Raw genomic sequence first — 121,896 nt, 5'->3', positions numbered from 1 at the left:
GGGGGGATATCCTTAGGAGCATGGCTCAATAGTGTATTCTACCTTGAATTAAAAAAAGTTATTTAAAAAGGGTTTGGAGTAACACTTAAGAAATAAAGAGCTAATTTTAAACCTTGTAACTAACAGTAACTACCAGCCAGCCTGTAGTTACTATTAGCAAGCAGAGGCCATTTCCCAACTGTTGAACTTCCCTATTTGAAACAGGGGAATTACCTTCTGAACCTACTGGATCTTAGAGTAAAAGGGGAGCCGTTAACTGCAACTACCAGACTGGTTTCCAAACATGTCTTTACTGACTATTAGCTGCTGCTAATACTCAAAACCATGCTCATGCCTGTTACACCGATACATGTAATAAAGAATAACCAGCGTAGAGACACATTGCTATACCATCTCTGTATGTTAACATTATTAAAGGGAAACTATAGTACCAGAAAAACAAAGTTGTTTTCCTGGCACTATAGTTCCCTATACAGCCCCTCTGCCTCTTAGCTCCCCCATGGTGCAGAAGGGGGAAGCCGGGAGGCAAAGGGGCTATATCACCGATTCCAGCACTCGCATTAGGACTTCCCCATAGGAAAGCATTGTATATATTTTTTCCTATGGGGTTTTAGGTGATGCTGGATGTCCTCATGCATAGCGTGATAACCACAGTTAAACTGTGCAGCAACAACTCATAGTGTGAGGACATCCAGCGTCAATTAGGTGACCAGAAGTCGCCTAATGACTCGGAAATCCTTCTAGTGGCTGTCTGGTAGATGCTAGAGTGCTGGAGTTAACCCTGACAGATAATTATTGCAGTTCATTAAAAACTGCAATAATTACCACTGCAGGGTTAAGGAGCCTGGGACACTGCACAAAGATCACATCTATGAGCTGAAGTGGCCTGGGTGCCTATAGTGTCCCTTTAAGAATATAAACTTTTTTTTTGGGGTGTCTTGGACCTCCATAATACTAGAGAGCAGCCTGACAAGTTGCCTCCTACTCCATTGGTTACAGGGTGAAAGATTATTAAACAGGGTACACGAGATGTTTTCTGGTGCATGTAAATTCAAGGCCCCCAAAGACTCATGGGATGCCCAGTCACTTGGCCTATTTATAATTATAAGTCTTTAGAAGACGAAAAAAGGAACGCAAAGCAGAATCACAATGAACAGAAGGCTTTCCCTGTGCATTTATAGGACTAGGACATCTTATAAATACACATTTATAAAATGTCCTATAACAAATAGTAAAAAATATACATTAATTGCTAATTTATGTTTTTATTTTATTTATTTTTTTATCTACTTGAATGCATTTCCCCTAACACAAATCACAAATATATACAGGGGTTTGTACAAAACTGTATAAATTTATTAAACAACTTGTACACATTTGTATTTAGCGCTGTATTTAATTAAAGATTATAGCAGTACAATCAGAAATAGCAGTACAATTCTGGTTAAAAAAACAAAAACTAAATAACTTAGTCAAGTAATGGTGGTATTCTTTTACATGAATTGAAATCATTTCTTTCTTTTTTTCACGGTTTTAGATTTTTTAGGGTTACCCTGAAACACTGGCCTGGCAGTTACCATCACAGTATTCTCTTCATCATCACTTGAGCTGCTGCTTCTAACTTTTATGGCTAGTCTTGGACTGAGGACATGTACACCTCCAGTTGAATCTTTATCCATTTCTTCACAGGTACTTGTGCAATCTGCATCACTGTCCAATTTCTCAACAGAAAACTTGTTAGGGGACAAAGCTTTCATTCCACTGTCAATAAATCCCCCTTCTACACCACTTGTATGTTCAATTTTTTCTTTTGCCAGTTTTCTTTTCCCTAGGTTGGATTTTGCATTCTCTTTCTGTGTTTTTTTACCATGTGTTTTTTCTTGTGTTGCAAATTCTTTCTCCATCATTTCAGTAGCTTCCTCAACTTCCCCTGCTTCACCTTCTTTTTCCTTTCTTTTCAAGCATGTTACAGCTCTGCGTAACCTCTGACTTTTTATAGCCTGTGCCTCATGTTGTTCCACTCGAAAAAAAGAGTCTATACGAAGTTGGGTCTACAAATAAAAACATTGTAAAACGCAAAAAAATGTAAAGTGTTTATGCAGAAAGACAAAGACATGTGCAGGCACAGACAACAAACAAACAAGAATATACAGGTAGTAGGTTACCAAAATATTAAAGGAAGACATGGGCCCATGGTCATAAATGAAGAAGGAAAAAAACAACAAAATACACTTTAAAGAGTAGAAAACATTTTTAATTACCATTCTCTCTTTTTTATGGCTTATGTAATAATTTTCAGTAAAAGTTCATTCAGAACGTATTTGTAATTAATCTCGTTATAAATATAATAGCTTTAGCATAGGAGAGCGAAAATGTTTAAATCATTTGCATTCTTTTTTGTGACAATGCTTTGGAAATTTTGGTAAAAATGTCCATAACATTAGTAAGAGTTAATACTCTGTAAACTGGTAGGTATCAAAGCTGGATTTTCTTTGGCTCATAGTCTAACTCCTAATCAAAAAAAAAAAAAAAAAAAAAAAATCTTATTTCCATTAGGAACAACAATAGTATAATACCAATACAACAAGAAAAAAAAATTACCTTTTGGGAATTTAATTGCTTCAATACTGGCAGAAGAACTTCATCAGTCTTTGATCGGTACCAGCCAAAGCGACTCTCACAGAATGTGATATTTATTAAGAAAAACAATTTATGCTTATAATCATATGTAAATTAACAAATTACTTGTTGAATATTGGTCTATAGTCAGCTGGATACAGCACTTAAAAGTGTCTAAAAATATTGTTAAAAAAAAAAAGTTTCTGTCTATAACGGTTTTAAATGGACCTATAAAACAGTTGGGAGACTTCCAGATCAGCCATTTATCCACCCAGCATTTAAACCACTGCACCGCAAATAACCCTACTCGGGAGCCTTTACATTGTACTCCACATCCAAACCTCGTTGGAGGGGATTCAAAGTCACCAATATTGGATAATGGTGGTGTAAACTACAATTGTTTGTAAATTGATGACCCCCCCCCATTGAGTTCCTAATTAGCAGGGGGGAAAAATCTCTGCAATTTGGATACTACTGGATGACTCGCAATACACCCACACTTACAGACCCTATTGGCATAGAGCACTCAACCAGCATACGCTTATTCTGGACTCCCTATGATCTATCAAGATCACGATCACAAGATCAAGGTCAAGATCACACCTACCTACGTTGCCTCATTGAATGTACATTTCTTAAGCGAGGAATATATATCGCTGCATGCTGTTGGTCTTGAACTAGTTGGTAGCTCTTTACTTCTCAGTGCATTTCCATTTCTCTTTAAATTTATACAGTAATTTTGAAACTACTACACTAGCAGAGGGCTATTCTGCGTGTATTTTTGTTCCATATACTTATCAATTGAGGATAACGGACTGCTACCGAATTTGCCAATTTTATAAGGTGCCCCTCCATAAGAACCTACTCTGGACTATTATTAATAAGGTAAAATGTATATGTCTGGATTTTTCATTTTTTGTGTTGTTACATATTGTCTAATTTGTACACCTTTAATTATTAGTAGGCAGAACCTGTTTTTGGTCACTTGTGTTTTGGTATTTCTTTTGTTGGGTTCTTAAAGAGTATCTCAGCCATCAGTGTTTGCTGCACTATAGTTACCACTGTATCTATTCTCCTTATCAGAGAGGTATAGCCAAAAAAGCTGCAACTTCCCCACATAAGAGAGGAATTCTGTCATACCACTCCTGAACTTATTAGACTTGCAAATTGGCTGCATTTACCATGGATTTTTAATCTGTTACTTTGGATACAACTTTGTTGCATTCATTTAAAAAAAAAAAAAAAAAAAAAAAAATCTACACAATAGGTCCCAAACTTGTGTAACATCAGACAACCTAAACTCACATAGAAAAGAGGATTGAGGCAGGGCTGCCCATTGTCCCCTCTCCTATTTAATATCGCACTGGAAAACCTAAAACAAACACGTACGACCATTCATATGGAAAAAACACCCAACTAGAATCAGCTTACCCAAATCATACCAAATTACTCAGGAGGTTTGAACTTACCCAATGCACACAAATCCAGTCTAGCCTTCCAAACAGAACACGCCCTGGACTGGATAGGAAACCACTCACGATTCACCACAACCTAGAGGCAGCACTGGCACATCCCATAGAATTATCAAACCCACAAACCAATACCTCTCTACATATTGCAAAATATGCTTCTAGCGACAACAATAAAAGCATGGAAGTAGGCGAGGCTGTAGTTAGGAGCTCACCCAACAAAATCCATGCATCCTCACCTACTTAAAAACCCAATGTTTTCACAATGGGCAACAAATGGATATAATACATTATACCATTTTATTAACAAGGTCAACACACTTCTTTTTAGAGAGGCGAGATCGCCTGGAAGCACACTCATTTTTAATCAAACTGTGGCAAATGTCTTCCTATCACAAAATTAGGTTTAAAATGCTCCACCATGTATACTACACTCCTGTTAGACTATGGGCAACAAACATAAAATCCGACAAAATGTTTCAAATGTCCAGCGGAATACATAAACATGTACCATTGTTTTTGGGACGGTCCGGTGATTCAGAGATTTGTGGAATAAATTCTACACCCCATCTGCCAAACCTCCCCCTTTGGTCTGAATTCCTACTGCAAGATCCTGTTCCTAACCACCACAACCCCAGTAGAAAATGTATTACAATAATGGCAGCAGTGGCCCTCAAGAACATAATAAAAGGTCTTAAGCCTACCTGACCCCCCTTCCTCTTTCACACTTCTTGACAATACTACAGTATTTGTTCAGAATGGATTGGCTAAACACCATAATTAATAAAGAGCCTAGTGCAAAACATTTTCTCAAAATTTGGAAAAGATAAATATTAACTCTAGATCGCCAATTCCAAAAAACAGTATGCTACACACTGGAATACACGGCCCGCACACCTTTACCAATTTCAACATAAATGATTGTTGTCCCACTCCCGATCTTGCTTATAAGAAAACTACACTTCCGGAATTTCTAGAGTTGAGATACATGTAGCAGATATAATATTAAAAGATTTATATTTTGTTCCGGTGTGACAAAATATCTTTCTCCTCTAGTAGTGGAGGAAGATCTCCTGTCTAAACTATAGCCACAAAATGATCTCACCATCCCACCTTTTGCCTTAACCAGTTAGGTTCCAGTTGGTTGCAAACTTAAAATGAGAATGTTGTTAAACTTAAATACTTACCATTACTACTGTAAAGATGTAATGTGATCGTGATGTACAACTTTCACGCACTTCATTGTCACTACAATAAAAAAATGTTATAAAAAAACAAAAAACCTGCTGTGACAAATTTAAAATAAAGGAACATGTTATTTTCTTTTCTTATGCAAGTCATAACATAGCAAGTTTGTACAAATCCAAAAAAACTAAACTTTGGAATATGTTATGAACCTTAAGAACCCACTGAAATCTAATGAAATATAGTAAATCTTTATTTTTTTTTTCTACAAATGTACTACTTACTTCCTGCAACATATGGCATCATACAAGCCAGCATAATTACATTTTTATTTTTAAAGAAAAAAAGTTAAAAAAAAAAAAAAAAGTAAAAAAAATTAATGCAATAAAGTTTATTATCTTAACAGGAATTAAAGAAAATGCTAATTTGAGTTTAAAATAGCCAAACTGGAAAAATAAACAAGCGTTTCCAGTCCTCCTATCATGGCCTACAATTTGTATTTCCCTTGTTAATTATCTCTAATTATCCTTCTGGTTAATAAACCTTAAGAATAGCTTCAGTGTATTCTGTACCTTACAAGTTCAAACAGTGTTCTCCTCTTTGACAGACTAATCAAACCTAAGCTTTCTAGTTTAATTGTTGTGTGTGTGTGTGTGTGTGTACTGCTCTCCACAGTCATTAGTCCTCAAATTACGCACCTAGTCTAATACCACCATTTTCTCTACAAGTCTTAAAACATTTTCTTCAGCCCTCTAGCCCCTCTCCCCAATACCCCAACAAGTCTCACCCTGGCGCAACATAAAAGGATATTCTCTGATTAGTTCTAGGTCTGGGTTTCCCCAAATAAAAGCTCCTTTGGAATCATCAACAACAGGTTTAAGATATGAATCAGCAACAGCTCTGTTTGGGAAACTAGGATGCAGCTCCAGATCCCGCAGTTTCTTTTTCACTTTTGTATCATGTGGGTTTGATCGAATTTTCTTATTTTTCTGGGCTTCTGTCCACCATTCTCTGAAACAATGCATGAAATACACTTAAAAGCCACCATTAAAAAGTCTATTACATTCTTGAGAACAAAATCTGTCTACTTCTGTCTAACTGTGTTGTGATATACTGTTTAACTTAATGTCTCTAACACCATGAATATTTCTTTATTTTAAGCTGTGAAATAAATAAGAACGACAAAGCATTACAGTGCAAGTAAATAAATCTATGTGTCTATCAAGGAAAGTGGAGAATTAAAAAAAAAAAAAAATTACCAGGAAAATATAACTGAAAAACATATCAACTTCAAGCACAAACGATTAAATACTAGTATAAAATAATTTCTGCTACATTCCAACACAAGAAATTGAGGTTTAGTATTCTAGTGCCTAAATTTAGTTGCTCTACAAAATACTTTCTTTCAGAGAACAAACCGCATAAACTAACCAGATACAGATACTTTAATATGACCATTATTTTTTTGGTATGGTTCTTTTACGAAAACCTTGTTATAATTTGTTTTGACCAATTTTGATGTTAAAGGAACAACTTAAATATTTAGTACACAGGTAGCAGTTTATGAATATTTTTTTTTTTTTTAAACTGCTAACTTGGGTCCTTACTCTTTTACTGTAAAAGCCCCCACCTATTTCAGCCATCTACCTAATTGCTAGTGCCTTCACTGGCTCCAAATGACCACCTACTTACAAGCCCAATAAATAAAATTCACAAGCACATTCCTTTCTCATTTTATGATATGATATCAGTGAATCCTTCAACCCAATGTATTTTTATGGATGATTTTTGTGACTGAATTCAGTTAATGACTGAACTGGTGGTGATGGGTTTACAGATTGATCAGAAGTGGACAGATGTCAAACAGAATGTTGCTTAATTTACAAGTAGACGCCATAGCTTTAGAACTGAGCTGCCATCTAGATTAGATATCCAATCTGATTAGTGCGTGTTTTGAAAGGAAACAGAGAAAACAGAAAGAAAGAAAGTACCGTATATACTCGAGTATAAGCCGAGTTTTTCAGCACATTTTTTGTGCTGAAAAACCCCAACTCGGCTTATACTCGAGTCACTGTCTGTATTATGGCAACTTACATTGCCATAATACAGACTGGGGGCTGTGGGGGCTGCAGAGCTCTTACTTACCTCTCCTGCAGCTCCTGTCAGCTCCCTCCTCCTCCGCAGCGGTCCGTTCAGCACCTCTGTCAGCTCCCAGTGTAAGTCTCGTGAGAGCCGCGGGGTCATAGTGCGCGGCTCTCGCGAGACTTACAGTGTAAGCTGACAGGGGAGCTGCCCGGACCGGCGCGGGGGAGAAGGGAGCTGACAGGAGCTGCAAGAGAGGTAAGTAACAGCTCTGCCAGTCCCCCTCCACTGAACTGCCAATGCCACTGGACCAGCAGGGAGTGAGTCCCCCTCCCTGCCATGTGTCAAGCAGGGAGGGGGGACGACGAAAAAAAACCAATAATAAGAAAATATTAAAAATAATAATAAAGTAATAATATAAAAAAAAACAATAATAATAATAATAATAAAAACAAAATTAATATAACAAAAAAAATATTACAATTATAATAATAATAAAAATGCCCACCCCCCACCAAGGCTCTGCATCACACTGCACTCATACACACACATTGCATTCATTATATACACACTGTAAATAAATATTCAATTAACATAATTTTTTTAGGATCTAATTTTATTTAGAAATTTACCAGTAGCTGCTGCATTTCCCACCCTAGTCTTATACTCGAGTCAATAAGTTTTCCCAGTTTTTGGGGGTAAAATTAGGGGCCTCGGCTTATATTCGGGTCGGCTTATACTCGAGTATATACGGTAGCTGCATTTAATTTGTAAAAAAAAAATTAAAATAAATCATTAAACACTTACTTGAATTTTATGAGAGACTCCAAGCCTTGCCCAGGGAATTCATTGAGTATCTCCATGGCAGAAACATAACCAACTGATGGAATTCCTTCAGTGTAATCACTTCCCATCAAGTATGCTAAATTTATGAGCCTTGAGCGTTCTAATCCTAAGTATAGGAAGCTGGGAGTTAATATTTACTAGGAACATAAGCACAATGGAGATCTTTGAATCAGAATTATATATATGAATGTAATAAAACAAAGGTGCACTTTTGAGCAAAAAAAATCTCACAGTATACACACAAACACACACACAAGCACATAAACGCACACATATAGATATAATCTATTTATATATGCATGTACACATTATACTTGTTGAATCATTTAACCTATTGTGTGTTTTGTTGGGCTTGAAACTTACCCAGCTGATTATGAATATCTGAAAACTGGTAATACTCCACATATTTATTTTGTGTGAAGAAATTCTTATACACATGTCGTGCACCAAAGAGCCATATATCACTGTCATCTGTGATGGTTCCCGATGTCTGGTCAGTAAGGTCCAAGATAGCACACTGAGCTTCTGCCTCCATAGGGGCTACAATGAAAGGAATGCCAAAGAGACGTAGCAACTCCTAGTGCAAGATACAAAGTATTTTTTGTTTAGCCAATTATTTCTCTCTCTACTTGCAAGCTAGCTTTTAAAGTAAGCAGAACTTGAACTGGAAGAACATCAGGAAGGCAAAAAAGACAGAAAAGTATAATCAGCCCTTTGGATAAATGATTGTACGAGATTAGGAAGCAAAGCAAAAATCAATAGTAATGACACTGGAGGACAACAAGGTCACCAATATAGTCAAGTGTAGGACTGGGAAGTGGACCTATTGAAAAAACGTATGTAGCTTATCTAATAAGTGTTCTATCAGCATCTATCCACTCTAAGAGACAAAGTTTAGGTAAGGGTAAACCAATACCGAAATTCAGGGCGCCACAATCACTTCTGTGATCCAGCTTGTCCCCAAGATACTATTAGGGACAATTATAGCCAGAAGACAATTTCCATATGGCGAAAAAATTTTAAAGAATTTATTGGATAATATAAAACAAGAGTACCATAGATAACAAGTATTGTGCAATTAAAATGTTTACACCCTTTCTTACCTGGCACTTATATATCCTTTCTAGCCACTCTAAGGTGACTGTTTAAACCTGGCCTGCTGTACACATTGATAACACCGTAACTTTACCCTGGTTGTCCATGGCTTGCTAGAACCCACTGCCTTGCAGACATGGACTCAATACACAGAGATTGCCTTGATTTGCAGCCTGCATTTCCTGTGTACTCAATTATCTGCTTAAAGAAACTCTCCAGTGCCAGGAAAACATATCCGTGTTCCTGCAGTGCCCTCCTCCCTCCCACCCTTCATCCCATGTTGCTGAAGGGGTTAAAACCCCTTCAGTGACTTACTTGAATCCAGCGCTGATGTCCCTCGGCACTGGGTCAGGCTCCGCCCACACTCCTCCCCCGCCGTCAGCGGAAACCTAATGCGCATGCGCAGCAATGGCCGCGCGTGCATTAGACCTCCCCATAGGAAAGCATTATTCAATGCTTTCCTATGGGGATTCCGGCGACGCTGGAGGTCCTCATGCATAGCACGAGGATGTCCAGCATTGTTTAAAACACTTTTTGGGTTTTAAGAACATGGAAGTCCCTCTAGTGGCGGTCTGATAGACAGCCACTGGAGGAGGACTTAACTCTGCAAGGTCATTTTTGCAGTTTATGAAAACTGCAATAATTACACTTGCAGGTTTAAGAGAGTGATGGGAGTTGGCACCCAGACCACTCCAATGGGTAGAAGTGGTCTGGGTGCCCGGAGTGTCCCTTCAACTGTTTCTTTATATTTTTCTTACAGTACAGGCCCCTGAGAGGTAATTTTACGAGCTCTATTTAAATATAAAGTTTTTTCCATTTAAGCCTTTTCAAAGGCTCTGTGTATCAAATTGGATCAAATTCACCTGCTCTGTATAACCTTTAACTCACCCTCAGTACATGGAGAGCCAAATTAAGGAATACAGCCATCCACTTGCTAATGAGCAGATTCCACTATCTCTGCAACCAGTCACCACCCTCAGTCCAAGCATAACTCTGTCATACTTTAACAGATGCCTGCATCATTGAATTAATTCTCTCTAAGCTTTACAGCACCGTTGGCACCTCTCCTCTGGATTTCACAAATAATGTGCCAGATCAGAAGCTCTGGTTTTCGGTGCTGCTTCCCATAGTGCAAAACCAGCTGCAGACAGTAACTCTAATGCTGGAGATTCCGGTTTCTCACTCTTCTTCCAACTTCTCTACATACAGAAGTGGTTTTGGATATCATCTTGGTTAATTCACAGTGACTGATCTTCAGCTTATAAAACCCATAAATCTCCACAATTTTTGATTGTTTGTTTTCTTTTATCCTTTGCTAATTTGATGTATGTCCATGTGGAGCAGGATGTGACACTTTCAACACGGTACAATGTTTGTAATTCATATAAAAACAATCATCTTTCTTATGTCTTGTCTGTCAGCATGACCTGCCCTATTTTTTTTTTTCTAATCAAGTAATTTTATGAGCCAAAGATATACACATCACACCCCCAAATATTAAAAGGGTATAGTTTTCACCTTCAATGTAGTGCAGGGAACTGATAAATTCATTATAGGGATACTCGTGAATGCATGCATTAGTTTATTTTTAATTGGCTACTACCTCACGTCTTTATGTGTTATACCACATTATTTAGCATTCTTTTGATCACATTTTTCTACTGCATAAAAACTTTTTTTTTTTTTTTTTTTTAATTCTTTATTTTTGTAGTGCATTGAGTAACAAAGCATGGTTTCATAGACATTTCTCAAATGGCAAAACAACAGTAAGGAGTATCATAAAACGTCAGAGTTGCTGCACTTTTTGTAATTAAGTAGAAATTTTCAGGGTCATAGTTCTATGTGCAGAGTGACAGAAAAAAAAACATGCTTAGGTATAGAACTATAGATAAACTTTAGATTGTTTAGACCACTGGGCCCAAGGACACAACAATAGAACGGACAAGCCGGCACCGCCACAGCAGCTGGTGCAGGCAGATACACTGACATATTTTAACAGTTATATGGCATAGAAATTCAGTGCACATTTTTGTGACAGGTGAAGAGATGAACAAGCTTACATAATTTAACTTACTGCTAGCTTAGTTGTATACTTGCTTGATGACAAGTTAGATTAACCTATACGAGAGTAGTCAGGTATTAAATGGCATATAGGCATACAGTAAACCTTCCACATGAGTAAAAAGCAAACGGTGCTCAGTGGGATATACATTTGTGGTGCAAAGCTTAACATATGTTCTTGTAATGCCCCAATAGCAGTAACAAGATTTGGAAGGTACACATATCAACAGATTCGTGACATATGCGATCGCTGCACTCATTCTGTGGTTAGGTAACAAATTTACAGGCTAGTCAAGCATGTCTGTGTTAGGGAGAAAAAATTTGGTACACAACATGAGCTGGAGATAGCATCGGCAGTATGCTTCTAATTTTGTAATATAGCGATAGTATGAGCTACAAACTGATCAAAGGAGCACCGTACAGGGATTTAGGTAATATTATGCAAACATGTGTGAAACAGTTAAAGAAAATTAGAAACAAGAAGGAAAAAATACTTAAACTGCATGAGCTTTTGAATAGTATTGCGGGTAATTGCGGACAGTTCATGACCCCAGGGTTGACGATGAATCTCCTCGGTGAGCCGCAGGTATGAGCAGGCAAATTCTCGCGGGATCCCAGTGAGTGGATATCGAGGGTGTCGGTTGAAATGTTATTGCGGCTACAGTCCGAGGGTCTGCAGAGTATCAAGGATTTTGTCAGCAGTAGTGATTTACGTCCAGGAATATTGTCCCTAGACCCTGTGGCGTCCACAGGGGGTCCGGTAGGTCAGACAGCCCCTGTGTGACCTCCGCCGTGGAAGGTAAGTCCCCGGTCAGCCAACTCCCGACAGCGGGAAGCGCAGTGACCCTGGAAGGTGGTGATTGACATGTGGGTTTAGTGGCAGGTGCCATTGAGGTTTGTTTCTCCCCCTATGTTGATACATATGAGCTGGCTGTGTATTTCGTGCATGAGTGCAGTGGGTGGACTGGGCCGGCTCGCTGAGTGTGTGATCCGGGAGCCTGCTTCTCCTCGGGGTGCTCGTCATCCGAGACCGAGCGCTGTGCGAGGGCGGTCTCACCCGCACGGACTGGGTTTCAGGCGAGTGAGCTCTGATAGCAGGACGGCTCATATAGGGTCGAGGTGTCCTCCGTGCCTCCCTCCTTCTTTTCCTTATGATCAGCCTCTCGGTGCCACTAAGTGGTACAGGCTGTGATGCTTTTGTTGCCGCTAGCTTTTGTTTCGGGTCTCTGGGTGCAGGTCCTTGTGCCTGTTTAGCGAGTTTCTCCCAGAGTTGCGCCCAAAAGCGATCAAACGCCCTTGTTATGTTGTCCTCGTGAGGAGCCCAGGGATCTGGGTTTTGCGTGGTGGCCATCTTTGCAGCCAGCATGCCAGTTTGCGGTTTCAGTTGCTCGGTGCTTTCAAGCAGTTGCTTGTGTCCTGTTGCTTCGTGGGGACCGGGATAACCCCCGCCGGCCCATAGGGGGGGGGAAGCGTGGCCCAGATCGTCGTTGATTTATAGGCGAGGCAGGAGATCGGCCGCGTCTGCCGCCTCAGTGTAGTTTGTAGGCCGCAAAGCCTGTCAGAGCCCATAAAGCTCTCAGCAGGGTAGCAGAAATTGGTGCCCGGCCTCTCCCGTGTCTTCAGATATTGGGTTCAGCCGGTACTTTAGAGCAGGTTTCAAGTTTAGGGCCAATTTCTTTGTATTTGCCGAGGAGCTCCTTCAGCATGCGACCTGCTTGCTTGGTAGTCAGGCCCCGCCCCCCCGCATAAAAACTTTTGCGTGTGTTTTTCTTTTTCTTCACAAACATCACACAACAAAAACACAACATAACTCCGTGTTTTAATGTTTCTGAATTGTATTATTTGAAATGTTGTATTTTGTGTCACATTTATGACACAAGGCGCTTATTTTCTGTATATACATGAGTTGTGAAATAAAGACAGTTTTTACAAATTGTTACATCTGCCTATTTATATAAGCACATTGTTTGCCAGGCATACCTTACACTAGGCAGTTGAAGAAAAACTCATCCCTGTCTTTTTTATATGACCGTATCCCTCCAGCCATGTGCAATTTTACGGTGTTTCAAAACAGACAGTATCTGTGGTCTCTCGCTTCCCTGCTCAGGAAAGACCATCGAAACTAACTGTCTGTTTCCAAACACGGTCTGACCAAGGGTGCATGGGGCTGAATTATCCTGTCATATACTAAAAGGTAGGGATGTTTTTTTTAAAAAACTCTTTTTAGAACAAGTACTTTATTTAAAAAATCTACATATATTTCCTATGAAAACCTGATGAAAGGATTATTAAACCAAAACTAGATTTTGTCATTCAAAAGCAGAAGGGAGATACAAATTTAATTTAGCATTATAAGTGCGCCATTTCTGCATGTCCTGATGAAGCTGGTGAGGTTAAAAGGCTTTAAGGCAGTATCCATAACTATGTTACAGACTTGCTGTTGCAGCAGGGCAAAAAAAAGTGGATAATGGGATTTTTATTTGTCACACACTTGGTAGTGAAGGAGTAAAGTGTGCCTTGGTACAAAATAAGTTAAAACCACTGCTCTAGATACACAGCGATAATGCAAATGTTTTTGAAAAGGGTAAGTTTTTTTTTTTTTTTTTATTCTTAAAGCGATACTATAGTGGCAGGAATACAAAGCTGTATTCCTGTCACTATCACTCCAGCTGCCTCTCCCCTCCCACTCCCCTAAGGTAAATAAAGGGTTAAAAACCCTTTATTTACTTACCTTATCCCAGCGTCAATGTCTCTCGGTGCTGGGTCAAAGCTCTGCCCCCTCTGACATCTGACATCCTGTAGCTAGCATTAGACCTACTGCTTTCAATGCTTTCCTATGGGAAAAAAATCTTGACGCTGGGTGTCCTCATGCAGAGCATGAGGATGTCCAGCGTCTGATACCAAACCAAATGTTTGTTTCGATTCAGGAAGACTTCTCATGACTGTCTGGAAGACTGCCACTGGATGCAGACTTTGTGCTGCAATGTAAATGTTTAGGTTTTATCTTAATGGGCAATAGGGACACTGTGCCCAGACCACTTCAATTAGCTAAAGTGGGCTGGGTGCCTACAGTGTCCCTTTATAGGGGCACTATAGTGTCAGGAACACAAATGTATTTCTGACACTATACTTCTAAAACCACCCTTACCTCCAGTGAGAAAGGAGAATTTCACTCAGCTTTTTCCAGAGCCGTGTGGGGTGCCTCGCATCTGGCCCCGCCCCACCTCCTTGGCTGACATCAATTGATGATCTCAGCCACTCACAATGCTTTCCCACAGGAGACAGTCAATTCTGGTGATGTCAGCCAAGAAGCCGGTGTGGCGTCCTGGCCAATCAGCATCTCCTCACAGATTTGCATTAAATAAATGCTTCTCTATGAGGAATGTTCAGCGTCTCCATGCAGAGTGTAGAGACGCTGAACGTCAGTCCATGAAGCACCTTTAGTGGCTGTCTGAGGGGTGGCCACTAATGGGGTTCCTAAGCTGTAATGTAAACACTGCCTTTTTTCTGAAACAGGGGTGTTTTCATTAAAAAGTCTGCAGGGACTGAATATACTCACAAGAACAGCTACATTAAGCTGTAGTTGTTCTGGGGACTGACTATAGTGTTCCTTTAACATGTAATGTTATAACTGAAATTAGGCAGGTGTCTGGTTCAGTGAGAGGATTTAGATTTCAATCTGCAATACTTTAAATATAATTAAAATAAAAGCATTGATTTAGATAGTGGAAAAAAAAACCCTCAAAAAAACAAAACAAAACAAAAAGTAGTGTTAAAATACATACAAAACATAGATCTAGTTTATAAAATTAAAAGAAAACACCAACCTGGCTTTCTATGCACATCTGGCCTGTAACAGTTGCAGCTATCCGCTCCTGCTGCTGTCTCTGTGCCTGAAGGGAAGTCTGCTCAACAAATAGATTGTTCTCAAGTGACACAAGCTCTTCCTTTGTGGGAATAAAACAAATAAAATAATTAATTAAACTGCTACTATCCCCCCATTCTTAAGTATTTTTTCACATGTATCTATGTAGCGGATATACTGATATCATATTACTACCAGAGTTGATCAGCTTTCTGGTAAAAGGGAAATGAGATGCACATGAACATAAAAAAAAAACAAAAAAAAAAATTCACAGCCGTGTACAAGTATCATAATTGGAAATACAAAAACATTCACGCATTCCTCTTTATGTAGAGAAGATAAAGATGACATAGTAAAGAAATACAGTAATGTATTTTGTCATGGATACAAGAAAAAGACTCCAGCAAGAATCCTTCATTTTTCCTAAAACACCTTCAAGATTTTCCACCAAAAAAAATGGAAAAGAAAATATAATACACTGTAACTTTGCCACTAGAAATGTGTGCACTCCTTGAATTGTACTAAACTGAAAACGTTAGGCAAAAATTATGGATTTGGAAATATTCATCAACTCCACTATAGTCACAATATGAAAATTTTCCCCCCTAAATTTTGCAATTCATTTTTAATTCATAGAGTTTAGTAAATAAACCGAATTGTATCCAAAGATGGTCACTGCAGTCCAATAAGTGTTCTTTACATATCACACAATTAACGGATGGCAGAGTAAGCATGCTTGAACAATGCGACACATTGAACATGTCAACTCGAACAATGCTACACATCATATTCAGATAATTTTGCACCTGCAGTGAAGCAATTTTATATAATATTTAATAAAAATAATATACTTTTTTTTTTTTTTTTTTTTAAATGTAGGGATTTTAGCAGGTGTGGTATTTAACCCCTTAAGGACCAAATTTCTGGAATAAAAGGGAATCATGACATGTCACACGTCATGTGTCCTTAAGGGGTTAAGCGTCTAAATTGCAGACATATCAGAAGTAAAAAAAAAAAAAATTTTAAAATAAAAAATAAAAAAAAAAGAATCAAGGTTTAACTATAAAAACATGGACATTAAATGAAAAGCACCATAATAGGTATACTGCAATGGAGGTTACGTAAGGTTGCTATAGCAGAGTTAATAATGGTTAATGTTGCTACGGCATGGAATAAATCACAAAACCTTGCACTCAAATCCAACATGCTTAAATAGGCATTTTAACCCCTTAAGGACCAAACTTCTGGAATAAAAGGAAATCATGACATGTCACACATGTCATGTGTACTTAAGGGGTTAAGCACCATAGCCACTATGGCCCAATGTAGTGGTTATGGTGTTATACCCCAGTAAGAATCAAATGGTTTGACACTTATCTAGGTCCCCATGTTGTTCCTCTTCACATATACTACTAAGGTGAAAGTTCCTTCTTCTGCATTAATTATAGAAAATGTCATCCAAATTAGGACACAATTAATATAGCAAATGCATCAAGGGAACCCTGGACACCAGGGTTGACTCAATGTGTCAGGCTCTAGAGGTTATGATGCATAAGACTGTTCCTTTAAAGTTTGTGGACACAGTGGCATGCACACTAATGATAGTTGATACTGGTATTGTTGTGGTCTAACTTGCATCTTTTTCAGCCAGTTCCAAAGAATATAAACAGTTCATCATATCTAGAAGGCATGCAATCCCTAATCATACTCCTAACAAAAATTATAAAGACTACAAATACTTTTCATTCTTTGTTAACATTACAGTATATATGAAACATTAACTTCATATTTTAAATTCATACTTCAAGCGAGAGCTATATGAGGTCAAAGGATGATCGGATTACCAATATTAATTAATTAGTCCTTTTACCATACTAATATCTTGCCACTCGTTCACTGAAGCTTCCACATTTTCTAAGTCCTTTTTCTGTGAAGTGGACTGCTCATCCGTATCTTCAACGGTGAAAGAGTTTTCCACTGAACTGCTGGTACTGAGTATATTACTAGCAGGACTTTCGGAAATTGTTGGTTTGATTTCAGCCGCTTTACTTGTTGCATTAACTTCCAAATGCTGTGAAGCATCACCACTTGCAGTATTCTCTTCTACCTCAATAAAACTTGCTGTTAACAAAGGTTTAAAAACAAATATGAAATTGTCACTTTACATATAAAAACAATGCATACAAAAAAAAAATAATTAAATAGATACACATGCACACATATACATACAGTTTAGCTCAAAAGTTTACATACCTTGGCAGAAATTAAATCAGAATGATAACAGAATTCATTCAAATGACCATGATTTACATATTCTTGATCTTTGATATTGTTGCAGACACACACAGGGTAAAATGGCAATTAAAGATTAATTTTCCACACCTGTGGCTTTTTAAATTGCAATTAGTGTCTGTGTATAAATAGTCAGTGCTTCTTAGCTCTCACATGGACGTACTGAGCTATGGAGAGCAGAAAAGAACGGTCAAAAGACCTGCGTAACAAGGTAATGGAACTTTATAAAGATGGAAAAGGATATAAAAAGATAGCCAAAGTCTTGAAAATGCCAGTCTGTACTGTTCAATCACGTATTAAGCAGTGTCAAGGTCAGGTAGATAAAGAAATATTTCAGCCACAACTGCCAGAAGAATTGTTCGGGATACAAAGAAAATCCCACAGGTAACCTCAGGAGAAATACAGGCTGCTCTGGAAAAAGACTATGTGGTTGTTTCAAGTAGCACAATTCGACGATACTTGAACAAGAATGAGCTGCATGGTCGAGTTGCCAGAAAGAAGCCTTTACTGCATTGATGCCACAAAAATGCTCGGTTACAATATGCCTGACCACACCTTGACACGCCTCATAGCTTATGGCACACTGTAATTTGGAGTGACAAGACCATAACCATAAGTGTTATGTTTGGGGACAAGAAGGCCTATAGTGATAAGAATAACATCCCCACTGTGAAGCATGATGGTGGCTCACTGATGTTTTGAGGGGGATTGAGCTCTAAAGGCACGGTGGATCTTGTGAAATTGATGGCAAGATGAATGCAGCATGTTATCAGAAAATGCAGGCTTTTGAGTCATTTTATTTTTTATGTTTTGTTTTATGATTGTGCCATTCGGTTATAACCTACAGTTGAATATGAATCCCATAAGAAATTAAACAAAATGTGCTTTGCCTGCTCACTCATGTTTTCTTAAAAATGGTTCATATATTACAAATTCTCCAAGAATATGCAAACTTTTGAGCACAACTGTGCTCAAAACACGTATACACACACACACACACACAGATCAATACATGAGTTACAAAACATGCTTTAAAGGCATTTTTGTTCTTTTAAAACGCAACTTTACTATGTTCCTTGTCCAAAATAAAAAATAAATAAAGAACAGTTGGGATGGGAACCTGACATTTTAAGAAAAACAAAAATAAAAAAACCCAAATATTCAAATGCATTTACCGTATATACTCGAGTATAAGCCGACCCGAATATAAGCCAAGGACCCTAATTTTACCCCCAAAAACTGGGAAAACTTATTGACTCGAGTATAAGACTAGGGTGAGAAATGCAGCAGCTACTGGTAAATTTCTAAATAAGATTAGATCCTTAAAAAAATATATTCATTGAATATTTATTTACAGTGTGTGTATAATGAATGCAGTGTGTGTGTATGAGTGCAGTGTGTGTATGAGTGCAGTGTGTGTATGAGTGCAGTGTGTGTATGAGTGCAGTGTGTGTATGAGTGCAGTGTGTGTATTTATTTATTATTGCTATTTATAAAGCGCACACAGATTCCGCAGCGCTGTACAATTAGTTGAGAAACGTACAATATACACATACAAATACAAGGGGTAAGAGAGCCCTGCCCGTAAGCTGATATCTAGCCATTGGAGCTCTTTTATACAAAGTGCTTGGCTAGATGGCCCGTGAGCTTACAATCTAAATATGAGTGCAGTGTGTGTGTATGAGTGCAGTGTGTGTGTATGAGTGCAGTGTGTGTGTGTATGAATGCAGTGTGTGTGTGTGTATGAGTGCAGTGTGTGTGTGTGTATGAGTGCAGTGTGTGTGTGTATGAGTGCAGTGTGTGTGTGTATGAGTGCAGTGTGTGTGTGTGTGTATGAATGCAGTGTGTGTGTATGAATGCAGTGTGAGTGTATGAATGCAGTGTGAGTGTATGAATGCAGTGTGAGTGTATGAATGCAGTGTGAGTGTATGAATGCAGTGTGAGTGTATGAGTGCAGTGTGTGTGTATGAGTGCAGTGTGTGTGTATGAGTGCAGTGTGTGTGTATGAGTGCAGTGTGTGTGTATGAGTGCAGTGTGTGTGTATGAGTGCAGTGTGAGTGTATGAATGCAGTGTGTGTGTATGAATGCAGTGTGAGTGTATGAATGCAGTGTGAGTGTATGAATGCAGTGTGAGTGTATGAATGCAGTGTGTGTGTATGAATGCAGTGTGAGTGTATGAGTGCAGTGTGTGTATGAGTGCAGTGTGTGTATGAGTGCAGTGTGTGTATGAGTGCAGTGTGAGTGTATGAGTGCAGTGTGTGTGTATGAGTGCAGTGTGTGTGTATGAGTGCAGTGTGAGTGTATGAGTGCAGTGTGTGTGTATGTATGAGTGCAGTGTGTGTGTGTATGTATGAGTGCAGTGTGTGTGTATGAGTGCAGTGTGTGTGTATGAGTGCAGTGTGTGTATGAGTGCAGTGTGTGTGTGTATGAGTGCAGTGTGTGTGTGTATGAGTGCAGTGTGTGTGTGTATGAGTGCAGTGTGTGTGTGTATGAGTGCAGTGTGTGTGTGTATGAGTGCAGTGTGTGTGTATGAGTGCAGTGTGTGTGTATGAGTGCAGTGTGTGTGTATGAGTGCAGTGTGTGTGTATGAGTGCAGTGTGTGTGTATGAGTGCAGTGTGTGTGTATGAGTGCAGTGTGTGTGTATGAGTGCAGTGTGTGTGTATGAGTGCAGTGTGTGTGTATGAGTGCAGTGTGTGTGTATGAGTGCAGTGTGTGTGTATGAGTGCAGTGTGAGTGTATGAATGCAGTGTGTGTGTATGAGTGCAGTGTGTGTGTATGAGTGCAGTGTGTGTGTATGAGTGCAATGTGTGTGTATGAGTGCAGTGTGTGTGTATGAGTGCAGTGTGTGTGTATGAGTGCAGTGTGTGTGTATGAGTGCAGTGTGTGTGTATGAGTGCAGTGTGTGTGTATGAATGCAGTGTGAGTGTATGAATGCAGTGTGTGTGTATGAATGCAGTGTGTGTGTATGAATGCAGTGTGTGTATGAGTGCAGTGTGTGTGTATGAGTGCAGTGTGTGTGTATGAGTGCAGTGTGTGTGTATGAGTGCAGTGTGTGTGTATGAGTGCAGTGTGTGTGTATGAATGCAGTGTGTGTGTATGAATTCAGTGTTGTATGAATGCAGTGTGTGTGTATGAATGCAGTGTGAGTGTATGAATGCAGTGTGTGTGTATGAATGCAGTGTGTGTGTATGAATGCAGTGTGAGTGTATGAATGCAGTGTGTGTGTATGAATGCAGTGTGTGTGTATGAGTGCAGTGTGTGTATGAGTGCAGTGTGTGTATGAGTGCAGTGTGTGTATGAGTGCAGTGTGTGTATGAGTGCAGTGTGTGTGTATGAGTGCGTGTGTGTATGAATGCAGTGTGTGTGTGTATGAATTCAGTGTGTGTATGAATGCAGTGTGTGTATGAATGCAGTGTGAGTGTATGAATGCAGTGTGAGTGTATGAATGCAGTGTGAGTGTATGAATGCAGTGTGTGTGTATGAGTGCAGTGTGTGTGTATGAGTGCAGTGTGTGTGTGTATGAGTGGGGTGTGTGTGTGTTGCAGAGCCTTGGTGGGGGGTGGGCAATTTTTTTTTTTTTATTATTTTAATTTTTTATTATTATTATTTAATTTATTTAATTTAATTATTATTATTTTTGTATTATTATTATTTATTATTTAATTATTATTTTTATTATTACTAATTATTTTTTTTTCGTCCCCCTTCCCTGCTTGATACATGGCAGGGAGGGGGGCTCTCCTTTGCTGGTGGTCCAGCATTGGTAGTTCAGTGGGGGGAGAGGGGGGCTGGCAGAGCTGTAACTTACCTGTCCTGCAGCTCCTGTCAGCTCTCTCCTCCTCCGCGCCGTCCTTGCAGCTCCCTCTGTCAGCTCCCAGTGTAAGTCTCGCGAGAGTCGCGGCTCTCGCGAGACTTACACTGGGAGCTGACCGAGGTGCTGAACGGACGGCGCGGAGGTGGAGAGAGCCGACAGGAGCTGCAGGACAGGTAAGTTACAGGTCTGCCAGCCCCCACAGCCCCTGTCTGTATTATGGCAATGCAAATGGCCATAATACAGACTATTGACTCAAGTATAAGCAGAGTTGGGGTTTTTTAGCACAAAAAATGTGCTGAAAAACTCTGCTTATACTCGAGTATATACGGTATTTATTACTAGCATTTATAAAGTGCAACATATTCTGCAAAGCTGTACAATTGGGGAAAAAGACCAATACAAATGGTCCTGATCGTGAGCAGAAATCTAGCCCTGACGATCTTTTATACAGAGTACTTTGCTAGATAGCCTGTGATCTTAGACTCCAAATGGTGTTAATCTTTTAATAATAACACAGCAATATAAAATATAACTAACAAGCCTGTGACTATGTGAAACACCAAGGTAATCACACAAATATCATCTTCAAAATCACTCAATTAGCTGTATGTAATATGGCCACTATGGCTGCGCAGAGGTATTGAGTGACCGTCTATTAACACATACAGCAAATTGAGAGTTTGATAACAGAGTTAGAGTGGCGGCTTTCATCTCAATAAAAGTGTTTAGCCTTTGTGCTATCAGTAACACCAAATTTTGGGATTATTGATTTTATATGTCTTATGCCCTTTCAAGGGGGAAATTATTCTATATCATTTCTTGCTGTGCTCACTTTACAGAATGATTTTTTTTTTGCATTTGTATGGAATGCGCAAGAAAACATATTGCAGGAGAAGCATTAGAATTCCACATGACTGAAGTTTAACACTTCAAATGCAAGCTAGTAGGTAATTATGTGTATACTGCCTATTTAATTAAGTAAATGTAGCATTCTTTAGATTTACCTGTGTGGGGGGAGGGAAGGGGGAAGGGAAGGAGAGCGAGAGAGCGAAAATATATAAATTGTGAGCACAAATAAATAGCATTACTACTTACAAAGCAGGGTCACTAAAGGGTTGACCACTATTTTAACATATAGATAATCCATTGAAATATTATATACATAAATCAATCATTGGAAAAACACAAAAATTACTAAAGTTTTGCTCATAGCAGGATGTGCCGGACTCGCATGGTCCTCCGAGTCTGATAAAGTTCATACTTCTTCATTAGCATACCAACTCAAACCATGTTAAAGTAGTATTCACTGTCACTGCTTGATTGCCAACACATGACACTCTCATACAATGAATATTGTTTAGACCTGGTATGAGTTGGTATAATAATACAGAAGTTTAAACGTCTGCTTTATCAGGCCAACACTGAATAGAAGGGACACAGGAGCACACAACAGATTCAAACTATGTTTAATGGCACAAAGGGATTCCTAGTAACATATACAATACAGTGTGCTGTAATAGTTATGGTGCCAAGAATGCCAGCATGTCCCTTTAAGCATTTGGCAGTAATTACATTCATCACATAAAGTAAAACAAATAAATAGAACTGCTTCCTAAGCACATAAGAACTACACTCTGTTATGTAAATGGTGCTATCAGACATAACTGCATGTCCATGACTCAAACTTCACACACTATGAAGGAACCTTAAAGAAAGTTAGGGATTTGTACGACATGCCTACAATGTACAAATATATTCTTAGAATGCGGTGGAGGCATAACTATTTTTTTTACATCACTAAAGAAGAACAACTTACTATCGGAGTCTGATTCAACGTCATTATTCCTAGCAGAGTGCTCTTCCAATTCTATACTTTCTGGCGTCAGAGGAAGATATGATTCATCAGTTTTGCTACTACTTCTTGGTTCCATTAACCTAGCAGGATTTGCTATATATGGATCAACCACATTTATGGAAACAGGTGAAACCTGTTTTGGAGACAGGTTACTTGCAGGTATTGGATATAAGCTATCTGGCTCCCCAGGAGAAGGCATTTTGGAAGACCCTGGTGTATTGGTCTCAGTTTTCATGGGTGTAACCATTACACTAGCTACATCTGTAGCACTTATTTGTGGTTTATCAGTCTCTAACTCCAGACATTGGTTTCTGGGAAATACATCATTAAGGAGAGGTGAATGACTTCTTGATGTAGATGCATCAGATGTATCTTGTTTAAGAAAGAGAGAACGTTTAACACCTTGTTGGTTTGGATCAAGGTTTATGGGGCCATCAGAGGAGGAGTCACTTTTCTTTGGAGCTGGGATGCCCTTGGGATTTCCAGTTCTTTGCAAGATCAGTGTTGGACTGGGTGAACATTCAATATTTCTTAATAATGTTCTTATTTGTCTATTAGCCAAGTCATCGTCCTCTTCATCAGAACTGCTGCTATTTAGTGGCTTGGCTGCGGAATCTTTAGGCTTCATCTTTTCATCTTCAATTTTCTTTGGAGTGGGTAGATCCTTTAGATACCCAAAACGTTGCAAACATGGTGCTATACTTAATGACGTTGTAGCCAAATTGTCCTGCTCTTCATCCAAAGTGATTCTTATAAGGGGATTTGCAGGTTTTGGTTCTGCTAACCCATATTCACCAATTTTCCCATCACTCTTTTTGCAACTTGTTCCCTGTTCATCTTCATCAAGGGCAAGATGAATAGCATGCAATGTTCTAGGCGAAACACTGCCTTCTCCTATGGTAACAGGCTCAAAGGGGATCTTGTAGTTTTGAATGTCTTCCTTAACCAATTCTTCTTCTGAGGGATTCTCCAGCAATGCTTCTTCTATGGCAAAAAGTGTTCTTGGTGAAGGCGGTGCAGATTTGGTAGAGGTGTCCCTGACTTGCTTTGGCTTATGAGCGGAAGCCAGTTTTAGGTCAAGGTAGGTTTTTGGAGCAATATCTCTATCAGCAGAAGATGATGCCTGAACAGAAGAATCTTCCCTCTTTTCATCAGCCTTTGACTGAACACCTAAGTAAAAATATATATATTTAAAAAAATAAAAAAAACTTTTGTCAACAGCATTATGTGTTTTAGAAGATTAAATGGTTACTCCAATCAAACAATAAACACTGGTTTTGGTTAGAGTAACCTTTGCTGTGCGAAACACTGCACACTTAGATTCCACAAACCAAGACCATTTCACTAAAGTGGTCATGGTGCTTGGAATACCCCTTTAATATAAAATTATAGGAGTAATGGATTTATCAAGGAAACTTGAACGAACACCCAAAATATTATTACAGAAATATCATGTGATTGTTAGACGATACCAAAAACGGATACAGAATCTGAAGAGGAAACAACACGGTTTTATTGTAGGTTTAATTAAGAGCTTTACTTATGTTTTAAAGTACATGCAAGTTAGCTTTAAAATAAAAATAATTTTTATCTATATGTTTTGTCAGCAAATGTAGAAATTTTAATTTATGTTTTAAAGTACGTCAATCAATCTTTGACAGAGACTTCTTTATGCCAACAGCAGAATTGGGGATTGAGTGACAGGGGACAGCAGTAAAACCTCCCTGCAGGATGCTACTTATCAGGAAAGGTTAAAGGATCTTAACATGTATAGCTTGGAGGAAAGACGAGACAGGGGGGATATAATAGAAACATTTAAATACATAAAGGGAATCAACACAGTAAAGGAGGAGACCATATTTAAAAGAAGAAAAACCACCACAACAAGAGGACATAGTCTTAAATTAGAGGGGCAAAGGTTTAACAATAATATCAGGAAGTATTACTTTACTGAGAGGGTAGTGAATGCATGGAATAGCCTTCCAGCTGAAGTGGTAGAGGTTAACACAGTAAAGGAGTTTAAGCATGCGTGGGATAGGCATAAGGCTATCCTAACTATAAGATAAGGCCAGGGACTAATGAAAGTATTTAGAAAACTGGGCAGACTAGATGGGCCGAATGGTTCTTATCTGCTGTCACATTCTATGTTTCTACTCTCCAAGAAAGTGCTTTGGAGAAGTGTAAAGTGAAGTATAAAATGTTATGGCAATGAAACCAGCATGTCAGCATCACTAGGAAGGATTGCCCAGCATGGGGACACTTCTAAATCACATAAGAGAGGGGGCATCAACAAGGAAGGACTAAAAAGACTGGTGTTAAGAAATTGAATTTGATCGATTTATGATTTCTACATGAATAACGTTAGAATACGTTAATGTGTGTATTATATATACAGTCATGGAAAATAAAGTACACTACCCTGTCTCAAAATTAGGTAAATACAACCTCAGGTGAACATAATGACATACAGTCATTGGAAAAATAATGTAGATCCTCTTTGAATTCTATGGTTTTACAGATCAGGACATAATCATCTGCTCCTTACCATGTCATATAGTTAGGTTATTACAACCTCAGCTGAACAAGGGTTGGGTGTGGGGGAGGGGGGTGCCTGAGTTTTGTCCTGCCTAGGGCAGCACAAAACCAGGATACACGACTGCATATATACATAAACATTTATTCTTTCATCTAAATATTATTAGATACATTATAACAGTCTCCAAAATAGTTCTAGATATTCATTTTTTTCTGGTGTGTCTGTCTAGTTATACCTTTAATAAGAATGTAATGAGAAGTGTCCTCTGAGACGAGCCGCCGTGTTTCTATTTCTTTTATAAATCCACCTTCTGTTTCAAACTGAGCCTGAACTTCTCCGCTGTATTGCTGGCTCATCTCTTTCTGAACAGTTTGAATGCACTTGTTCAGATTATTTTTTTTCAGTAGACCTCTTAGTTGGTACTTTGAGAAATCACTGGAGTCCTTCAAGAGAACAGATCCATTTCAGTTAAATGTTCATAATCACACAATAAGTTGCACATTTTGGTTTATTGAAATAGAATTTCTAAAGTGTTAGGAACACAAATCTGTAACATTATAGTGCCCTCTGGTCCGCACCTTCCTCACTTCCCTCCCCGGCACAAAGGATAAAAAAAAAAAAAATTCACTAACAAGCTTCCACTGCCAATGTCTCTGGGTGCTAGGTCAGCGCTCAACCTCCTTTGACACAAGGACCTAATGAGTTTTCACAAACGCTGGATGTCCTCTTGCAAAACGTGAGGACGACCATGCATTTGTAAGGGATCCAGAGTCCCTTAGAGCCACAGAAACGCTTCTCGCCCCCGCCCCCCCAAGAATACGCATAAGAACTCCATTTGCAACGTAATACAGTTGTAGGCCATATTGTGCCAATTGTAACTGTGGGGTCACTGGAATAAATCTCTGGAATATTTGATTGATTAGACGTTATTGGTCTGAGCCGATCACTATGTATGGTGCAGTTTATTTATCAAAGTTTCCCATGTACCAGGAGGATATGGGGTTAACTTGCAGAAGAGGCGAAGGGAATCTTTCCCGAGTCTGTTTGCTCCTCTTTTGAGGTGTCAAGCTTGGCCAGTGAAGGGAGGGGGTATTATTTAACAAAGGACCACAGAAGACATCTGAGCCTAAATGGATCTCCAGCATACATTGGTTTCTGCACTACAAAACTAATTAATGTATTGCTAACAAAAAGCAAACTGCTTTACCATTATGCTGGCTAAAGCGTATCTGCAGGTTAGCCATCAATGTTATAGGAAATCAGCCTTCAAAAAAGCACACTCATATGCATTGTCTTATTTTGCTTTTATATTTTTATTAAGACCGTAAATAAAACCCCACTTTGCATAGATTTTCCTTCCATTGTTTGTATACTGAATAGAAATAATCATCTACCAAAGGGTATAGAAACATTTGACACTTTAAGGGTCTTTCTAATTAAACTTGATTTCCTTTGTGTCTACAATCACATACGGTGTCATATGGAATACAGATGAAGTGAGATTAGTACCACCTAGTGGTTATTAAATATAGCAAAACCATTTCTAACAAAAAAACCAAAAATGGGTCCTTTCATAACAAAATTTATTTTTTCTACATGCTAGGTAATCTTGTGTTACCATGTATTGCTAGCACAAATGTACACTTAATGAAGAGTAGAGCTTTGGATTACTTGGAGACAAACTATAGTGTTAGCATTACAAATCTGTATTCCTAACGCGAACGTGCCTTTGTAATAAAAATATTAATAAAATGTAAATAAATTTAAAAAATAAATAAATTAAGAGAGCTTTTTTACTTACCATTTTCCAGAGCCAATCTATCTCCAGTGACCTCATCAAGATCGAAAAGGTGCTGGGTCCTCCATCACTGGTCCAATCCAATACCGTTCCGCATAGAAGAGCATTGGTGACCTGATGCGCGGCATCCGCACAAACATCCAACGCATCTCATAGGATAACATTGAATCCAATACTGTAACGATACCTTACCTGTTCCACTCGGACCCGCTCGGCACGGCTCCCTCTCCTCGCACTTCCGTGAGGCGGCACAGTCCTTCTGGCGCCGGCCGCTCGGAACAAACCCCTTCTTATGATGCGGCACATGTTCGCTGACGTCGGGTCATATCTGCCGCACAAAGTCTTATGATACCACGCTCCCTGACCTTTTGGGGGCGTGGATTTAAAGTAAAAGACACTACACTATAAAAGGGCGCCTTTTACACTTAGTCAGCACCCTATTGTGGTTCTTGTTGGTTCCCTCTAGTGCTCTTGAGATTTGATATTGTATTTTCTGGTATTTTGACTCTTGGCTATTCCTCCTGACTATTCTGCTCTCTGGTATCCTGATTTCGGCTTGTTTATTCACGTGTGTCTGCCTTCAATACTCCCCTGACTCTCGGCTATTCTTGGACTACTCTTTTTTAAACCCGGCCACTCTAAGGTCCGGTAATACGTCTCTTACTAGATTACACTCTGCGTGTTGGGGTCACTGTTGTGACAAACTTTCCTATGAGCTGCAATGTCATGTGACCGAAATTTACACTGTCAGTGCAGTGCAAGTGTCTCTAGTGGTTATCAGTATGACAGCCACTAGAGTTGTATTTAACCATTCTTTTTTGCAAAAGGTTAAGGAACACTATAGTCACTTAAATTACTTTAGCTAAATAAAGCAGTTTTAGTGTATAGATCATTCCCCTGCAATTTCACTGCTCAATTCACTGTCATTTAGGAGTTAAATCCCTTTGTTTCTGTTTATGCAGCCCTAGCCACACCTCCCCTGGCTATGATTGACAGAGCCTGCATGAAAAAAAACTGGTTTCACTTTCAAACAGATGTAATTTACCTTAAATAATTGTATCTCAATCTCTAAATTGAACTTTAATCACATACAGGAGGCTCTTGCAGGGTCTAGCAAGCTATTAACATAGCCGGGGATAAGAAAATCTTAATTAAACAGAACTTGCAATAAAGAAAGCCTAAATAGGGCTCTCTTTACAGGAAGTGTTTATGGAAGGCTGTGCAAGTCACATACAGGGAGGTGTGACTAGGGTTCATAAACAAAGGGATTTAACTCCTAAATGGCAGAGGATTGAGCAGTGAGGCTGCAGGGGCATGTTCTATACACCAAAGCTGCTTCATTAAGCTAAAGTTGTTCAGGTGACTATAGTGTCCCTTTAAACATACAGGACCACTGCACCTAAACCAGTTCATTGGGATTAAGTGGCCTAGGTTTCTTGGTGGATCTCTAAAGCTTGAAAGTTACAGGTGAAATCTTTTATTTTTAAATAGAAAAGGAAAAATGTTTCTAGATTATTTTCCTTGTTCCACTTCAAGTATCAGATTTGAGTGGACTTGCTGCTTCTAAATCTTTGGCTATATTCGTCACAGCCTCCTTATAGTCAGCATCATTTTTTCATCATTTTCTAAAAGCAACAACTTATTAGTGATGGTCGACTTTCTGCAAGCTACAGGCATGAGGGCTCATCTGACCCCAATACAGCTCTTGCTCCCAGAGAGCTCTAAAGAAATGGTGGGAGCACCGCAGCAAAGCAACAACCAGATGCAGAAAAGGCTCTGGGACTAGGCGACACAATTGGAGCGCCTCAAAAAGAAAACATGGTGGATAACCAGTGGGCAGAGGTTTTGGGCCCGGAAATAGGGGCACAACGGGTCTCTACTAGCTCTTCAATTTCCGTGCCTTTGGTCATGTCCCAAAAGTGAGTCGGATAGAATTAACGGAACGCTTTATTTGCATACATTCAATTTGGCGTTTTTTTCCTTTTCATTTTAATATGGTTTCTCAGCATTATTCCTCTTTCATTCAACGCTCTACAGGGCCTCGTGGAGACTTCTGAGATGATTGATTATTCAGTGTACTATTACTCTATTAGTAACAATACTCTAAATATAAGCATGTCTACCTTGCCTAGTGTTCTTAATAGGCAACTTTTGTTCTACTCTGTTACAGTCTCTTCTCAAACTCTCTGACAAGTTGTTTATTTAGCATGTTTTTATTATATTTTTATTTTCAAACGTGTTTAAAAAAATGGTGCCTTTCATGCACACATGTTTATGCTGCTCACGTCAGTGATTTATGTCCTGCATACTGTATAATGTCGATGCATATTTCATGTATTTTGCTTGCACCATAATAAAGACATTGACAAAAAAAAATTCATAAAAAAAAAATAATATTTGAAAACAAGGATTAACCTTACCAAGTTGCCAACAATCAAAAGATATTGAACGTTTTAAAATAATCTGTAAGGTAAGTTACTAATACATGTTACTTTTGTCTTCCATAATCTATAGCCTCAAATCCACTGAACTTGTATCGAGGTAACTGTTCAGGTAACTATGAAGCCTAATTTGATGTACCTTAGTGCAGAATTCAAAGACATTCAAACAGAAGTTAAAACGGGCATTATCTTACGTTCCAAAAAAAAAAAAAAAATATATTTATTCCTCTGGAGGTAAGCAGTAGCTATGCATCAGTGATGTTAAACTGCCAAGTACAAGGCACGTCCTTCACAACCAAAGTCTACTGTTACTGTATACTTTTGAAGACTACAGTCTTGAAATAATGCCATAACATGAAATGTCCCTGTAGATGAATAAAAGATACCAATAAAATAATGTGAATGACAAGAAAACATTTTTTAATACAGGGATATTATTATACCAACTTCATTTAAAATGTACCTCTGGCATGGTTTCAAATAAAGTTCGCCTCCGTTTTGTGAATTCCTTCATGTCGGTCAGAATTTCATGCTTTACCTCTGGAGGAAGGCACCTAAAATCTTCAGATTCAATGTCCACAGAGTTAGGATTTTCAAAGAATTCTTCCTAAAAAATAAATAAAAAACAAGCAAAACAAAACCAGCTAAACATGATGGACCTGAAATATTTGTTTTACAACCTTTATCACCAATTAAGTATAACTAATAAAAGAACATACAAATGGACGCAGACATATAGAGAGCTATCCTCACATAGAAAACCAAATACAAATTGAAAAAAAAGAAAACAAAAAAAAACCTAAACAATGTCTACCATCACCAATCCACCAGATGAGCCACACAATTGGTTTCACGTTAAATGCCATTTGCAATTAATGTACAAATGTCAGTCTATCAAAGGGCCTTTTGTTGGTATAAATGGGTATGGGTAGAAAAAAGTGTGTAATCTCTACCTTGGCATACCTTTAGTAGGGGAACAGACGGTCTGTGGGTTACCTTTTAGTATTAAACTGCTCAAAAACACAATGTCAGATCAATGTCAGTGGACTCCATAACTAATTCAATGAGATGGAATGTTTAGTCTCTTTAATAGTGTTGATTGTTACATCTTAAAGTTAAAAATAAGAAAATGTAATACCTGCAGAATCTGCTTGTGCTTCATTCGTTCTTCCCATTCACGTTCTTCTTCTTCTTCTGAGCTAGGAAATGAAATGCAAACTGATGAGAAAAAAAAAAATGTTTGGTGCAAAAGAAGAAGTGGTATCCAAGTGCAGACAACTCACAAATCCCGAGGCGGGTTGAGCCTTCCCGATATAGTTCTATACTACAAAGCAACATTCCTTACTGAGGTCTACGAGTGGGTACAACCTGAAAAGCCAAAGATTTTTAGCCCCACTGCACACTATTCCCTGGCACAAAAACATTGTCCACTCCTGAAACCCTCATCTTTCACACCCAGCAATCACGGCCACAATAAGGATATGGCAACAAGTCAGATCACAAGCGAGTATATCCAAGCATCCATCACCCCTATACCCAATAACACCAAACCCTCTATTCCTGCCAGAAATGTCGTCTTCCTCCCCAGACTCCTTCCTTAAAAGGAAAGAGACCTACCTTGCACTCCGTACACTCCTCAACGACAAGTGAATAAAACCTCTTGCATAACTGACATATTCTACCAATCCCTCTTTCCCACAATTATATAGTTATTGCCAATAGCCCACTTTATCTCCACCACACCAACACTACGACAAGGGAACAGGGAACTCTGAGCGTTTGAGACATTCTGCTCCAACCCCACTATGAAATCTAATCAATAATATCTGGAGTTCCTCTTCCCATTGTGTTAAGAATTTTGGTCATTTGGAATCTCAAAGTTGAATGAAAATGATTCAAAAAGGCATATCTCCAAACGACCAAAATTCTTAACACAATGGGCAGAGGAACTCCTGATATCATTCAGCGAATCAGAAGTCAAAAGACTATTCTCCAATATATTCCACACATCTATTAGCAACTCCACTCACGAACATAACTATAAAAGGATCTCCAGATGACACTATACACCTTCACACATCGACAAGCTATTCACCAATTCTCCAAATACTTGATGAAGGTGTGCACAAACTACAGATGCACCAGGCCACATATGATGGTGATGTGGGGTAAACAAAAAATACCGGAAGGAAATATTGGCAATCATACAGTTGATAACAATGATACAACTACCTGTAGATTCCAAGGTCACCTTATTCCTCCTTTATCTATTCTTTCTTCCCAAACTCTCTCTCACGCTTATCAACCACCTCATAATGGTAGCCAATATTCTAATCCCCATTCACTGGAAAAATAGCACCTTCTATAGGAGAGTGGATATAAAAAGTAGATTTCATAAGACTCATGGAAGAAATTCCCCTATCCCTTTCCTCATACCAATGCTGGGCACCTTGGTTACAGTTCCTTAGACAACAAGGAAACCAACTCAATCCCTACTGCCAGCAATTCGGGTACTCGTGTATGCAAAATATCCAACTATAATTCTTCTTCTTTTTTTTTTTTTTGTAAATCTTTCTTTTATTATGGCATATACGTCATGGGGTACATAAGAAAGAGAGGGAGGCATTGTGGGATAACATGAAGTAGTAATATCAAGATGGTGTGCAATGCACCTCAAAGAAAGATTGCCATGGTTTTTTTTTTTTTTGAAACATTCAAGTAAACAGATTGGTACAAGCTTGGGTAAGTAACAAATCAGAGAGAACAAGTAGCCCTGGTGTGCCATACCATCGTCTTCAGGGTAGACTGGTATACGTTTGCATACATTGCCATGTCATTAGCTAGCTATGCACCGTTCATATTGTGAAGGCTGGTAACAAATCAAATTCTCGCTAATATGAGAAGAATAAAGGTCAGAAGGTAGGGGTCAGAGGAGTGACAAAAGGGAGAGCACCTGACATATATCTGATTGCCAGCATTCATTAGGTAATACGTGATAAAGGCATGCAAATGAGTTGTTGCTAAGTAGATTGTTATATACATTATAGTGACACAGCATAGAAATTATCATCGTTAAATCTGTCTCATGAACACATGTAGCATTGCCGAGTGATCTAGCTATGCGGTCTTAGAAAGTTAAACATGTTTAACGGTAACAGTGTCAGTCTAAAGGCGTTATTGCTGCACATTCTGTCACTATAATTCTTCTTTGTTAAACTAAACTACTCATAAAAAGCTAGAAGTCCATCCCTGCAGGCACCAGGGAATTGTTAAGCCCGACTCAGACGCATCTATGCTATGTCTTCCAATACCAAAGTGCTTTATCTGTGACATACAATACAATATATACCACACCTACACTATCTAGTGATGGACTAGAGTCTATTTTTACGATCCGGCTTACAGCAGTGTTAGCCACATAAGGACAGACCAAGTACCTCAGTCAGCTGGTACCCACCAAGATGGTGATACACATTCCAAAACTGTACAACATACTGTAACAACTCTTTATTCAAGCATTTGTTATTGCTACGATTTACCATCAATTGTCATCTCTTCATTTTTGGATATGTAATGTCACACTTGAATTGTACACCTGTCTAACTTTGAAAACCAATAAAATAAATAAATAAAAGAAGTGGTTACTAGGTAGTAGAAATTGAAGAAGAGGGTGGTACAGCTACATTTCTCCACAAGTCACTGATAGTCATGGTTTGGCTATTCTTGATGGGAAACTAACTGTTCGTGTCTCCCCTTCAACACAAATTGATTATCTTTGACATATGTTAAACCAGGATCAATATGCAAGTCTTTAGCACGGTTGCGTAATTTAAACAACACTTTAACCATGAGCGCACTTCCATTTCTCTCCCTCTCCAGATATAAAGAGAGACAGATGTTCGGAAATGTTCAAATAATTATACAAATTCTATGAATAACTGCTATGTTGGGGGCATTTGAGAAGGATCCCTTTTATAAGTTTTCCAAAAAAGAACGCACAGCAAAGTATGCTCTACCTGGCTGCTTCTCAATAAATTAACATGCACAAATTGTTCTCCTTCACGTTCTTTCCAAAATGTGAAGTGTTGTCGTTTAGATCTGCCAACACGATGGCTGGGTTATACATCCTCTGCTGTGCACTACAGATCTACAGGATATAATTGACTCAGCAAAAAATATTGACAGAACAGGATTGGTGGAAAGTACGGTCTACTAATGACTCTGAAAGAGGTCGCTATAGATTCTGCATTAAGCAAGGGATGTACAAAAACGTGAGTTTCTTATTGTATGCATTTCTTTGTGCATTCACAGTTTTAAAAGTAAACAAATGATAAATAATAGCCTGTGACTGAAGAATAAGTCCATACAATAAATATGCAGTGCTCTACTGAAAATACCCACCGGATGCTCACTTAGAGCTAGGTGGGAGGAATCCCTTCATCATACAGAGTAGACCTGTTCTTGAAAAAGGCTTTCCGATAGCCTTGATAACAACACGAACTCCAACACATGCACTGATTTTCACCAAACTCCAAAATGTAGCAAATAAAAATTCAAATGGCAAAATATTGGCCAAAATTACCTGAAGTCACAATTTGGCTCATTTAGCATAACGTTTACCATTTGGACTAGATTTAGATTTACAATTTGATGTTTAGTGAATAACCCTGATATACTCCTGCTAAATGGGGTTAGATGGAAAGATGACAGTGGAGGAACATATTAGATCACTAATGATCTATTGAGAAACACTAAAATCTGATTTCTTTTACTAAAATGCATTTGGAAGAGAATTCTATCTAAAGATAGTTTTCTATTTAAGATGCATTATAGTAGAATGCTTTTCAGCATGAAATAGTGATTAGTTACCTGAGGCTGTATATTTGTGCACAAATTACAGTTTTGTTAAACTGATTCTGTGAATCCAAATGAACTGAAAATGTGTCTACAAATGCCCCCCCCCCCCCCCAGCACCCAAAAAAAAAAATGCACTTTGTCACAGCAAAAATTATATAAGAAAATATTATACAAAAAGAACCTTAACTTTTGTTAAGTTGTTCTCCAAACATGACTGATTAACCTGTTAGTTCATTTTGCAATAATTTCATCTTTACCCATGTATTTCTCATGGTATATAACAAAATGAGTTCTGACATAACTATTTAACTCAACTAAAATAATTCTAATATATAAATCTTCATCTGACTGCAAACATCAACAATGCTAACAACCAGCTAGAATAACTCTTTAGGTTTAAAAATCATGATTTTTAACTGAGTCTTATGGACAAGTGATTTAAATTAAATTTAACCTGGTTCTGGTGTCCAACCCTTCTTGATTATGCTCACTATTATTGTGGTAATTTAAATCTTAAAACAGCCTCCATTTGCCTGTTCATTTTCTTGTTATGAAATGTGGTCAGTGGGTGATATGGGTTTTAGGTAGCTGACTTTAGCCTTAACAGCATAGTGCATATATAGTTACCTATTCCTATCTTTATCTTCGAGTGGTGGTAAAGCATATATGTCCTCTTCCTCTTTCCTCCGAACTTGTGAGAGGTTCGGTAATTCTGCATTACTTTGAGAAAAGAACATTAACACAATTACAAATAAGTATATCTTGAATAAGGCCTTTTATTTCTTAATGTGGACATATCACTTGCTTTGATCTCATTCTGCAAAAATGTACACAACCAACATAAATTGTTAAATCACCAAGGAAACTTTTTTTTTTTTGTTTACACTAACACCATAGTTTGTGCTAGACAGATCACATTCTCACTGCAACATTTAATATAAAACATTTACTAACAACGAGGGTGGCCGTTTTTACCAGTTGATATGATGGTAAAACTTTCAATGCCACGACACAGTTGTACCTAAAATTAAGGATACTATTTTAATAATAAAATTAATTATAATTAACACAACTAATATGCAATGTTAAAGGGACACTATAGTCACCTGAACAACTTTAGCTTACTGAAGCAGTTTTGGTGTATAGAACACGCCCCTGCAGCCTTACTGCTCAATCCTCTGCCATTTAGGAGTTAAATCCCTTTGTTTATGAACCCTAGTCACACCTCCCTGCATGTGACTTGCACAGTCTTCCATAAACACTTCCTGTAAAGAGAGCCCTATTTAGGCTTTCTTTATTGCAAGTTCTGTTTAACTAAGATTTTCTTATCCCCTGCTATGTTAATAGCTTGCTAGACCCTGCAAGAGCCTCCTGTATGTGAGTAAAGTTCAATTTAGAGATTGAGATACAATTATTTAAGGTAAATTACATCTGTTTGAAAGTGAAACCAGTTTTTTTTCATGCAGGCTCTGTCAATCAAAGCCAGGGGAGGTGTGGCTAGGGCTGCATAAACAGAAACAAAGTGATTTAACTCCTAAATGACAGTGAATTGAGCAGTGAAATTGCAGGGGAATGATCTATACACTAAAACTGCTTTATTTAGCTAAATTAATTTAGGTGACTATAGTGTTCCTTTAATACAATTTTTTTTTTTTATTTAATGAAAAATGACTTTGTAATAAGTCTGCGATGAGAAACTATTTGTGCAGTCATATAGCCCTTTATCAAAACAAGGCACATGCAATTCTACCAATTTACGTCTGTCCGACAGATATTATTTACCCTGAAAAATGATTTTAATGCTATGGGTTTCCTGGCACAGAGGATCTCCAGCATTATCAAGTAATTACAAACAACTCAACTAAGCTTAGAAATTACAGATCTGGACTGGCATCTGAAATGAAAAGTTCATTTATTGTTGCTAAAAATTTCAAACTTCCATGATGGCCATCTCAACACTATAAAAATGATCATATCACAGCCCTCCAAAAAACAGACAGTCCTAACTTGTACCACTGTCCCCAGTCCATATTTTCTTCTCAACACCCAATTTTGTGAACACCATAGAAACAAAAAAATAATAATTAAAAAAATAATATGAGTCTGCAAAGACTCAAAGTGCCTCCTGCCTTTTTTGCCATCCTTCTGATCCTATTTTCATATATTCCAGTACTTGGAATGATTAATATCTTCAAATGGTAACTCGTCATATACATTACTGTTTGGATACACAATTTGGGACTGTTTTTCCCTTTAAACGGAGTTACACAATGAAACTTTGCAAAATGAGCCACTTAAAATGTATGTAAGTGAATTAAGTGAACATAATACCTTTCTTTATTTCCTGCCAATGCAGCTTTAATGGCTTGTCTTTTCAAAAAGGTCTTCAATAATTTGTCACTGGTTTTCTTGGCATCATCAGCTGCAGTATCTTTCCTCTGCCTTCTCTTTGCCTGTTGGCACAGGATATTCATTTACTTTATATTGTCCATTTGAAGGCATTTCTCTTAACACAAAAATGGTAGAAGATCAAAGTGCTTAAAAGAATAAGTTTTTATTGTAATAAAACTGGATAAGAATCTGGATATTCTTTTCAAATATTTATTTCACATGTGTTCCATAAGAAAGTTATTGGTTACATAAAAAGGGTATTTTTCCCCCCCTTTTCTTCTACAGGCCTTGAGAGTCTTACTCAAAACATTAATTAGGTTTCAGAGGTCAAACTTGGTGCTTTTTCTCTTAAGTCTCTAATTTTACAGTTTAGTTCACTGGGTACACAGCAGGAGACAGAGATTCAATATCTGATATTAAAAACAGGAAAATATACCCATAAAAAGTTGTGTAAAGATAAGGACTGCTTAATCATACAAATAACTTTAAAATAGGGCACATATTTTGCATGATCCATAGATTATGGGACCAAACATCAGGGTAAAATTTACTCACCAAAGTCTGTCTCTTCAACAGGGGAGCCTCTCCATCAAACACAAATATAGGACGAATTCTAAAAAATAAGAGCTTGCAAAGTCGATGAAACAGGGTCAATAAATGTGCATTTTCAATAGCATTGCCATGGCGATCCCTTGCTCCTTTAACAGCCTGGTTCAGCCAAATACTGATATCTTAAGCAATTGTTAATGGAAAAACAAATATTGACAGGCAGCAAAAAGACAAATAAGTAACATTTTTATAATTGTGCATTAGAATATAGTTCTTTCAAAAAAAAAAAAAAAATTCACAGGAATAATACATTTTAGGCTAAAATAACAAAGTTGGAGATTGTTTCCATTTCAACTAAATTGATCTACAGTTTTCAATTCCCCTCAGATTTAGTGAATGCATTCATTCCAACACCCAATATGCATCTAAAAGGTGAATCATGTAAAAAATAATGGTAACACAACCCATTGTTGAGAAACTGCATTAATTACTATTAAGGATACCAACAGCAAGAATTTTTCCTTCCAGAGTTTCTGGATTGATGGGTCTTCCTGTACATTCTAGAAGTTTCCAAAGTCCTTGAACTCCCATTGCCTTGAATCAGCTGTGTATCAAAGAGTAGTCTAAAAAATACAAATGTATGGACCACATCCTGTTATTGATGATAGCATTAATGCTCCTTTTTACAAATTTGCCCAGTATATAATTTGGAATAAATAGAATATCTTGTTCAAGGGTAGTAGAACATGGTTCTACATACATATATTGTAGAATTTGCTAGAATTACCTTAGGTGGAAAGTCAATTCTATATTTTATGTTACATACATATTCTGCCTTTATCTGATATGTTCAAGTTTGGGTGACAAGTTCCCTTTAATGAATAGTCACATCAAAATTAGGTCACAGTTTGATGTTATGAAACAAATCCATGTGCATATTAACACTTGGGTTGCACAATAAAATTAGTCACAGGCAAAAAAAAATAAAAAAAAAAATTGATTAGAATGCATCAAGTTGACTGAAAGCAAGTGAAAAGGTTAGCATATTAATAATAATTTGGGCAAACATGCAGCTTTTCAACAATTTCACCTGAATGCAATATCAATGATGCACTCTGACCTCTAGTAGACTACTTTTACAGTGATTCTCAGCATGCACTAAGATATACAATGGGAACTGGACCGTCAGCTGTTAAATAAATATCAACCTATCCCCCCCCCCCCCCCCCCCCCCCAAGTAATTCTAGAATAGTCAATACAAAATGACCTAGCACCTCTACGCCCTGAGTGTGCGGTAGTGGATATGCATTGAGTAAACTGTGCTGTTTATTGTCATAAAATGTCACATTCAGGACCACGACCTATGAGTGCAAGCAGCTGTATAATAAGTAACCGGCATCTACTACCACCTACATGCCGCTGCATTTAACAAGCAGCAGTATACCTGCGGACACATACCGGCAGATTCCCATAAAATGCTGCACCTGGGAGCCGGTGTGCCTGTCTGCACTGCACTCACACAGAACGCGCATGGAACTCTATAGACATCTTTTGTTTCTCTCAGCGCTTCCTGCACAGGGCTGAAAGACCATTGGCTGAAGTGATTCACGTGATCAGCGTGACTGCAAAGACTTCTGGAGAACGTAGTCCTGCCTCCTATAGAGTGTGTACAGAGTCGGTCTTGCAGAACTACATCTCCCAGGATACGTTTGTGTTAACGTTCCAGTAACGTTAAGATAGTGGGGCGAAACAAAATAGGAATAAAAGAACCCCCCCCCCCCCCCCGTGTGATAGAGACCATGGCAATATGATGAATGTGTCAGGGCTGCTGTGTTAAATCTGTATACATTGTGTTTTAGGAGTACGGGTAAGAAGGTGTGGGTCTGTCCTTTATCTGCCACCCCTGCCCTTAGAGTGATTATTATCATAGAGAGCTGTCAGGGCAAAGGTGGACAGGAGGAGAGACATGTTTGGTAGAATGTATAGAAGTTTGCGTTGACGTCTGCTACCAACAGGGTTATTATTGACTAAAGTGAAGATAAACTTTATGGTAAAAATAACTAACTAGAAAAGTTCTTTTAATCAGCTATGCTTTCAGTTTGGCTACTCTGGACTTAAATGTAAAGGGATACTGTAATCCTTAAACAACTTTAGCTTAATGAAGCAGTTTTGGTTTATAGATTATGACCCTGCAGTCTCACTACTCAATTATTTGCCCTTTAAAAGTTAAATAACTTTGTTTATGCAGCCCCAGGCACACCTCCCTACATGTGACTTACACAGCCTTTCTTAATACTTCCTGTAAAGAGTAATGTCATGTTTACGCTTCCTTTGTTGCAAAGTCTGTTTAATTTTGAATTTTTTTTATGTCTCATGCTCTGTTAATAACTTGCCAGACCCTGTAGGATCCTCATTTTATGTAATTAAACTTTTACAGAGCATGAGATAGAAAGTTATATCTGATTGAAAATTAAAACTTTTTTTTTTTTTTCAGACTGTGTCAGTCACATCCATGGGAGGTGTGGCTAGGGCTACACAATCAGAAACAAAGGTGATTTAATTCCTAAATGGCAGAGAATTGAGCAGTGAGACAGCAAGCACATGATCTATACACCCAAACTGCTTCATTAAGTTAAAGTTGTTTTGGTGACTATAGTGTCCCTTTGAAATTCACTTTGCATTATCACTTTAGTGAATAACTCTGTCTGTATGGTGACTAATTTAAAGTAATTAAGAAATACAGTTGCTGTGTGTTCTGTTACATATCATGAGTACATGGAAAAGAGACAAAATAAAGGGGCACATATGGTGACATATTGGTGATCTGTAAGCTCCAGTTGCTATCTTGCTAGGTTACAAGTGAACTGGCAGGTTACTGTTTCTGAATATTGTGGTGAATGGTACCCAGAGCAGGTGATACAGAGATAGTCATGATTGCCAGATCCACAGTGTTTTCTTGGACAATCATCACTTCTTAATGCTGATGGGCAGCACAGTAAAAATCACTATCTTGAAGTATGCAGCATTCGTATCCTGCTGGAACAAAATTAAATTACTTTTTGGTCAACAACAGAAAAAGATATGTGAAAAGTTAAACTTGATGGACTTTCTGATTGGAGGTGTTTGACTTTTATTACTATGTAACACAGTGGGTCCTTTAGCATTTTGTATGTTAGTTTATTTCCTTCCTGTAGCATATGGAACGTATATAGTGCAAGATAGATTTCCCCATGTGCTTTTTATCAGCATGTAGAAGTGTAGCGTGTTCAGTAAAAATATGGCATCTCTAGATACAGTGTTCATTAGCTGGAATTCCAACACTTTCAGAGTTATTTACTAAAATGAGAATTGTTGGGAATTTAAAGTGAATTCAAAATGAATAGCATATTTAAAAAAAATTCTGTAGTGCCAGGAAAACAAATCCGTTTCCCTGGCACTATAGGCTCCTTCAGTACCTGCCCCACACAGCTGAAGGGGTTAAAACCAGACCACTTAAATGAGCTGAAGTGGTCTGGGTGTCTACAGTGTCCCTTTAAGGCAAAAATAGCCAAACTGAAAAAGCATTAACTGATTTTTTTCTAATTCTGCTTTAATTAGGCCTAGATTTTGGAATCTACTTTTAATTAGCAGTAATTCTCACTTTAGTAAATGTGTCTTCACGCTCAGGTGTCAGGTTGTAAATACCAAAAGTTATGATTTTTAAGCGTTAACCTCAAACTTGACCGTCTTAACAACATGCTCAATACACAGGAATTGCCTAACAATTTGTTTATGATATATATTTAAATCTAGTTGATCTGCCATTAAGCGCTGTCATGGAGAAACATGTGAATATACTAAGTGGAGGTTTGTCAACTGAACTGGAAGCTGCTGGTTTCATGATACAGGTATGTTTATTGCAAAAAAGATTGACGTGTATGGCATTTTTTCCCAGATCCAGAACCTATTTGCTGTAAATAATTGTTTGTGCAGTGACGGGCACTCATTTCATGTTATTAATAGAAGAAGTCCAGTCTGCATTTCATCTGACAAGAAGTATATAGCTCAGTACAGATATAAGGAAAGCAACTCATTCATTATCTGCTCAATTCACTGTCTGCTTCTGCTGATTAGCTAAGAGCAGATTCTTATGGTTTTATCTGTGGACAGTGTTATTTGAAGATAAAATCAATTCCAATGATTCAGTGGACATCTAAACTTCTAAAGCCTAATAAAGTTCTAATGTCAAAATTGAGAGTTTGTTGGTAATCATGCATTTAACCCCTTAAGGACCAAACTTCTGGAATAAAAGGGAATCATGACATGTCACACATGTCATGTGTCCTTAAGGGGTTAAAGAAATAACAAATGTGAATTTTAAAAAGGAAAATATGTTATCCTTGATCAATTTACTGGAAAATATTTCTGTTTTAGGGTGATCCACTATGGAGTTCTAGACTTCTTAAAACCAACCCACAAGCTATAAAGAATGTACATGCAAGGTAGGTTTATCTGGATTAATAGTAAAATAAAGTTTAAAGGAACACTCCTCTGAGTACTATAACTACTACAGCACTGTAGTGGTTGTGGTGCAAGAAATGCCTTAGCAGTACCGCTAATGGTTTGATTTTATACCTCAGGTCCACTGGATACTGGACTATGCCTCTTATCAACTGATACTAAGAGCTGGAAGTGCCTGATAGGAGTTTCCATTAGCCCCTATAGTGTATGGCCAGCTCATTGGCTGAGAGCATCAGCTGATTGCTCTCAACCAATGAGCTAAGCCCTGTACCTCGCAGACCCCAGTTACTAAGTGAATGCGTTAGCCAACTGGCTACTTATATTTTGGGGTGCCAGGGTACCTGGAAAGAAGCACACCTTTCTCAGGACAGTTGTGTAAATGGGGAGTCACTGATTGGCTGAGAGTGTAAGCTAACTGCTCTCAGCCAATCAGCGGCACGCCACACTTCCTGAATATGATAATTGCTGAAGCCGGAGGCCGCCTTGGGAGGAGTAGACATTGCTGCTGGAGGCAACTTTGAGGTTAAACCGTTCAAGGACGTTTTAACCCCTTGAGGTAAGAGTGCCTCTGGGGGCATTCTGACACCATAACAACTCTTTTTTTTTTTTTTTTTTTTATTAAATTGTTATGCTGCCTGGAGTGTCTCTTTAAGGTTTGGAACTGTATAAAATATCCAGTGTGTCCATATGGACAAATAGGTTATGTTGTCCCATATTTTGTCACATTGCAGTGACATTGCCTATATTTCCCCCAGAGAGCTGGACGCAAATAAATACACCGACATACACACTTTCCCTCTCTCTCACTTCCTATCAGTCTCCTCTCTAAAACACACCCAGCCAACCTCCTACACATCACCCAGATGCATGTAACTCTCTACATCCAGTATTGTCCTAGAAAACCTAGAGATCATGTTGTTTCTGGTGTCATTTAAAAAAAAATATATATTTAAGTGTTTTTTATTCTTGATTATCCTTGAATAAAGGATTGCTTTAAAGCCATGTATCTGGCTAGCCTTGATTGACAAGATTTTAGTAATGTATGTTATTAGTCCAAATAATAATCAGACCTTAAATAGATTTGACTTTATAAACTCATATTTATCCTGTTTGTTTTTACTAAAGTATTTTTTTCTAATTGTTTGTTATCCCAGTTTCCTCAAGAGTGGAGCTGATGTCCTAACTACTGCAACTTACCAAGCAAGTGTTGAAGGTTTTCAAAAGTCTCTTGATCTTAATGTAGATGAAGCAGCAGAACTATTCCATGTCGGTGTTAGACTGGCCAGGGAGGCTGCTGAGGAGTTCAATGCACAATCACCAGGTAAATTGTTAAAGTGATGTCTCATAAATCATTTATGGTATAAATTTCAGTTCTATTTTGATGCAGTGCTATTTTTCTGCAGCTGATTAATCTATATCAGAGTAAGAGTTGGAATAGTGTAACCCTTTAGGTTCTACTTATCAACAGGACATAAATAAGAGCAAAGGAATGCCACACAATGTTACTCCATTGTATAAAGTGTCCTAGATGCAGATTTGTGCTTGTGAAGTAAACAGAGACATTGTTATTCGCTAAGTACCAAATTTGCAAAGATTTGCCATTCGTGAATCATCATTCCGTACCTTAACATCATCTCTTTACACCAGCTTGCTTAATAACGTGCTCTACCCGAGCATTGTTTATTGACACATATATCAAAGGTGCTGTGTATCACTCACCTGTCACTCCAGGATTCCTGCTCTTGTGATAACCATCACAAAGGAAAAGTGCCACTATCACAATTACATGGAAAAAACTAAAATAAGTAGAATAACTCAGATGTCAGCAGTGCATGTTAATTTGTTCCAATTAGGTTTTAAAGCCAGGTAAACATTCAGCTGACATTAAAGGGAGTCTCCAGTGCCAGGAAAACATATCAGTTTTCCTAGCACTGCAGGACCCTGCAGTGCCCCTCTCCCTCCCAGCCCTCATCCCATATTGCTGTAAAGGTTAAAACCCCTTTAGTGACTTACCTGAATCCAGCGCCGATGTCCCTCGGCACTGGGTCAGGCTCCGCTCACGCTCCTCCCCCGCCGACGTGAGCTGGCAGGGGATACCTAATGCGCATGTGCGGCAATGGCCACGCGCGTATTAGACCTCCCAATAGGAAAGCATTATTCAATGCTTTCCTATGGGGATTCCGGCGATGCTAGAGGTCCTCATGCATGGCGCGAGGTAATCCAGCGTCGTTTAAAACACTTTTCGTGTTCTAAGAACACGGAAGTCCCTGTCTGATAGACAGCCACTAGATGAGGACTTAACCTTGCAAGGTAATATCTGCAGTTTATAAAAACTTCAATAATTACACTTGCAGGGTTAAGGGTGGTGGGAGTTGGCACCCAGACCACTCCAATGGGCAGAATTGGCCTGGGTGCCTGGAGTGTCCCTTTAACCAGGCTTCAGGGAAAGGAATTTTTTTTTTTTTTCAGATTTGTCTGCCCCCCTTTCCATCTTTGAGATGGTATGGTAATTATGTTTGTATATTTATTGCCTACAAGAATACATGATTTTTATAAGCTTACCATTTTGGAAGGAGGTAATATCTAGGAGGGCAAGGTAAAACAAAGCAATTTTAAAGATGCTTCTGTCATTACTTTTCCCTCTTGTTTATAGAACTCCAGGAATGTGTGGATAGGCATTTAATTATAATTATAATAACTCATTTTAATTTGGCAGCATCAATATGACTTTTTTATGTTATTAGAGATGTGTATACATTTAGATGATGATTGATTCCCTTACTGTCCAAGGCACATGAAGGGTAATGGCTACCCTGTAGCCTACCAGAATTTTTGTTTCACCCAAAACTATTTTCTAACGTCGTTTCATTCCATTTCCTAAAGGTTTTTCCTACCCTTGGTTACAAGGATAGCTTTGTGACGTCCCACTTGTGTTCTATCTAGTGTTTTTTTTTGTTTTGTTTTTTAAATACCGTAAATATATTGTTTCTTGCAGATCCATGTGTAGGATACCTCTATATCAGTATTTTTCTTTTTCCATACTTTTATTTCTTTTGGCAATCGTCATTGGTCTTTGATCTATGTCTGAATTAGCCAAGCATAACAGAAGACTTGAGAGACAGTACAGGGTTATAAGCTAAGATACAAGAGATAAGTATCCAAAATTCAGCATTGTGTTTGCCTGTCTTAACTGGTGAATTAGGCTATAACATGCATGGCTACTTGAGACTTAGAAAGGATTTTGTGAGTAAACATGTTTTGAACCTTTTGTAGTTACTCTTACTCTTCTTCTTTTTTTTTTTCTTTTTTCTAGTTAAGAAAAACATTATAATAGCTGGATCCATAGGTCCATATGGTGCTTTTCTGCATGATGGTTCAGAATACACTGGCAACTATGTGACGGACATGACTATCGAGGTACAAAACCGCATAATACTATAGCTCCTCCCAATAATGTTATTAATTGTATTAAACTTTACCGGCAATGGCCATGACAACATTTCTCAGAGGTTAGCTCCCATCACTTGTATCAGACATGAACACAATTAATAATTATAAATACCTCCCCTTCAGCTCTAGATCTTCAGTTATTTTTTCCTACCCAAACTCCCCGTAGGACACTAGCCTTTTAAGCTATTATATTCTTCTTTTGTGGCTTATAAGGGATTATTGAGTCCTTGGAACAGATGGTGCTCAGCCTTTCTTCTCTAGAAGCTGCTGTACCAGGCGCCTCACCAAGTGCGATCCCCTTGCGGTCTCCACTTAGCAACCAGGGGCTCTTCTACAGTGGCCCATAGCCTGGGGTAAGTCCTGGAAGGTGCTGATTTTATCAGGAGCACTTCCAAAACTGGGATTAATTTCCTTATGGTGCCTGTGAGATTCAGGCTTTTGAGTTGCTCTGTGCTTTATTGGGTACTGTTTGGGCTTTAATCCCTTGTTGTCATTCTTATTGCAGCTATTTTAGTGTGCCCGGGAGCCAGGGAGAGTATCTGTAGGTCTATTTATGTGTTCGGCTAGTTTGCCATTTGGTGCATGTGCAAATTCAGTTGATTGTTCGGCACATGCCCAAATACGGTTGGTTCGGCACATGCACAAATTCAGAGGTTCTGATTTTGCACATGATTTTTTATGGTTACGGACGTGCCAAACCCGTCCCAGCTTCTATTATTTGCCTCTTAGGGCAGGAGCAGTTCTAGTTCACATCCCCGGAGCCTGGGGTGCCTTTTTTTGTGGTTAAAATCCTGGTTTCCTTCAGTGCAGAAAAGAAAATCCTGTTTGGTGCTGGAGAATCTGTGTGTTTGCAAATCGTTTAGACTAACCTCTAGTGGTCAGAGTATGGAGTAGCTTCATTCTTGCTGGTTTAATTTTCTCTGGTTTCATTACTTAGGTATTTTATTCTGTTGCTACATTAGCGGTACGGGAGTTAGTCTGTATTTTGGCTCAAACTTTTATTACTAAGAATTTATGTGGTGGATTATATTAATTATTAGTATTGGTTTTTAATTTTATTTTTCCTATGATTTTTTTTAACGTTTTTTTTTCTTTATGATGGAATATGGGGACATTCAGTCTTTAATTTTGACTATTGTATTTTTAGCTGTTCATTCCACCCGAATGACTTCTCCAGCTAAATCAAATTATAGGTCACATTCAAGAGGTACAAGGGAAGCCACAGTGGGTTTGTTTTAGGATTCATTCATCTGATTGAGAGTGCTATTGTTCCGGCTTTGTTTTCTCCTGGGTATTGCTGGGATAGAAGAGGTAGTACAGCCAATTGTAATCTTGCAGTGGACATGCTTTAGAGGGCAAGAAAGTATGCCTACAATGTTTGTCTGGAACATCCTCTCAAGATCCTGAGACCTCATGATGAGATGTCATCTCATTTATAAGGCAAGCTGTGTAAAGCCCAATCTCATTAAAGATCCAGACCACCTAGTTGGGAGACATTGAAGGGGTCTGTAAGATCCAACAGAAGAAGTTTGGATGAATGATTCAGATGAATTTTGGAGGGATTCTCCATTTTATGAAACCTTTGTCATCAGCACAAGGTCAGCATCCACCTTTTATGAAAGAAACAGAGGCTTCGATTGAGGCCGTCAGAAAAACTCTTCAAATGAAAGAAAAGACTGAAGTGGAGCCTATAAGCAGTAAGCATTTCACTAGCTTAACCCCTTAAGGACCAAACTTTTGGAATAAAAGGGAATCATGACGTGTCACACACGTCATGTGTCCTTAAGGGGTTAAAGGGACATTCTAGTCAACTTTATCTTAATAAAACAATTTTGGTGTATAGATCATGCCCCATGCAGTCTCATTTCTCAATTCTTTGCCATTTAGGAGTTAGATCAATTTGTTTATGCAGCCCTAGTCACACCTCCTTGCATGTGACTTGCACAGCCTTCCTATAAAGGGAGTTCTAATGTTTAATGTTTAAACTTCCTTCATTGCATATTCTGTTTAATTTAGATTTTCGTATCTCCTGCTCTGTTAATGGCCTTCTAGACCACACAGGAGCCTCCTGTGTGTGATTTGAAGTTCAATTTACAGAGCTGGAGATAACAATCTGATTGAAAATGAAACCATTTTTTTTCCTATGTAGGCTGTGTCAGTCACAAAAAGGGGTGTGTGGCTTGGGCTGCATAAACAGAAACAAAAGTGGTTGCACTCCTAAATGGCAGAAAATTGAGCGGTGAGACTGCAGGGGCATGATCTATTCACCAAAACTGTTTCATTAAGCTAAAGCTGATTTGGTGCCTATAGTGTCCCTTTAAGGAAAAAGGTGCTGTTCAAGAAACTATAAACTATATGAATAAGGAAAAAAATTGAGAAAAGAGTGTCTATACAGGACTTAATATCTAGACATTACACTTTAAAAAGAAAAAATCAGATTTGGAGTTTGCTGTCATTGTAAAGCTAGCTAAAAGAGGAACGCTTTCAGTAGACGACGCAGGGTCACTGAATGAGCCGATGGAGAGGATGATGGATAAGTCTTTCAAAATCATATGTTGCAGCCAATGCGAGCCTCTATCCAGCAGTAGCACTTACAGCAGTTTCTATGGTATTGTTGCAATGAACAAATGAATTACAGGAGGATACTTCAGATGGATTAAGTCAATACCACTATCTTAAGTTCATTGACAGAATTAAGCTGGCATTTGTAGATTTGGTGCGCACAATATCCCAGTCGATGAGCTTAAGTGTGGCAAGCCGGCATGCGCTGTGTTTGAAGGCATGGTGAGCAACACCTCCTAAAAGAACAGCCTGTGTACCTTACCCTTTCAGGGGGATATATCATTTGGTAAATCCAACTAGAAATGCATAAAGAAAGCTGTGTAAGGAAGACAGGCTCTTCTTTCTATAAGAGTAGACAAAGGAACGCTGGCTGGCACAGAAGGTACTGTCATGATTCAAGACCGTAATGTCCAGGGCAGTTTTTTCAGAATCATGCCTGGAAGCCGAATCAGTCAGCACCAAAAGACTACCTCCTTTGCTGCTGGACTGATTTTGCTTCCAGGTGAAGATCAGTTTCTCTAAACAGGGAAAAAGTTGTTCCGTTTCTAGTCCAAGAATATGGTCAAAGATTTTATTCCCATATCTTTCTGACACCAAAGGGAAAGGCAAGTGGAGGCCCATTCTGGACCTACATGTACTCAATATTCTGCCGTCTGTAAAAAACTTCAGGATGGAATCCTTGTCCTCCATAAACAAGTTAGTCTACAAAGGCATCTGTCATATCAATTGATGCATATTTCCATATTCCGATAGCAAAACCACATTAGAAGTACTTCAGGTTTGCATGAGCCACCAACACCTGCAGTTTCACATGTTACCCTTCCTGCTTGAGTGCAGCACCAAGGGTCTTTACGAAGACCTTGATTACCCTCATAGCTGAGATAAGATTGGAAGTGTTAAAGATGTTCCATTACCTGAACGATATTCTGATGTTGACGAAAGATTAACAACTCCTGATAAGTTATCGAGAGAAGGTCATTTCGATCTTAGAAGGTCATTTCGATTAACTGAGAGAAAAGCCAGTTGACCCCTTCTCAGAGTATGTATTACCTGGGAGCCAGGTTCAACACGAGGACAACTACAGTGACTCTGTCAAAAGACAGAGCCTTTTGACTGAAGGAGAAGGTGCAGCAAGTATTGCACTTCAGGAGGATCTCGGCTCATTCATTCATGAGACTTCTGAGATCCCTGTCTTCAACCCTATGATTAACCAGATGGGGTCAAGAGCATCTGAGAATTCCTCATCAGGGTTTCTATTACAATTCAAGCATGGGAACTTATGGCAGAACATAATTATTTCAGTCAAAGTGAAGCAAGCGCTGAGATGGTGGTTAAGGGACACAAACATATTCAGGGGTTTCTCTCTGGGATTTTGGGATGTCTTCTGCAACTTGGCAACTAACAAAAGGTGTTTTCCCATCTGAATTTTCAGCCTCGGAACATTTAAGCTTAATGGGTCACAGGAAGAGGGAAGCAGTATCTATTCCTTCTATTGCCAGATGTATGGTGTTAACTATCTCCAAAGGATATGAATCCAAAGGACTTCCTGCACCAGATGGTTTGAAGGCACATTCCACCAGAGCTCTGGTGGTATCTAGGGCAGTCACTGCATATGTTCCTTCATGCCAGATATGTAAAGCAGCTATGTGGTCCTCTGTTAACACTTTTATCAAGCATTACCATTTGGATATTTGGTCCTCCAAAGACCTACAATAGCCTCTAGACATGTTATGATTGAACTTTTTTTTTCATCAGGATTTCTGTTGTCTGACTTATTCCCTCCCTGATTTTGGTGAGCTTGGGCATAGCCGAGAGTAATGCTGCTATGGCCATTGCTGGGAAATAGGAAAATTAATTCATACTTACCAATATTTTCCTTTCCCAGTGGTGGGCCATGGCAGCATTTTGTTCCCTCTATAATTGTGTGGCTTATTACAAACTGGGCATCTAGAGCTGAACGTGAGTTATTTCTAATTATTGATTTTATTCCTGTCCAATGGCAGTGATGGGAGGAGCTAACCTGAGAGTAGTGATGCCATGGCCCATCACTGGGAAAGATAAATACCATCAGTAAATATGCATACATTTTCCTATACATGCTTTCATTGCGTATTTAATGTGTAGTCACATAATATGTAATTTTTCATCCAAACTTCTTCCCACTCATCTCCTGCTACATCCCTGCCAATACTATGTGCTCTTTCACCTTCACTACCATTATTTCAAAATCCTCGTCGCTCTACTCATTTCCCATATTTCTAAAACAAATTATCTTGTCGTCTCGAAGAGGTCACCTAACTTCCCTAATTCTAATAAACTGATAAAAACCTCACAAATCCTTTCATTGAGCATCATAGTCCAACCAGGTTACCAATATTAATATTAAGTTTGCCTCTAGCTAATTCTATAATTTATTATTATTATTAATAATAATAATAATAATAATTATTATATTAATTCCAGGATAAAAAAAAAAATCTCTTTAACCACTGAGATGACTTTTTAGACTACATAAATGTTTTTATTTGGTGTTGATAGTGGACCTATTGGTGTCTCTTTCCAAAAATGTTCATGTTTTTATACAGGATCTGAAAAACTGGCATCGGCAGCAAATGCGTTGTTTAGCTATGTCAGGGATTGATTTGTTTGCATTCGAGACAATCCCTAGCCAAAAAGAAGCAGAGGCATTAGTTATGCTTTTGAGGGAGTTTCCAAATCTAAAAGCATGGCTGTCTTACTCCTGTAAGGTGAGTGACCCTTTGAAAAAAAACAATTTCACCTCCTTTTTACCTATCTACCTGTCGGTGTCCTGAATGGTTCCTGATACCAGGTGATACTTGATCCTAAGAGGGAGACACTAGCCTCCCTAAACATCAGGTGAGGCACCAATAGAGCGCATATCCTTTCAACATCCTATGAGTGCAATCTATAGCAGGAAATATTACATTTCTAAAACTGTATTATGCTATGTTTTATTTTTTGATTTTAGATTCATCAGCTGAATCCCACACATATTGTATTTCTTGATAATAAAGCTTGTGCCTGCAAAGTTAGCACTGCTGAAATTGCAAATAAACAATGGATGTTAAGTTGAGTTAAGAATTAGCAGATAAAATATTTGACAAGTGAAGCATTGCTTGACCCAGGCTCTGAACTCAAGTAGCTGGCAAGCTTGTAATATGCCTACAATACCCATTGATTTCTCAAATGCATCTGTATTTGGTCAGTTTTCCCTCACAGCTGAAGGCAAAGTTTGATTGCTATTTCCTGTCCTATCGTTCCTGTAAGTTTTCTTGTAATTGTCCTATTTATAGTTAAATCCCCCCTCTCATAATATTGTAAGGCACTATTGAATCTATTGGCGCTATATAAATGGCGATAATAATAAGTGCTCAGTATTTTGACCTATACTCTTTCACTTGCCATTTTGGTTTAAAAAAAATCTACTCAAGATCACTTGACTAATATTTTTTTTTTTAATTGTTTTTTTTTTCGTTTCAAACTGATTGTTCCTTTGACTATGGTCTTTTAATCACATGTGTATTTTCACACTTTTATAGATCATAGATTCTATATCAATCTGTATGGATTTGTGTTAAGGGACAGAGTAAATTTATCCCTTTCTATCATAACATTTCTGGTATTTTGATGGTTATATGTGTAACGCCGTAGTGATAGGTAAACATAGCTCTATCTGCTATTTCTTAGAAGTATTGTCAATGTAAAATTGTGCTGCCAGGTGTATAAATAATTATTGGTTTGATCATTTAATTTTTCATTTATTATTTTCACTGGATTATTAAAATACCCAGGCATACTTAATTCCCTCAATTTAATTAGAAATTCATGTATTATAATATAATATGCATCAATGCCTCTATTATTTACTGAGCAACTGAAATATTTTAGGACATATCTTCAACCAGTTATGGAGACAAATTTAAGGAGGCAGTGAAAATTGGTATGGGATTAGACCAGCTGGTGGCCGTGGGTGTAAATTGCTGCCCTCCAAACTTAGTTAGCCCACTTCTAATGTCTGCCAACCAGAATCAAGACCCGAAAACTGGGTGGATTGTTTATCCCAACACTGGAGAAGAATGGAACCATGAATCTGGGTAAGTACTTGAAAACAAATTATCTGCTACCACCTTCAGTCTTTCAATATGTCATAGCTATGTACTAAAACAATGTGCTAAAAATGACCAAGCATGATAAAACTCTACAGATTTGTGCAAATTCGGAAATTACAGTTGTGCATCTTGCACAAATCTTAAATAGGACCTTGGAAAAACTGTTTCTCAAGGTCCCACTTGATATATGTAGATCATGCACTACATCATTTTTATACAGCTAGTATAAGTAGGCCGAGTTAGCATCATAGATAGCCATAACAGTGTGGTACCTGTGCAAATGTACAGGTTGCTGATAAATTGCAGACAGTAAGTTATAAAGTCACTGCTCAGTGTAACAGCCCAATGTACACTGCGCCTATCAGTCTGTGGCAGCCATCTCTGCTATAGAAAGCTGGGAGACTGATAGAGTAAAGTCTCACATAATTGAATAGGCAGTTGTTCACTTTTCACTACTAGAACACCTCATCACCACAAGGGGAGCCAAGCAAGAGGAGCATTATATATAGTTTATTTTATTTACTGTATGTTTAAATGTATCTGAGAGTTTCTCAGTAAGCGAGTTACATGGTAAGGGTGTCTGTATATGCCCCTGCCTATGACTGTGCCAAAATGTGTTTATAAGAATATTTGTTATAACACCTTCATGTTTGTGTGATCCTTAAGTGTCTCAAAATGTTTTTAGTCTTTTCTATACATAAACCACCCTTCACTACTCTGCACATAAGGAGAGCAAGAAGAGGAAATGTAATTAGTAACCCCCTACTAGGTGAACCCCATCTTTGTAGGATTATTCACACAAGAGTTCAAGGTGACTTCAAAGTGAATTTAAAATTTAAGGTCAAAGTAGCTGAACAGGAGAAAAAAGATTGTCTGCTTTCAGTTTAGCTACTCTGGCCTGAATTTGAAATTCACTTTGAATTCCCAATTTAATAAATAACATTGTTAGTATGTGTTAAGACCTCCAAACGGCTTCTCCTATTCTGAGGATAGAGGTAGAGCAGAAAGCATCTTGGCTTATTTGTGGTTAATGGGCGTCATGAAAACTTTTTTTTTCAGTGCACACTACAGCTTTCTGACACGGTAACGGCGCTAAGAAGGGTGTCTCTGGTTCCTGTGGAATCGAATAATTAAATTTGTATGCAGGCTGGTCTGCGCTCTAGCTAAGAACTGCAATCTGCTGCTCGTACCCATGCTGGACCCAGGGCAGTGGACCACAAAGCATTTCTGCTTGTTGCGTGCCATGTTTTTCACCTAATCACTTTAATGTTCATTAAGATGGCATTTCTGGGAAAATGAATTAGAAGGGAAAACAGTTAATGCAATATTATGTTGTTTGGTATCTAACTTTTTGAATGATTGAATTATTGACTTTATGTATGACTTACAGTTTTATAGCAATGTTTATTTGGAGTGGGGGTGAACATAATAATATCTAAGGAGTGATAACTTTGCATATTATTCTTTAACATATGACAATCCAGAGGGTTATTGCAATGCGATTAACAAGGGAGATATCATTTATTAAGAGTGAATCTTGCAATTGCAAAAACTGGGTTTGGAAATGTCCTATATTGCCTTTTTTTATTAGCCTTGAACTTGGCTTAGCTGCGTTCTAGCATTTATTTTGTTTAATCTTTTCCTTTTTATGCAGCTGGCAAGGCCGCGGTGCAGACAGACATATTCTGGACAATGTTCAAGAGTGGATTAACCTTGGTGCTAAATGGATTGGTGAGTAGGGGTCGGCTGTGATGTTTTTTGAACACCAACAAGGTTGGGGATACAGCTGTAAAAAAAACCTATATATATAATTTAAAATATAATATACACTACAGTAAATATACCACAAAATCAGTGTGGCAATCCTGAAGCAATAGAGAACGTACCTCTGTAATGGGACCATATACATTTTTAATTTTCTTAGGGATGGCATTTCCTTAGGGACAGGGGAGAGGAACACTAAGTGACAGGAGAGGGAGGGGAAAGGAACACTAAGGGACAGAGGAGAGGATCACTAATGGACTGGAAGGGGAGGGGAGGGGAGAGAAACACTAAGGGACATGGAGGGGAGAGGAACACTAAGGGACATGGAGGGGAGAGGAACACAAAGGGAGAGAACCACTAAAGGACATGGAGGGGAGGTGACAGGAACACTTAGGGACATGTTGGGTTAAGTGGCACACAGGGGGGCCTGAGTTGGGAGAAAGACACACAGAGGAACATGAGGGGGAAGAAGGACACACAGATGGGCCTGGGGGTGGAAAGAAGCACATAGGGGCTGGGGATGAAAGAGACACACAGAAGGGCTGGTGAAGAGGAAAGAGAGACACAGAGGTGCTGGGGTGAAAAAGAAACACACCAAGGAGCTGGGAAGAGAGTAAGACACACAAAGGGGGTTGTAAGAGATACACAAGGGAGGTGTAAGACACACAATGGGGAAAAATAGGGCAAGATACACTAAAGGGGGTAAAACATTTTAAAAGAGTGGATAAGACACAAAAGGGGGATTAAGAGGCACAGGTGAAGATGCTTTTTTTTTTGGATGGGGGGGGGGCGGCACCAAAATCATCTTTGCTTGTGAACCCAAAAATCCTTGCACCGACCTGCATATAGCACTTGTTACTTTTTACATTTTCTGAGTGCAAAACTGAAAGCTTGCGTGGCATATTTTAAACTGTATTACAGTATTGCGTATATTGTATTTGTACAGCTGTATCCCTAACTGTTTATGTATATTTGATACATGGAGGGATGAAGTGGGAAGATCTCAGGGGGAAGCTATTTCCAAGTCTCAAGTTCCAGGAATAATTGTCCCAGTTAAGCCAAGCATAATTTTATAGTGGACCATTACTGTTCACTGGTGATGGAAGTGATATTTTTATGCTTATAAGGTTCTGAGGATACCAGTATCTCTAAAACCATTGGTTTCCTCACAACAGAAAGTTATCATAAAGCATTTAGAAAGTAATGGAATGAATGTGTCTGTGATAACTATACTTTTTGCAGTTATTTTCATTCAAGAGTTCATATTGTATATTTGCATTATTAACTTACGTAATGTTGCTGACAGTTGTCTCTGAAAATTGACAGTTCTTTCTAAAAAGAAATATATGCAACTATGACATTTTTTGTGAGTGATTTTGTATTTATTTTTATAACAAAATGAATGGCAAACTAGGAGCTTTGCTTAACTGTAGGTAACATCACATTTATTTAGCAGCACTATAATTAAAGGTTTATTTTATTACCTTTACGTTGAAGAAATTATTTGTAAAACATTTTTTATCTCTTGTAGGAGGCTGCTGCAGGACAACTCCTTCTGACATTGAAAGCTTAAGACAATTTTTGCGCCCAGCAACCTAATCGGCTGCTAATGCATTTCATGCGACCTGTGAAATAATTTATAAATGTGAAGGCCTTAAACCATTGTGTATTCTTTTAATTTGAGGATATACATATAATTGAATTTTCCAGATAAACCATCTGGTTAAAGAGAGCTAGAAAGAGAGACAGCTGTGAATCTATACTCTAAGTAACTCAATTCAATGTAACCAGATGTGCGGTCAAATAAATACTAAGGGCTTTTACAGTAAATGCCTAGCACCTACATTCAAAGCAAAGGTCTATTTTGGAAAAATAAAAAGATCTCTCGTTGCTGGTAATGGCATTTACAGTAAAAAAAAAATAAAACACTGTCAACTTGCATATAGCTAACTTTAAACAAATGTTTCACAATTATGCTCTAAGAAAATTAATAATGAACTAAAAATATTTTAAATTTATTAGGAATTTATGGTAACAAAATCTAGCATTAGCATAAAAAAAAAAAAAAAATCCACATGCCAAGCAAGCAGGACGTGTTTTATTGTCACCTTTAATTTATGTTTGCACTCTTGTGTGAAGATTCAGTAACTGCATTTTGTAGCGGAGAAGCAGTGGAATGCTGTATGCTTATTCTAGAGCGCTGTGTGACCAATTTTGAATGTCATTTTCTGGTGTGTGCTAAATAAATCATTAGAAAATATAATCTCTAGATGAATGCAGAAATATATATATATATTTTTTCTTTTCTTTCCATCTCTGCCATTATGCTTTAAAATTAAAATACAAATCACAACACAGATATAGTGTTTGTGCTTTATCTGTGTAAGTGGTCTGTTTCTTTACATGATGCTTAGTCTTTATATGGTACAGCTCGTGCCGACAGATCTCATCCACTCCTAGTCCCGTTACCTTCGAATTAGAACGTATACACCATACATAACTAATTTTTGTGGAGGCTTAATTATTTAAATAAGAAATGGACCTCATTTTCACTGTGCTTAGAGGGATATCAGCTACACCTTACTGAGCAAAACTTAGTTTAAGACCTGTGTTAGGTTTAACGAACAACAATTTAAAAAAAAAAAAATTTCCTCACGGTTTTCAGATCGTCTGTTTAGCATAACGTTTTTTTAGATGACACTTTCAATTTAAAGTTCTTTCTGCCATAACTCTAATTACCACAAATTTGCTTTATTTATTAATCTCAAAGTCATATAAAACAAACCGTTGCATCAACCGAGCAGTAAAATACTCACACACCTATTCTCATGCTGGAATAAAGCCGATGCATATAAATGTAACATTAAAAATTTTGATTTAGACTTAGACAAACATAGGCAGACTTGCGGATATAATATTTTACAGACTGGTTTAATAACATGGAAGCAGGTACATCAATGAAGATCTATAAAAGTAGAAAATATATTGTACTAGTTAAACAAAACCACCTAAAAGTTTTTAGTTGGGACCAAATATGGAACCAAGAAATGTGTTAACTGCCAAATTTCCAGAATAATTGATACTATCATATTAATTGGCAGACGTCACAGAATGATAAAGATACATCCATTATCTTGGGGAAGTGTGTATAAAAACAACCTCACGACAATCTGAAAAAAAAAGTTATATTTAAGTTTTACTTTTCATGGGATAAATATATGGGTCCTTTTATCTTTCCTGCTGATTTAATCTAGGGCCACATGCAAAATGGATGTCTTCAAAATGTACTTTATAGAATGACATGCTTTCTCAGGATATGACGTTCACATACAGTTATAACCTTTATATATCTCAGCCATTACATTCAATATATGCGTTATTGAAAATGAGTTTATCCTTAATATGTACTTATTTGTGTAAATTAGCTAATCCTACTGAATAGTATTCCCTAATAATGTTTCAGTTCTACTGAAGTTGCAAGTACTGAAATTACCAAAAGAAACTGGCATTTAAAGCCTCTTATACCAAGTGAGATTATGCATGGCTGTGGCAATTACACTTCTGTTTTATCTATATGAATCTATCAAACTTTAGACAGAGATGATAGATGTATGGTCTAGGAATAAGGTTAGCCCTTCCATTGCTGTCCAGCGTTGGTCAGATTTCAAAGGATAACGTGGAAGTGTAATTTCTGTAATATCCATTGCGCTGCAGAGGGGCTAGATTATTGTGGCCAAGGAAAGCCATTTTAAAATAGGTTCACTAAAAACTGGTGGAAGACGCCCATTGATTTGAGGCAATTGTTAACACTACAATGAGATACAATGGCTATGGTGCTTCTTTAAATCTTAAATGCAATGACTTTAGAACCAGATCACACATTTCATATTAATTGTATGCATCTGCAAGTTTAATTCACCATGGCTATTTCTACAATTGGCTAAGACCCACTCCTGAACACAATGAGACTTACTTGGTCTTCACAGTTTACTATCCTAACTGCCCATAACTTGATTTGCTTTCTCGTGTTTAATATTACAAAATGTATTACTTTTTAATTTAAAAAAAAAGTTGTTGTTTTTCCCCAATTATCAAAATGAATGGGAACTGAAACTATCACAAATCATATCACGACTATTCTAACATTTCATAAAAATATATGTCAAATATAAATAATCCAATATATCAACGTCTTATGTCAACAGTGTCTAGAGATGGCCTTGGTCGTGAACTGGAAATGAGTGCCTAGTAAATATTGTCTGTGTTACACAACTTATGAAACCGATAAATTAAATTTCAAACAAAATGCAATACCCTTGAAAACCAAACTATTAACAATAATACTGCTTGAGACCATTTAATCATTCCCTTCTCAATCCGAGTCACTATCTGGTGAACCACTGCTCCCTCTCTCATGAATATGACACATCCTCTTCCATACAAGATCTTGGTGAAAGCCTGTGCTAAATGATCTTCCAATGTGCCCATGCGCTTTCTTGGGTACATTGTCTTCACTTTCAGATTTAGGGATTCTCCTGGAATGCATGGGTGGTGGCTGGGGTTCTGGCCTCAGGTTGCCAAGTTGCAAATTCCATGGCCCAAATCTCTGCCAACTGAGTTTCTGAAATGCCATGAGGCAGTGTAGATTTCCTCCAGTCTGAAAAATTAAAGAGAAATGAAAACAGGAGGTCTACCTTTCATTCGTCCAACAAAAAAAATTGAAGACTGGGGAACAGCTGTTAGTTCTAGAATGAGACAAACAATTAATTGAAGCCCCAAGGGCAAAGAAAGTTAAAAAGATAGAGTTTAAGCACCATAACCACTAAAGTGCACCTGCCGGCTGTTGTAAGTACCGGTAGTCAGACTGTTTTAGAACGTGCGTCACTCCCCTGCCTCCACTATTTAAGACAGAGAGACAAAAGCTCTCTGTCTGAGCTAAAAGCAGTAGTAAGAGGGATCAACTGACACGCCCAGCCCACAGGGCTTAGAACTGGAGAGCTAGTGGAGCCTCCAGCTCTGTCAGAAGTAGTGGAACTGGAGAGCAGATCTAGGCAGACCCCTGGTAAGAAGGTAAACCGTTCCAAACCAATTTGACTACTTACACTGTAAGCAGGAATTCATGGCATGAGAACCATAACCCCTACAGTATGCTTAGATGTTTAAAAACTCCCTTGCTTGTAGATAATGATGTGAAATCCCAAGCTTAGTGAAGAACCATGAGAAAGTATGGTTCTAAGCACAAACAAACAAACACGCCTAACTTGTGAGAGCTACCATATGAATGTATTTCCTAGGTCAGAGGTAGGCCACCTTCGGGCACTCCAGATGTTTTGGACTACATCTCCCATAATGCTCTTACAGCCACAATGCTGTCAAAGCATCACAAGAGATGTAGTCAACAACATCTGGGGTGCCAAAGTTTGCCGATCCCTGTCCTGGGTCTTGTTAAATTGCAATACACATGCAACAGTCATGAGATGCCATGGGCAACATTATGTGGAAATCACAGAATATACCTGAATAGCAAGAACTAAGAATCTTAACATTTTATTTCAGTGCTCACAATGCACGTAAATTCAGGGTCCCACACACTTTTCAATGCTGTACTCTTGGCCATATTTGGTCAGAAGCCCAAAACTGGAGATTAATGAGAGTCTCATATCTTCAACCTTTTACTATCAGTCATTTATACAACTTTAGTAGTTCAGGGATTAACCGCATGTGTAGATCCTTTGCACTTTCCCGTTCATTCCGTTCTCCCTATATGTAAAGTTGTAAAATGATGATTAACCAGGGAAAGTACAGTGTAAAATAACATTTTCCCTTCAGATGCTTATGTGCAGTCAGTCTACTGGCAATCTTGAGACACAAAATTATGTATATATGCTTGGCTGAATAAAGTTAAAGGAACACTATAGTCACCTAAATTACTTTAGCTAAATAAAGCAGTTTTAGTGTATAGATCATTCCCCTGCAATTTAACTGCTCAATTCACTGTCATTTAGGAGTTAAATCACTTTGTTTCGGTTTATGCAGCCCTAGCCACACCTCCCCTGGCTATGATTGACAGAGACTGCATGAAAAAGAAAAAAAAAAAAAACTGGTTTCACTTTCAAACAGATGTAATTTACCTTAAATAATTGTATCTCAATCTCTAAATTTAACTTTAATCACATACAGGAGGCTCTTGCATGGTCTAGCAAGCTATTAACATAGCAGGGGATAAGAAAATCTTAATTAAACAGAACTTGCAATAAAGAAAGCCTAAATAGGGCTCTCTTTACAGGAAGTGTTTATGGAAGGCTGTGCAAGTCACATGCAGGGAGGTGTGACTAGGGTTCATAAACAAAGGGATTTAACTCCTAAATGGCAGAGGATTGAGCAGTGAGGCTGCAGGGGCATGTTCTGTACACCAAAACTGCTTCATTAAGCTAAAGTTGTTCAGGTGACTACAGTGTCCCTTTAATACAAGCTGCACTCATGTCATGTTCCACTTGTGAGAGGCCAGTAAGATATAGGGTTCTATGTAGTGTGACATGTAGAATAGTGAAAACATTTTATAGCTGTGTGTATATGTAGGTTTGAGGATAGGGAAAGAGATCACTCTGTGTACTTTAACTTTTTGGGCTTCAAAGACACAGCAGGTTATGCCCCTTGTAAACTTTAACAGCTTTAACATATGGCAATAAAAACAAAATGAGAACTTGTGAAAGCAAACAAGAACAGGGCGGGTTATGTAGGAATGTAAGATGCAGGGTAATAAGATCTTTACCATCAAGTCATGTATTTTTAATTTTTGCTAAGCTGTAAATTGTAGATTTTGCCATGTTAATATAAGTTATTAGACATTCTGAAGAGCACACCGGAGTATTTTAATATCTGTTCAAATATTGCACCAGATGTAAAATTAGATTGTGTAATATTTATTTAAAGATACATCAAGTTCAATTAGTCAACAAGCCAAGATAATTACGTTTCTAGATAAAAAGATAAATATTGCTGAATTGACCAGGGCCCCTGCATCCCCTTTTGATTTGAGCTGCTGATGCCCAGCATTTAAAACTTCCAGAATATTAAAAGGACAATATAGGCACCCAGACCATTTCAGGTCATTGAAGTGGTCTGGATGTTGTCCCCATGTTCCCCTTACTCCTTTTGAGAAACTGCAATGTTTACATTATAGTATTAAGACAACCTCTTATGGCTATCTACCATACAGCCACTAGAGGTGCTTCCGTGAATTTAATGGACTCAGAGTCCCCTAAATGACTCTAGATGTCCTCAGGCACTGCATTGAGTCAATGCTCTCCTATTAGAAGGGCCTAAATGTACTTGCCGCACATGTGCATTAGGAGCAAAGCACTGACACAGCACTGAGGGATATTGGCGCTGGAATCGAGTGAGTAAATAAGGAAATAAAGGTGGGAATCAGACTAATGTGACTTTTAGTTCACAAAGACAGCCGATCCACCCAAGAAAATAAACATACAGTTCCATGGATTTTAATTCCCACCAAACTGTCAATATTTCTATGATCTTGATTAGGGTTTAAGTTCATGAATGTTCTAGTAGCAGACCGAGACAAAGCTTATGTCCCTAACATATATCACTGGTACATCTGAACTACAGGGTAGGTTTAATAGCATTTAAAATAGGTTGCAGAGCTTTATATCACAGCTGAAAAATTTCTTATCTGAACAAATTATTATTATTACTAGAATTATCATTATTGCAAATAATGTTACTTTTTTCCTGAAACTTTGCTGGCTTCTTTTAAAAGTCAACAAAAGTATCATATATGAATGTTATTCTATTAATATTCTAGAAATTAAGCTGTTTATGGAAACTTTTCAATGTATTTAAATATGTATGTTAGAAGGCTACTTAAAGCATCATGACCACTTGAAGTGATTTAGTATGGTTATGGTGCTTGGAGTTTGTATCTGCAGTGTTTCATTGCAAAATGCTGAACATACAAAGTTCAACCCCCTCTGCTGCCAAAGGTGTAACTCCTCCTGGTGGTTAATTACAGCTCAGTGCATGTTTTTGCAAAGCATGCTAACTTAAAACAGCCAATGGCGACACGGCCCCCACATCCGTGCCGCCCATGTCCTCCCCTCAGCTCGCCCTCCCGGACATTCGTACACCTAAAGCGAGGGAAAGTGACCTCACTGGAGGAGGATCAGGCTAAGAAAGAACTTGGTCTCTGCTCTGGAACAGAAGTAAGTTTTAGGTGGACAGGGGTGAACCAGGTTAGGAAGAGTTACTCTGACCTAAAACAGTGGTTTCTTAAAATTACCTTTTTTTTTTTTTGTTTGAGTAACCCTTTAAATGTGCGGCACAATTACATTACAAATGCAGTGGTTCTGAACTGCCGATGTGGCTTCCCAGCAGTTTCAGTCTGCACATCACATGATCTGCGGAGTTTGGATACTGCAACTGTACTTAAAGAACAGTTGACAGGTCACACACAGTAAGACACACGGGCTATTTATTAAACAAAGGGATTTGTTCGGATAGACAAAATCCAGTGATGATGACTGGATTCCAACTGCAACGGCAATTCTCATATCTACTGAATCAGCTCTGTCTATGACAGTACAGTGCTGATGGCGTCTCCTGGCTTCTGAAGCGCAAAGAGCTGAGAAGGATGCAGCGAATTAAGATTCAGGTTCCTGTCCACCAGACAGGATGTCACCAAAAAGGCTTGGCTAATTTAGCAAAGACCCCAGACGACAGAGCTGCTTAAAGCCAAATATGGTAGAATTCCGCTAGTGAATTTTCAGCAATTGCCCGGATTTATTCGTGTAAGTATTAAAATTGGTGCTTTTGCCAAGCATAGGATTCGGATGGTTAACAAAGCACCGGATTTAATAAAATGGACGTTTAAAAATTATTGATCACTTACCTTCATGCAAGGGAACATACATTTTAAGTTCTATTTGCCCATTGGCAGAGCTAGCTACCATCGTTTAAATCAGTGGTAGTCAACCTTTTTCTTCCTACTGTCCACTAATGCATCTTTCTTGATGGAAAAATTTCCTTACCGCCCACCAGTACGTACATTTATCTTTTTATTTCTACTTAATGCATGTTTATAATGTTTTTAACTTTATAAAGTTTAATGAGAAAACAAAGTAAATTGAAATGACCTTTACTAGTGATTAATGAGATCCTTGAGGTTGATGCTGCGAGACTAAATAGTTGATATCTGGTTCGATTTTCGTAAGGAACAAACGTAGGTCTCCTCTTTCGTTGATATTCAGACGACTTCTCTGTTTGCGCACAATATGATTTCTCATGTGTGCGTCAGCTCCCCTCCTCTCCCTCCTCAATTCCCCTCCCCACCTTTTTTCCCCCTTTTTTCTATTTTTTAACCTTACTTATAGCAATGCCCAGTAGAAAGGCTGAGCTAGGTAGCCCACTTACTATAGCCCACTATAACAGACAGGCACACATACATACAGACACACACACAGACACACACAAGACACATACATATAAACAGACAGGCACACACATACACACACATACAAACATACAGGCACACATACAGACACACATACAGACACACACAAGACACATACATACAAAGACACACACACACTACACATACATAAGACACACACACATACAAAGACACACACACACAAACAAACACACATTATATTTAAGTCACCCTCCTGTTTCCTACCTTAAGGTGCAGGAGGGTCACTTTCCCTGGGGTCCAGTGGTGGCTCAGGTGGTTGGGAGTCAGAGTTCCTACTCTGACTTCCTGGTCTTCCTCTCGCCCGGCTCTCAGTAACAGCTGGGAGGAGTGACGTGCAGTCACTTCCTCCCAGCTCTGTAATGTAATCACAGGGGACCTGGTCGCACTGTTATAGTGCCAAGCGCTGACCGGGCCCCCTCACAGTCCACATCCATCGGGTGGCCCTGACAGCATGGGCCACCCAATAGACCCCTTGGACGGCGGCCCCTTGGACGGCGGCCCCTGTACCCAGTCGCAGGGGCACCGCCGGTTCGCACCCGCCCGTCCACGCACCTAATCTCTCCAAATGAGGAAATCCCTACTGCCCACCTGGAATCCTGAAACGCGGCCCTAATACTCATTTCTTTGTTTTACCTCCACAGTTTGTTTAATTTAGAATTTCTTAGCGCCAGACCTGTAAGTGCCTGCAAAGGCCTCATGGGTATAATTAAAGTTCAATCACACTGACTGAAATTTTTTTTTTCATGGAGGCGGTGTGAGTCTCAGCCAGAGAGGGTGTGGATAAGGTGAAAAACCAGAAATAAAGTGAGTGTACTAGCAAATGGCAGAAAATTTGGCAGTACGTCTTAAAGGGCATGATCTATAAACCGAATCTGCTTCATTAAGCTAAACTTGTTTTGGTGCTTAGACTGTCCCTTTAATCCTATCAGATGACAAAAACCTTTCAAGCATGCAAACCACTTAAAAAAGGGGAAAATTACAAAATTCCATAAATTATGAAACTAAGGAATTCTTACCTTCTTTGTTTTCCTGCACTGTAGACCTCTTTCCGTATGCCGAATATCAAAGAAATCTGGATTCTGAGTGTTCAGGTCAGTCACAATATCTGCCCATCTAAAAGACATGCATGTACATAATATTATATACATAAACAAAAACAAACACTGCGAGAAAACAGTTTTCATTCAAAACAGAAAATATGATCATGCTGGTCTATTGAAAATTTTCAATTACAATGATGACACAGTGATTTTTTTTTGGTACTCTATGATCGGATATACATTTTCGGGTACAATTATAATTAATTTTTTAAAAGTATCTTTCTGGTACCAATAACGTACTTTTTACAGTGAATCGTAGGGTGTTTTCTACTTGGCTCGCCAATTAATATCCAATATTCAACTTCATGCTGGAAAAGCTGACCCCTGTAGTAATAATAAAATATAGAATCCACATAAGATCATTATTTACAATTAAAGGATAATTTAAAAATAACATATGCTGCACATATGGAATCAAAATACCGGTACTTGAAAAAACAAAACAAATTAGTCTAAATATGTTCATGATAATATAACATGTTATGGCTTATCAAACAACACTAGATTAATGAGACTATTCAGATAAAAAAAACCTGCAACTTACTATAAATGTTACATTTAGCCATGCTCCTGTATCATTTACTATATCCTAATCAAATCAGTATAACATACTACTGTCTGCGCTAGACGATCTACTCAAACTCTTGATTCCAGATCAAAAAGAATCTAAGTAAGCCCTAGTTTACTATTAGTTGCCCTTAAGTACATAAACCTCACCTATATGCTTTGCAGGGCTTCACTGGGGTGGCTTCAAATCCAATTGGACAGAAATAGTGGTTTTGACAATGATATATGTAGGCCATAGATTCGTCCTTCAGCCCCTGGGTTAACTTTGACAAAGCTCCAACAGCTGTGAAGCACATTAAATGGAAGGTTCAATGTAATCATAATGGGAGTGTATAGGATGTGCTCATAATTGGATTGGAAGGAGTTATTTTCATGTATGTCATATCAGATTGCAATGGATACATTTGATATATGTCACCTTATATTATTAAAAGACCATGCATCACTTTGAGACAACTATATCATTCAAAAGCAGGTAAATAGGCTTTTTGTCATGTTTACCTGCTTATTCTTTCAACACCCACTCCAGGGAGAACACTGATCTAACCAATCAGTGCCTTGTCCCTAGGAATGCTGGAAAAGAGCATTAGGAATGCCTGATAGATTAACACAAGAATGGGAGACAGATCAGTGTGATCATGCAGAGCAAGCTCCGGTGTCCGCTCTCCTGCTGCTTCGCAATGATGCCTTGTTTCTGTCTTTAGTGGACTAGTTTGAAACGGAGAAGGGTGGGGAGGGAGGGGGGAGTTGTAGAAGGTGGATACTCCATTAGCGGACTAGCGTGTCCAATAACGCATGCTGACCAAGTTTATAGTAAGTTTATTACATACTTTTCAACATTATTATTGCTTTATTTTAGTTTGTATATTTGTTTAAAAGAGTTTGCTTGCTGGTTTAAAATTAATGCTTGTCAAATAATGCATATTCCTTTAATTAAGCCAACACTCCCTGCATAGCTTTTATTTTTACTTATCAGACAGAGTCCATGTATGTATTGGCAATGCACTAAAAGTTATGTCTGGAGTTCCCGGAGGATTAATTCACAAGCCCCTTTGGTTTATCATATTCCTAAATTATCTACCTAGAACTTTTTGGTGATAATCTGAATTCAGAGGTTAAATTCTAAAAATGAGTTGTTCTTCATAAATGTTGGCACAATTATCACAATGCTGTTTAGAACAAAGTTAAACAATCCTTGATTTAAAAACTAAACATGATCTGTCTCTCTCTCTACATACATACATACATACATATTATAAGACATACAAAAAACATCCAATACAGTAACAGTCAAATACCAAGAACATTTTCCACATCAGAGAAAGGCTTCAGGGTCACCCAGTCGGATAGTCAAAAGAGAGAGTGAAGATGCCATAAGACATACATGCGATAGTTCACCTGGTACCAGCAATGATAAAATTATATTTTGACTACTAGCACTTACAAATAACATGGAACGTGGCTAGACCCTGAGCTCTTGTTTGAACTTCATAAAGAATTTTATTAAAACTAACAATTTCTTTGTTCAAAATTCAAATTGCTAACTTGTAGGTTAAGTGACTATTGGAGAAGCTGATAAGATAAGTGAAGGTTTCTATAAATCTAAATAACACGTGCAGCCATTTTTCTACAACCCTTGCACCCTATTTTGACATGCCTGCAATCTCTGATTTACCTCTTGTACCTTAAACCAAACTGAGCCACATCTGTAATCAACTGTCAATGGTTATGTGTTCTGTGTGTGTTAAATATGCGATCTGGTAACTGGATTGTATTGTTTGAAAGTCACGGGACATATATGGAAACAAGGAAAATCTCAACGCATTCTGCATCCATCGCTCCTAGTAACACCATTCTTTAAACAAGCAAACACATTACTTAATTACTCACCAGATTCCCCTGCAGTCTTGTTCTTTCCATGAGGCTTGTATAGCACATATGAACAGCCTTTTACATGGAAATGGTCATTGATTTGTCTGAACCATCTAATAAAAGAAGAAGAATTTAGTCATGGGTTGCAGATTTTGTTTGCTGTTAAATACATAATAATTGCTTCATAGACATTTCTGACTATATAAAAAACTATTCTGAATATATACACCAAGAGGAGCCCAATAGACCTATAAAAACAGCTCCTCTTGTTTTTCCCATAATAATGTAGGAGCCATCACATCACAGCTATGCTGTCACCACCACCACAGACCAGATTCTACTCTACTAATTATAGTTCTTACATACTACATTCAATTTCCCCAAAATGCACATGGCCTTTTATATTTTCATCCTAAAGTTTGCATAATCTGACCCACCCATGTACACAATGCAGCCTAAAAAGTGATCCATAGTTAATAATTTGTGCAAACTTTAACAGATGACTTGAGAGGCATGTTAAATATCTCGGTCCATAGTTGGACAAATCATTATCTAGTGAGATGCCTCATCAGTCTTATCTTATTACACCACAGCTTATCCATAGCCTAAATAAAAGCTACAAAATAACTTCAGAGACTTAAAAGAGAAACATGTAAACAAGGACATAATTATTTCAGGAATCTAGTGATAGAGACGTGATAGATTTGTTAGCTAATGTTTATATGTCCAGAACGTACATTACATACATCACAATATCAAAGCATCTGCAGGAAGCATTGATGGCTAAAGAGAAATAAAGTGGTAGAATAGAGATATAGTTTAACATAAAAAAAGTACGTCTCGCCTTCACCGATGACTGCTCCGATATTTCGGATGATTTTATACCAGGAATAGAGGTGGAACCCCCAACTGCCTCAAAGGACCCTCTCCCGACTCCCCCACAGCCGGACTCACCTCCAGTCACCACGGCGATCATGAAAGAACTGCTGGCTGGGGTTCAGCTCGCTTTACAGAATGACATGGCCCAAATCCCTACAGGGCCTGACAAGCCGCGAGAGCGCTGTGGAGCAAGACTCCAACCAAAACGCAAAGCACACAAAGTACCTGCAGCAAGCAGTACATGAACTGCAGCAACAGAATCTAAAATATGACCAACGATTTGCAGCATTAGAAGATCGGAGGCGAAGCATGAATATTAAAATCAGGGGGGGTCACTGAGGAGATAGTGGAGACTGAAATTTATATATATATATATATATATATATATATATATATATATATTTTTTTTTTATTTTTATTTTTTTTTTTTTAATCCAATAAAATCTAAATGAAAAAAAATAAATAAAAAAAATATATATATTATAAAAAAAAAGAATTATATTAAAAAAAATTCCATTTAGATTTTATTGGATTTTCAAAATTGCAAACAAGTGTGCGCATACAGAAATGCAGTGAAATGAAATACAAAAAGTACCATTAGTCACAATAAAATGTACAACATATAGTCTTCTACTGTGAGGATACAACGTATATTATATATATATATATATATATATATATATATATATATATATATATATATATATATATATAACAAATATTATACCCCATACTAAAGTTGTTGAAAATCTAAATGCAATTACTGCTAGTTTCTCATGTTGGTGTGAATTGCAAACCAGCATGATGCCTGTGCATTGTAAAAATTGAGGAAAGGGGGCACTCGCGGTGCCAGGTTATGGTGCAAATCTTTTCTGTTTTCTAACAAAACAGCAAATTGAACACAAGCCTACAACCTTTACAAATATGTGAGTTTATTTTGTGCCAAAGTGACACTTTAAAGAAATACAAGTATAAATTTTAATGAATTATATTTGCAATAATAATATGGACAGAATGCCAAGAGTCATGAAGAGTATTAGAACAGTGGAAGTGTTACCTCATCAAAGTGGTATTGCCAGTGAAAGGCCCAAATCGTATTTCTTCAAAGGGAGGCTGAAAACCCAAAATATGTAAGGCATCCTCTTGAGTTATTGGTGGGAGGCTGTGGAAAGCAAATCTCATTTACATAAAACAAACAAAAAATGGAACGAGCCTGGTTGGAATTAAGTGTTAAAAAAGTTAGTCTGCTTTGTTCACCACATAGCAACACATTTTAGTCTGCTTTGTTCACCACATAGCAACACATTTTTTTTCTTCAAAGTATTAAAAAAACAAAAACACACACAAAAAAAAAATTACAGAGTAAGGGTTAATTAAATATATTTCTTATGGAGGACTTCACACTATGAGAAGTCTAACAAAGAAACAGTTGTACACACGTACACGTTACAATGAAATCTGTAAAACTGTATTTACTACTATGTTTAAAAAAATAAAAATAAACCATTACAGAGAACTGACAGTTCCTCATTCTCTCACGCTGAGAAATGGTATAAATATGCTAACCGGAGAGATATAGACAGTGGATTTGATCAATGATCAAACATGTTCTACAGCACTGCTGGGTTTACATTACTTTGCAAGGTAAGATCTGGCTGTATCTATACAGACAGACAAACAATCCGTGTAAATTAAATATATAACCTGATGTAAAAAAATAAATGAAATAAACCAATCTAACTTTTAGATGGCTTTAGATTCAGCTTGAGCAGAAACATGACAGTTTGGCTCTAAAGTAGCGGGTACCTTCCTGTTCCCAGGGTGCTGTACAGAAAGTTCCAGCATGATACCAGAGAGGAAATTCCACATGATGTCTTGTACTGGGGACGGCTGATACAATACCTGTAGAAACAAAACAAACAAAAAAAACATAGGAAAACTGAGCTTATTTTCCAGTTAATGTGCAATGTTCTACACATATAATAGCACTAATAAGCAAATAATTAGAGAGGTGGGGTTGACCATGGGAGGATAGTTCTACATGTGGGCTTGCATTGTTAAGGTCATAAAAATGCACGCGGAACTGGGCATGCTTGGCATATTGACTGAGGGATTGGTGTCATTAGTGACTGTATTAGTGACAGTATTCCAACATACACTGATTATACAGAAATAAAACCGCAAACAAATGAATGCACTTCGAGTAGATGTTACAAGTGTCTCGAAAGGTGTGAAGAAGGTATACATAACACAATTGCAAAATCAGTCTCTAAGGAGTTCTGTTAATGAGATCCTTAAATGTATTATAAATACCAAATAGTCAACAGAGAAGGATTCTTTTTTGAGAAAGGCATTTCTACGAAAATGTTTGGGGTTCAACATTGCTGGTTTGTTATACAGTATTGAATTACTGTTTTACAGCGGGAGTATTTAAGCAGAGCCAGTGTCCCTTCATTTGTATCTGTCAGGCATTTAATATTGTGGTGTACTATTAGTTTATTTTATTTAATAAAATTGTTCTTAGCACTACCCTATATTCGGTTTACTTTTGAAGTTGTTAACCACTGCTTTTTGGAGTTAGCAGCTTCTCATAATTTTATCCTATGTTTCATTAAGCTATTTTTGTACCACATTGCTGAACCATGTATTTCCCACTTTAATATAATTTACTAGACTTTACTAAGAATCTGATTAACAGAACCGGACAGAAGACCCACTATTATAGACATTTCTAATAAATACTTTAAAGGGACACTATAGTTACCTGAACAACATCAGCATTATGAAGTAGTTTTGGTGTATAGAACATGCCCCTGCAGCCTCACTGCTCAATCCTCTGCCATTTAGGAGTTAAATCCCTTTGTTTATGAACCCTAGTCACACCTCCCTGCATGTGACTTGCACAGCCTTCCATAAACACTTCCTGTAAAGAGAGCCCTATTTAGGCTTTCTTTATTGCAAGTTCTGTTTAATTAAGATTTTCTTATCCCCGGCTATGTTAATAGCTTGCTAGACCCTGCAAGAGCCTCCTGTATGTGATTAAAGTTCAATTTAGAGATTGAGATACAATTATTTAAGGTCAATTACATCTGTTTGAAAGTGAAACCAGTTTTTTTTTTCATGCAGGCTCTGTCAATCATAGCCAGGGGAGGTGTGGCTATGGCTGCATAAACAGAAACAAAGTGATTTAACTCCTAAGGGACAGTGAATTGAGCCGTGAAATTGCTGGGGAATGATCTATACACTAAAACTGCTTTATTTAGCTAAAGTAATTTAGGTGACTATAGTGTTCCTTTAACTGTATTCATTTGTTTACTCTTTTGTTATACGTAATATAAAGCAGGAGTGTCACTAGAGGGGTCCTGGAGTGGCTCCAGCTCCGAATGTGGAGCTATTTAGCCCAGAATCTTTTTGACACCAAGCAACCCAGAGTCGTGAATCACTAGAGATGCTGTCCCTGTCCAGTCTGCTCTCTGAATCTCACCTATGTCAGTAGTTAAAAAGACACTATAAGCACCCACACCACCACTTCTCAATAAAATGGTCTGGGTGCACTGTCCCGTTAACCCTGCAATCTAAAACATTGCAGTTTTAGAGAAACTGCAATGTTTATATTGCAGCGTTAAGACTGCCTCTAGTGGCTGTATTCTAGACAGTCACTCAATGGGCTTCCTTCATTGACAAAGAGTTTAACTCATAATGATTTCCAATATCTGCTAAACTTAAAAAGCAATATTATGCCATCATAACTCCAACTCTACAAATATGGAGGCTCACAAATGACTCACCTAACATCTCTCCACACCCCTCTCTCTATAGCCACTGACTACAAACCCTTTGTTCCAACCTGGGCTCCACACTCATTCATTTGACTTTATTTAGGCACATCAGAGAACACCTTATCTCTGACTAACTTCAGTATTGGATGGTGTCTCCATCAAATCTCTTCATACCATGACCTGCACAGACCAACCTTCTGCCCTACAGTCCTACCAATTCCTTCAGTTCTCACATTACCTACAAGCTACAGACAGGCTTTTAGCTGGGGGATGGGCATTCACAATGTTTGAAACCTACTGTGAATTTCGTATATTAAAACGTAAACATTATCTTTAATGTATAAACTACTGCATGAGGAACACAAAGTTCCACTACCCCATTTTAAAAATTCCTGGACCGACAAACTAACCATCACACTCACTTCTAAAGAACGGGAGACAATATTCCAAAACATATATACATTAATCAGCAATTCTATACAAGAGAGTAACTATAAGAGTCTTGAGATGGCACTACTCTCCAGCCAAATTACACGGCCTAATACGATAGATATTTGCTGGTGACGCAATCAATCAAGGTGTAGGTCTGCCCACATTTGGTGGCTATGCCCAGAAATTCAAGCTTACTGGAAGCGGGTGGTAACTAGGATCACAGTTGTAACAGGAGTCAGTTTGGCACACAATACAGAAGCCTTGCCGTTTCTACTCCACCCACACTTATTGCCCAAAACTAGCAAGGCATTAATCTCCCACTTATTCTCCTAATCCCAGCCAAGTGGAAGAGTGCAATCCCTCACTCTCGTAGAGAGTGGATTCAGAGGGTAGAATCCATCAGGGTAATGGAGGAGATGACTGCATCGCGAACCAGTACATTTGGGTCCTACTCGTTTACTTGGGACCCATGGGTTAAATTCTTGAGAAACAACTCCACACCTCCATAATATGACTATACTGTGACATTTAATTCTGCTGCCGACAATTTTATTTTATTTGGTTGAGGTTAGTCCATTTGAATTTTCGTTATGGACCACCCTTTCCCTACACCTCTTCAAAAGTATACACATGGCCACTAGGAAATAAAGGCCTTGATTTGTGCTCTCCTGGATATCTAAGGAGAAAGAACAATAAGCTGTAACTTCTCCTCCTCCTCCCCTCACTAAGTACTACTACATGCCCGCCTTCGCGCACGGCACTAGAGAGGCTCAAGCTGAAAACAGAGGGCTGCTTATGATCTCCAGGATCTCAAGGAAAGCATAGCCAGAAACAAGAACATTTTGCACAGCCAGGTATTCTCTATGATCCTGCCATGCTACCTACCTAACACAGGGGTGTGGAGCACCCACTCTGCGTTGGTAGCATTGCAGAGCACTGTACTCATGATCACTCATTTTATATCAGGAGGCTGCTTGGAGTTAAATTAAGAAAATAAATAAACACACGCCAATATCCTAGAGCCCGTCCACTACATGTACAGATCTCCACACCTGGTGTCCTTGCCCAACAATGCCTATGTATTACAGACAATCGGTACGATCACACAAACCCTCTCTATACTGTATTACCTCTCATGGTTTTTGGTTTTGGAGGGTATTCTGTGCCACCTTATCACTGCAGTAGTAATTCTGTGTTATTTCATAAACCTGTTGAGTGCCAGCCATCTGGCAGGTTTTGCTTATTGCTGTAATATCACACAAAAGGAGCTGAGCAGAAATTCCAGAATCTGCTTCTGAATGCCAGATTTGGAGGCGATTTTGTACTAAATATATATCCAAACTCCTATACTTCATATGGTATTCTGATTTTTGGGCTAATTTATGTTTTCTTTAGAAGAATCAAATTGTATTCAGGCTCCAAATTGTATTTATCTTTTTTATTTTCACCACAAATTGCTATTAGTGAAGACCTGAACTGCAATTTTGGGTTAAATTCAGAGATTTGAAAAGAATGTGTAATTTGAAGGCTCATGAGCGCCTCAATGAATATTCCTATGCTTGCTTTGAATTATCGGTGGCACTGCATGTTATTTTTCCCTACTATACACAGTTTGTGCTAGTATTCTAAGAGTGGTTTACCATCTTCGGAGGTCTAGGACTTTTCGCTGTTTGATGTCATCCAGGACGAAGTGCTGTGGACATTCTCTCAAAGGTTTCACCTTGCGCTCCGTTTTCTTCTTTGGAGTTGGTTTATTAACTACTCCTGTAATAAGATATTGCAAGCAGATTAAATTAAACGAGATACTGAGCTTATTCATTTAACTGATGTATTGAAAATCACAGGACACGTGATTTCACAGGGTGCATGATAAAGTAAAATGTCCCACTGTACACTTCAGCAAATCACAGAAAGTCACAACAAAACTTGAAATCAGTATCTATGTCATGCAATTATTATTTTTTTTTAATGCAGTCTACATGTCTGAAAATGTACCTAAATAATTTTATATATGGAAAATCAGATTACAGAGGTGTTTTAGCTGATGAACTTTCACAAATGTAAAACTAAAATGGCTAAAATAGAAAAGGTCACTTGTGTTGTTTTAGTTCAGCTATTTCGGCCATACATTTTTAATTCAAGATTTAGTAAATATAATAATAATAATCAAAGAAAACTGACTATTTTTATTCAAGGTACACATTTTCATTGACAAGCACAGTAGATCACATTGATATGTATGATTTAGCTAACAAGTGGAATAGCTAAAACCACCGTTTAACTTTGCAGTAACCGCTTAGTTAACTAACAAATTATGGTGCTTTTTCTGGGCTTTCAGGAGGCATTCGCATTAGGTCTCCCCCATTGGCTGACATTCGCAGAGGAGGAGGAGCGGGACCCAGCGCCAAGGGACAGCGACACTTGAATCAGGTAAATTACTTAAAAGGATTTTTAACCCTTCCATGGACAGGAGAGGTCAGGGGGAAACATTACTGTTAGCAATACATCTTTGTATTCCTAACACTAAAGGTGTTCCTTTAATGTTATGTTACCTTTCACATCAAAAGATTGGATAATTTTGGCCATTCAAGGGACTGGCATGTTACAAAAACAGTTCATACCCACCGTGCTTTCTTAAAAGACTATATTAAATTGGGTAATAGTAACAACGGGCTAAGGTAACATCCCCAGGACATAGTTGAAAACCAGAGTTATTTGAATGTACCTTTCCTGGTTAAAATACTTTGTTATTATTATTATTTAAATTATTCTATATCATAATTCATTATATTTTATATATGGTTTTCCGGTGCAAAATAATTTAACTGGAGTTGTTGACATCATTATATTTTAAAATGCATTATATTCTGACAAAGTAATTTTCCACTGGCTTGGTAAACCAACTCTTTTGGTGAAAGAGAGGAAGTGTTATTAACATAATACCTTGCTATTGAAATCCTGTCAGAAACTACAATAGTGTCTGTGAACTGGGCCGAATTCATGCCAATTATTTTGCCACACTATTGTAATCTAGGTCTGAGATCACTTTTCACTGCTTTTGTCCGACCGACCCAATACATACACAAGTTTAAGCAAGTATGATATAAGAAGAAAAAAAAAAAAAGTCTTCACCTGGTCTGCTTTTTAACTTTGAAGTCATTGTGTTGAAGTCTGATGTATCTATTTCCCAGGCAAGTGGAATTGTCCCAATCTCACTAGATAAGGAGTCCAAGCTTGAGTCTTCATTATAAATGCTATCTGACCCACTGGCCTGGAGATCTATGTAGTTCAGTGTATTGTGTAAGGTAGATTTGTCTTGTGAACTAGAACTAGTAACGGAACTGGTGGGTTTACACAGCGATGCCGCTTGGTTTAAGAATGCATAGTCCGAGCAGATAGTGTAGAACTTCTCTCTGGTGTGCGTTACTGGGCACCCCCACGGATAATGCCTATCTGTACCAGGTCCGAGGTTACCAACTGGAGCATCTGGCAAGTCAAAAGACTCCACAACATCGTGACTATTTCCCTTTGGAGACTTCCTCTTGGATTTATGCTCAATGTTTTCAGGACCATTAGCTCCTCTGTCAGCTTCTACGTTAGGCATTGAATGAAGATGCTATTTGTAGTTGTTGTGCACAAACACTACAAGCCTATCTGATATCCACTATAAAATTTAAGAAAATTAGCGTAATTCTTTCATCTGAATAGCTTCATCCTGCACAGTGAGACCTGGAATTCAAACAGAAGATATTTAAGGTATATTTAAATTGCCGAATTAGAAATGCAGGAAAGTAAAACAACAAGGGACTAATCTAGGTATATTGTTACACTAATTCAAAGCAAAAAGGACATAATGACTGAAACACTGCTTTCAATATTAGATAACAGTAACTACACACCCTAATACCAAAAAAAAGCCACTACAGGCAATTCTCACTTACCGACCGGGTTCTGTTCTTACTCTCGGTCGTAAAACAAATTGTCCGTAAGGGGTAAGTGAGGATGCACTACAGAGCATGTACACCAGTGCAGGTCGATATTCTGGGAAATTTCCCCGAACATAGACAAGCTCTACAGAGCAGGGAATCCCTCTAATCTATGTTCTGGGAAAATTCCCCTGAACATAGATCAGCTCTCTAAATCTCTTGAATTCCTGCACTAGAGAGCTGGTTGTCAGCCCGTACCGTTGTTAAAAAGGTAAGTCATAAAATGAGGACTACCTGTACTGTGAACTAGTAAAACATGAATGCAGCTCAGCAGCCAGACGGCTTATGTTCTTGGACCTGAGTGAACAGTAACTTTTGCCCTCTACTGCACTGATATTTTAGCCATCTCTAGAAGAACGATTTCTCCTCTCCAGCTCTGAGGGCTGGAGAGAGCCCTTAATTTGTAAAATTGCTTACTCTACTCCGTATGACATTGAATAGCAGGTGTTTTGGGATGCTGCAATTATCAGTGCTTTTTTGATTTTTTTTAAAGGTTTAAAACTGTTACTTGAACTACAAACCGCATAACGCTTTGCTGGAAGGGACATAAATTAAAGGTTTGGTACACTGCACCTCCAAATATATTTGCACTTTTGTACGGGAGATAGTTACACCCCTGGCACACATTATATAGACAGCCCAGAACAGAGTACCTAATGTCAATTCTGTGCAAACTTTACATCTGTCATCAGAGCACACAGCACAGATATAATAAGTTTCTCCCTTAAAAGGTAGCGAACCTGCAAGGCTATGCTTCATTGTCCCTACACGCTGTGTGTGTGCTCCCCCGCTTTCCTCCAGAAACAGTTATTCTTTTAAAATTATCCCCTCCCTACCTCCCATACCCAGCTCAGAAGGCATGCATTATTGTGAAACAGTCCATTTAAATGTTACTCTATGAGAAGTTTTTTATTTGACCTAGGGAGAAGGAGGTTGTGGCATCAGACGGGGAGTGGTTTCTTTGATGGTGTATGAGGGCAGGGGGATAGAGAACCTTATGAATTAATTAACAATGCCCCATAGAGCTTTGTAAAGTAAAAAGTGGTTTTATAAAAGTGTTAGATTAACGCTAGGGACACTATAGTCACCTGAACAACTACAGCTTAATGTAGTTGTTCAGTTATTATCTATAGCTCCCTGCAGGCAATCTAATGTAAACACTGTATTTTCAGAGAAAATACAGTGTTTACATTGATTGATAGGAATACCTCCAGTGGCCGTCACTCAGACGGCCACTAGAGGGACTTCCTATCACGCAGGGCCCTAAAAAGGCCCTGTACACGTCAGACGTATTAAAATACGTCTGACGTGCTCAGGAGAGAGAAGGCACTGTGTGCGCGCCTTCTCTCTCCAGCCTGTCAGCGGAGGAGGGGGGCGGGCAAAGACCGCGAGCTGAGCTGTCACTCAGCTCAGCTCGCGGTAGTGCGCTCAGGACTTCAGAGGGCGGCATAAATGCCGCCCTCTGAAGTATGTGCGCATGTGCGGCAAAGCCGCGCATGCACACAAGGGAGCAATGACGCTTCCAAATGGAAGCGTCTGATTGCTCCCTGCTCGCGCCCGCCTATTTCGTCATTTTGACGAAATAGGGGGCACGGCTTCACGAGGCTCCCGGCGCTGGAACCAGGTAAGTAAAATCTCTTCCCTGGAGAGTCCCTTTAAGCTGTATGAACATACAAGAACCTGGAGAAAGTATTTTACAATGTAGACAGTGAGACAGAGGAGGCAGTGTGAACACTACAAAACTTTATTTACTTTTTTTTTTTTATATACAAAATAAGCATACATAATACACAGACAAAATAAAACACAGACAAATAAAAATCCTAAATAAAAGTTGTCTTGATGCCAGGAGTGTCCTTTTAATAACTATTTAGATGCCCTCTAGAAAGGGCTAGCACATTTTGTGTGTTTAAATAGAAAAAAAGATGCAATATCTCAACTTTATTTAACAGAACACTAAAAAACAAAAACAAACAAAAACAAAACAATATTGTTTGTACATACCGTGTTTCCCCGTAAGTAAGACATCCCGTGAAAATAAGCCCTAGCTTTTTTTCGGGGGATGCTCCCAATATATGCCCTTCCCTGAAAATAAGCCCTAGTCGTTCGCTTATCTAGGTTTGGGGAATTTTCCCCGAACATAGATTAGCGATATTCTATTAGCGAGTAAGCTAATCTATGTTCTGGAAATTTTCCCCTAACATAGATATGCAGGATTCCGTGCCCTAGAGAACTGGTCTATGTTCGGGGGAATTCCCCCGAACATAGACCTGCATTCTAGCACACGTTTTTCCCCAAAATAAGACCTCCCCCGGAAAAAAGCCCTAGTGGGTTTTTCAGGGGAAAAAATAATATAAGACCCAGTCTTATTTTCAGTGAGAAACGTGCATATTACCTCTCAGAAATAGAGCCTGGAAAGTAAAAGGATATGGAAAGTGCCCAATTGACTACTACAAACAAAGCTACCTCTTTGTCCCTGCAAATTGTATCTCATCTATATCACCATACATAGTGATACCATAGGTAACAATTAAAGGGACCATATAGGCATCTAGATAACTTCAAGTCATTCAAGTGGTATGTATGGGTGCAGTGTCCCTGTCCCCCTTAGCCTAGCAGTGTAAAAAACTGCAGTTTTAGAGAAACTGCAATGTCTACATTACGAGCTTCAGACAGCCACTAGAGGCGATTCCTGTAGTCTCACAGAGTTTGAAACGCCGTAGATGCCCAGAATCCTCAATCCCCATATGAAAGCATTGAGTCAATGCTTTTCTATGGAGAACGCCCTATGCGCATGCGGCACGCTCTGTGCATGCACGTTGATAAAGGAACCTGACCCAGTACCGAGGGAATCAGGTAAGTGTAAAAAGAGATCCACAATTCATATTTAACTGAAAAAAAATGTATGGTGCAGTTCACAGTCATACACATATGCTACAGGTATGCTTGACACTACTATCATGTAAAAGAATGCTACTGGGAACACAATCAGGTTCCATGCACCTGGGTGCCATAATATCTTACTTTTCTGGTAGATGCCTCGGTGTGCTGCAGAGAGAATGCGCCTGTATCAGATAGTGATGCTCTGCGGATACTTCTCTTTGCCAAGTCAAAAGTAGATGCCCTTTGGCACCCAAGTTGTTGTGGACTGCATGTCCCCTGGAGCTTTGCTAGCAGTTTTATGGCTGTATGAGCATTAGGGGCGGTGTACTCCACACCATCTGAAGGGTTTGTTGATTTCATAGTATTGCTGCCTTTCTGCATTATTGTTGTTCCCTTCAATTATTGTGGATGCACCATACCCAGCGCAACCTTCTTAACTTGCACAATTCACCCTTACCAGTCTGCAAATACCTGGATCCTCGGCACCCATATAAATTTGGCCTTGAACATGGATCTGGTCTCAGATACTCTGTAACCATAACCATACATTGTCTGCCCCATGCATTCTCACATTGAGACTGATACTCCTTCTACTGGATTAGATGCACCAGATTACTTTTTTCTTCTTTCTTTTTATAACCATTTATGTTTCTAATATTTTTGTTTAAAACTCCATACGAGCACAAAGCTCATGGAACCTTTTGTTGTTAATTAGATCTTCCAACAGTAGGTGTCTGCAGGAGCGTTCCATAAACTGCAACGAAGGTTCCAAGTGTATTCTGCGGACAGGCCCTGACAAACACTGTGGTCCCAGTTTATATGGATTTATACATATAGCACAATGGGAAGCTTCATCACGGGAGATCCACAATGTTTGTCTAACTCATGGGTCGTCAACCTGGTCCCTACCGCCCACTAGTGGGCGTTTTAGGATTTCAGGTGGGCGGTAGGGATTTCCAGGTTTTGACGACCTGACGACCGGGCGGACGGGCGGGTGGGTGCGAGCCGGCGGTACCCCTGCGACTGGGTACCGCCGTGACAAATTGCGGCTCCGTATGTGTGTTGTGTGTGTGTGTATGTGTGTATGTATGTGTCGTGTGTGTGTATGTATGTGTCGTGTGTGTGTATGTATGTGTCGTGTGTGTGTATGTATGTGTATGTGTGTGTGTATGTATGTGTATGTGTGTGTGTATGTGTCGTGTGTGTGTGTGTATTTGTCGTGTGTGTGTGTATGTGTCGTGTGTGTGTGTATGTGTCGTGTGTGTATGTATGTGTCGTGTGTGTGTCGTGTGTGTGTCTGTATGTGTGTCTGTATGTGTGTCTTGTACATGTGTGTGTATGTATGTGTGTCGTGTGTGTGTCTGTATGTGTGTCGTGTGTGTGTGTCTGTATGTGTGTCTGTATGTGTGTCTTGTACGTGTGTCTGTCTGTTATAGTGGACTATATAGTAAGTGGGCTACCTAGCTCGGCCTTCCTACTGGGCATTGCTACAAGGAAGGTTAAAAAATAGAAAAAAGGGGAAAAAAAGGTGGGATGGGGAATTGAGGAGGGAGAGGAGATGAGCTGACGCACAAGAAAAATCATAGAGATAATATGAGAAATCATATTATGCGCAAACAGAGAAGTCGTCTGAATATCACTGAAAGAGACCTTCGTTTGTTCCTTACGAAAATCGAACCAGATATCAAATATTTAGTCTCGCAGCATCAACCTCAAGGATCTCATTAATCACTAGTAAAGGTAATTTCAATTTACTTTATTGTTTTCTCATTAAACTTTATAAAGTTAAAAACCTTATAAACCTGCATTAAGTAGAAATAAAAAGATAAATGTACGTACATTTATTTTTTGTAAAACACCCTCCTTTCTAAAAAATATTCCGCATTTGCGCGAAAACTGGTGGGCGGTAAGGAAATGTTTTCAACCAAAAAGTTGCATTAGTGGGCGGTAGGTAAAAAAAGGTTGACTACCACTGGTCTAACTGCTTAAAACATTTTAGCAAAACACAGCGGGGCACCCAAAGACGTCTGGCACCATTGCCACTACTATATATCACAGTAGTTATGGTGCCCTTTTTAAAGGATACCAATTAATGATGGTCATGAGAGGAGCACATTAATAAGCATTGGCCTAGGGCCCAGGTACAATAACTGCGTAAATCCAAGCATAACTCGGAGTGGGTATATTCAGCTGTACAGGCATTTTGAATAATATATTTGCATATCATAAGCATGCTACTCATATTTAGCTTTCATTAAGGAAACAAAATAAAATCTGCTATTTTAAAAAAACAAACACTCAACAAATACAAAAAGAAAAACATACACACTATATAAAATGTGTGTTTTTAGTTATATTTTTTCCAGATTAGTACTGACATGTATGCCCACCCCCTCTCATAAATCACAGCATGTCAGGTAATCATTAATAGAACACTACCCTTTTTCTTTAGCTCTGCATTGAAATCGTGTATATTTTTGTCCCATTTCTATGCTGGTTGGTCATAACCGACCTGATTCTAAACTCCCTGCCAATACATACATTGATACATTGATGCAGACAGAATGCTCTCTTTACAGGTATATAGCTGGTATAGAAGGACAGACTCCTCAGACCATTACACTGCCAGGCCTGTGACAGCAACACCAAGACAACCATAAACACAACAAGGCTTGCCAGCTCTGCTGATTCAGACACACAGTGCACAATAAGATCAATGCACACAGGATCATAGCTGCACTGCAGAGAGCAGGCTGATGTCATGACTACTACAAGCGTTTACAACCCTTTGAGTGCTGGAAGAATGTGCAAAACGGCATTATTATTATTTTTTGCAGCTTTACATCTTCAAACTACATTCCTGGTATCTAAATAAAGAATCACCCTGTGTCCTCTTACCTCCCACGTGCCCCAGTGAATGAGACCAGTAGATCAATGTCAAGTGGAAAATGTGGCCGGTTTGTTGGTCTTTCTCTGAAATGTCATTTGGGGCTGCTGGTGAGATCCTCCTATCCACAGCTCTTTTCCTTCAGCACCACTCCCCCTCCAAGCGGTAATATAATCCCTGAGCTATGTCTCGGCAAGCATCGCCACCTACTGCATGGGCGACTTCATTGTTTAACCCAGGAGGCGTTATATGAATGAACACAGCATGTTTGGTCCTAGATAATAATTCCACTGTCTCTAGGATGTATCTTTATCTCTTATTACTCATGTTAGAATGATATAGAACGCTGGATAATATTGGTACCAGCAATGGGTGAACTCTGAACTACAGCCTTATCACAGCCCATTAAAATATATTTCATAATTTAGCTGAAATATCATAAATATTCAAGTTGCAAGATATACATTTTGCCTGTCAGTTTGCCAGCTCTGAACATATACAGATGTTTGAGATTGCTTTAAAATGCATACAGCTCTCCAAAATTCATTGTGCATGCATTTAGAACATGTTTGAGCATACACATGTTACCACATTTTTTTAAATGTATTTTTCCCCCCACAGTTTCTGAGAAACTGAACATCTCTATTAACTAGCAGGACCATCTTGCCCCAGGGCAAAGAGGGCAGTTGCCCCTGGGCTCCTTATATTGTAAGGGGGCCATAGCAGCAGCCCTTTGAGCCCTCTGTACCGAGAATAAAAAAAATTGGATTTGAACTACATGGTGCTTTGTCAGGGTTATGGCTGTAAGAGCATCTTGAGAGATGTAGCCCACCAGGGCGGGAGCAAGGTACATAGACCTACTACCTGTGGTGCAAGGTAGGGAAAACACTCTGCGCCATGAGGGCATTGGTGGCTATGGGAGCAGCAATGACAATTTAGCCCACAGATCGCTGGGGCCAGTCTCTTTCACACCCTCCCTGTGCCTTGCTATGAGTGGGGAGGAGAGGCAAGGATACTAAGTAACATCACATCACCTGGTCTCTCCTCAAAGAGCACTGGGAAGTAGCATCTATCTTTTGTGAATATTTGCTTAATTGCACAGTGCACTAATTGCTGTATATGCACAGTAGGCCTAGGCCCCTAATGCTTCTCTGAGGAGAAGCACATGATTCAGTGATGATCTCAAAGAGAGGAGGAGAGGTTGCCAAAGTGACACATGGCTAATTAAACCATGCCTACACAGGAGGGTCTTGCACTCAGGAGTCACTGACCCTTGGTTCACCCCAGCCTTTGAAGAGATAGTGAGGGCTGAAGAGAAATAATCGGTATATAGCCAAAAATGACATAAAACATGAATTGGTCAAATTTATCAACTTAGCTATAGTCACATCTTGGCTATGGTGCCGGTATTTTTAAATTCAGATTTTGAAAGCACCACAATACATTGTTAAGTAAATAAACCCTTCAATCACCCCATATTTTGCTAATTACATGTGTTTTTATTTGCATTAGCTCAATTTACAATACAGCTTTTTAGTAATTATTGTTCTGAGTCTAAGAATGGAAAAGCAGTTAAGAATAATAACAAAGTACTCAATAAGACAAAATACCACATTCAACTTGTACTGCACACTTGCAGCTTTTTTTTTTTATTATTGGTAATGGGGAGAGACAGGGCCAGTGCAAGGACTGTTGGCTACACAGGCAAAGATGCACTTTGCAACCCCAGCCCCCCCAAAATGATCTTCACCTGTTTTCTCTTAACCCCTTTTTGAATTGCTCATCCACTTTTATGTATCTTATCCTCTCCTTTGATTATCTTATTCCCTAGAGTACCTATTTTTTTCTGTCTCTTACTCCCGCCATCTTTGTGTGTTTCTTATTTACCCCCTTTGTGTGGCGGGAGACTTTTCGCTTGGGATTTCGTTACCTGCTCTCGTGCCCGTGGAGTAGCCGTCTCCTCGTGGCTTGGTCGCGAGTAGGCCGCAGGCCTCGATATGTTTGGTCTGCTGCGCCGGTGCTTGGGAGAGGTACCGTTCTATGCAGCAGCCCCTCACGGTTGTGGATCTCTTGGTTTGTGGGTTTAATTCCCGGTATTCTGTCCCCAGACGTGGTAGCTCTCTCCAAACACGTCTGGGCTGCTTGGCTGCTTGGCTCCGGCCCCCCGCTATGGGGGGCTTTTTATACTATGGCTCTTTAAATTTGCAGCCGTGCCCCCAAAAAGTTCAAATTTGGACGTTTTGGTGGGACATGAAGTCATCGCACACGTGATATGTCATAAAAAGGGATGAAGCTACATCGGCCGGCATCAGAACCGCTGAGGAGAGAGGAAGAACCAGGAGGATGGTCCCCCTCCACATGGCAACATTTACAGACAGGGCCGGCGCCACCTATAGGCAAAGGAGGCGCCGGCCTAGGGTGCACATATGTAAGGGGCACCGCCGCACTTGCTCACTTCTACAAGTGCCGCAGCGGCAGAGGCACGCTGCGCTGAAGAGAGAGGGGAGTGGGCGCCCCTCTGAAAAGAGTGATTCAGCAAGCGCCAGGCAGGAATATTAATTCTTGCACCCAGAGCACTACTTGATGTGTAGGAAAACGGAGCATGGTTTGAGCCTGATGAAGCGCAATTCACGTAACAGCGTGACATCGCCGTGCTCTGCCTTCACGTTCTTCCCTGAAGCCGTGGAAGGATCTCTAACTGGAGTGAAGGACCTTAAGTGCGGGCGGTGCTCCGACAGTGTGACAGTGAAAGCTTTAAAGAAGCATTTAAGTCCAGGCACTAAGTAGGTGCCCCTGAATTATTTTCTCAACAAGGTGAGTGCTTAACAAATTTATTTTTATTTTACTAGCCCCACTCCCCATCACCACCTTACTAGCCCCACTCCCCACCTTACTAGACCTATTTCCTACCCCCACCACCTTAATAGCCCCACTCACTCCCCACCACCACTTTACATGCCCCACTCCCCACCTTACTACCCACACAACCCACATTACTAGCCTCCACCTAACAAGCCCCACTCCCCACCTTACTACCCCGACCACCCATATTACTAACCTCCACCTTACAAGTACCAATCCCCACCTTACTAGCCCCATTCCCCATCACCACCTTACAAGCCCCACTCCCCACATTACTAGACCCACTCCCCACCATCACATTATTAGTCCCATTCCCCATCACCACTTTACAAGCCCAACTACCCACCATACTAGACCCACACCCAACATTAATAGCCATTAATAGTCCCATCACCACCTTACAATCCCCACTCCCCACCACCACCTTACAAGTCCCATTCCCCACATTACTAGCCCCACTCTCCACCATCACCTTATTAGTCCCATTCCCCATCACCACTTTACAAGCCCCACTCCCCACCTTACTAGACCCACACCCCACCTTACTAGACTCACCACCCACATTAATAGCCCCACTACCACCTTACAAGTCCCACTCCCCAACTTACTAGCAACACCATCACCTTACTAGCCTCATTCCCCACCATTGCCATTCCCCATCATTTTACTTTTTTTTTCATTATTTGGGCTGGGCGAGGGGGCAAGATCAATGGGCGGTATCAATGGGCGGAGTCTAGGGCTGGGCTAAAGAGGGCGGCAAAATAAGACTGCCTAGGGTGGCAAAAATCCTTGCACCAGTCCTGTATACAGGTACCCTGACAATAGGCCTGGTTTTGTCTATGCTGTTTCCTTTATTGAGTATGAGGTTTAGTCTCTACTTGACTCTCTCATATCTCAGAATGTGCATCAGTATTTGGTACATTGAAAGGGTTATGGACCTGAGAACTGTTCATGGGCTTCTTGTTCTGATGTTCATGTGCCTTGTTTGGTCCATGCCTTTCATGTCCATTTTCCTCACATGCCTACTGCACTCGTCGGGTAAGACTAGGATTTTAAAATTGGTTTCCTAAATATAAGGCAGTGTTGTTACCAAAAAGAAGACATCACGGTACGGTAAGTATGATTTTTTTCACAGGTTTATTATTAGAATTTATGAGGGGGATAGCTAGAATCATTGGTATGTCCACTGCCCTGTTGTCATTACTGCCCCCATGGGATAAGTCCTTTCTTAGTTTCTAATTACAGAGCCACTATTGTGTGTAGTGTGTATGAATAATGGCTGTAGTGTATATGTGTGGATAGGGGCTGTAGTATTTTTGTGGGGGAATTGAGGCTGCAGTGTGTCTGTGCAGTAGCAGATCATGCTTGGTGCTTCAGGGCTTCCTGCAGTCCAGGGCCACAGTATCAGAGCATTGCCATGGTAAGCAGTACCAATGCTCTGATACATTTGTGTGAGTGATTCAGGTGGTCTGCAGAAGCTGGAGGTGCAGACCTCATGGTCCTTGGGCTCCTATATCTGGGAAGACCACCTTTCTCAATGGGCCAGCAGCAGAGATCTTTTCTCAGCCATGGCCCTAGGCCATTGCAGCCCACTACCGATGGCCAGTCAGTGCCTGTACAGTGAGTGTGAGGCCTTATGCTAAGTCACCTAATTAGAGAGATACCTCTGCTTATACTATTAATAATAATATGACATTTTGGATTAATTAATTTTGGATCTACTGGATAGGATTTAACAGTTACTTGGGTGTGGGGTTTTGCATTCATTCTCTTAAGGCTTTTTTAATCCCCTCCAAAATCTGCAATGCATTAATACTTGCATCTATAATACATTTCTCAGTGACATTGTCACATATCGCTTCTAATGAGAATGTCTAAATAATTATTTTAAACATTCATTTTTTTATTTTTTTTTTATAACATCAGAATAAGGTATTTGTTATTTCATATTTTTTTTACATGTCAGGGATGTCCTGATCAAATACCAAATCATCATTTGTTTTATTTCCATCCCATTTTCTTTTGTATATATACATATATATGTATGAATCTTCCTATCTCCTAATTTTATTTGTCCTGTTTTATAGTTTTATTGACAAACAGATACACATACAGACTAACCTAGACAAACATGTGTTTGGATCTCAGTGTGCTGAAAAAAAAAATTCAGACAGAGGGTTCGAGACGAGGGGTATCCCGGTAATTTCCCAGTATAGAGAGAAATTGCGTGGTTAAAAATGAATAGAATAGAATAAGAAAAGAAAAAGAAAAGAAAAAAACAATTGTAATTCACTGTCCAGGGTCTAGTTTTTTTATCCACCTATCCCAATAACTATAATAGTGTAAACATTAATTCTTATTTACTTAACCATAAGATATGTAAATGGTTTCTCTATGTATCAAAAAAAAAAAAAAAAAAAAAAGCTGTGCCAACTTGGGCCCGGTGTAACCCTTTAAAATGTGGCACTCTGTGTCCAATTTAAATTACATCACACAGGAAGAAATTAATCTCCCCCTTTTATCACATAAACAGTATATAATACAGTATCCAAGCAACACTAATGGACTAAACTGCATACCAATGGCACCCAGCACTGATTACTTATACACATTAATCTTCTTTATAGTTTCTGTTAATCACAGTGGAACTAACAGGTACACACAAAGCAGCAACCAACAATACAATGGCCAGAGATTGCACCAATTAACTGCATACTGCATTACTCATACAGCACTAACTGAACAGCACATAATCCATACACCTATATAGAACTGTCTCTATCAGCCCTGCATCTGTGCTAAAGGCACACAGATAACACAACATCCTGTGTATAAAGATTTGCATTGAATCTATGCATTAAAATGTTTATTCTTTAAGTGTTTTTTTTTTCCCTTTAATTTGAAAAAACAAAACAGAATATGAAGCAATTTAGGCAATATGAAGCAAATGCTTTAAGAACATTCAATCAATTTACTATTCTCTAAAAATGTTTAAAATAACTTCTGATTTGTTCAGCATGATCTTAGAGTTGAATTAATCTGAAACAGAACAAGAGGTCTAATGAGCTTTGAAGGAAGGAGAATTTGCCCACAGTAGAGGAAAGGATTCTTTGCAGTGAGAAAAATGAAGTACTTAGAGGAACACTGTAATATTTTTAAACATATTAATATAATCTCTATGTTATTTTAAGAGGAGTTCTAACTAGAGGGGGCCAGGGTAGGGCTATCTACAATGGGTGACAAGCAGCGGATGGTTGCAAAAAGTATCCCACTCTTGCCTGACCAGTCTGTCCTGGTGCTGTCTGGTGGCTAAGGAGCAGGCGGTGAGGGGACTGCACTGTACTGTATATATGAGTCTGTCTGTGTATGAGTCTGTATTTGTGCATTAGTCTACAAAGAGAGAGGTTCACAACCTCAACCCATCAACCTCACTTTTAAACATTGTTTGATATAACTTGAGATGATGATGGGTTTGCAACTGTCTAGAATAGCAGTTTCCAACGTACCCTCAGGAGTATAATCCAGTTCTCAAAGGGGTACACACACAAAAAAAAATCATCGGTAATGGGAGTTCTACCACCATTCCAGCCACACCGCACAGGTTTGAAACCACAGGTCAGATTGGGTGGCCCATGCACTTAGGGCCACTCAATGTCAATGTGCCATGAGGGGCCCAGCTGTGCACTGGGGTGCTTTAACAGTACGTCTGGGTCCATTCTTATCTAGTGGGAGTGCTGGGATGAAGTGAGAGCTGGTAACTTCCTCCTAGCTGGCTTAGACATTGACCGAACCTCGCTGAGGAGGGACTGCAAGGAAGTAATGAACCAGAAAAGGAGCAAGTCCCTAACTCACAACAGCCACAGCCAGCAGAAGGCACCCTCCTGCACCAAAAAGGTAGGAAACTAGAGGTTGGCTAAAATTCTGTTTGTGTGTCTGTATCTGTATGTATGTAGTGTTTGTATCTGTGTTTGTGTATCTGCATGCTTGTGAGCTGTGTATGTGTCATTGTTTGTGTCTGTATCTGTGTATGTGTATCTGTATGTCCGTGTATGTGTCAGTGTGCGTATCTGTATGTCTGTGTATCTGTATGTGTGTCAGTGTGTGTATCAGTCTTTCTGTCCAACTGTATGTGTGTCAGTGTGTGTATCTGTATACCTGTACATCTATATGTGTGTCAGTTTATGTATCTGTATGTGTGTCAGTGTTTATATCTGTGTATCTGAATGTGTGTCAGTGTGTATATCAGTGTCTCTGTGCAATTTTATGTGTGTCAATGTGTTTGTATCTGTATATGTTCATGTGTGTCAGTGTGTGTCGGTATATCTGCATGTCTGTCAGCGTATGCGTTTGTGTATCTGCATGAATGCCTGTGTCAGTATTCTATTTGCAGCAGGTGGGGTCCCAAAGTGATAATGGGAGACAGACCTATTGTCTCCCCACACTCCCACCAATTAGCAGCAGGTGGGAACCCTAAGACTCTAAATGACAAATGGGGGGAACCCTTTTGTTTCCCACCAGGCTTCCACACATTAGCAGCAGGTAGAGGCCCCAAGCGATAAGTGGGCGGACCTATTGTCTCCCCCGCTAGCCTCCAATCACTAACAGCAGGTGTGTGCCCTAAGTGGTAAGGGGGGACATCTGTTGTCTCCTCTCTGGCCCCAACCCATTAGCTGTCTGTGAGGGCCCTAAGTGATAAGGAAGAAAACCTATTGTATCCCCCACCGGCCCCCATCCATTAGCAGCGGGTGGGGGTCTCAGTGATATAAGGGAGGACCTATTTCCCCCCCCAGACCCCACCCATTAGCAGCGGGGACCTTAAGTGACAAAAGGGGGGGAATCTATTGTTGTCCCCCATGGTCTGCACCCATTAGCATCGGTCGGGAGCCCTAAGTGACATGGTGGGGGACCTATTGTCCCCCCAGCCCCCACCCATTGGCAACAGGTAGGGGGTAATTGTAAAAATAAAACACCAAGTGACGAGGGGTGCCCAAACCCCTACTTACCCCTGCTCAGTGACTAGGGCCCCCCAAGACCCTAGTCAATTCCCCCTCCTCAATAAAGTTAAAGCCTCCCTACCCCCCTCACCCTGATTATAGTGAGGGGAGCAAAAAACTAAAAAAAAAAAAAAATCTTCCTCTTTTAGAATCTGTTCTTCTTTTATTTATTTCTGATCTAGTTTTCTTTAAAACACAAGACAATGTAGGGACATCTTTCTCTTATGTATTATTCCTGCTCTTGACTTTCTTTGACCAAAGGAGGACTTGAATGACCTGAATATGAATTAGTGTCGCATTCTATACATATCTTATAAAATACAAACTTAAAAAGTTATTAACTATGCTTTTTTAAACTTTAACTTGATGACAAAATTACCAATAATAATGTAAACCATTTTCAAGTCTGTAGTACAGCAGAAGAAGAGGGAAATGAAAGACAATGGTAAGTTGTAAGAGATAGGGTGGGTTGTAAGGCAGACCCTTTGACTTTACCTAATGATGAACTTCTCAACCACATGATATATTGGTCAACATTTCACATGATCAAATGTGGGTGATAGGTTCACTTTAAACTATTTACTTCTAATTGGTTCTTCTATTTGCTCAGTACATATGTTAAAACATTTCTTGGAATTTCTTCCTAAAGTTGAATAAATTGTGCCTGAAAAGGGAATCTCCAACTTTTAAAATTACGGTAAGCAGATCAGCAAAGCTAATTCTTTAAGTTTTAACCTCGTTGCTGCTCACGCTATGTAATACTGACTACTCCATTGCAGCTTCCTCTCTCCTTTACTCTCCAACCAACCGACATCAAACTGACACTCACAAACCGCTATGGAACCTTCCCCATAATGAACAGCTACATCTTCTCAAACCAGTCATCCACATACATTCACTGACCCATTTGGAATATACACCTCATTGGTAAGGAGTGCAGGGGCCATAGAGCAGATCTCCCCTATGTGTGGAGGGTCCTCAAAGTTTAGAGAAATTTATGAATCTGCAAATTTGCGAGGACCTGTTTTCAGTTCCCATTTGATAAATGCGTGAAATCTAAGCACTGACCTGCTCAGAAAAAAATTTAGAGGTAACTTTTTTTTTTGTAAATATAATTTTTATTTTGTTTTTCCTGTTCAGGTAGTTTGAGACTCGCAGGTCTCTGCTTATGACATTATATGAAATCAGGTTAGTCTTGCAAGTATATGAGTTATTGGGCTCTCAGGCCCTCATGTGTGTATTGTCAGGTATATACAGTAGCCTAGACATTCATGTGATACCATATTGAAGCGTTATGCAATTTGTTGAATTCAATTAGTCGTATGTATATTTGGGCTCGCAGGCCCGCAGTATTGCTGGACGCGCAGGTCCCGTATTATACATGAGCATGCAACAGTGTGTACTTCCCATGTGTTGTGTGTGGGTTAATTGCGGCTCTTCTGTGTGTTTGTGTTCCACAATGTTTCCACCTCCTGGGGAGGAGTGGTGTGTTGCCGGAGTTTGGGTCTCGTTCCTGTTCGTGCGCTGCTGGCTATGTGTGTCTTATCGACTTGCATTGCATATCTGCTGCAATAGGTGGATTAAAGTGTGTCTAGGTATCTGCCGTGTTGGGTATATACGGTGTGTTAGGACAGCGTATGACATTTCGTTTGTTAGTGATGTCTGTTTTTAGTTGCGCATTGGAGCTTCAGGGTGGTGTAACCGTGGGTTACCAGTCTCATGTCATTCTCGTTCTAGGTAGTAGTGGGGGGAGGGGGGGGGGATCGGGGTCTGGCTACGTCTCTGTCTTTAATCCTCTCTAGAAAAGCGTCTTTGGCGGTCTCGAGGAGCCACAGTGTCCAAGTCTCTGCGTAAGTCTGGGGTTTGTCCATGGCTGTCATGATCAGGTCCTCTATCGCCCTGACTTCTTCCATCTGGGCGAACCATGCATCTAACAGGGGTGCTGTCTTTTGCTTCCAGTATTGGGGGAGTACCTGTTTGGCTACATTCAGTATCCTAATCGTCATGGATTTCTTATATTTTGATCTGGGTACTGTGGTGTGGTGGAGAAGCATTGCCGCCGGTTCCAGGGGAGGGGGTGCATCCGAGAACATCCCCAATATTTCGTGTATGCCCTCCCAGTACGGTCTAATTACCTCACAGTCCCACCAAATGTGTAGTGCAGTTCCCGTTTCCCTCTCGCACCTCCAGCAGAGGCTAGTGTGTTCTGGGTCTATGTTATGGAGGAGGTGTGGGGTGCGGTACCAGTTCGTCAGGATTTTAAATGCCTAGAGGTAACTTTTAATTCCAAACTTAATGCAGTGGTATTTTATTTAGACCAAGGCACAATCAATTGGAAAAAGACCATTTTTTTTTTTTTTTAAACCTGCATTAGCAGCTTATAATTGTCACATTTAAAGGGTTACTAAAATCAAAAAGGGACAGAAGAGGGAAGGGGAGGGGAAGGAATCATAAAGGAAAAGGAAAGGGGAAGGAGAATAGGAAAGGGAAGGGAAAAGAAAAACCTACCATCAATCCCACACCAAGGTCTCCTTGTAGCTTGACTCTCCTCTGGTGATACAATTCTTCCTTGCTGGAATGGGAGTGAAGTCACTTGGGAAGCACAGAGAGGAGAACAGTGCCGCCATTGGTCGTCTGTCACCAGCATGCTGTGTGTGCTGATGATTGATATCCAATATGCCCGGAATTAACATTAGCCAGTCCAGAACTGTTGTTTTGGGGTTGCTAATGATGCCTCCACATGTAACTCCAGCAGCAAACTTCTCTATCTAGGCTTGTGCAGCATTACTTACTGAAACACTGTACATACAGACACCAAGCACCATGACCACTTAAAACCATTGATGTGTTCATGGTGCATGGAGATACCTTTTCTGTTTTAACTTAAAGGGACATTGTAGGCACCCAGACTACTTCAGCCCATTGAAGTGGTCTGGGTGCCAACTCCCATCATTTTATAAACTGCAATAATTACCTTGCAGGGTTAAGTCCTCCTCTAGAGGGACCTCTGGCTTCTTAGACGACTTTTGGTCATTTAAACGACGCTGGACGTCCTCACGCTATGCATGAGGACCTTCAGCATCGCCGGAATCGCTATAGGAAAGCAATGAATAATGCTTTCCTATGGGGAGGTCTGATGCATGCACGGCCATTGGCGCCCATGCGCATTAGGTCTCACCTGCCGGCTGACGTCGGTGGGGGAGGAGCGTGGGCAGAACCTGACCCAGCACTGAGGGACATCGGCACTGGACTTCTCAAGTATCATGCACTCTCTGAGTAGGTTTGTCAGGATAGCGTCCAGGTCGGGGAGTATCAGCTCCCCGTTGAGTTAACAGTTTTGTTACAGAGGGTTACAGAGGGTGAGAACCAATAAAAAATAAAATTAGAGAACTATGAAGCATTCAATATGCAGTTCGTAGGCATAATCTTGCAGTCACATATAGTCCTTCTGGCTTGTTGGTGGAGATATCTCCTGCAGCCGGACTGTATGTCACACGTCAGTCAGGTTAACGGTGGTGCAGGCGGGTGTCCAGGTGTTGACCGTGGCGTGAAAGCCGGGATCTTAGACGGATACATGTTTCGAAGACGGGAGGTTGAGGCATCCTGTTCAGGTAGCAGCTACAGGCTGTGGGTTCTTAGCTCTGTAGGTACCTCCCTGGTGGGTGAGTGTGAGTAGTCTGGAGTTTCCCCAGCGGTAGGTCACATCCTGGGCTCTTAGGATTTGGAGTAGGGGTTTCATAGACCTGCGTCAGAGCAGTGTCTTTTTGGTTAGGTCAGGGAATAGAAGCAGGGATGAGCCTTCGAATTGGATAGGGGTTTTCCCTCTCACTGCTGATGAGATTAAGGCTTTGTCTTGCATTGTTTGAAAGCGGAGAATAAGGTCCGCCGTGGCAGTATTAGGGGCATTTCTTGGCGTTGGTAGCCTGAACATGCCGTCCAGTTTTAGTGCCTTTGCCTGTTTGGTCGGTAGCAGGGTTGAGATGAGTCGCCTTATGTAGTGAGGCATTTCCTCGGTACTCACTGTGTCAGGGATGCCCCTCAGTTTAAGATTGTATCGTCGCCTCTGGTCTTCCATGGTATCAACCCTGGCTTCCATGCCTCTCTGGGCCAGGTGGATCAACTCCAGCCTCTGCTTCACGTTGGTTATTCTGGAGTCTTGGCTGATGGAGTTGGCCTCTAGGACCATAAGTCGGGTGAGTGCACCATCTACTGTCTCTTTAAATTGTGAGATGTTGGCTGCTAGATTGGAGCGCAGCTCCGCCAGCATGGATTGCAGCATGTCTTTAGTGATCGGTTCTTGGCCAGCAGGTAGGGTAGGTCGTACCTTCGGCACTGCTCCCAGAATGGCTCCTCCGTCCAGATCAGTATGGAAGTCCTTGGAGGAGTAAGAGGATGCTTCATCCTGAGGCACCATATTGGGCCATGCGGTCTGGTGTGCGCGCCGCAAGAGATCGCCACTATCTCGGCTGTTGGATGCCCGATCTGCCTTGGGTTTTTTGTTTTTTGGCCCATGGTTGAATGTCCAGCTCCGGGGTAGGTGCCAACACATGTGCTCTCTTTTTTGTGGGAGCGGGAGCTCAGCCTGCAGCTCCTCCGGGTCCTTCTCTCGCGAGCATGGAGCGTTGCCGCAGTTACCACAGCAGCGCTCCGGATCTCGCGAGAGTAAACTCTAGTTCAGGAGCTACGGGCTAGAGTTCACTGTTACCACTGGGACCACCGGGGATTCCTCATGGACCACCAGGGATCAAGAAATGGCTCTGGATCCGCCACTGCTACAGCCCAAATGTCTGTCAAGGATATTTACTAAAGTGAGAATAGGTCAATTTCAAACTGATACAGGAAAAACTCTCCAAGTCAGCTATGCTTCCAGTACAACTATCCCCAGTACTTGAAAACCAGAGTGATCTAAATGTACCTTTCCTGGTTAAATACTTTATTATTTTTATAATAATAATTATGTCATTAGTCTAATACTATCCTTACCTTTTGTGTCATTTTACCCCACTCCCTCTAGCATGTAAGCTCATTGAGCAGGGCCCTCAACCCCTCTGTTCCTGTGTGTCCAACTTGTCTGGTTACAACTACATGTCTGTTTGTCCACACATTGTAAAGTGCTGTGGAATTTGATGGCGCTATATAAATGACATAATAATAATACTAACTAGAAAATCTACAATTTCTGAGGAAATTGTGTGAAGTGTTCTTGCCTCCACCAGTAGTCTACAACTGGAGTGGGCAGAGTAGCTGTTATTTAGTTATATAGCACATTTAATTGCAACGTTGTTGCCCAAAGTGCTTCACAGTTACATTAAAACATACAGTTATAAAAACATTAGCAGGTGTAAAAGGCTTTGTCTATGACATCACTTGCTGCTGCAGCCTGGCACAGGTCAGAGTATTTTTGCGGTTGCCATCTTCAAACGGTCATATTTTAAAAACTATAAATCAGTGAAGAGCTTTATATTGTGAGAATCACAGGACCCAGACCTACATTTTGATGTATAGTATGTCTCTGAGATATTAACAATGAAGGCACAGTCGCAGTTTAGAAATTGCCCTTCAAATGTGAGCTTTGCAGAGTGGAGTTTCAATGAATGTCAATGGAAGGCGTGAGTCACAAACAATTGGTCATATTGTGAAAACTATCAGGACTATGGCTTAGCCATGGGCATTTCTAGTGGCAGCAGGGATAGCTGAACGTTTTGATATAAGATTTGTGTAGGTGGGTCTGAAAATGAGGGAGTGGTGGCAGTTTAGAAATCATGTCCTGATTTTTCAGCTTTTGCCAGCTCCCACTCTAGCTTTGCCATTCATTCCTATGGGACCAATTTCACCACAAGAACGACGATATTCCGAGAACCATTCGCCGAAACGTTCCACAAAGTAATAGCAATCCGATCGGGAACAATCTGCACGTTTTGGTATATTTTTGTCTATGTAGTGTAAAAACTGTGGGAGGAGTTAGGGTGGCAAATTTGGCTATAATAAGAATAAGAATAAGAATAATATATATGTGAGATAACATTAAGTGGTCTTGCTATGCAAGAACACTTAATAATAATAATTATTATTATGCCCTTACATTTGAAATTCATTTTGTCCCTAGAATTTTCACTTTAGTAAATAACTGTCAGGGTACCTGTGGTCTCTACCTCCGAAAGAGGTAGAGACTTAGCTGTTCCCCCATCCAGACGGCCTGATGGCTCCCTTCCCCGCGGTCTATCCGGTCATGCTAGGCCGGCCGCGAGGGAGTGACTGCCTTTTACAGCATCTAGGCAGGAAGTAGTCATCAGGACACTCCCCCGGAACGACCTGTCAGTCAATTGCTGCAGAACCAATCAAGACGCCTTGGAGGCGTGGTTACTGCTCTGAACAGGGTATTTAACAGAGCTTCTTTCATTAGCTCATTGCCCTGTCGTGGTTCTAGCTTGTTCTAGTCACTCAGTGCTTGTGTATTCTATTATCCCTTTTGGTTTTGACCCGGCTTGTTTACCTTACTCTGCTTATCTCTGTTACCCTTGATTCGGCTTGTCTCTCGCTTACCTGTCTTCTGTTACCCTCGACCTCGGCTTGTCTTTAACCATTCTATACTGTACTACTTACGTTAGTCCGGCCATTCTAAGGTCCGGTATACGTATCTGGCTACTGTTTGTACTCGGCGTGTTGGATCCCTGTCCCGATCCTGACATTACGACAGGGCCAATGGATCCTGCAAGTACAAACAGTAAGCTGGCTGCTCCTGATCCTAGGTTTGAAGCCATGGATCACAGAATGGATCAGATGGCGCTTGCGCTTCAGGCTCTATTAGCTTGTGCCAATAACCCACCAGAGGAGATACGTAATACCCCTGTTTCTCCTGTCGGTTCAGGTCTAGAGGTAGCCACAGTGGGTGCTTCTTCTCACATTACCCCCCCAGTACGCTATGGTGGGGCTCCTGAGAAGTGTCGTGGTTTTTTAAACCAAATTAGTATCCACTTTGAATTGCAACCTCGCTCTTATCCTACAGATAGGGCAAAAGTAGGATTTATTATCACCCTACTCATTGAGAAAGCTCTGAGATGGGCCAACCCACTATGGGAGAACGATAACCCATTAGTTTATAACTATAACGCATTTGTAGCTGCTTTTAGAAGAACATTTGACCCTCCAGGTAGAAAGGTTAATGCAGCCAGATTACTGTTGTGCCTGAGACAGGAGAACCGAACACTGGTGGATTATGCACTAGAGTTCAGGTCTCTGGCGGCAGAAATCAAGTGGAATGAGCAGGCGTATATGGATGTATTTTTGAATGGCCTATCTGATGTAATCCTTGATGAGGTTGCTACCAGAGAACTCCCTGAGAATTTAGAGGATTTAATTTCGTTCATCTCTCGTATAGATGAACGTCTAAGAGAGAGACAGAACACTCGAGAGAGGAACCAGAGACCTTCTTTTAGGTTAGCTCCCGCTTTTCCAAGTCCTGACTCCACGATATCTTTGTTTACTGAACCTATGCAGAAAGGGTATACCCGCCTCTCTGAGGAGGAAAGACAGCACAGGAGAAGAGAGGGTTTGTGTATGTACTGTGGGGCCAAGGGTAATTTACTCTCAAACTGTTCTAACCGTCCGGGAAACGCTCGCACCTAAGTCTCTCTAGAGGACAGGCCTTGGGTGTTTCTATTTTGTCCTCTACTCCTAATTATAAAGATCACAGGCTTCTGCTACCAGTTTCCTTAACTTGGGGGAAGGAAGTAGTAAGGGCTATGGCATTGATAGATTCCGGTGCTGCTGAGAATTTTATCGACCAAGCCTTTGCTAGTAAGAACAATTTCCCATCCCAGCTAACGGAGACACCTTTGGCCGTTGAGGCCATAGATGGTAGACCACTACTAGACCCTGTTATCTTTCGTGAGACCATACCCATTGAGTTAAATGTTGGTATCCTACACGTGGAGAAGTTATCTCTTATGCTCATTTCGTCTCCTTCCGTTCCCATAGTTCTGGGGTACCCATGGTTGAAAAAACATAACCCTATTATCGATTGGGAGTTAGGAGAGATACTCTTGTGGGGCCAGGGCTGCCAGGATCGGTGTTTGTGCAAGGTTTCCCCATTAGCTAATATTAACATACCGGAGAATCCCACTCAGTTCACAGAAAGACAAATACCAGACCTTTACCTAGACTTAAGGGCAGTGTTTGACAAGAAGAATGCCGATTCTTTGCCTCCACACAGGTCATTTGACTGTAAGATTAAGCTTCTACCTGGCACTATGCCTCCGAGGGGCCATGTATATCCTTTGTCTGTTCAGGAAAACTCGGTTCTAGAGGAGTATATTCGGGAGAATTTAGAAAAGGGATTCATCAGGAGGTCTTCTTCTCCGGCCGGGGCTGGGTTCTTTTTCATTAAGAAGAAGGATGGCACGCTGAGACCATGTATCGATTACCGAGGCTTGAATAAAATAACTGTCAGAAATGCCTATCCTATCCCACTGATTACCGAGTTATTTGATCGTCTTAAGGGCTCCAGAATCTTCACCAAGTTAGATCTCAGAGGGGCTTACAATTTGGTGAGAATCCAGCAAGGTCACGAGTGGATGACGGCATTCAATACCCGGTATGGCCATTACGAATACACTGTTATGCCATTTGGACTCTGCAATGCGCCTGCAGTATTTCAAGATTTGATTAATGAGGTACTTAGGGAGTTTCAGCATGATTGTGTTATTGTTTACCTGGACGACATACTAATACACTCTAAGGAGATTGAGACTCACCATAGACAGGTCAGAAAGGTATTACACAAGCTGCTGCAACATGGCCTATATTGCAAATTGGAGAAGTGCAGTTTTGATCAGTCTCAGGTAGACTTTCTTGGATACGTGATTTCTGGGGAGGGTTTTAAAATGGATCCTGTAAAACTCCAATCTATTTTAGACTGGCCCTTGCCCAAAGGACTCAAAGCTATCCAAAGGTTTATTGGTTTCTCCAACTACTATAGGCGCTTCATTAAAGGATACTCCTCTATCATTGCGCCTATTACCAATATGACCAAACAAGGGGCTGATACTAAGTTCTGGTCTAAGGAAGCTCTTGGTGCTTTCAAGACTCTCAAGGAACTTTTTGCCTCGGCTCCCATTCTAGTCCATCCTGATACGACTCTGCCTTTCTTGCTTGAGGTCGATGCCTCTGAGACAGCAGTTGGGGCTGTTCTGTCTCAAAGGTTAGGGGTGGATAAACCGTTACACCCTTGTGGTTTCTTCTCTAAGAAATTTTCTGGGCCTGAGAGCAGATATGACATCGGGGAAAGGGAACTGTTAGCAGTCATTAAAGCCTTAAAGGAGTGGAGACATTTGTTGGAGGGGACCCTACACCCTATTACGATTTTGACGGACCACAAAAACTTGTCCTATATTGGGGAGGCTAAGCGCTTATCCTCTAGACAAGCTCGTTGGTCCTTATTCCTGACTCACTTCAATTATGTACTGACTTACAGACCTGGTTCTAAAAACTCTAAAGCCGATGCATTATCTCGCCAATATGAACCTTCTACTGTACCTGTAACGGACCGTTTCACTTACAAGAGGATAAAACCCAGTTTAGGCGGTAATCCCCTTTAGATGGACCAGCAGCTACCATAAGCACCAACTTCCCGAACTCCCAAACTGCACGAATTCACCAACTCTCGAACAGCAGACACACTAACCCTGGAAGCAGCCGAACAGGAAAAGCAATATGGACAGCTTACACTCCTGGCAGTCGGCATACAGTCCCCTTTCCCCCCCAAGAAAGAGACACACTCCAGCTTCAGGGTTAAACAGCAACAACACTGATTTATTCACACACAGGCTTATATGAGATTCTCCCATGCAAGGGAGGGGTTTACAGTACACCAATCCAGTTTAAGGTACAACCCACACATCTCCTCCCTCCAACATATCTGTTAATACAATTAACAGGGACATATTTTTACCCAAGTTTTGGATGTACCCTAAATACTTGGGGTACATCCACAAATCCAATATCTCCAGATAGCCCTAGTCTGGAGGGACAACATATGTTAAAATCAGCCCATTCGGATAAACGGTTCGGGAGTTATGGGACTTTAAAGTATTGACCGACCGCATGGATAAAGTATCCGAAATCTGTTCCATGCATTTTGGCCCTGCGGTCGGTCACAAACAAGGGAATGAAAACAGACGAATTGCCTGTGTTATAGAGCCTGGAGAGGGTTTGAATGAATTCCCTTGTTTGTGGGGTTCTTTCTACCGAACGGGGGGTCATTCGGTAGTTTCCATACGAATTTCTGGAAGTATGGAGGTCTCAGCGGTGTTTGCCTAGTCAAGTGTCCGATTTCAGTTCCAGACACTCGACGGCAAAACACCGCTGTTCGGTAGTTAAAGATGGCCGCCGCCACGTGTTAGTTTCCTGAATGGCGGCCACCCAGAGGACAAAGACCACACTGCACTGATTGCCAATTACCCGTTTGCAACATTGTTGCAAACGGTAATTGGAGGCACACTTAGTCCTGGGTGGTCTGGTTGTTCGGTAGTTTCCTCAATACAAGGAATGGAGTGATTCTACCGAACAATCAGATGAAGGCTGCATATATATATAACCCAGGTTAACTGCATACATAAATACATATACGATATACAGGCAGTACAATAGAACATGCTTCACAGTCTTAAAGGGACAGTAGTCCCAAAATGTCCATCGCTGATTTTAAAGGGCCAGTAGCAGCAATATAAATTATACATGCTCAAATATAGTCTTTAAAGTGTAATATGTCCAGGGGCCATAGTCAGCGGGCAGGAGGCTAGCAACCAGGCTTCTCCAGTTCACAGTGGCGAAGTTGGTTTCGCCACAATTCTCTCCTTTACCAATTAGACTAACAGGGTACCTGACCTCCTGCCGGTCAGTGCCCTGGTTAGTCCAGCAACCCACCCGCAAAGCAGAAAAAACAGTACAGCCCACCCACAATAAATGGCCACCACACCTGGGTAGAGGAGAATCTTGTCCATGTCCAGGTGCCTCACCACGGCTGTGGGTGGGACCGGTAGGCTGCCTTGGTGGGTTGCTGAGTGGGCAGAGACCAGCGGTACTCTGTCCTGGTGCCAGCACTACCACCGGAGTAGTCTGGTTGGAGCCTGGTTGCTGGAGACGGACTGTCTCCCCCTGGGATACACAGCTCTGTCGTGGGGGGGTAGGACCGACCGTCCCTACCCCTGGTGCTGGAAGTGCAGAGACTTCGGTCCCATCTGCACAGATGTGGGGCTTAACATCTCCCCTTGGTGGGTTAGGCTGCCGCTGGAGAGAGGGTGTAACAAGCTCCTCTCTCTGGATGGTAAACTGCCGCTGGGGAGAGGGGTTAGTAGGTTCCTCTCCCTGGCACTCTCTCTGCTGGTGGAAAGGGGAACTAGCTGTCTCCCCTTTCATTCTCTTGTCCGGCTGCTGGGGTGCGAGACTGACTGTCCCTGCTCCCTGCAGGACACACTGCCGCTGGGGAGGAAGGACGGCACCTTCTGCTCCCTGGGACAGACACTGCTGCTGGGGAGAATGGACGACACCATCAGCTCCCTGGGGCACACACTGCCGCTGGGGAGGGAGGACGCTGCTCTCCTCTCCCTTCACTTCACACTGCCTTCTTGGCATATCACTTTGCTGCTGGGGGGCAGGAACAACAACCTCTGCCCCCTGTAACTCAGCCTGCCGCTGGGGAGGAAGGACTGCACCTTCGGCTCCCTGGGACACACACGGCTGCTGGGGAGGATGGACGACACCATCAGCTCCCTGGGGCACACACTGCCGCTGGGGAGGGAGGACGCTGCTCTCCTCTCCCTTCACTTCACACTGCCTTCTTGGCATATCACTTTGCTGCTGGGGGGCAGGAACAATAACCTCTGCCCCCTGTAACTCAGCCTGCCGCTGGGGAGGAAGGACTGCACCTTCGGCTCCCTGGGACACACACGGCTGCTGGGGAGGATGGACGACACCATCAGCTCCCTGGGCCACACATTGCCGCTGGGGAGGGAGGTCTGCAAACCCCCTGGCCCACTCTGATTCCCACGGCAAGTACTCTCGCACTGCTTGCTTCACACGCTGCACTCTATATTCTGAGGGGTTGGGTCCGCATAAAGCCAGTATCTTGGTGACCTCTCTGTCATACGCCTCTTGAGTGTAGCTGGGTGCCATGCTTGCTCTGCTGCAGTTGGTTCCTTGTAGATAAGGGCGCTGTACGGGTACTGGCGTTGCCCTCACTTTGTAATCCAGGAATGGTGTTGTCTGTAGCTGTCCCTCTGGTTGTAGGAACGATCCCGCCGCTTGCCACCAATTGTAACGGACCGTTTCACTTACAAGAGGATAAAACCCAGTTTAGGCGGTAATCCCCTTTAGATGGACCAGCAGCTACCATAAGCACCAACTTCCCGAACTCCCAAACTGCACGAATTCACCAACTCTCGAACAGCAGACACACTAACCCTGGAAGCAGCCGAACAGGAAAAGCAATATGGACAGCTTACACTCCTGGCAGTCGGCATACAGTCCCCTTTCCCCCCCAAGAAAGAGACACACTCCAGCTTCAGGGTTAAACAGCAACAACACTGATTTATTCACACACAGGCTTATATGAGATTCTCCCATGCAAGGGAGGGGTTTACAGTACACCAATCCAGTTTAAGGTACAACCCACACATCTCCTCCCTCCAACATATCTGTTAATACAATTAACAGGGACATATTTTTACCCAAGTTTTGGATGTACCCTAAATACTTGGGGTACATCCACAAATCCAATATCTCCAGATAGCCCTAGTCTGGAGAGACAACATATGTTAAAATCAGCCCATTCGGATAAACGGTTCGGGAGTTATGGGACTTTAAAGTATTGACCGACCGCATGGATAAAGTATCCGAAATCAGTTCCATGCATTTTGGCCCTGCGGTCGGTCACAAACAAGGGAATGAAAACAGACGAATTGCCTGTGTTATAGAGCCTGGAGAGGGTTTGAATGAATTCCCTTGTTTGTGCGGTTCTTTCTACCGAACGGGGGGTCATTCGGTAGTTTCCATACGAATTTCTGGAAGTATGGAGGTCTTAGCGGTGTTTGCCTAGTCAAGTGTCCGATTTCAGTTCCAGACACTCGACGGCAAAACACCGCTGTTCGGTAGTTAAAGATGGCCGCCGCCACGTGTTAGTTTCCTGAATGGCGGCCACCCAGAGGACAAAGACCACACTGCACTGATTGCCAATTACCCGTTTGCAACATTGTTGCAAACGGTAATTGGAGGCACACTTAGTCCTAGGTGGTCTGGTTGTTCGGTAGTTTCCTCAATACAAGGAATGGAGTGATTCTACCGAACAATCAGATGAAGGCTGCATATATATATAACCCAGGTTAACTGCATACATAAATACATATACGATATACAGGCAGTACAATAGAACATGCTTCACAGTCTTAAAGGGACAGTAGTCCCAAAATGTCCATCGCTGATTTTAAAGGGCCAGTAGCAGCAATATAAATTATACATGCCCAAATATAGTCTTTAAAGTGTAATATGTCCAGGGGCCATAGTCAGCGGGCAGGAGGCTAGCAACCAGGCTTCTCCAGTTCACAGTGGCGAAGTTGGTTTCGCCACAGTACCTGAACCAGTTCTTTCTTCTATAGTTCCGAAATGCAATATCATTGCTAATACGAATCTCAGGATTCATTCTCCATTACTGGCCGAGATCATTAAGTTGCAACATCTAGCACCTAAACAGACTCCTGCGGGTCGTCATTTCGTTCCTCCTGCTCTTCAACTGGAACTTTTACAGTGTTTACATAATAGCAAGATGGCGGGACATCCTGGTATTCGCAAAACTTACGTGTTGATCTCTAAGGACTTCTGGTGGCCTGCTTTACGGAGGGATATTGAGGAGTTCATCGCTGCATGTGAAGTTTGTACTAAAACCAAACAACCCCATACGCTTCCATGTGGATTCCTGCACCCCTTGGAGGTTCCAGAAAAACCATGGTCCTGTTTGGCCATGGACTTTATTGTCGATCTACCTATCTCTAAAAGACAGACTGTTATCCTCACCGTGGTTGACAGGTTTACTAAGATGGCACACTTCATTCCCCTGCCTAAACTCCCGTCTTCTCCCGAATTGGCAGTGATATTCGCTAAGGAGATTTTTCGCCTACATGGGATACCCTCTCAAATTGTATCGGACAGAGGCTCCCAATTTGTTTCTCGCTTTTGGAGGTCCTTCTGCTCTCAACTTGGTATTAAATTAAACTTTTCTTCTGCCTATCATCCTCAGTCTAACGGAGCTGCTGAACGTACCAACCAGAAAATTGAACAATATTTACGATGCTTTGTTTCTGAACACCAGGATGATTGGGTCGGTTTGATTCCTTGGGCGGAGTTTGCACACAACAATCTCGTTTGCGATTCTACTCATTCAAGCCCCTTCTTCATGAATTATGGTTTTCATCCGTCTATTCTTCCTTCGGATTCTCCTTCCCAGGGGGTGCCGTCGGTTGATGTTCATGTTGCCAATTTGAGGAAGTTGTGGGATCAAACTCGACAAATCCTTGTGCACAACTCTATGTTGGTTAAGAAACACGCTGATAAACGTAGAAGGGCGGCTCCGGTCTTTGTTCCAGGTGATGGCTGAGCACGAGGAACATCCGTTTAAAAGTGCCATCCATGAAGTTCGCTCCTCGTTATATTGGACCCTACAGGGTGCTGACGCGTATCAATCCAGTTGCGTATCGTTTAGCTCTTCCTAATACCTTACGCATCCCGAACTCGTTTCACGTTTCATTGCTGAAACCACTCATATGTAACAGATTTTCCTCCACAATAGCCCCTCCTCGCCCCGTTCAGGTGGAGGGTCAGGAGGAGTATGAGGTTAACTCTATTATTGATTCTCGAATCTCCCGGGGGAGAGTACAATATCTGGTTGATTGGAAGGGATATGGTCCTGAGGAGAGGAGTTGGGTACCTCAGGAGGATGTTCATGCTCCCCGTCTCCGCAGGGCGTATCACTCTCGCTTCCCATCTCGTCCCGGTTCATTCCGCCCGGTGGGCGTATCTGAGAGGGGGGGTACTGTCAGGGTACCTGTGGTCTCTACCTCCGAAAGAGGTAGAGACTTAGCTGTTCCCCCATCCAGACGGCCTGATGGCTCCCTTCCCCGCGGTCTATCCGGTCATGCTAGGCCGGCCGCGAGGGAGTGACTGCCTTTTACAGCATCTAGGCAGGAAGTAGTCATCAGGACACTCCCCCGGAACGACCTGTCAGTCAATTGCTGCAGAACCAATCAAGACGCCTTGGAGGCGTGGTTACTGCTCTGAACAGGGTATTTAACAGAGCTTCTTTCATTAGCTCATTGCCCTGTCGTGGTTCTAGCTTGTTCTAGTCACTCAGTGCTTGTGTATTCTATTATCCCTTTTGGTTTTGACCCGGCTTGTTTACCTTACTCTGCTTATCTCTGTTACCCTTGATTCGGCTTGTCTCTCGCTTACCTGTCTTCTGTTACCCTCGACCTCGGCTTGTCTTTAACCATTCTATACTATACTACTTACGTTAGTCCGGCCATTCTAAGGTCCGGTATACGTATCTGGCTACTGTTTGTACTCGGCGTGTTGGATCCCTGTCCCGATCCTGACAATAACGTGTTTATTGCACATGTATAGATAGCTTGAGACATACCATTATGCCATGGCACATTGATTGAAAAATCACTCTCTAATTAATACTCAAAACAGTGATTTTGAATCAAATTCAGGGATTTGTGCTAAAGATGGGAATTTAGAGGGATGTTCAAAAAACAAAACATGGTGCCATATACAGTTATTCTATGCACCATCACAACAATGTGTAAAGGCAAAGGTGATAGTGCAACCATGGAACACTCTGCAAGTGGCTTAGAACTGCAATGATTTGTAAAAATATCTGCAGCTTTAAGACAGCCACACAGGCTGCTGAGTTCAGGCTGTCTAGTAGAAATTTTGTCCAACTTGTGCGGCAGCAAAAGCATGTCACACACCTTCTTGGGTATTTTTGGGTCTGTAACATCTCTGAGAGAGATCCATGCCAGGGATAGTGCATGCGCAGGCCATGGTATTTTTGATTGGTACACATAGTTTGGTTCACTGATCTGTGATATGTCTACTATCAGTTTACAGCAGGTGTGGAGAGCCTTCAGCCCTTCAGATGTTTTGGACTACATCTCCCATAATGCTCTTACAGCCAGATTGCTAGCAAAGCATCAAGGGAAATGTAGTCCACAACATCTGGAGGGCCATAACTTCCCCACCCAAGCTTTAAAGAGTAGTTCTATTCATCATATGTGATAAGTTTAACTGCTTCAAGTGGATTCAAAACTGCTGGTTAGAGATTAATGGGATAACAGTGGACCAAAATGAGGTACTCCTTATTGGAGGTCTCTTCTGGTGATGGACTAGTATTCCTGCAGCTGTAGACTGATCCACTAAACAATGCCTAGTGCATATTTGTATATGTGCAGTGATGGCGAACCTGTGGCACGCTGTTCCTTGCACGCGGCCATAGGTTCACCATCAATGCAGAGTAGGCACCTGCCTGCCTTCTCTGCTTCTGTGTCGGGAGGCAGGGGGAGGGATTGTGAAGCAGCTCCCCTGTCCTCCCGCACGATGCTGTGTGGAGCGTTGCCGAGCATTACCATAGCAACGCTCCACACAGCATCGCGCGGGAGGACAGGGGAGCTGCTTCACAGATCCGTCCCCCTTCAGTGCTTACCACCACCGGACCACCAGGGATGGCTGTGGTTCCCCCCCACTTCATTAAAGGTAAGAAGGAGGGAGGAGGGGATACTGACACACAGCACCCCTACCCCCCCAGAAGTACCCCTACCCCCCCAGAAGTACCCCCTAACCCCAGCAGTACCCCTACCCCCCACAGCATCACCTCTACCCCCCAGCAGTACCCCTACCCCCCCACAGCACCACTACCTCCCCACACACAGTACCCCTACCCCCCACAGCAGTACCCCTACCCCACACAGCAGTACCCCTACCCCCACAGCACCCCTACCCCCCTGCACACAGTACCCCTACCCCCCACACACAGTACCCCTACCCCCCAGCAGTACCCCTACCCCCCAGCAGTACCCCTAACCCGCACAGCACCCCTACCCCCCACAGCACCACCTCTACCCCCCACAGCAGTACCCCTACCTCCCACAGCACCCCTACCCCCCACAGCATTACCCCTACCCCCACAGCAGTACCCCTACCCCCCCACAGCACCCCTACCCCCCACAGCAGTACCCCTACCCCCCCACACAGTGGTGTATCCTGGTTTTGTGCTGCCCTAGGCAGGACAAAACTCAGGCGCCCCACCCACCCCCATCCCCACCCAACCCTTCCACGTGCCACCCCCACCCAAACCTTCCACCCTGCCCCGCATTCTAAATACACACACACACATTCACTGACAGAAACACATACTCACTAACAGACACTCATTCACTAACAGGCAAACACACTCACTAACAGACACTCACTAACAGACACTCACTTACAGACAGACACTCACTAAGAGACAGACACACACTAAGAGACAGACACACACTAAGAGACAGACACACACTAAGAGACAGACACACACTAAGAGACAGACACACTAAGAGACACACACACTAAGAGACACACACACTAAGAGACACACTAAGAGACACACTAAGAGACACACTAAGAGACACACTAAGAGACACACTAAGCAACACTAACAGGCGCACACTAAGAGACACACTGACAGACACTAAGAGGCGCACACTAAGAGACAGACACTAAGAGGCGCACACTAAGAGACAGACACTAAGAGGCGCACACTAAGAGACAGACACTAAGAGGCGCACACTAAGAGACAGACACTAAGAGGCGCACACTAAGAGACAGACACTAAGAGGCGCACACTAAGAGACAGACACTAAGAGGCGCACACTAAGAGACAGACACTAAGAGGCGCACACTAAGAGACAGACACTAAGAGGCGCACACTAAGAGACAGACACTAAGAGGCGCACACTAACACTCGGACACAGACTAACAGACAGACACACACACACTAACAGACACACACTAACAGACAGACTAACAGACACACACTAAGAGACAGACACACACACACACTAAGAGACACACACTAACAGACACACACACTCACTCACATTAACACTCACTTTTTTATTGTATTTATTTAACAACCCCCCCAGCCTCCTTACCTCTAGGAATGCTGGGAGGGGGGAGGAATCTCTCTCTTCCTGGGGCTGTTGGTCGGGCTGCTGGGCTGGCTGTTAGGCGCGGGCGGCACTGGCGAGGGAGCACTTTCCCCTGAGCTCTCTGCTCAGCTCCCTCGCGCGCCGCGCGCAGAGTGAGGCGGAGCCAGAATATGACGTCATATTCCGGCTCCCAGCCTCACTCTGCGGGCGGCGCGCGAGGGAGCTGAGCAGAGAGCTCAGGGGAAAGTGCTCCCTCGCCAGTGCCGCCCGCGCCTAACAGCCAGCCCATCCGGCATGTCTGTTAGCCGCAAGGCTAACAAGACATTTGCCCTGGGCGTTTGGGGGCGTCTTTTTTTGCCGCCCCCTGGAAAATGCCGCCCAAGGCAAATGCCTTGTTTGCCTCGCGGCTAATACGCCCCTGCCCCCACAGCACCCCTACCCCCCAGCACCCTTACCCCCGCCCAGCACCCCTACACCCCACACAGCACAGCACCCCTCTCACACACACACATTACCCCTCATACACACACACACACACACATACAGCACCCCCCCACACACAGCACCCCCCCCCCACACACACAGCACCCTCCACAAATACACGCAGCACCCCCCCACACACACAGAACCTCACACCTCAATGCAGTATGTGTGTGTATTCAGCAGTCTGTGTGTGTGTGAGTGTATTCAGCAGTCTGTGTGTGTATTCAGCGGACTGTGTGTGTGTATTCAGCAGACTATGTGTGTGTATTCAGCGGACTGTGTGTGTGTACTCAGCAGTCTGTGTGTGTGTACTCAGCAGCCTGTGTGTGTGTACTCAGCAGTCTGTCTGTATGTGTATTCAGCAGATTGTGTGTGTGTATTCATCAGTCTCTGGATTCAGCAGTCGTGTGTGTATGTATTCAGCAGTCTGTGTGTGTGTATGTATTGCATTTGTTGGAGATACTAATAAATATAAGCTTAATTTTATCTATTTATATCATTATTTAAAATTTGTATCATTGAACTCTCTGTGTTCTTTTAAAACAAAAGTTATTAGTTCGGACAACAGTACGAGTTGTTTTTTCTAAACTTAAACCTCAGTATTTGGGTTTAATTGCCGTGTTGGCACTTTAAGGAAAAAAAAGTTGCCATGTATTGCGGTTTGGGCACTCGGGCTCAAAAAGGTTCGCCATCACTGGTTTAATGCAATAGTGATATAAATTATTCAACATAGACTGTTATGTTCCACTATAGTTTCCCTCATATATTGCAGCTTGCGGGGATAAGGTGTAGGTATTGTGCATTCAGAGAAAGCTAAAAACTGTCCATATTTTAATGTTTCTAGATTAAATGAATTAAGATGTATTAAAACTTTGAAAATGGAATATAAAAAGTTTAAAAGTGAAATATAAATCCCTGCATTTGCTGCATTACAGTTAACCTCTGTTCAGGAATTTTAACTTTTTGGGGGAGAATTATATTTTTTATTTGTCTACACAAACTATATAATAATAGCACTGCATGCCCACATGGACTATTTTATGTTTAAAATATAAAGGCACCTCTTAGTTACACAGGACTCCAGACGAGAAAACCCTAAAAGAATACAAGTTGTATTTCAAAGCAACAGTAACAGGAGGGAGAATAACAAAAAAAGCTGTGAGTATATGACTAGGTATGGTTACATAATGGCTGTGGGATAAAGTGAGCCTGGCAGAGCCAATCAGAGGCTGCTTAACAGGAGCAATTCAGGAGGGGAGGGGCTCCCAGCTGCTGGAATTCAGGCTGAGCTGACTGCAATTTGGAACGCCTGGGGTTCTCCTCTTCATAAATAACTACTGACTCCAGAATCCCCTGTAAACTTATCGACTCTGTAATTATAAGGACAGGACATAAAGAAGGCAGAGGAATTTGTAAAGGAATGCCCAGCCTTTAAAAGAGACTCCCAGTTCTAAACCATGCCCAGCAGTATCCCATCCCTGTACCAGCCCCACCCACATCCTCTGTGGAGGGCATCTGGGGACCGGCTAGTCCTGTTTCCTCCTGTATTGGCATGAACGAGCCCAGCTCCAGCACTAGTCCAGTTGGCTCCCAGTGACGCAGTGTCTGTCCTCACGTGTTGTGCCGGTAGATAGGGAGACTTGTCAATGTTTTGGCAGTTCTTGCTTGCGATCATTGGATCACAGTTCCTGCACTACAGTGCAAGTGCGCCCCATAGTGTCAGTCCTGGGCTTAGTCAGGTATGGGGTCCTGGGCTCCGGGCACAAGTTGTCCTTCCAACCCGTTACTTCTTCATCCAAGCTGTGGACACACAGGGGAACAAGTAAGTCAAACTTTTTTTTAGTAGTGTAGTGTAGTGTAGTGTAGTGTAGTGTGTGTGTGTGTGTATATATATATATATATATTCTGCTTTATTGGTGATCATGGTAACATATCTCAATCTATCTCTCACAAAAATGTGACGTATACAGGCTTATTTACTAAAGTAAAAAACCAACGTGATTTTCAAATATAAGGCCAAAGTAGCCAATCTGAGAGCATTGCTGATTTAGAGAATTATTCCAGTCCAGCTATTTTTACCTTAAATTTGAATTCTCTCTTTAGTGAATGAATAATCCTGATAGTCTGAATATATTATTAGCATAAGCACTTTACATTAGGGTGTGCACCCTGAGAAAATTACATTGTCAATTTTATTCTGTTTAACAGAAGAGGTGCAAAAAGCACATTCCTGCTCTAGTGATAACAAGACCTGTACAGATGATTTGTTCAAAAACAAACTCCCATAAAAGTGCCCACAGAGACCTAAACAGGAGGCAGGAAGTACAGTTTGGCCTTGGCACACTTGGTACAATCCCTGCACACGCCTATGGTTATTGGGATTAATCCTTAAAGTGCAAATTGTTGGGAATTCTATTTAGGAAGAACCAAAATCCATCTGTTTCTCTTTCTATATCCTAACGACCCTCTTTTCTAGTAGTTCCATATTGTTGGTGTGTCAGAGAGTATAACACAACTTCTGCAATAAATGTGTTTAGAAATAAATCTGTGTAAATAAGATACATTGGTCTCTATCTACATTACACTTTATTTGCATAAATTATTTGTAAGTAAGTTAAAATTTCTCAAAACAGCCTGCCCATTGCCAAACTCCTAAAATGTAAGTGTCCCTATTTGTCCATATGACTTTGGGAGCTATGTAAGCTAACTTAGATTGTGTGTTGTTTTTTTTTTTTTTTTTTAACTCTATTTTGGTCTAACATTTGAAATTCAATCTGAATTCACTTTAAAGTGCCCAAATTCCTTAATAGTGTAACCTCAGCCTGGAATGTTTTTAATCAGTGTTCTGTATAATCAAGTGTCAATCCGCACATCTATTGTTTAAAATGTTTTCTGTTGTAGTTATACCAGCTCCCCGGCCAACAACCTTCAAGTTAATATTTTTGCCCCTGGAGAGCAATATACAAGAATTGGAGTTCAAGTGCTTGACAGAAAAGATGGATCCTTAATTGTGCGTTACAGATTATATGCCAGCTACAAATCCCTGCGAATAGAGGTTCTGTTAAGTGGAAAACATGTTGCAAAGTCTCCATATAATTTGGAAGGTAATTCTACATTTTTATGTGTGGACATCAGCAGATCTGCCATCAGAAATTTTGGTGCACATTACACAGGTCACAGCACCCACATAGAGTCCACCCACAAGAGAGTGTGTGTGTGTGTGTGTGTGGGACCTTCTCTGGCCGCAGGAAGGGAGGAATATACTGAAAAAACTAATAAATAAAAATTATATATGTAGCAGAGCTCCAATCCTCCAAGTGAGTATCTCTGCTGAAGTCCTCTCAGGTTGGAAGAAATGCTGCTCTAAGGATTACACACCCTGCAGCTATACTGGGCACAGGGTGACCAAAATCCCAGAACAATCTTGGGACCTTGATAAAGTGTGGGTTTTCCATCCCTAGTGATGGTGACTTCTGTCACAATATATATTTATATTGGTGTAGATTGGGTTATTTTATTTTCGGTTTATTTCCCTCCCTCCCCGACTCTTACGTGTTGCCAGAGAAGGAGGCACTAGATTCCCTGGTGGTGCTGTGGCACAGCAGCTTGCTGTCTAGTATAGTGAAGAGGGGGCACTAGATTTTTTTTCTTTTCTTTCATTAGTCTGCTTTTTGATAGGGTCTAGTCAGAGAAAGTTCCAACTTTTTTAAGTAAACCAGAGCTGGAGTAGATTATTTCCGTTGGGTCCAGTGGGGCTGCTGGGCTGGCTTCTGTGCAGGTGGGTGGGCGACAGGTTAATGGAGGAGGCCAAGGAGCTGTAATTTTCCTGCTCAGCTCCCTCATGTGCTGCTTAGCTCCCTCATGCGCTGGAGTGACGTCCTTTTCCGGTACCAGCGCTGCGTGCGCAATGTTGATTTAATCTAGGCCCGCATGCTTCAGTTAAGTTTGGATGTGAAAAACACTGATTTTAAACTAGGCATTGACATTTCTGAAGGAATGAACCGTTTCAGTCGGGATCCGGCCATTTTCAATACATTTGTCCATTTTTACAAAATCCAGCATTAACTGAGTAATCCTGTAAATGTTTTGTTTACACCAAAACTGGTCTCTGTTTTTTTTTGTTTTTTTATGGGGGGAAGGGGGGGGGGAGGGAGGGGGAGGGAGGGTTGTTGTCACTTTGGAGTATATGCTGATAATCTGTCATATTTTTAGGTCCAGTTTACAGTGAAGAGTGTTATTGTCCTCAGAAACATCCTGAAGTGTGGTTAGAGCACATGTCTTGTAAAGAGTCTATTCCACAAATTGAGCATGACCTGAAGCGTTTTTCATCTGTGGACCTCGATAAAATTGCGGTGGAAATACCTGAAAGGTTTGGTGACCGCCAGAGTTTGTGTCATTACACAATTAAGGATAATAAGGTGAAGTACATAATATCATTCTGTGTACTGTAGACAAAAATGAATAATTTAGAAAAACATAAAGGCCTGTGCGTGAAGTATAACCAGTAATAAGGCTATTGATTTTCCTTGTTTTGGTTTAGTGGTAGTACCAACTATAATTTTGATTTCACTCCACCTTACAAGACAGGCAGCTTGGTTAAAACAAATATCTTATTAACATAAGGATACTCCACTTGCTCATTTCTCTTTTGCTATAGAACACTACAAAACCCAAATATCCCCAACTTCTGTGGTAACTGGGGAATTTATTATATTGGAATGCATGCACAAGTTCAAAGGAGGTATGCAGAATGGGACAGGTAGGTGGGCCCAAGAAGGTATCTCACGATCAATGCAACTTGCATCACTGGTGTTGCCCATAAACGGGACAGGAACATCCGCTGAGGGGGCATGCTAGCCTAGCGTCAAACACCCCAGGCTGACTATCTGACTGACACCCAATATACACTGCCATGCAAAAAGTACTGCTTAAGTTTTCTCTGTACGGTCCTAGTGACTATTCATAACATCCTTGGATGCAGATCACCATGAAAGAACAGTGGGACAGGACCCCACAATCAGGACTGTTAGGAGAAATGCAAGTTGTGGCGCATTCCTCACAGATCAGACTATTTAAACACATTGCTTTTTAGTTGATCTATGCCATTACCAATTATCCTTTGCACACACAGGCATTTTGAGGTAGGGAATACATCATATACTTTAAATGCTTCTGTATGGTCTAGTTTTTCCTCTAGTTAAGTCAAATTAACTGATTTTTTTTTTTTTTAACACATATTTTTTAGATGTTTAAAGGGACACAACAGTCAATGCCCTAGTTCCACTTAGTCCTGCGATGTAAATCATTGCTGATTTTGAGAAACTGACAATCTGACAGCCACTAGAGGCACTTCCTGCTTGTTAGATGACTTTTGGTGGCTATAACTTTTGCACAATTGGCAATAAAGAGTACTCTTCTCGTTGGCGAGACTTGCTGTTGAAGGCCCTTAATTTGGATACGTCTGTCAAGCCAGATTCTCAAAGTAGTCTGGTGATTATCCAGTAAAAATTATAATATAAGTTTGGCTCTGGAGTTACTTGTATGATTTGCGTATGCTCTTGTAGGCAGAAGAGTAATCTAGTTTGATTAGGAGCATCTGAAAGATGCCATTTGAAAAGGGTAGAGTCTTATGTTTGTTTCTAGACCTTGTATAAAAACAAATGGCACATCCACAGGACAAGAAGACATCAAGCTGGAAGAATCTTACAGAAAACCAGATGAAGCCATTGCAGTGCTTCCATTCTTGCACAGGAGTGTGCAGTTTATGGGTCTTCTAAACCTATCAAGAAGGATATATTTGATTCCGAGATAGTGGAGATTCTAGTTCACGCTCTTTGCAATATTTATTTTTATTCATCTCAATCTTCTCTAAAGATTAGTATTTCAGATATGTAATCCTAAAAGAAGTAAGTGTTAGGCCAAAGGTTTCAGACCTGTGACTTAGGCGTTAGATGCCCAAGCCTCTTTTAAATTTTTACTCACTCTAAATTTCTTCTTCTTTCTTCTTTCTTTTTTTTTTCTTTTTTTTTTTCTTCATGCCTGGGCTCTGCTGAGGTCTACCTTGTAAGTCAGCAGCCCATTTCTAGTAGGTGCTTCCTCCCAACCCCCCATCCCATGTTGCTTAAGAGTTTAAAACCCCTTCAGTGACTTGCCTGAATCCAGTGCCGATGTCCCTCGGCACTGGGTCAGGCTCCTCTCTCGCCAAGGTCAGCCCGGTGGGGGAGACTTAATTTGTGTTAGACCTCCTCTTAGGAAAGCATTATTCAATGCTTTCCTATGGGGATTATGGTGACGATGCGTCATTTAAAAAAACATTTCCTAGTGTGTCTGCAAGAAACACACTATAGGACAGATGACCACGTTCACAGCTGGCTCACTGAATATCCCTCACATCACGCCACCTCACCCACAAAGTCCAAGGGAACTTCAATACTCATAAGCAAACATGTCGACTTCCCTCTACAACACAAAGAAACAGACCCTAACGGTAGATATGTGATAATTGTCAGACTACTGAACAATGTCCTATACACTATCGCGAACGTTTATGCCCCAAACACGAACCAGAAATCCTTTCTACATACTGTACTAAACAAATTGTCAGGGATTCAGCAGGGTATCACTATCATCACTGGAGACTTCAATGCAAACCTATATCCCAAATTAGATATGACATTGCCTCAACACAGAGCTAGCTATCACCCATTGCAGAGACAGTGCAGGGGCCTCCAGACACTACTCACTACACACCATTACTATGACATATGGAGGCTAGTCCACGTCAACGAACGCGCTTACACGCACTTCTCGGAAGATCACAACTCCTATTCTAGGATAGATGGGTTCCTTCTCCTGGGCCAGGCTTTGGATCAGGTGGAACGATGTGAGATAGAGCAGATCACCTGGTCTGACCATGCACCTGTTACATTAGTTCTCAAAGACCAATACGATTTTTGGCACTGGGGCCCATGGAGACTGAATTCTTCGCTGTTGACAGACACCACATTCACACACGAGTTGCGTGACGCACTGGGACAGTAATTTACAGACAATGACGGCCCAGACATAATGAGGGGGATATGGAGGGCATTGTACCTGCGCAGACAAACACAGCTCAGGCAGTGGCAACAGGAACTGTTCCACCTGAACGCCCAAAACCAACAGACACCCACACCAGCATTAAAAGATCAAATTACTCGCATCTCTAGGCTCATACATCAACAAGCCCTGGACAAGTTGGGATATGTCCTGAAGCGGTTCAAAGCAACTCATTACGCCCAGGGTAACAGGGCGGGTTACTGGCGCAGAGACTTAAAACGCAACAGGCCACATGCAGAATTGCTTACATACAATCCAAGGAGGGGGAAAATCTCAGGAACCCCATAGATATTAGCAACGCCTTTGCCCGCTACTATGCGGAACTATATAACCTGGTAAAGGACCCCAACACACACCACCCCAATAGGAAAGACCTCGACAAGTAGTTGAGCAATACCCAACTCCAAACACTTAATGTAGATCAGATACAGGCTCTGTCAGCCCCAATAACACTAGATGAAGTACTGAGAGCGATTAACATGGTGCCATCCGGCAAATCACCGGGCCTGGATGGCTTTGATAATTCCTATTGCAAAACCTTTAAACACATGTTAGCCCCACGACTGGTAGAGATGTTCACAGAAGCCATTGCCAACCAGGGTCCTCCTGAAGAAATCTTTCTCACACACGTAGTGGCCCTACCTAAGCTTGGGAATATACCAACTCTTCCACAAAACCTCAGACCCATTTCCCTCTTGAACTCCGACGTCAAGATTCTCGCTAAAGTTCTTTCCCTCAGGCTGGGAGGCATACTACCCAACATAATACACAGTGACCAGGTGAGATTTGTAGCGGGGCACCAGGGCTCCGAAAATACATGAAAAGTAATAGGTATACTCTACAGTCTACGAAAGGGCTGCGCCCAGGAAGGAGGGTTGGTCCACTGGTCTTTCCTGGAGGTGGCCATGGACAAATTTGGCTTGCCAGAAGGGTTAGTCTTCACAGTCCGAGACATGTACTGCTCCCCAGCGGCCCGGGTGCTTAACGCAGGCTTCATATCCGACCCCTTCCCTAAATTGAATGGGACATGGCAGGGGTCGGACATTGTATGTGTTGGCCCTAGAGCCGCTGGCAGCCAATATCTGACACAACACGTCCATCCACTGGGTACAAATAGGTCACTGCGAATACAAAACCTATTCGTGGATGATGTTCTCGTAACCATGACACAACCACGTATCTCCCTTCCCAACTTACTCTGGGAAATCCCCTCATATGGCCAGGTCTCCTACTATAAATTAAACATGACCAAGACCCAGGCCATGGGGCTAGATATGCCGGGTGAGACGGTTTGGTCCCTCCAGGATGCCTTTGATTTAGACTGTAGAGCCGACTACGTCACATTCCTGGGCTTGAAAATTCCAAAAAAACTAGGGGCTATGTTCAAACTGAACTATGAAAGCCTACAGAGGGAAATCACTCAGATGCTCCAGACATCGGAGGGCAAATATCTGTCCTGGGTGGGAAGACTGGCAGTGGTTAAAATGTAATTTCTCCCCAAGCTACAACACCTCTTCCGCACACTACAGATACCTGTGCCCACTCGATACCTAGACTCCCTCCAAAGAGACATAGTGCGCTTTGTTTGGGCAAGACGTAGAATCCGGGTGGCCACCAGACTGCTACACAGACCGGAGGGGTGGGACTGCCCGATCTCAAGCTTTACTACAGAGCAGCAGTGCTCTCCTCGGCAATAACGACAAACACACAACACAACCCCCCACAATGGGTTGGGATAGAGTCACACTGGTAGAGGAAAGCGGGACTGAGATACTTGCACTGGATCCCTCACACCTCCAACCTCCCCCCCCCCCCCCCCACGCCTGAGATACTGCCCACCACTGCTTTACTTTTGAAAAAGTGGGACACTGCCAGGAAGAGCCTATGCTCCACAGCACCCTGGTCACTGGCCACTCTGATCTAGAGCATTCATATGTCCAACCCCTCCTTTGACCATGGCAGCTCCAGGGCTGCACAAATTTACAACACCTTTTTTTTCTAATGGTAAAATGCTGACGTTCCCGGAACTACACGACAGGTATGATCTGCCACAAAAAGCGCCGTTCCCTTACCTACAGCTGAAGTTTCTTCTGGGGTCCTTGACCCCCTCCACACAAGGCCCACCCACCTTGACACAGGTAGAGGAGATCTGCCTGGCTACAAAACCTCCCTGCAAAACCATATATATAACCTACTAAACACAGTGACAGGAGATACAATGGACAAACACGTCTTAGCGTGGCATGCGGACCTATACAACACGGAAAACTGGCACAAAGCCTACATAGCACATAGAGGCAAAACTGCATGCATAACACACCTGGAACAAATGAGAAAGCTACAATACAGATGGCATATGGTACCAGACAGGTTGGCAAAAATCTACTCCAACTCCTCTGCTAGGTGCTTGAGGTGCAGCACAGATTGGGGGACGATGTTCCACATATGGTGGACGTGCCCACGTATCCAACCCTACTGGAAACAAGTGGAGGAGGTCATCTCAATAGCCCTAGACACACGGCTTATGCTCCTACCAGAGCTAGGTCTCCTATTCCTAACACTAGACCAATTTGATAGGAAAAGCGGGGTTCTGATCTCGGCACTGACGACAATAGCAAGGGTATGGAAGTCTACTAGGGCTCCTATCACACAAGCATTGATACGGCAGGTCACGACAAACTTCGACTATGAAGCAATGTCACATAAACAAATGACTCCCAAGAAACATGCCTTAGAGGCGGTGGGAGGCATACCTTACGACCCTTACACAAGAGTGTTAAGGCTTGGCCCCCCAACCCTGACCCACCACACCCGCATTGACATGCTATCAAGCAATCTCATCAAAACGCTAGCTTCCAACGACCCACGAACACCTAGTGGCCGCGCCACGGAGTCCATGACTCCCAAACAAATCCCAGAGTTCAACCGGTCAGAAGGCCCCTAGCAGCAGCAAACAAGAACAAAGGCCAACCCTGAAATGTTGCCTGAACCACCACCTCCTTAGCGGGTAGAGAGTGAGAGGACGGACAAGACACGCACACTACTTCCCCAAGTGGTAGCATAACCTAAACCTCAGTGAACCGAACCTTCCCCCCCCCCCACTTAGCGTAATGGACAGCACATAGACAACCCACTGCCGACCTCCACCATATCACAACGGTATGACCTCCACAGGCCAATGGGCCAAAAGGGGACTACACACCGGAGACCCTAGGACAGAACAGCCGGCCCATACAGGCTAGGCTAGGTACACCTCTTCCCAGGGGAGAGAGCGGAGGGGAGGCAGGGGAAGATAAACCTGACTGATCTTCAAATGTAGTGAATAAACTGTCCTACCACCGCATTTGTCAATGCACAATTGTTTTTTCCCCACCCTATTTCTTTTCTGTACCCCGTTCAAACCTTAACGCGACACCCCCCTAACAGGGGCGAACCACAAAAATCTATAAAAATTGTGAAATTGAAAAAAAACTTTTCCTGTTCTAAGAACATGGAAGTCCCTCTAGTGGCTGTCTGATAGAAAACTGCAATAATTACACTTGCAGGGTTAAGGGGGGTGGGAGTTGGCATCCAGACCACTCCAATGGGCAGAAGTGGTCTGGGTGCCTGGAGTGTCCCTTTAACCCTTTCAGTGTTTAAATGATATGAATTAATATATGTGGTATTAAAAGCACATTAACAGGCATGTCATAAATTGGTGGTGAAATCGTTGTACATAGGTCCACAACAAATGTATCATCCATGAATGACATCACTGGGTTACCTCATCCTCATTTCTCCATCCCAATTTCTTACTTCCCAATGTTACAATACATGATTAATGATTGTAAATGTGCCCAGAACCTTTTAACATTAAGATGACCCTGACCTCTATACATAAAGAATTGAAAAGCAAATCAAAAACATTTTACTCTATACATTTGTAAAGTCCATCTTCTATTTAGACCAGGACTAAATACTTTCTCAGCCAGTCCTAGTCCTGCAATTATTTCAAACGATTGTTGTACAAGTCAATAAACCTCTACAAAGCAAATTGTGTGCCTGGGTCAGAAGAAATCGCCCAGGTTCCCCGTTGTATAACAAAATAAGGGGTATAGCTATGGTTCAAGTGAATTTATCAAGTTGTACACATAGGCGTGCGCACGGGGTGTGCCTGGGCACACCCTAATCCCCGCGGCACGCGCTATGTATTGAGACCGGCAGGGGAGATCTCAGGATCTCCCCTGCCGGCTCATGCAGAGCCGGCGCTATCCGAGCGCCGGCTCTGCTCTCAGCCTCCCCTCACCGGCCCACAGGCATGGAGGGAGGCAGGAGAGGACCCGGGGAGCTATTGCCAGCAGCTCCGCCGGGTTCCTCTCGCGAGATCTGAGCGTTGCCGCGGCAACGCTCAGATCTCGCGTGAGTGAACTCTAGCCCTGCGGGGCTAGAGTTCACTCTCCACTGGACCACCAGGGATGGATGGCGGCAGCAGCAGCAGGATCCCCCCTCCCAGGCATAAGGTAAGAAGGGAGGGGGGATAACTGATCTGCCCCCACCTCCACTGGACCACCAGGGAAAGCAGCAAGGAAAGATCCCCCCTCCTTACATAAAGTAAGAAGGGAGGGGGGATATTAAGTAATGTACCCCCACCCCCCACAATCACCCATACACACATATACACAGCACCAACACACATACAGCACCCACAGACATGCACAGCACCCACAGACATGCACAGCACCCACAGACATGCACAGCACCCACAGACATGCACAGCACCCACACACATGCACAGCACCCACACACATGCACAGCACCCACAGACATGCACAGCACCCACACACATGCACAGCACCCACACACATGCACAGCACCCACACACATGCACAGCACCCACACACATGCACAGCACCCACACACACGCAGCACCCACACACACGCAGCACCCACACACACACGCAGCACCCACACACACACACAGCACCCACACACACACACAGCACCCACACACACACACAGCACCCACACACATACACAGCACCCACACACATACACAGCGCACCCACACACATACACAGCGCACCCACACACATACACAGCGCACACACACACATACACAGCGCACACACACACACACACATACACAGCACACACACACACATACACAGCACACACACACACATACACAGCACACACACACACATACACAGCACACACACACACATACACAGCACCCACACATACACAGCACATACACACATACAGCACCCACAGACATACACAGCACCCACACACATACACAGCACCCACACACATACACAGCACCCACACACATACACAGCACCCACACACATACACAGCACCCACACACACATACAGCACCCACACACACAGCACCCTCACAAACACACAGCACTCTCACACAGCACACTAACAGTACCCTCACAAACACAAACAGGACCCTAACAAACACACACAGCACACTACCAGTACCCTCACACACAAACATCACCCTCACACACAGTACATTTACAGCACCCTCACAAGTGCACACACACACACACAAACAGCACCCTGACACACAGTACATTCACAGCACCCTCACAAGCACGCACACACAAACACCCACATAGTACACTACCAGCACCCTCACACACACATCACACTAACAGCACCCTCACACAGCACACACACACAGCTTTGTGTCTGTGTGTGTATATATGTGTGTATGTATATATATATATATATATATATATATATATATATATATATATATATATATATATATATATACACACACGCCGCGTGTGCTTGTGCTTTAGGGTGCACACCCTAATGCAATAGGCAGCGCACGCCTATGGTTGTACATGGTTTACAGAATAACAAATGGAGGCCGAAACAGAGAGCTCTTTGTAACATAATATATGCAAAGAGATTAAGTAGTGATGGCACTTAGAGGGTCACTAAAATACATACACACTAACATGAAAATAATTGACCTGTATTTAATCTGTGCCCTCATTTGAACTGTATATAATATATATGTATTATTTTTTTTTAACTAGATTTATATTAAAACATATGGCGAGCATGTTGGATTCAGAATCTTCATGGACTCTCTCCTTCTATCTTTAACAAGTAAAGTAAGTGCTCATTGTGTATTCATGTAATCTATAGATCTGATACAAGATCCAGCGCATTCACTCAGTC

General features: G+C 40.9%; 4 protein-coding genes across 10 annotated transcripts in view; 2 read left to right on the top strand and 2 right to left on the bottom strand.

The window, feature by feature from the left end:
* Positions 1–1,376: 1,376 nt before the first annotated feature.
* On the bottom strand, positions 1,377–39,312 carry ERCC5 (ERCC excision repair 5, endonuclease). Of its 4 annotated transcripts, XM_063459992.1 has the most exons (17): positions 39,201–39,312; positions 38,260–38,379; positions 37,763–37,938; positions 37,148–37,269; positions 35,444–35,536; positions 31,098–31,158; positions 30,423–30,566; positions 25,956–26,163; positions 23,146–24,354; positions 17,321–17,343; positions 17,093–17,281; positions 15,185–15,304; positions 8,565–8,778; positions 8,163–8,307; positions 6,084–6,284; positions 2,602–2,686; positions 1,377–2,051 (listed from the first exon to the last, which is right to left on the bottom strand). In XM_063459992.1, exons 2-17 carry the CDS (start codon positions 38,345–38,347, stop codon positions 1,509–1,511), a joined length of 3,621 nt encoding a protein of 1,206 aa, XP_063316062.1. In that variant the 5' UTR covers positions 38,348–38,379; positions 39,201–39,312; the 3' UTR covers positions 1,377–1,508. The 4 variants fall into 4 exon arrangements, with proteins under 4 accessions (XP_063316062.1, XP_063316046.1, XP_063316054.1 ...); XM_063459976.1 differs by having other exon boundaries at positions 17,093–17,343; XM_063459984.1 differs by having other exon boundaries at positions 17,093–17,343; positions 39,215–39,312.
* A 231-nt stretch (positions 39,313–39,543) lies between these two features.
* Positions 39,544–56,206, top strand: LOC134615491 (uncharacterized). Of its 4 annotated transcripts, none has more exons than XM_063460025.1 (9): positions 39,544–39,623; positions 41,549–41,643; positions 42,170–42,237; positions 43,411–43,577; positions 45,570–45,673; positions 50,854–51,015; positions 52,178–52,383; positions 54,053–54,129; positions 55,694–56,206. In XM_063460025.1, exons 2-9 carry the CDS (start codon positions 41,572–41,574, stop codon positions 55,759–55,761), a joined length of 924 nt encoding a protein of 307 aa, XP_063316095.1. In that variant the 5' UTR covers positions 39,544–39,623; positions 41,549–41,571; the 3' UTR covers positions 55,762–56,206. The 4 variants fall into 4 exon arrangements, with proteins under 4 accessions (XP_063316095.1, XP_063316102.1, XP_063316090.1 ...); XM_063460032.1 differs by having other exon boundaries at positions 39,566–39,631; XM_063460020.1 differs by lacking the exon at positions 39,544–39,623 and adding an exon at positions 39,645–39,806.
* Positions 56,207–56,809: 603 nt separating this feature from the next.
* BIVM (basic, immunoglobulin-like variable motif containing) lies at positions 56,810–82,186 on the bottom strand. The gene is made up of 10 exons (XM_063460011.1): positions 82,049–82,186; positions 75,414–76,010; positions 73,922–74,045; positions 69,877–69,972; positions 69,128–69,232; positions 67,210–67,304; positions 65,470–65,602; positions 64,993–65,076; positions 64,669–64,765; positions 56,810–58,819 (listed from the first exon to the last, which is right to left on the bottom strand). Exons 2-10 carry the CDS (start codon positions 75,883–75,885, stop codon positions 58,535–58,537), a joined length of 1,491 nt encoding a protein of 496 aa, XP_063316081.1. The 5' UTR covers positions 75,886–76,010; positions 82,049–82,186; the 3' UTR covers positions 56,810–58,534.
* Positions 82,187–109,865: 27,679 nt separating this feature from the next.
* POGLUT2 (protein O-glucosyltransferase 2) overlaps positions 109,866–121,896 on the top strand; it is a 66,676-nt gene continuing 54,645 nt past the window's right edge. Inside the window, exons 1-4 of the mRNA XM_063459956.1 lie at positions 109,866–110,431; positions 111,511–111,713; positions 112,822–113,027; positions 121,752–121,829. Coding sequence (XP_063316026.1) covers positions 110,256–110,431; positions 111,511–111,713; positions 112,822–113,027; positions 121,752–121,829 — 663 coding nt within the window. The 5' untranslated portion in view covers positions 109,866–110,255. The remainder of the gene's footprint in view (positions 110,432–111,510; positions 111,714–112,821; positions 113,028–121,751; positions 121,830–121,896) is intronic.

This window comes from Pelobates fuscus, chromosome 1, assembly GCF_036172605.1.
Source record: "Pelobates fuscus isolate aPelFus1 chromosome 1, aPelFus1.pri, whole genome shotgun sequence".
NCBI lineage: Eukaryota > Metazoa > Chordata > Amphibia > Anura > Pelobatidae > Pelobates > Pelobates fuscus.
Note: the sequence above shows the minus strand (reverse complement) of the source record. Positions and strands in the feature narration are given on the sequence as shown.

What these genes read in the sequence shown, in the direction of transcription:
- ERCC5 (XM_063459976.1), bottom strand. Translation starts at nt 38,347, where the DNA reads ATGGGAGTTCAAGGACTTTGGAAACTTCTAGAATGTACAGGAAGACCC. An exon ending in GAAGATAAAGATAGGAATAG is followed by an intron (nt 31,159 to 35,443) that starts GTAACTATATAT and finishes TTCATTTCCTAG; the next exon opens with CTCAGAAGAAGAAGAAGAAC. An exon ending in CGTTGAATCAGACTCCGATA is followed by an intron (nt 17,344 to 23,145) that starts GTAAGTTGTTCT and finishes CTTTGTTAACAG; the next exon opens with CAAGTTTTATTGAGGTAGAA.
- LOC134615491 (XM_063460025.1), top strand. Translation starts at nt 41,572, where the DNA reads ATGGAGAAACATGTGAATATACTAAGTGGAGGTTTGTCAACTGAACTG. An exon ending in TGACGGACATGACTATCGAG is followed by an intron (nt 45,674 to 50,853) that starts GTACAAAACCGC and finishes GTTTTTATACAG; the next exon opens with GATCTGAAAAACTGGCATCG. An exon ending in GGCTGTCTTACTCCTGTAAG is followed by an intron (nt 51,016 to 52,177) that starts GTGAGTGACCCT and finishes GAAATATTTTAG; the next exon opens with GACATATCTTCAACCAGTTA.
- BIVM (XM_063460011.1), bottom strand. Translation starts at nt 75,885, where the DNA reads ATGCCTAACGTAGAAGCTGACAGAGGAGCTAATGGTCCTGAAAACATT. An exon ending in AAAGTTAAAAAGCAGACCAG is followed by an intron (nt 74,046 to 75,413) that starts GTGAAGACTTTT and finishes ATCTTATTACAG; the next exon opens with GAGTAGTTAATAAACCAACT. An exon ending in AGTGCAGGAAAACAAAGAAG is followed by an intron (nt 58,820 to 64,668) that starts GTAAGAATTCCT and finishes TTAATTTTTCAG; the next exon opens with ACTGGAGGAAATCTACACTG.